The following is a 144179-nucleotide window of genomic DNA, read 5'->3' as shown; positions in this document are numbered from 1 at the left end:
CAAAGCGCGTGGTGCACAAAAATAAAGTAAAACACAGCTGGGAGGGGCACGTGATGCAGTAAAAAATAATACTTTTATGAACGCACAATTTATAACAATACAGGCTAAAGCACATGACACTTCAAAAATACGACACAGAAATTCATGCACGCACAATTTATTTAAAAAAGGCCTAGGAGGGCCCCGTGATGCAGAAGGAAATATTACGATCAACCATATACGATCAATAAGAATAGAGGCCTGGGAAGGCCACGTGAAGCAGCAATAAATATTAAAAGTCAAGGGAGGATTAGGAGGGAGCAAATACGATGAAGCACAAAACACGTGGCGCACAAAAAAAAGCAAAATAGAGCTGGGAGGGGCACGTGACGCAGTACAAAAATAAAACTAATATCAACCCACAAATTGTAACAATACAGGCTAAAGCACGTGATACTTCAAAAATACGACACAGAAATTCATGCACGCACAATTTATTTAAAAAAGGCTTAGGAGGGCCCCGCGACGCCGAAGGAAATATTCCGATCAACCATATATGATCAATAAGAATAGAGGCCTGGGAAGGCCACGTGAGGCAGCAATAAATATTAAAAGTCATGGGAGGATTAGGAGACTGCAAATACAATGAAGCACAAAGTATGTGGCACACAAAAATAAAGCAAAACAGAGCTGGGAGGGCCAGGTGACACAGTAAAAAAAAATACTATGATGCAGGTACAATTTACAGTGGAGGCTGATGTTGTGATGGCTTCTCCTACCTTTGCTTCTGTCGTCTCTTGTCTTGTCTTCAAAGGCTGGGGCTTTGGCTGGGCCTGGGGTGGGCTGGGCACAGGCGCCGCCGCCACTGCGCCTATGATGGCCTGGCTGGGCGGCAGCAGCAGTGACACCACCTCGAGTGTCACGAGTCCTCCTCCGCTCGAGCAAACAGTTCATAGTTCAATCGACGACGACGAGAGTCTGTCTGTTACCACAGCATAGGTAGGCAAAAAAGAGCATGCTCACGTCAGTGCCCGCATTATATGGGAACCGCGGGGGCTGACCAAACCAAGCCCAAGGCCGTCGTTGGTAGCGTTTTCACGCTCTACAAGAATGACGGCCCTGGGGGACCTCCCATTGGCTAATGTATTGGTTACCAGGCTTAGTAATAGCAAGAAAGCTAGGTGGTGACATCTGGGGAGTGAGGGCGGGCGTGCACCACGCATGTGCAAGTGTGAGTGTGTGCACCAACAATTAACAACAGAGAGAGACGGGGCGGGGTTATCATGTGCGCAGAGGCAGGCCCAGAATCGGATCTCCAATGAGTGACCACTTGTAACCATTCTCGTAGCACGACCTGTGCTCTGATTTGGCACGGAGAGAGTGTTCGAACCATACTTTGTACTGCTAATCATACTCAGCGTGTACCCGCGCATGCGCTACGAATACGCTTTGACGTTAGGCGTCGCATCAAAGCTTCCGTGTGACGTCATGTACGGCGCCCTGTACGTGAAAGGCGCAAATGTCTTTAATTGTTTAAAAACATACATTAATTGCACCCTTGTATTTTCTGCTAAGTGAAGGGAAAACCTCTCCACCAACTCTTATGCTTCTTTTTTTCCTCCACACCTGCGTACATTGCATACACACCCTTCAGCTGTAGCATGTGCAACAATGGGATAGCTTGGCCCATAGTACAGTCCTCCTCGCTGACTTCGCGTGTGAAGAGCTCGAAAGAAAGTAGCATCTCTGTCAGGCATTTAACTAAGCCCTATTGGTCCATCTGAATGGTTATTTCTTTCACACTAGCATCCCCTAGTCTTCGCATGACATATTCATTGATTGGTCTGTACAGCTCAAACAGACGGTCAAACATATAATAAGTTGAATTCCAACGTGTTGGCACCTCCTGGATGAGTTCTTTAACTGGCACTTTATACTCACATTGAATGATCCTCAGCTGCTTCTGGGCTTTAAAAGAATGTCTGAAATGTGTGCACATTCTTCTGCAGGTGGTCAGTAAGTTGCTGACTCTGTATTCTATTTTCAGAAAGTCTTGAACAATGATGTTAATGCAGTGCACCAAACACAGGACCCTGAAATAGCCACCATCGCCCATGACCTTAACTATATTACTGCCATTGTACGTGGCAACAAAACCAGTGTGTGCAGCCATTCAAAGGCCTTGCTGTTAAACTCTTCCAAAATGTTTCCAGCAGTATGAGCTAATCCAAGCAATTTCAGCACGTCGTGATGTAGTGCTGGAACAGCAACTCTGGCAAAATAGGACCGGCTGGGGACCTTCCATTTTGGGCAGATGGCTATCACACATTCAAGAAAACCCACCCATCCCACAAAAGAAAAAGGGAGAAGGTCCAATGCTAACATTTTAGCCAGCATTTGCATTGTACAAATGTGCTGTTGGGTGGTTGCGTTCGTACTGCCCCCTCCGACCTAAACATGCTGAGAATGGTAGGCTGGAATTATTTCCTTTCTAATGCCACTGATGCAGGTGACTTCTTGATTCCAGATGTTGTTAGGCTCAACACCGCCCTTTTTTTGTTGTGGTACTCTGCTGCCTTGGTGTCTCACTCTCAGCCTGACTCTTACTCTTGTGCCACTGAGATGTTGCTGAGGCTGATGAGGATGTGGGCAGTACCACTGCACTGCTGTGGACACAGCTACTTTGTGTTCCAAAGAAAATGTCTCCCTCTTGTTCACCTTCCACCGTGATTGTATCTTCTACTTCTTCATCACCACCAACAGTAATGAGTGCAGTTTTACTTTTATAGGCCTTTAAGGTGTTCCTCCCACAGGATCAAGTGGTGTATATTCATAGGGGTTGTTTGGCATCCGGTATCATAGTTTGTACCAAGACTACCCCGACGAACACCTTGTTTATAAATGGAGCATATAGCAACATTCTCCACCTTACTGCTAACTAAAAAGAAGCCCCAACTGGGGAGATGAACTTTATGGAGCTGATGGAGGTGCCACTTACAATGCCGAATGAACTGGAGGGTGTGCATGGAATTTGACTCTGTGCACTACCAAAACCTACTTCTACCAAGGTGGTTACGCTGGAAGTAGGTCACTGTCGGGCCTTTAAAAAGGCAAATATTGAAGCTGGCGGTGGAGTTGGTGTTACCTATGTTGGTTATATTCGTGCCACGTCCCTCACAGCAATTTGGGAATGGGTAATGTCGGTCTCCACTGGAGCAGGACTAATGTCAATGATGACTAGCTTGTCATCATCTTCCTCTTCTACATCTACCTCCGTAACTCGGAGGCTTTCTGGAACCTTCCTTTTCCCTAGCCTTATCTCATGGAATCTCTAACTCTCAGACTGAGGTTGTGGCTTCCAAGTGGGACCTAGATCAATAGAACGGGGCTTGCAGAAGAAATCGATGAACTAACCCCCCTTTTCCTTGCTGGGGATCTGGAAGACAATGGATCTTCTGAAATAGTTTTTTGCGCTTCTTCCTCTGCAGGAAGCTAAATTTCCTGAACTGCCCCAACTTTGGGAAAAACAACTATTATTGTGGGCGGTGGTTGCAGCTCTTGTTGTCCACTTATCTGAGTTTCCTGCATTGATTGGGTACTACTTTGTCATAATGATAAGTACATTTCAACATCCCTGCTTTTTGGCGTTTTCATGATTAGACTGGGTACCTATACGACACTCATGGGCTTGGGCCTAGGTTGGTGGGGTGGGCCCAGTGATATGGAGGTGCTGTTCTCAGCTTAATCCCCAGAAACCGCTGCTGCAGGTGCAATTTTTGGTTTCCCAAAAAAGATATTGGTTGGCATACTAGAAATGGTAAGTGGCACTTCCTTCTTCTTCTCACTAGCAACTTTCTTGGTACTGGGGGACCTGGTACCTTTCTTTGGGGCCATCTTCTTCAGATGTCACCAGCACACAGAGGCACAAGTTGAAGAGATGTCTGTGGTCACACTTCGCGTGACGTTGTGCGCAGCAGGACTTGTATCTGGCAGTACAATGAGTGATGGGATCTCCTCCTCTTTTCTACGCCTAAATGCAAAGAAGCAAGAAGAACATCAGTGAAATGTGGCATTTATGTTGTGGTTCAATTTACTACTAGTACAAACAAACAAATATAATATATAACTTAGTGTGTGGTCACACTTTTTTCTATGATTATTAAAATTATTAAATCTTATTATATCAGTTATTCAAAAAATATAACAGGGTAGCCATTTGTGAGACTTTGACAACAAGGGTTTTCATAGCATACTGTGTACAATCAGGAATGATAGGAAAGAACAAAAACAAAAATACCAATGTAATGGAACCTGTTTGGCATTCATTTGTGCATCACATGGGATGGATGCAGCATTCAGGGGGCTACAGATGCCAATGGGGATGGAAGCCAGGAAAACAATTAATTCAAGCATGCCTATATTGTTAGGATATGAAGGCCGTAGATCCCCCTTCCATTCTCATGAGGGCGGCTACAGGTAGGAATATGCTGTACCGCTCTACTGGCACTACATCTCCCAGAATGCCGTGGTGGATGCGAACGAGTACTGAGAGACACTGGGTGTCTATGGACCAATCAGACGAGGAGAGGAGGCTCTTATACCTCCCCCACCAAGATGGCGGCGCTTGGTTTTCCTCGCTTGAATCCTTATGCGTGCTCCGTGTTTGGATCTTGGATTTGCCCTGGTTACCGCTAGCGTTTCCGATAGCGGGTATCTGGAAGCTTCCTCCTTGCTTCCCCCTTACCTCCTGAACTGCCTCTCTGTTTCATCTTTGCTCACGGCACTTGCGCCGTACGGAGGAGAACTGGTTGTTGATCGTGGATGAGCCTGGACTTCGTGACTCCCCCCTGCAGTAACCCTTGACCCGGAGATTCGTGTCGCGCACGGGAGCGCTGACACGAAACAAACTGAGTTCGAGTTCCTTAGCAGCGCGAAGTCGCGGCTGTACTTTTTGTTTTGTTTTGTTCCGTTGGAAACACGAGGAAGTGTTTCTATGGCCACTGCATTATTTTGAGAACGCGAGATAGCGTTTCTACTACAGACAATATTGCCTAGTGCACTCTGGAGCACGTGAGGTCGTGTTCGTGTTTTTTCCTGTGCATTCCGATAGCACTTCAAGGTTTGGAACTTTCTTATTTGATATTGTCCCTGGAGCAACAAGGGAAAGTAAACCTTCTGGGACTCCATTGCCTTACTGTTTATTTTCAACGAGAGAGACCTATAGACTCTTGCCTGATTTATATCCTTTTTGTGTACTACATGAATGGCCTTATGAGTTCCTTTTTTACAAAGGTCAGGTAAGAGCGTGACAGCATATTCCACTATTGGCTAGTAAGCAAGTGTTAAGGCGTACAGTATTGCATGTTATCTAATTTTCTTTGTGCCTCTTGTCTCTCTATCCTCTGCAGGAACCTGTGTCACATTGACGTTCGGTTCTCTCCCCGGATCCCCTTTAGACCTATGGTTTTGGTCTCTCTCTTTTCCTAGGATAGTAATCATCTGCTTGTGTTTCTGTATCACGGAGGAGGGTCTGTCTTGGGGAAGGGGAGTGACGCTGTCTACACTTCTGAGAAGTCTGGTTTCTGCTTGGATACTGGTTGGTGCCCGACATATATGACCAGACAAAGGAGGCATGCTAAACAACACAGGTTAATGCAAAATTGCAAAAACGAAAATCCAAAGGGCTAAAAAAAATTGAAAGTTATACAACCAATACAACACACACATCCAACAAAGGCATTATTTTAACACACCAAACAAGTGAAATACCCCCTAAAAATACATTTTGCAATTCAATCCAATGCCATCCATGCCCTAAATGATGTTTACATTCAACAGCCACCACAGTAATAGTTGTTTCATGCACCAATGAGTAGCTCTGGACCTACTGGCAGAAAGGTCACAAGCTTGCAGGCCTATGGCAAAACCACACTGCCTGGCTCCACGAAATGGCCACCAGCCACCTGGCCAGGCAGCCCACAACAACAAGAAAGGGACGACAGACAATGCAGGCCTATGGCAAAATCACACTACCTGGATGCACAAAATGGCCACAAGCCACATGGCCAGGCAGCCCACAACAACAAGAAAGGGAAGACAGACAATTCAGGCCTATGGCAAAAGCTCACTGCATGGCTCCACAAAAGGCCTCCAGCCACATGGCCAGCCAGGTAACCCACAACAACAAGAAAGGGAAGACAGACAATGCAGGCCTATGGTAAAAGCACACTGCCTGGCTCCACAAAATGGCCGCCAGCAACATGGCCAGCTAGCCCACAACAACAAGAAAGGGAAGACAGACAATGGAGGCCTATGGCAAAAGCACACTGCATGGCTCCACAAAATGACCACCAGCCACATGGCCATGCCACGACAACAAGAAGCATAAGCCAAGTGAAACAAAGGAAAGATATGCAGGCCTATATGGCAAAAGTTGCACACTACTAAACTATCACCAGGAAATGGCCATCAGCCACATGGTAACTCACAGTCACAACAAGCAGGAGGCCTGGAAAACAATCACCTCAAGCATGCCTATATGGCCAGACAAAGGAGGCATGCTAAACAACTGAGCTTTCATGCAAAAATGCAAAAACGAAAATCTACAGGGCAGAAAAGGTTGAAAAGTTACACAAAAACCACAACACGCACATCCAACACTGTCATTTTACACACCCAAAAAGTGAAATACCCCCCCAAAACACATTTTGCAAATCAATCCAATGCCATCTATACCCTAAATTATGTTTAAATTCAACAGAAATAGTTGTTTCATGCACCCATGAGAAGCTCTGGGCCTACTGGCTGTAAGGCCTATTGTCAGACTACTGGGCTAGTGAATTAAATAAATATTGCAAATTGATTGCAAAAGTTGGAGAAAATGTAGTTAACTTTGCAACATGTTTCCTTTATAAAAGAAAACTAGTAGAAAAATTACATACAAAGAAAAACAAGTAGGCCCCTACTGACACTACATATAATAATTTGTTTTTAAAATGATGAAAAGTACAAAAAATGTAGGTGCAATGCCCCAATCAAACAAACAACACAAATTCTCCAACTTACTTGTAAAATCTCAAATTCAAAAGTCCTCAAATCCAATTATATATGATGCGGTAGTCAAAAAAGTGATCCTTCCAGCTTCAAATCCAAATGAAAAGTGAACAGGACATGGACAAAGCACTGGGAGGAGCGTGCTGGACAGGGACAGGAATTTGGGGGCTCTGGGGCACTTCCTTCAAAAAGAAAAAGTACTCCTTGCACAAAAAAAGTACAGCCAAATGTCAATCTGAGCAGTTTTTTTGATCCATATCATCATTTTCGAGAAGGTTTTATGCTGCTCGAGAGATATTCTTCTCCAGGTTGTAAATTCAGCGTGTTCGGCATTGTGAGCTTCACGACATTTCCGCCGGAAGTCAGATGGCGCGTCCGAATGACCTGTTCCCGATCGCAGGACCGTGCAGAGGCTACCAAATCTTGTGGCGCACGCAAACGGATGGAAAATCTCATCGACGATCGAAGACACCTAATAAGACGCCGCAAACAAGCAAACACCTACCTTTGCCGTGAGGGGAATGGCTGCCCTTACTGCTACCGCCACTGCACTCCTGGACACTCTCACTGCCGTGAGGGGAACGGCTGGCCTCTACGCCCACACGCCGCTCTTGCTCAGGGAAGCTGGTGACTACATCTCCCAGCAGGCATTGAGCGGCGTAACCAGAGGTCGTCAGCAGAAGGCGCCAGAGGACGTCAAAAATAGCATGGCCCTCCCGCAGCGCGGGACACCGCAAACAAGCAAGCAACTACCTTTGCCGTGTGGGAAACGTCTGCCCTTATTGCTACCGCCACTGCACTCCTGGACACTCTCTCGGCCATGAGGGGAACGGCTGGCCTCAATGCCCATACGCCTACATGCCGCTCTGCCACGGGGAAGCTGGTGACTACATCTCCCAGAAGGTATTGAGCGGCACGACCAGAGGGCGTCAGCAGAAGGCACCAGAGGACGTCAAAAACAGCGCGGCCCTCCCGGGAAGCGTGCGGGCATGCCCGGGCGCTGCCCAGGCGAAGCTCAGGCCAAGTCGCGCCGGTCAAAGCCCAAAGAAGGCTGTGTTGGGCCATATCCCTTGTTTTTTTTTTTGTTTCTTCCTGGCTTCCTTCTACACCAGCGGTAAGACTGAATAGACAATCCACATCTGTCCAAGAAGGACACCTTTTTATTGTTCAAACCTTGATGATGTCAATTGGAATATAGGTATACTATTGTCAACAAGTATGTGTGTTTCACCTTTCTTTTAATATTCCTGTTTTATACCTTAGATTTTATATCATTTTTTTTTTTAAATAATTGAATTGTGGCTACCCAAGGTCATAGATAGATATCTGCAATATGTTTGAACCATTGCACTATTGTACTATTGATATCACTGGACACAGGAGTATTCCACCTTGAAAACACATTATAATTCCTATTTTTACATTGATTAAATAGCCAAGGTAGACACTTCTGTAAAATTAGTAAGGCAATAATGGGGAAGAGGAAAGCAGCTGACACAATTACTGGGAGGAAGAAGATTGCAAAAACGCCTGCACCTTGGCTGCTATTGACGAGTTAATTGAGGAGGTAGAAAGCATGTTATCAACCAGAAAAGGGAGTAGTGTTAAAGAGAAAAGTAAAATCTCTTCCGATTTTAGCAGGAAAGAGAAAGTCGGTACGATAAAGGTAAATAGTCCAACTGTGATTGTGCACGAAGCGAATAATAAAAAATCAGTACAAGTACCAATCGTCTCACCATTAATATCAGGACGGGGTACAGGTATGACTCCCTCTCCTACCATGAATAATTGTGGAAATATAGAAAGGGACCGATATAACCTATCATCTAGTGAGACAGTGAACAATGAGTGTTCAAATACATACTCGCCCCTTTAAGATATCGAGGAGAAAGCTCAAGTAAGACATCTAGTAGGGGAAGATGGAACTAGCCCAATTAATTTGATTTTAACTGAGGAAGATCCACAGAGTCAGGTACATCATACTCATAAATTGGTTCTGGACCTCTATGCAAAACTCAATATTGTCCAAGAAGAGGTCATGACAATTAAAAGGATGATAAATCGACCAGCTATAGATTAAGGGACCGTAGCTGTTGCCCCAGGGGAAGAAACCCAAATAGGGAAGACATTTGATTGCACTAATGTAGAGAATAGGGTACCTAAAATACCGGTCAGAACTACTGTAAGGCCATCCTACAAACCAGGCCGCAAACCAAAGCATCTGTCTTATCCCAAAGTTATACACTACATCCATTGTGGAGTCTCATGGGAGAAATAGTTATGCAAGATCATCCTTTCCCGGGGAACAATTCAAGTGTGCAAACAAAACCCCTGAAATTTTATATTCATACAGATCGGGGGGGGGTACAGCATTTGGAAGGGGGTCCTGAAGCCCAAGAGGAGAATCACAGAGTTCGTCAGGGCCTTCATATTCCAACTAGAGAGGATCCAAATATGTATAATGTGTTCCTAACCAATGTACCAAGTCTAGCTTTGAATAGTAGTGAAGATAGGGAGTCCCTTGTAAATAAAGTAACACACTGGATTAGGAAAGAAAGGCAGTGCCTTTCTATAATAAGATCTGACATAAAAAATGTTGAAAGGATCCCGCAGGACATTGGGAACTTGGATAATATAAGTATAACCTTTCATTCCAAACTTAGGGGCCGATTATGATAGCGGGTTTCCCGCATCCTCCGGGCCGGCGGAAGCCACCGCCGGTTCGGAGGATGCGGATAAAACCGCTGCCCAGCCTCAAAAGACCCACCACCAAATTAGGATGGTGGTGGGTCTGGGATTCCGTCCACAGCTTTTCCGCCGCGGTCGCCTTCCGACCGCGGCGGAAAAGCTCTAACATGGCTGGCGGTGTCTACCAGACACCACCAGCCATATTAGGATGGTGTGAATGACATGCTTTTCCGCGGCGGCTTTTCCGCTGTGGAAAAGCATACAGAGTTTCACTTCGGGGGCCCGTTGCGGGCCCCCTGGTGAAGGGGGTGTGGGGGGTGCACATGGGGGGTACCTATCGTACCCCCCTGCATTTGCATGCACAAAGCAGCAGGCACCGCACGGTGCCTGCCGCTTTGTGCATGCAAATGCGATGCATGCATTTTTAACATTGCGGCGGGTGCAGCTTGAAGCTGCACCCGCCGCAATGTTAAAGATAGAGGGTATGACCGCCACCCTGGCGGTCACATCCTAATTGCACAGGAGGGAACACCGCAGCACATGCGGACGTTCCCTCCTACTCAGGGCTCGCGGACGGATGCAAGTCCGTCCGCGATCGTAATGTGCCCCTTATTGCTGAGAACCTAATTACAATGAACCTAAGATATCATTCCCTCTTTGACTCAGGAATTAGCATTAGGCAAAACAGAACTGATAGAACTAGCATTGTTTACCAAAATGACAATCTAAAGGGGCATAGTGACCTTGAGGCTATTGATTGACTACCCCAAGTATGGAACCCGTACCCTGAAGTAAGTGAGACAATGCACTATTTGACACAGGCACAATGGGTTTTACATTCTGATGACCAACTTAAAACCCATGCTTCATATGATGGACATAGTCTTGATGGTAAACAAGTAAATGACATTGAGTCCCTAGAAGGATATTCACACTCTATTAATAATGGTCCCCGAATCGCAGCACCCACAGACGTAATACCCAAATGTGATGGCCCTGATAGCTTAACAAAACACCCAATTGCAAGCCAAATAATGATGGTATCTTGGAATATAGCTGGGCTCACAAGAAAATGACACAAGAACCTGATTGGCAGACTTATATTGAATTTTCGAGTTCTGTCTCCTCCAAGAAACATGGGCAAAGGAACCATTGTTAAAAGTTGGCAACAGAACATTTAGCATAGAGGCTCTCCAATCAGTTAGATGAAGACCATCTGGAGGCCTCCTAATTTGAATAAAAAATAATATAAATGCTTCTGTACTTGTTTTTACTACTGCCACTGATGACATTCTGGGTCTAAGTCTTAAATTTCCGAATAAGTCTCGGCTTCACTTGTTCAATATATACATAATACCCAGAGAAACCTCAAAAGAATCGGTAATAATGACCTATTTAGAAGAAGCCCTTGATTCCATTCATTCTAACGGGCCCATTATACTTGGAGACGATCTTAACTGTTGTTATGAACCATTGCAGGGATTAAACACGGTCATTGAAGAACAAGACTTAGCAATGGGCTTCCCGCTCTTAGGGACGGAAGAAACCATGAGACTTTCTATCTCTGCATTCCAAATTTTCAATCTTACCATAGAAAAGGGATTAAGATCATGCAATGGTAGAACTTCATCTGACCTTATATGCTCAAATACCTTTTCGAGATGGTTCTCAACCTCCCGGATAGATTACATCATGATAAGCATCCGCTATTGGAATTTTGTGCAAGACTTCAAGGTAGATAGTAGCAGAAGAGAAAGTGATCATTACCCCTTTTGTCTAGATTTTGTAGAGAAAGAATTCCTGCTACACTCCCCACCTCAAATGGGTAGGGACCTAGAGGTTATACAGCCTGAGGTGTCTAATAACAGGAGGGCACTAAAATGGCCATCTATTCTGGGAAATGTTGAATCACTTATGCGTGTTTATAACACTTTTAGTGACCTGGTATCAATCTTCTTAAAAGAGATTTCTAAATGCCTAACTATAACCCAGATCCATCAGATGTTGACGGAGAGTATAAAACCTTATTTAACTAAGCCAGCACCAGGGAACACCAAACATAACCCTAAGATTGGGCGGTCTAGCCCATGGTTTGACAAGGAATGCGTTCTTGCCAAGCAAAACTTAGTTAAGGCCCTGGAAACAAAGGACATCACTCTGATTAGGCATTTGAGGAACGTGTATAGTAAAGTCCAGAAAGTTGCCCGTAGAAGGTGGGAAGATGAAAGTTGGGAAGAACTGATAACAGCTACTAAGAGAGGTGACCAATTCCTGTTCTGGAAGATTGTTGCAAATGGTACCAAGGCAAATGCCCCGGCCCAAGATTATAACCTGGATCCTAGGTCTTGGTATGACTATTTTACCCATCTATATGCTCTTCCGGCTCCAATGACTGGAGTATTTTCAGATAGTATTGAAACCCTTCTTTCATCAAATCAAATTATACCACTCCAATTCAGTTTGGAAGACACAATAAAGGCAATAGCTGCCATTAAACCCTCTAAAGCTTCCGGCCCTGATAAGATCCCTGCCGATCTGCTCAACCATGGGACAGAGGTGTGGGCCCCATACATTAATCTTCTATGCAATGCAATCGCTAGAGGCCAGCCTATCCCAGATTCATGGAAAGGAGCGGAGATCATCCCGATTTACAAGAAAGGCTCTAGGGACGACCCCGCTAATTATAGACCTATCAGTTTGCTAGACATATTACAAAAGGTCTACGCAAAACAGATCCTGGATAGGCTAAATGAGTGGATTTTAGATAACAACGTACTTTCCCCATGCCAAGCTGGTTTTAGAAAGAGAATAAGTACCATAGAGCAGGTCTTTAGGATGATAATCATAGCATGGAAATACACATAGTTAAGATCTGGCTATCTATACATGGCCTTTATAGATTTAAAGGCTGCATTTGATTCTATCCCTAGAGACCTACAGTGGTTAACCTACTCCAGCAAGGGGTCCCGAGGAACATTGTAGTTCAGTTAGTTAGGCTGCATGAGAATACATTTGTGAAAGTGCGATGGGGAAAAGGGGGAGAATTGACGGAAGATATACTGGTAAAGAGAGGTGTGCGCCCGGACTGTGTCCTGGCGCCAACTCTATTCCTCTTGTACGTCAACGATATGATAGAGTCCCTCCAAAAAGCCAAACATGATTCCCCGAAATTAGGAGATGAACATATTTGCGCACTAACTTTCGCTGATGACACTATCTTGGTATCTCAAAAACCTCTTAAATACACTGGACCAATATTGTAGGCAAAAAGGGCTGGAAATAAACCCATCAAAAACGAAATATATGACTATTATGCCCCACAAATGCTTCAAGAATAATATGAAGTTGAATGGAGTTACCTTGGAGCGAGTTTCTAATTTTGTCTATCTTGGGGTAACTATCGATTCTAAACTCTCATGGAACCCTCAGATTATGAAATCTAAATTAATTTTAACACAAAATGCAGCCCCAGTTATAAAAAAACTTTTTTCTACTACAACAAAGGCTGTTACGCCAGCCCTTCAAGTTTATAAATCCAGGGCCCAAGCAGCCGCCTTATATGGCTCGGGGTTGTGAGGGGCGGGCCTCTTACCCCTAATTACGGGGGAAAATAAGATCCTGAGGAGTTTTTGATGTTCAATATAACCCCCTGCTTTGAATTATTTTTAGATGAGATTGAACCTTTACTCGCCAAAGTAAATTTAGATATGGCACATTACAAATTTTGGGCCCGATGTAGGTAATTAGTATTTACCGATTCGTAAATACCGAATTTTACCGATTCGGTATTTATAAATCGGTAAATGCTATCTAGGTATTTTTACCGAATAAATTAATGAATCGGTAATATTCGATAATTACCGAATCGGTATTTACCGATTCGGTAACTGCCTTTGATTCCTATGGGCCTTGAGGCCCAAAGGAACCAATGGCAATTACCGAATCGGTAAATACCGATTCGGTAAAATTACCGAATTGACAAGGGGTCAGGGTGTCACTTTGACACCCTGTTGCACCCCTGATTCAGGCTTGTGTGTGCCATGTGGCACACATACATGCCCTAAGGGCATGTATGTGTGTCACATGGCACAGGTGTACATGCACAGATGTGCATGTACACAGGAATTCGTTATTTACCATCAATAGTATTTGATGGTAAATAACAAATTCTTAAGGGCCTGTGGCACTGTTTTCAGTGCCACCTACATCTAGATTTACCGATTCGGTAAATTTACCGATTTGGTATTTTACTGAATCGGTAAATTTACCGAATCGGTACATTTTAGGCCCCCTACATGTCACAAACCAAATACTTGTCGGTAACAGCCGAAATCGTCCGTTACCGACCGGTATTTGGTGACCTACATCTGGCCCTAAATCATTTACATCTAGTCGGGGGAAAATAGGATGGTGAGGAAAATGATTCCAAATGTACCCAGTGCTATTCAGGAAGAGAAGATGATATCGCACATGTACTATTCTTCTGGCCGTTATATGAAATTCCAAGGAAAAAATGGTTAAAACCTTTGGGTAGGAATCTGTGCATTAGAAAATATACTGAAATGTAGCGTATCCTAAAGTCCGGCACTTCTAGGTAGGTTGTATTTGGAACTAGTAGATTTTTATTGGCAGTCAATTTTATTAAGTTAAAGCGAGGTTTAAAGTTTTACATAATTAGCGGAAAAGGGGAAACTTTGATCTTGCGAACTTACAGTGGGTCAGAGATTTCTTTACGCTGCACTTGCACTTTGTGGCATCAACCTTTTTGTAGTTGATTGTCAAAAGCTAGCATTCATGAGAAATTTATTTGTGGCACCTGCATTTCATGTAAATAATATTTCGTTATTGATTGTACAAACTAATATCTATGACTGACAGCGAATTCTAAATGTTATCCATCTAGTTATCATAGGAATAACTGCAAGTTGTGAAATTCTTAGAGGATGCAGGATACTGAGACTAACATGAGACTGTTAGGCACTTTGCACTTTATATCTTCTATGCATATGCTGCTAAAACTGTAAAACTGTAGTTCAAGTACTGTATTCTGTAACCGAAATGAAGATCGATGATTGTATTTACCTATTTTTAATTATAATGTTTCGTATTTATTGCTTTGATGATTCTGTGAATCGAATAAAGTATTTTGACTATTCAATAAGACGCTCTTGAAAAAAACTCTGCTCCGTTGCGGAGTGCGGAGCTTTGGGTAATTCTGCATTCTACCTGGAATGCAGAGTTGCCAAAAATCCGCAAACTCCACTAACATAGTGGAGTTTTACGCCCAGGGTTATTCACAATAATATATTATATTCCTTTACTTTCATAAAGAAGAAATTGCTCTTCATTATGAGTTACAGTGAGTTCAGGTGATATTTGAATTTCACTGGAGGTTTTGGGGTAGGTGGGGTGGTAGCAGTTGATCTTTGTGTTCTCACTATTAGCCTTTCTAATGAAGGGACAGAGGGTAACTGGCCAGGTACATGTTCTGGGACTCGGGGAGTATGTATGTTAGTATGTCAGTAGTAAGCTTCTGAGAGCTAGTGCTAGCTTCTTTCAGAGTGTCTACAGTGTCTCTCACATCAATTTCAGCTATGTTAGGAGGTGGTTATGTTCCATAACATTTAATAAAGTAGTTTCTTTTGTTGTACCCCTCCCATAACATGCATTTGAATAATATTTGCTCCATTTCCAATCAATTTTGTCATCTGTCTGATTTTCTTGGGTGTAGACATATACCATAAAGCGTAATAAAAAAAAAATCCTTTATGGGAAGTAGTACATTTTGCACCTTCAGTCATTCTGATGATTCAAATGCTATGAGAAATGTATATAAAGAAAATATTAAATGTATTGTAATTATTTTTTTGTAATACAGATTTCCATACACAAAGTTATACTTACATACTTTTTACATATGTTGAACTTTTTTTGATGCTGAGGTGTTTCTGTTGGTGCTTGGCTTTAGAGTTACTTTTTAAATCCTGCAGAAAAAAAAAATTAATAAATGTGTTTAACAGCATTTTCTGTATTTTGGGGTTTGTGTGGTTAGTGGGCGCTTTGGGTTGGGATTTGTAGTTGTTATATTAGTTTCGCTGGGGTTTTTTGATGATTTTTGTAGTTCTGTAGATGAGCTATAATTAAAAAAATATATATATATTATTTGATAATTGTAAAAAGTCCTTTATTTTTATTTTATACAGTTGCAACATTAAATTAATATTTTACTTATTTGTGAAGTTGAAATCAGAGTTTTCCTTGAGGAAGTCCAATGTTATAGAAGCAATCTGGCTGAGATTCCCCTTGATCTTGGTTTTGTTGTTGTAGCATAAAAAAAGTTACATTTTCTTTAGTTTATATAGTTTGTTCAATTGTCCTTTCAATCTTATTGGGTTATTTAAGTTGCAGGTGTTTTTAACTGTTTGTTACTAATGTTTTCAATTAATTTGGCAGTTGTTTCCTTATATGGGAACTCCTAATTAATGTTTTTTAATTTCCACTTTATTTAAAAGTATAATAGTATATAATTTGTAATTTATTGAATGTATAATAATAATTATTTATTTTATATATTCTGTTTGTAAGGAGTAAGTAATATGGTGGATTTAACTATGTTAAAGTTATTTACCAAATGTATAACTTTTTTAACTTTAATTTTATTTATTTAATATGTTGTGGGTGTTTGTGATATTGTTTATATTTTTTTGTTATATATTGTGTTATTAAAAATATTTTTAGGGTATCGCTATATTTTGGGGGTGATAATTGTGTGGTCTATATTTTTGTTTGTGATATTTATGTCATTTTGTATGTTTATTTCATATTTATGATATTAGTTATAACGATATTTTTTGATCGATATATTAGTGATATCGATGTTAATATTTGATGATATTTTTGTGTCGATATTTGTGTATTTTAAAAAATAATTATCATCGATAATTTTGTAGCTCGATATTATGAGTGTCGATGTTATGTCAGTGAACAAAATGTAAGTAGTTTTTTTCCATAGAAATTATGGTTAGAGCTCTTTAAGCAAAAATGAGGACACATTTTCTGAGTTCTCAAAAAACGGCAAAGGGCTTTTAAACTAGTTGCTTTTTTATGTTTTTTAATCCAAGTGATCACTGAAAGGATTTGCACACTTCTAATACTGAGTTTCCTTTGGGCTATAATTTGGTGGTATGTGGGCTACATATAGGCAATTTTCCTTGGATGGTCATCTTGGAAAACTATGTGTTATGAAGATCTCTCATTTCTTCATTTACTGCATCCTTTTTAGATAATGCTTTCTGTTTTACCTTTTTTGATTCCATCAAGATGGAGCTCATATGTGAGACACTTCCGTCAGAAATTCAGTTTTTAGCAATCTAGTTGCTCATTAGAACACTGTGATAAAGCTATGCTTGATCACCAGGGAGTCACATGGCAGGTTGCAGCTGGTGTTGAATGTACATTTTTCAGTCTACATGTCAGAATGTTTTAATAAATGGAAGAGGAAGCTATTTGAGAACTCATATCAAGGTAAAATGAGGACACATTTTCTATAAGTTTCCAAATATCTTCCTCATGTGATTCAGAAAATATTCTGACATGGAGATCGAAACATGTACTTTCAACACCAGCAGCATCCCCATCAGTTAACTCCCAAGTGTACTATTGCTGCTTCACAAAATGTTCTATTAAACAACAAGAATGCGTTGTGTTTTTGACAATAGTGTGGGCACGCCTGATGGAACCAAAGCAGTAAAACCTAAAGCATTTTCTTTAGAACTGAACAAAATGAGGGCATTCTTTCTATCATAGAAATTATGGTTAGTGCTCTAGAGAGATCAGAATAAGAACAAGCAGGTGGCACGGATAGAGGCATCACAGCAGACTGAAGTGCAGGTGGGAGACAGCAGAACAATGGAGGGCAGGAGCTAGGGTGGCAGGAACTGCAAGCTGACTAGGAAGGGCAGGGGCAGTAGAAGCACAATGGATCACAGAAGGAAGGAGGGCGGGTTAAAGGGCACATATATGGACAATGTAGGGCATTAGGGTGGGGCCTGGGCAGCAGGCTAACCAGCTGGGACTAACATCACGGACAGAGTCAGCACAATGAATGTCGGAGGACAGGAGGGAGGGGACAGGGACACTTAAACTGAAAATGGAGGGGAGGGAGTGTCAAAGTCAAGAAGCCTACCAGGTAGGGTCAGGTGGATGGGGGAGTGGGCCTCCAGGCCCACAGGAATGAATGGCAATTACCGAATCGGTAAATACTGATTCGGTAATTACTGAATCTTAACGATTCGGTAATTTTTACCGATTTTTCATCTACATAGCAATTACCGATTCGAAAATACCGAATTGGTAAAATTCTGTATTTTCGAATCGGTAATTTACAATCACCTACATCTAGCCCTAAGTCCCTGCCTCCTGTGATGGCTGCCAGCAACAATTTACTCATGTTGCTGGCAATCAATCAGGGTGCTTGTCCAGCTAGAGTCTGACTGCCATGGGAGAGAGATTACTCAAGAGAAATTAAGCTCCCTGGGCCAATCAGAATGCTCTATTTTTAAATTAACTCTTGTAGACCCACACATCCAGGTATACTTTTTTTATCCTAATTTCTCAAAAACATCTGAATGGATTTACACTAAATCACAAAAAGCACAATCTGAGGGTCAAGATTTAGCTTCCTGCCAAATGTGGTGGAATTCCATTCAGCAGTGTTTGCTGCAGCCCTGCCCATAGAAGTCTATTGAAAATGTATGATGATTTAGTGTTTTTTTGGATCCCCATTTGTTTTCCACCAGTTCGACGGATCACCTCGAAACTTTCTCTGCACAATCTAGTTATAAAGCAGCAATTTTTGGGAGCGTTTTGTAAAGACTCGTCAAATTATGATGAAGTTTTTAGCAACATAAAAACGTTTTTTCAATGGCACTTCTGGCCTAACAATAACAACCAGTGTCAATATATATTCAACTAGGAAAACAAAGGTCTAAGATTAGTTATAGTTAGTAAAACTTAACGTACTATTTCTATCAAATCCCACTCGAACTAAATTAACTACAACTTGCACCTTTCCCATGCACTGTTTATACCGTTTCATAATACATTACTTACAGCATGTTAAATCATAACATCCATAACAACGCTCACGACATCTCAAATGACATAATGTATGCGAATACTGAACGTGTAGAGGGCCAAGTTATAATTAATTTATTCTGGCTAGCAAGTGGACACCAATGTGTACAGAGATGAGCAAGTTATAGTATGTTTTGCTCAGGGCACAAATTATAACTTTAAGTTATAACAATAACTTTTTAATTTCTAAGGTTTGTGTAGTTTAAGTTTTTTTTTAATAGAAATAATAAATTAAGTTTTCCCAACAACAACTAGTCTTAAAGAATCTGCATCTAATTATAAAATGTTGTTTAATAAGGTTAATTATGAGCGTCAGTGTAATCTATGTGAACATTTTGCTTTCACTTGTGCTTCCTCGAAAGTACCTCGGGACCTCTGTAAAGTTTTTAAAATAATATTTACACCAAAGAAATGTTCTTAATTTAAAATATGAATTCATGGTTTCATGGTTAGTTCTTTCTTTAATGGTATATGAGTTAGAATTGTAACTATAAGTTGTGTTTGTGTACTATAGTGGTACTGGAGTAGTATTAAGTAAGATACTACTGCAGTAATTTTGTTTTTGTAAAACATCATTTATTTGTCTTAGAACTCTGTCAATTATAGAAAACAGAAACTGTATACACTTTATCCTCTTTTAATTTGATATAGTCAAAGGAGATGGTTGTGCTCTTTGGCTGAGAGAATATCTTGTGTCAAGCCACCTTTGAACTTTTAGAGAACTGCAATGGCTGAAGTGGATGATTCTGTGCTGTTGCAAGCAGAGTTGGAGCAGAGGAGGAAATTAAAGGAATCTATTGTACAGGATTTTATTTATTGCCACCTGGAGGGTAAAAGGTGAATTCTAAACGTGTTACCTGTAACCCAAGCAATAAATGTATTTCCAATTGCAAATTATACTCGTTCAGTACACAGGAATGATAAAACACTGAAGGCAATTTATTCAACAAGGTTGGCGCATGCAGGAAGAAGGCATCAGCAGAAGATAGGTGAGGCCAAAGCAGGAACATTAGCAGTGGCCACTTCTTTGGTCACACCTTTGCCTTGTGCTGCTTTGTCCCCACCTCCAACACCACCTGCTGCTTCTGTCCCTCCAGTATTACCCTCTAATTCTTCTTATAGAGCAATATAGGAGTACAGTAGCATACTTTCATAGTTGCAGGAGAGAGAAATATGCCCATCCATCGTAAGCTTGTCATGGCTTACCAGTGTCCTCCCCAACAGCGCTAGATTACTTTTTTTATTTTTTGCTTTTGTTGTCATGTTTCTTGTTGATTCTATTGTTTTGGTTGGTCATGTTGTTAACCTTGTAAACAAAAAGTGTTCTAGAAATTTCTTCTGAAAAAGAAGAAAGACTAAGTTATTTTCAGAACTAACCAACTATTTCAATAGATAAGGAGCTTCTACTAATATTAGCCATATTTTTTGAGGCGTCAGAAATACTTAATTTAATATAGAGATAAATGGTAAGTGTAAGATAAGTTAAAAATGAGTCACATGGTTACTTCATTGTAGATTATAAATTATTTATAACTCCTGCAGTTATGTCTGTCTGTATTTCATAAACATAACAAAGTCAGTCCATGATTGTTTTCCTTTATATGTGTGTTCAGACAAATGTACAACTTCTGTCACACTACTATGATATCATGTTGAACATTCACACTACAAGATGATCATATGACAGTAGTCATCATGAATATTAAATTTTTTAGGGACTCTAACAAGTTCTTGGTATGTATCAGTATTCAATTTAGATTATTCCAGTTTTTTATTGTGCTCCACAGGTAGTAAGAGTCAATGTTATAAGGTCATTCCTTTGATGTATGTACTGTTAACCCAGTAGGAGCAGTAAGTACACAAGAAAAATTAGAGCTAATAACTTTATGCAGATAAGCAGTAATTACTTTAATAAGAAAGCTTTTCCCTGTGCCTGCTTGTTCACTTACATATGGGAATGCAGGTAGTACATTCACATATTCCATTTTAACGTTGAAACTCGTGATTTCCAAATTATTTTATATATTTTTACATTTCTAGTTGTTCCCTATTTAACTGACACACTAAGTTATCTAAATTGTGTGTGTCTGTTTCACTTGGTCCTCGTCCCTGGTAACCACAGCTTTAATAGCAATAATTGATTGTCCAAGTGGGTGTCAGACCTCCAAAAGAAACCATGCCAACATTAGCTACATCATTCATTAACAGCCACTGATCAACAAAGAAGAAGCAACCAGGAAATAACTGCTGGACAATCCTAAACCGGCAAAGGAACTCAAAGATGGCCACCGCTTCCACACCCTATTTGCGGTCTAGTCTTTCTCCCAACAGATGTTGAGAGATTAGGTGAAGTGCACGCTTCAAGACAAATGCGCACTTCAGTAAGTATTGTCAGAGTACACACCTTAGTTAGTTAGCTCCAAAGAAAATCAATTCTTGTCGGGAGTTCATCCGGTAATTTCGTCGCTGTTAGTTAGAGTAGGGGAGACATTTTCGAGAGCGCCGTGCAAGGTGAAAAGGATTCAAAAAGACGTTCCAGACCTTGCCTCTTCTCCCTCAGCTTTTCCGACGTCAAGTAAAGGAATACAGACGGTTGTCTTCAGCGACCATAGCGCCACCTTCATGGAGAAAAAATCAGAAGACAAGCTAAGTCATAGTTTAAACGTTGTGTGAGCAGTGTTCAAAAAAGACTTGAAGTTATTAATAGCATTGAAAAAAGTTAAAGAGAAAACTGTTAGCGCTTACCTCAGAGTATGATTATTGTTGAACATGGAAAGTAGGAAGAAAAATAAGATTTATCACTGTTGTGTATAGTTTGAAAAAATACCGAATTATTAAAAGGCAAGAGAGAGAGTTGAATAAAGAATAATTAAATAGTACTTACCATGAGTGTAGGTATAGTCAAACCTGCCATAGGAAAGAAAGAAAGAATATCAGTATCAAGTTATCGTTTGTTCTAGTGGTTACAAACCTCAGTTTCAGTGTCCACAGAATTTTCAAGAGAAAACTATTCAGAGAGTCGGCACCACTGATAAGTAAGTGAATTAAAGACACTAGAGAATACAGAATAGATCTGAGATAAAGAGAAATACTAAAAGTTGTTTATGGTTTAGATGAACACAGCTGGTGCATTAATAGAAGACAGTTAAGAGAAATGTACAATGTAAAAGACACAGAAGAGAGGCACAGTTCTTGAAACAATAGGGTAGGTAGTAGTAACATGAATTGCAATATGTATTGAAAATAAATAGAGTAGGAGTTTATAATTAATGTTGTTTAGATTCTCTCTGAAGTATACAGTATGCTGAGAAGGAGAAGAAGTAGACGAGTTAAGAGAGGACAGAAGTTTCAGGACCAGTCTCTTCTTGTTTATTATTTTATCCACTCCCCCTTCCCCCTCGGGGGTAAATGAAATGAAATTAAATTAAATGAAAAAGAAACTTAATAGAGCGCACTGCGGCCAAGCGGCTTCCTGGCGCTGAAGACTCATCCAGGCTCACAGAGGGAACCCAAGGGGACTAGCTGGGGAATGCCTGAGAGAACAGAAAGGTTTTGAGGGCCCTACGAAAGTGGGTGTAGATAGGGATGGAACGTATGGAAAGAGGGAGACTGTTCCAGAACCGGGGGGCCAGAACCGAGAAACGGGTTGCCTCTGTACGTGATTTACGGAAACGGGGAACGTGGAGGAGGGAAAGTGATGAGGAACGGAGAGTACGGCTGGGGGCGTGAAAGGTGATGAGAGAATTGATGAAGAGAGGGGCGGAGCGAGCGTGCGCCCGAAACGCCAGGCAGGCTAGCTTGAAGTAGGATCTGAGATGAACAGGGAGCCAGTGTAGGGACTTAAGTGCAGGGGTAATGTGAGAAGATTTGGGTAGGCAGAGGATAAGGCGGCCGCTTGGTTTTGAATGGCCTGGAGGCGGCGAGTTTCATAGGCGGGAAGGCCTACGTACAGGCCATTCCCGTAATCCAGGTGAGAAATAATAAGAGCCATGACGATGGTTTTAAGGGCATCTACAGAAAAAAACGGGAAATCTTACGAATTAAGCGAAGAGACAAGAAACAGGAGGACACAACGAAACTGATTTGGGCATGCATGGACAGGTCATGACTGACCTTGATGCCCAGGGTACGAACAGAAGAAGCCGGTGAGGGAAGGGGACCAAAGGAAAGGGGCCAGTGTGCCGGGGACCAGGGATTAGAAGGACAACCCGTGAGGACAAGCTCTGTCTTGTCCGGATTGAGCTTCAAATGATTGAAGCTCATCCACTGAGAAATAAAGACTAAAGTGGAACAGAACTTGGGAAGGGAGTCAGAAGGGGACGAAAGATCAAAGACGAGCTGGAGGTCATCTGCGTAATTATACACAGAGACCCCCAGCTCGAGAAGAGAAGAGATAAGAGGACGGATATAAAGATTAAAGAGAAGTGGGGAAAGGGAGGAACCTTGAGGGACCCCACAGGTAACCGGACGAGGGGGAGCGGAAAAACCGGAGAGGTGAACCGCTTGCGACCTGCCTTGAAGGAAGGACGCGATCCAAGAAAAGGCAGCGCCCTGAATGCCCGCTGCGCTGACACGATCGAGAAGGATGGCATGATCGACCGTGTCAAACGCAGCGGACAAATCGAGGAGGACCAGAGCTTGGGGGAGGTTGCTGTCAGCTTTCCCCTTGAGTTCGTCCAGGACCGCAAGGACCACTCCCTCAGTGGAGTGGCCTGGGCGAAAACCCGCCTGGTGGGAGGCCAGAAGATGATTCTCCTCGATGTAGGTGGACAGGCAAGATGTAACATGACTTTCAAGGATCTTCCCCAGGTAAGGGAGCAAAGAAATAGGCCTGAAATTAGATGAGAGAGAAGGATCTAAACCAGGTTTTTTAAGAATTGGGAGAACTATAGCGGATTTGAATGAAGAAGGGACAGAGCCCAAAGCCAGAGAAAGATTAAGGAAAGTAAGAGGATGGGCGGGGCAAGAAGTGAAGAGTGTTCAGAGAATCCGTGCAGGAGCACAGTCTGCCAGAGAACCAGACTTAACCTTGACAAGCAAGTCATGGAAAAGCTCAGGAGAGATGGATTGAAAATGGTCCAAAAAAGAGGAGGGCAGAGGAAGGGGACCAGAGAGTTCAGGATGAGGTACAATGGGAATGTTGGCCTTGATGTTAATGATCTTGTCAATGAAATAATCATTCAGTGAAGAGCAGAGAATTTGAGATGGAACAAGAGACGTGCAGGTGCGATCGGAAGTGGCGAGATTATGGACTAATGAGAAGATTTCTCTGGATTTATTGGCAGAGAGGGCCACTCTCTCGGTGAAGTATTTAGTTTTAGCCGCTAAAATGGCTCTTTTGTAGTCATTGAGGAGAGCTTTATATTTGAGGCGGAGAGTGGGGCAACAGTTCAGTCTCCAATGGCGTTCCGAGCGCCTGAGATCTAGTTTGAGAGCTTTAAGCTCGCTGGTAAACCATTTGTGCGCATCGTAGGGACGGAGCGATTTGACCTTCTTGAGCGGGGCAACCTGGTCACATGAGGAAGAGAGCCAGGTGCTGATGGCAACTGCCTGACTTTCCAGGGACAGGTCAGTCAGGTCAGGAGCAGAAGAGGCCAAGGAAGACAAAAGAGAGTTGAGGTCGGTCTGGTTCCAACTACGAGCCAGAATGTTTTTAGGTAGAGGGACTTTCGGAGCTGGACCCAAGTAGATGGAAAATGAGATCATAGAGTGGTCCGACCAGACGCAGGGGAGGATAGAGGTAGATGAGACGTTACAGCGTAAAGACCAAATTTGGTCCAAGATATGACCCTGGATGTGAGTGGGGGCCAAAACGTGAGATGAAAAATTGAGACACTGAAGTGTAGCAGAAAAGTCTTTAGACGATGAGTCTTCCCTGGGGTCACCCGGCCAAAAGTTGAAGTCACCAAGCAGTAGCAACGAAGAGTTGTTAACCACCAGTGTGGCCAAGAGATCCTGCAAGGTGGACACAAATAGCGGCATCGCTTGAGGGGGGCGGTACATAAGGACAACAGTGAGAAGAGAGGGGAGATTAAGGGAACGGGCCACCAGATAGTCTACATTGGGTATGGGGTGGTGAGCAAGAAGTTGGAATTTCAAGGAAGAGCGGATTATCATAGCCACGCCCCCTCCACCCTTGCCGTCCGGGCGGTCTGCTCGGAGGGCGTAATAGGTGTCAGGGAGGATGGCCAAGAGATCTGGAAGAGAATCAGCGGAGAACCAGGTTTCTGTGAGAAATAGGAAATCAGGGGACTCAGTGTTGAGAAGATTAAAGAGTGCCGTTTGATTTTTGGCCGCAGATCGGGTGTTGAGCAGAAAGGCAGAGGCTGCCAAGGGACCAGGAGAGGGGCGAGTGGCAGGGAGGGTACAAGACATAGGGGAGGCGGGACTGGATGCGACTGAGAGAGAGCAAGGGGGGTGGGGGGCATATATACCAAGAGTATCTAAACGGTGCAATAAAGAAGGGGAGAGGGGGATGGTGGCAAGATGTGCAGACAGTTGAGCCGAAGTGTAGACCAGTGGAAGAGCAGAGTCTGTGGCCCCTGGTCCCGGCCCGTCGCGGATGGGCGCAGACGGGCTTAACTTAGGCGCTACTTCGGCGCGCCTTCGTCGGCCCGCTGCGCTCGTCCGCTGCGCTGCCGGGACTGATTAACCAAGATGTAGGGACACATGAGGGGGGAGGATCAGGGGGAGTGGCGGGGGCTGGAAGACTGCAGCGCTGACCCCAGAGCCGCCCAAGATGGTGGACTCGCCCGTCCCTACCAGCCCGGCAGGAGGAGACGATCAGCGGCAGGCGCTCTGGGGCGCGTGCAGGAGGATGAGGCAGCTAAAAGGTTGCAATGCGTGAAAGTCCAGAGCGCAGCTAGGAGACACAAAGTTCGTGGACCAGAGGTCAGTGTTTGGCTAAAAAGAAACGTTGCTCCCGGCGAAGCCTCGGGAGATCTGTGGGAGGCGTGGTAGTCTTGAAGTCTAGGTATATTACTGGATCTCTGGGTATCCTTGAGAGGGAGTTGGGAACCAGCGTCTCCATTCCTGTGCAAGTTGTAGGTAAGATTGTTTCCTTGAAAACCTTCTTGACAGTGGGTCAGCAGTCCAGGACGTAGAAGTATTATTAGTAGATAGAGTATTGTGTTGGATTTCTACATTAGTTTTGTATTCTTTTATTTCTTGATTGAACATGTGTTAGTATGTCTGAAATTCAGGCAATATAATGTTATTTGTATCAATATTAAATGCATATTCATAGCATCAAATGGGACCTATAAGTTCTCTTTTTTGCACCATGCTTTCAATAGTTGAAGTTCTAAAAAAGTAAAATTCTTTCTTTTTTCCTGTGTCACAACTTAATTTATAATAAATAATAAGAGTAGGTGTACTATGATGTATTAAACCACCAATTGTACCTTCTTCCCAAAATGTACAACTGTTGATATCTTCTGTAACATTCTTTCTATTTGTGTAGAACTGAGCAACTCCATAGAGGCTTAGGTTCTCTAACAATGGACAACTCTTAGAGTTGTATATGTCCAACATATTCTTTTCTAAAAATGTCTTTATTTATTGGATTACAATGTGAAAGGTATTCAATTTCGGGCAGGCTTTTCAAAACTCTTCAATATGACAATACTTCTTACATTCTTTTTTATCTAGTTTGTGTCAAGTGGCTTTCCAATACTTCTTAAACATCATTGCTGCAGGCTAATTAATTTTGTTAAACAAAGCAGCAAACATTGGCAGTAAGGAATTATAAGTTGCACCACCAAACTATACAGAGAAATCACAATAAATTGCTCTGCAAATGCTGCCCACCTCTCTGGTCCACTGCCAGGGGACCATAAACAAACAATTAAGCACCAAGCAAGAATAGAGAGGCAGCAAGGAAGTAATTGTACAGTGCTTCAGTGCACCAAAACAAGACACATGTCCCTCAATGATATGAAAAAGTTCTTTTTAATATGTCCTTATGGTACAAGATGTCAACAAAAGCAGCTAAAATTCTTGATACAAGATGGTCAAAGAGACAGGCAACGCGTTTCCCCATTTAGGGCTTCTTCAGGGCTGTAAACATAACATAGGTATGATCAAACAACCTTGTCAATGAACTTGATACATATGTTTCAAGTAATGTTACTATTGCATTATGGTCCCGCTTAATTAAATATAGTGACATATTGTTCTCTGAAGGACATCGCACAAAAACATTTCAACAGATGTTTATCCCAAAAAGAGATGGTCATATTATTATTTTTTTGTAAAATGTAGTTGTTATTTTTATACGTAAAAATACACAAGAAAAGAGAAGAAGAAAATGGAAGAACAAGGTAAGTAAAAAGACACCCTAGAAAGAAAAGAAAAAAATGTGATGAAGTCACAGACACAAAAATAAAACACACACAGTGTTTCTGAGAAAAAATTCCACTAGAACTTTTTTTGTTAAAAAAGCATAACGAAATCTAGAAACAGAATAGAAAAGAGTGAAAAAAAATCAATAGAAGAAACCGTAACAAAGCAACTAGATGGGAGCAGAGAGAGGAATAAAACACAAAAAAAGGAAAAGGGAAAGCCAAAAATGGGTATTCACAATCTATATAAAAATATATATGCCCTTCAAGGTTTAGAAGGATGTATGACATTATAACCACGACACCAATATACTTATAATCAAACATTCTAAATCCTCACCAAATGATCAAGTACCCTGTGAGAGTGCCGGTTTTCCAAAGCGAATGAACAAAGGTGTAGACTGCAATAGAAAAAAAGAGAAAAAAGAAAAAATAAGATAACATAGCAGGAAGATCAATATTATGTTAATTCTCCCAATGTACTTATGACTGCTTTCATCACCCAGTACACTAAAGAGCCCAAATATCATAAATACCTTGATATGGACGATATCCAGTACATTAAACAACTACAGAAACGGAGGAACGCGAAATAAACACAATGTAGGTTCCAGAGTTTTAACACCGTATTTCTAAAAATAAGATAAAATATCAAAAATATTATCTCTTTTACTTTTTTTGTGTTTTATTCCACTCTCTACTCCCATCTAGTTGCTTTTTTACGGTTTACTCTATTGATTTTTTCTCACTCCTTTCTATTCTGTTTCTAGATTTCGTTATGCTTTTTTACCATTTAAAGTTCTAGTGGAATTTTTTCTCAGAAAAACTATGTGTGTTTTATTTTTGTGTCCGTGACTTCATAACATTTTTTCTTTCTTTCTAGGGTGTCTTTTTACTTACCTTGTTCTCCCTTTTTCTTCTTCTCTTTTCTTGTGTCTTTTTACATATAAAAATAACAACTACATTTTACAAAAAAATAATATGACCATCTGCTTGTGGGATAAACATCTGTTGAAATGTTTTTGTGCAATGTCCTTCAGTGAACAATATGTCACTATATTTAATTAAGCGGGACCATAATGCAATAGTGTCTCCCCGACCCGCTTGACGCTGTAAATCGTAAGCTGCAAGCTGCTGGACATAGCTGTTTTTAACTTCAATTGAAACCAACTGTTTAAAATTGATTCTTAATTTGCGCCGCTCCTATATATTTTATTTTCATTTGCCTCACTTGCTCTGGAGGTGTAGTCAGGGGCGTTTAGGCTCACTGCTGCAATAGAAAGCTTTGGGAAGCCTGGGCTCGATCACACGACCAGCCCGCCCCGGTCCGACTCGGCGACCAGAGCCAGGTCACTTCCGCCCACATCGAGCGGTTAGCGCTCTAGCTGCATCACGCAGAGGGGTATTTAGCCCCCTCATCACAGTGAGCGCGCAGCGGTTGCGCGCAGCGGAGCGCCTCAGGAAGCGCCTGAGACGAGCCAGAGAGGAGCCCGTCTGCGCGCGACCGGACGGGACCAGGGGCCATGACCCCTTAATTTCCGGAGAAAGATCTTAACCCTTTTAAGAGAGTAAGCTATTCAGCCCAAGATTTATATAACATACAACCCATTTCCCATTTGAGCTGTGTCAGAGAATCCTGGCCTCTCCCGGAAGGACCTTTCTCCTGCAATAATTGTAAATATCAGTCACTCTTCAGTAAAGAGTGTCTGGATAAGCGACTGCTGGGGAATGCTGTAATCCCCCTCCCTAAATGTAACAGCATCCTCTGCAATGTAAGGTCACTGTCCAAACATCATACCGAGGTCTGGGACCTTATTCATTCCGCCCAACCAGACCTCTGTTTTTGCACTGAGACATGGCTAAAACCGCATCTGGTCCCAGCTATTACGCTTGGGATACCATTGGGGTATAAAATAATCAGGTTAGATCGGCCCCTGAAGACCGGTGGGGGGGTGGCCATTGTATACAAGGATACTTTTATGATTAACATCTTAGACCAAAGCTGTACCACCGATATTGAAATATTGGTTTTTAGAATAAGCAACTCTAGGGAGTCCAGTTGGAAAGGGGCTTTGGTCTATCGTCCTCCTGGCCCCTGTACAACCGCTTCTACGATCTTAATGGAGACCTTGGCAGCGCATATTGGTGCTGGGACCAATTTTTTGCTTCTTGGATATTTTAATATCCATAGTGAACTTACAGATAATGTAGAGGCCCAAACCTTGCTAACAGATTTGGCCACTTTAGGTCTGAAGCAATGTAATAAAGGTCCCACTCACTGAGCCGGACATACCTTGGATCTAATCCTGTCTAACTCCCAAACACTGCTATGTCTCCCCCCCCAAACAGGTAGAGTGGACAGATCACTCAGTGATTGAATTTGTCCTACCCATCCTGATGGAAGAACGTTCCCAAACTTTTCCTCTACCACTTTGTCATAGACAGTGGTATAAAGTGTCTTCGGAGGCCTTTAAAGACACTTTTGAGCCTCCATGCATCCTTACATCAGATGACACTGGGAATGCACTTTCTAAATTTAACACAGCTATAGAGGCCACAGTAAACTCCATTGCCCCCATAAGAATGTGCAATCGGCGGTCTACTCACCGTCAGGAACTGTGGTACTCTGATCAATTGCGGTCCGATACAAAAGTTTGCAAGAAACTAGAGAAGACCTGGAGAACCTCCCATCTAACAGCAGATAAGACTCGCTATCATGCTGCCCTAAAAAGTTACCATAAAAATATTAGAGCAGCGCGGAAAAATTATATTACTTCTCAATTAGATGAGGCAGGCAAGGACCCAAAAATATTATATCAGATTCTCCAAACTTTCACTAAACCAATAGCCTGTGAAAGCCCAGAGACTATGTCCCAACAACTCTGTGATGACATCTCCGGATACTTTTCCAACAAAATTGACTCGATCTATGTAAAGATCGCTCAGTCAAGACACACAGACCCAATTAGTGATCTGCCCCAGGGCACTTCTCAGGAGACTGCAGTCACTAGTTCTATTAAAATGTCCACTATACCTGGGATCACGGTGGATAAGGTTAACAACCTTATTGGCACAGTGAAGTCAGGATGCCCGACTGACCTAGTCCCTGCCCGTGTGATGCACACAATAGGTGACACACTCAGCCCGACGATCCAGACCTTGATTAACCTCTCTTTATCAGAGGGTACAGTTCCATCAGAGTGGAAGAAAGCTCTAGTAAGGCCGATTAGGAAAAATTCTTCCGCTCCCTGGTCAGACATGTCCAATCTAAGGCCCATATCATTACTACCCTACCTAGGTAAATTAACTGAGAAGCATGTCAATTATCATCTCTCAAGCTTCATAGAGCGTGCCGGGTGCCTGGACCATTCTCAATCAGGGTTCAGGCCAAAACACAGCACCGAAACCGCTCTATTATCTGTCATGGATAATATTCGTATGTCCGTGGATAAGGGTCTGTCTGTGGTGTTGGTCCTGTTGGACTTATCAGCAGCATTCAACACCATATCTCATGCCATCTATCTTAAAAGGCTTGAGGAGATTGGTCTGGAAAATTCAGCTCTAGCTTGGTTTACGAGCTTCCTGACGGATCGTGCACAGTGTGTGAATATGGGGGCATTCCGCTCTGCTCTGTCAAAAATCACCAAAGGGGTCCCTCAGGGCTCCTGTCTCAGCCCCACGTTGTTTAACGTTTATGTCGCCCCTTTGGCCGGAATTATGAGAACTTATGGCTTCGTACCTATATCTTACGCTGATGATACTCAGTTGTTATTCACTTTTAAAACCTTTACTCCAGCTGTAAGACAAGCCTTCTCGGATGGCATGACAGCTGTCTCCAACTGGATGGCCAAAAACTTCCTCCAATGTAATGTGGGGAAGTCCGAGGTCATGCTGTTCGGAGAAGCCAAAATATTGTGGACCCCAGATTGGTGGCCAGCCAGCCTAGGTGTGGCTCCTCTCCCTAGACAGGTGGTAAAATATCTGGGGGTACGCCTGGACCAGAACCTCACATTACAACATCATACCAACACCACAGTGGGGTCCTGTTTTCATGTCATCAGCTTGCTCCGGAAAGTGTTCCCTCTCTTGCCTGACAGTTCCAGGAAGGCTCTTGTACTTAGTCGCCTGGACTACTGCACCGGTTTACTGTTAGCAGCAAATGAGGGCATCCTAAATAGGCTCCAGGTAGTGTAGAACACCGCCGCAAGACTGGTGTTAAATGCCCCCCCCGATCACCATCCCGACCTCTTCTTGACAAACTACACTGGTTACCAATTCGACAGCGAATTGAATTCAAGATTTGCTGTGTGGTACATAAAAGTTTGCACGATCTAGGTCCTTCATACTTGGCCGAAAGATTTGTCCCCCATCTCCCCACACGCAATCTTCGATCAAGTGATCAGCTGTTTTTACAGATTCCCCGAGTCAAGAGGGCCAGACAAGGAGGACGTGCCCTCTCTGTAATGGGCCCTGTATTGTGGAACAATCTTCCATTCTCCCTCAGACAGTGCACCAATCACCTCACTTTCAGGAAAAGTTTAAAAACAGTGTTGTTTCAATATTAGTGCTTCTGTCTCCTGCTTAACATTTTTCTTACAGCTGTCTGGCGCGGAGATACTCCTTCGGGTGTGATTCCAGCACGGTATAAACCTACAAATAAATAAATAAATAAATAATTAGTAACATTACTTGAAACATATGTATCAAGTTCGTTGACAAGGTAGTTTAATCATACCTATGCCATGTTTACAGCCCTGAAGAAGCCCTAAATGGGCAAAATACGTTGGCTGTCTCTTTGACCATCTTGTATCAAGAATTTTGGCTGCTTCTGTTGACGTCTTGTACCATAAGGATATATTAAAAAGAACTTTTTTCATATCATTGAAGGGCATGTGTCTCGTTTTGGTGCACTGAAGCACTGTACAATTACTTCATTGCTGCCTCTCTATTTTTGCTTGGTGCTTAATTAATTTTGTTACCTGATTTTCATTTTTGGTAGACCTGTGCTACATTATTAAGCCAATAATTGTCCTCCTTTCAAAATTAATTTGTTGGTTTGATTTAGTTTCGTAATGGCCAATCATCTAACTTTTTATATATTTTTTGTCTGTCAATGTGTTTCTCATTTTTGTATGCCAGTGTATGTGCAAAATGGCCAGGGTTTGGTTTGTTGGGCACAGTTTCATTTTATGGGCCAGACAGCAAGCTAAGAAAGTAGCAGTTGAAAATGATTTAGGTTTAAAAGTTGTGGATCTAACATGGATTGGTGAAAGATGTTTGAAATGGAGTCATTTACTCCTTCTACTTTCCTGTTAGTAAATGTGACCATCCCCACAGTATAATTATCCACTGTATTGGCAATGATATAGGACATTTAAATGGAGTTAGATTGTAAATTGAGATGAAGAAGACACGTTCTATCTAAAGGTCTATGTTTCTTAACACTTATTATGTGTACTCAAATATTTGTCGGAGATAAAATTGGAAGTGGTCCAATGTATATACTGCTAAGTTTGAAAATACTCAAAGATATATGAAGTCTGTGTGAGCCTTCCTTCATGATCATAAAATATCTTAAATTTTCATAAAATATAAAATATAGCAGCACTATCTTGCTGGTGATGGTGTACATTTTTATACCTATGGAAATTATGTTTTCATTTCAAACATAAAAACATGGCTTGATGGCTTGATAAACATATATAACTGATTTTTTTTTCCAAAAATTATTTTAAGAGCCATCCTATATTATGTATACATTTTCAGATATACATTTTTTATTTTATTTTAATAAGTACCTGTTGTTTCTGGATCATTTTGAGGAAGCACCGAAGGTACATCGTTAACTTTAAAAAAAAAAATCAATAAACTACGTTTCTCTAACTCCACAGACTTTGCTAAACTGCCTTGTTTCTTCCTATGCATTACAAAAAGAGCAATAATCTATACACCTTAAGAGAATGAACAAAGACAAAGGGGTCCATTAGGATGTCGGGCGGATTGCCCCCGCCAGGCTGGCAGTGGCTACCGCCAGCCTGGCGGGGGCAATCTGCCCGACATCCTTCCCTGAATTCCCCCCGCCATATTACAATGGCGGGGGGGACCGCAGATGTCCAAAACACCACCCGCCACTTTTCCGCCCCGGTCGCCTTGCGGCCGGGGCGGAAAATGTTTAATATGGTGGCGGTGTCTATTAGACACCGCCAGTCATATTACAATGGGCTTTGTTAGATGCCTTTCCGCGGCGGCGCTGCCACCACGGAAAGGCATGCGGTATTCACTCTGGGGGCCCCCTGCCGGGCCTCCAGAGTGAAGTACAGGTGGGGGGGTGCACAGGGGGGGTACCTGTGGTACCCCCTTCATTGTAATTTGCAAAGCGGCAGGCACCGCGCGGTGCCTGCCGCTTTGCAAATGACAATGTTAAAGAGCATTTTCAGCATTGTGGCGGGCACATCCTAATGGCACCCCCGGGACCCCCGCCCTTATGGCGGGCGGTCCCGATTTACGATGGCTTTCAATAACCAACACTATTGTGTTTTGTCATTGCCGTCTACCACAATATATCAGGAAGGAACTGCAGTATACCACAGCCCAATATATCTCTAAGTGTGTGTCCCTTATAATTTAAAAACAAATGAAAAAAATCTGATCAAATAACAAAAAGGACCCTTTCAACATTATATTCTATATTCATGTGAACTTTCATGTAAATCAGTTCAGTCATTTTGATTCCGTATCTGTCTAAAAAGTCTATAAAAAAGGAAGTGGTGGAAAAATGTGTTTTGGGGCCCCCTTTCTTCTTTGCAACTCCTTAACTAATCAATTCAAATCAAATCACCACACAACTTTGCATCATAAGCCAATGTAGAAAAAAGAATAGGTCTGTTAAGTTTTGTGGAGATTCATCAAACAATGACATTGTTATTACCAACCAAACATCTGAGGAAGCTATATCTCTAGGAATCATAACTATAACTACAGAGTTGCTAGCACCACTCTCAATCACTCATGCATTAATATAGTGCAGCATTTCAAGTCTAGGGGTCTTGAGGCATTGGAGCTGTTTGCTGCTGAGAGGTGGTTTGGACATTTTAAACATCCAGGTCTTTAGAACTCTTCTAAATTGCCAGAGCGACAGTGCAGTCCTGCAGTACAGGGGAAGGTTGGTCCAGGCCTTGGCAGCCAGGTGCGAGAAGGAGTGTCCTCTGCTGTTGTCTTAGCAGATCCAGGGGGTGTCTATGAGGGAGAGGTAAGCTGAGCGAAGGTGCCTGGTTTGTTGGTGGAAGGTAAAGTGTTTGTTGATGTATGCTGGTCCTTAGTTGTGCAGGGCCTTGTGTGTTTGGGTCAGCATCTTGAATTGGCATCTCTTCTGAATTGGGAGCCAGTGTCGTTTCTTGAGATGGGGTGTGATGTGGATCCTCCTGGTGAGGTGGAGTATGAGTCTTGCCACTGAGTTCTGGATTGTCTGGATTCTCTTCAGGAGGTGTGCAGTGATTCCTACATGGAGTGTGTTTCCATTATCTGGTCTGCTGGTGATAAAGGCCTGCAGGACTGTTTCTGTAATATAAAACACTAAACCCTCCTTAAATTATATGCACATTCCCTCTAAGTCTGGGGATATTAGCTTGGGAACAAAGAGACATTAAACAGGCATAAAACAGGTATGGTACGAATGGAGCAAGAAGGTGGTGCCAGTGGTATTGGTAACATACCCACATTCGTATAGCATGCATTCTAAAGCTATGATATGGCTAAATGTGCCTGGGAACAGTCAACACATAAATATCAGGGGGAGAGAATAGAACTTTATTGTTTTCAACATAAACCATAACAGCAGTATGTCAAATACATAGCATAAATAGTATAAAAAACAAATCAGTCCTAGAATACATACGCTAATGACTTTTACAATAAAAACTCTAAAAGCTTTAAAAAATAATCTGAGTACTTACACTAAGATAACATGAATGATTATGAAAAGTATCACAGTGGCCTAGGCTTTACTTGTGTTTATACCTTCTCAAAATCTGCCTCGCCCACCAAATGTAGCTTGTTACAGGCATTAATATGGAAAGGCTATCTGTTCTGTAGCAGTGGGACTGTGCCTTACTGCATGATGTTATAAAACATTATTTTAATAGAGGAACTAGACATTTAAGGGGAACACCACGTGTATTTGTACCAAAAAGCAAATAGTGCATTATCGTTATATGCTCTCCTTGTTTGCATTTACAAAACTCATTGCTCACAGGGATGGAATTAAACTTTGGCTGTCTGACCGACTTAGAAAGGCTGTCGGAAAAGTGATTTGGGGACCCCTAGCAGGGCCCAAATTCCCCTGGGGCTCCATTATGAGGCTGAAACATCCATGCACCAAATTGTGCCAGTGGAACACAGTGCAGGGATGTTTCCAAACATTACTTTTTGCATTGAAGCTTGTGCTGCTGCCCTTTTCTGGACCACAACACAAGCCTCAATGCAAACAGTCATGTTTCCGACTGCCTACAGGGTGGCTGGATCATAATATGGAGGTTGGGACCGCCGACTACTTGTCAGATAGTCCCGAAACGATGCCGGTCGGATGCTCATCCGACCTGCATCGTAATGAGGCCCATGAAGCGTGACATGCTTCCAACTACATAGAATAAAGGTAACACTCAAGCCCAGGTGATTGTTTTTATTAAAAGTTATCTAGTGGTCAGTAAAGATATCCTTGAGAACTTAATCAATCTCTCATGATTGTACAGGTAATTAAAGGCACTCAAACAAAATACTAACTTAAGGGACTGAGAGACACTTGGAAAAAAACAAAAAGGCAAGGATATTGATTCAACAAAAATACTACTATGCAGCATTTGATATCAAAATATAAAAGAAACCAAACTGATAAAGCAGTCATGCACAGAGGACCACCGCCAATGCTAATTTATTCTGAAGCTAACTCAATATCATCATCTCTGGAACAGGCAGGCACCAAATCAGTCATACACAGCATGGAAAGAAAAACTAATGGCACTGTGAGACATGAGCACTATGATACACAGACACTTGGAAAGAGATATAGTATGAAAGTTGCATATATAGAGATGGGGAATGAAGGACAGTGAAACAGGTGTACATGGAGATGGTGACAAAGAAATAAGAAAAAAGGAGGAATAAACGAAACCATAACATAAAAGCTCACAAACTGCAGATGGCATTATATACACACAGACCAGTGGTGAGCTCACAATGCTTGTTTCACTCACAAGCCACAGGAGCCAACACCCTTATGAAAACTTACAAATCTCAGACAGTAATCCAAAGCAAAAGATTACAAATAGCTCCAAGAAGTAACACTAGAGGCATTCGAAATGTGTCACTCTGCAAAAATCAGATCGTTTTGCATACCATAATGTGAGAAAGTGTTTTTTTAGTTGATGCGAACTGGAGTCCACTTCAAATAATAAAGGCGCTTTACCGTTAGGTCAAGTGAAAGGTTTCAGTAACTTAAACCTGAGCTCAACCTCTGGCACAGACCAGGCATGCTTAATTTACCAAAAATGTGTCAATCATTTAGTGATATCAAACTGTTAGGAAGTTGAAAACACAACACAGTAAAAATTCCACTCCTATTGGAAAAATAGAGAACAATCTCATAATCAAAATGACACCCAAATTACACACATTCAACAAGGGGAACTGTAGATAGGATTTATTTTTAAAGATTTAAGTAAAAATAGAGCCAAAAAAGGCAAAGCAAAAATGGTAGCCAATGGTCACAGTAGACTGTGTGATTTCAGGTTGAATGCTACGGAGCATATGTCAGATACACTGACCACGTTTGCCCCAGATGGAGGTGTCACCTTGGGACTTGGTCAGGAAGTCAAATCTTTAAGCATGGTAAGGCACCATGCTGTATCTGAGGAGGGTTCCACAACATCAGATAGGTGTTGGACAGGATCCCAGGGTAGCAATTGATATTGGAGAAAAAAGCTCTGAGCAGGAACATTTTATTTTATTCCCAGGGATTTCCTCTCGCTAGGCAGATACCTTTGGTGCCTTCATCCAGTCAAGATTTCTGCCTTCAACCTTTTTCAGAACTCAGAATCCTTGAGAGGGACAAGACTCTGGAATGTGTCTGTCAAGTGCTCCACAAGACCAGATACATTCTTGCCGAAGTCTCAGTGAAATGGATTTGCAACTGCGGAAAAAGCTTTGAGTGGATGAAACCTCTTTCTTCAGCCCAGCGAAGTCACACCTTGCGCAGATTGGCTTGACAGGTATGTCTTGGATCGTCTGGAGGTCTTGAAATCCAAAGGTTTTCCAAGTCCTGGGTTTTCACAGATGTTACAAGAAGATCCAGGTCAGGTCCAGGTGGTACTGCTTAGTTGGGCACTTCAGGAAAAAGGCTTCTTGTAGCTTGCTCTATCTCGGTAGTCATGCAGGAGGTGAGCCATCTAGCCATTGGTGTCCACTTGTTTGTGCTGGGTACAAGTAGACGCAAGTCCAACCCTTCAAGTCTCTTCACAGGCCTCAAACAGCAGATGCAATCCTTCTTCTGTTCTTTCACAGGTACAGAGTGCTCTGAAGAAGGTGTCTTTGGGTGCCACATTAATTCCTGGCACAAGCCTGAGGGTGACTCTTGACCCCTCACTAATCAATAGGGTCAAATTTCCAAGACATAACCCTGGCCAAGTTTGCAGCAGTTCATGTGTGCCCTACTGCAAACAATGCAAAAACAACAGTTGATGGACAGAATGCAGAACAATGTCATACATTCACCCCAGTACAGAGATCTGGGCCTAAATCCATCGTTTTTTTGCACTCCACACCACCCCAGGTCAGACATGGCCATATTCAAATCAGCCTTGACCCTGTGCCTCATGGGAACAGTCCAGCCCGAACTGCCAAGCCATGTCTTTCCTGGACCGGAATCAAGCATCCTAGGACCGGTTTCTGGCTATCAGCCATCTTCAGCCAGGATAGCTTGACTCCAGTGGTGTGGAGAGCATGGGACTCACGTCTGAGCATACCCATCCCACTCGGGGTGACAATGCAAAAACAACAGTTGATGGACAGAATGCAAACATTGATACAGAGGAATGCTGACCAGACCAGGGAGCTTTTTATTAGTACCCATAAAAGCCACAAAGGTGTGTCAGTTCCATCAGGGCCTCCGAAGAGCGTCAACAAAAAAAATAGTAAGGAAGCAGTAACACCACCAGCAGAGGGACCCAAGGCCACTAATAATACAACTAAAACACAAACAAATGTTGTAGGTGGAAAAGGGGGAGGACTGGCCCCGGTACAAAAAACAAACAGTAACCAAATCAGTGCATCCATCCCAAAAGATAATATGAGTCATTCTAACTATATTCCATCCAGAATGCCCAAGAGGAATGTAGATCTTCCACCACAGGCAGCACCTTTCGTAGTAATCCTGACAGGGGTACCTGAACTAGAAGATGGTAAACGAGAAAACTTCCACACATTGAAGAATAAGGTGATTCATTGATTGGTAAATAATAGACCATTGCCACCTAACTTAAATGGGGAAATATTGAATGTGAGAAGGGTCGTATGGTTAGGCCGTAGACCCAAGGACCAAAAAGGGGACGTGATCATTATAAATTTTAGAGATCGCAGAGTCTCCAAATACATTGGGGAATGGTATGATGGGAGAGATAGGGAGGGAATCACAACTCGAGACCTGACCTACTTCTACCCACAGTCATTGTTGAAAAGGCCAATATATCCTCCAGCAACCTGAGGCCGCGATTTTTCCACCTATGGCTTCAACATCCCCACATCTAATCGTTATTCCAGGTTCGAAGGGATGGAAGGAATTGACTGACTGTGTGGTTGGGCTTTGAGTGATAACCAAGCCAATACAGCCGGCCATAAAAACAAATGTCCAGGAAAAGATGGCAGGGAGGATAATGATGAGGCTACACCCCGACCTAGGGTGGATGCACCTGGGAGTGTGCCAACAACCCGACAAATGTCAGGTTGAGGATAAAGGAGAAAAAGCCCTAGAAGTAAATATAAATAAGGCAATTCCCGATACAGGTACAATAAAGTTAATTTCCTGGAACATAGCAGGGCTACAAAAAAACATGTCCAAACCGGAATGGAATGAATTCATAGATAAATACGACATCTGTATGTTCCAGGAAACGTGGAGTATATCTCCCCAGCATAAATGTGGGTATACAACACATTTTATACCAGCTACTAGCATTGGGCGGGGACGGCCTTCTGGGGGCTTACACATTTGGACTAAAATATCGCTGAATTTGTCTATTGCCTTCCACTCGTGGCCATCACATGATATACTGCATCTTTCTGTTAAGGGTCATAAAACTTTTGATTTGTTTAATGTGTACGCACGTGGGACTCCAGGAGGCCAAATGTCACCCACTATAGCACTCCTGGAGGGTGCACTAGCAGATATCCGCCCACTGTCCAGTATTATCATTGGTGGAGATTTTAATTGTACTTATGAACCTTTGGACAGGGATGACTGTATGTGTATGAATGAGGGTGATTGTGCTAGGTCTATCCCTTTGTTAACCCTATCTCCAATAAAAAAGTGGACCCCGAGAGTGATACAACTGAATGCTCTAACAGTTGAATATAATCTACGAGCATTGAATGGGAGAACAAAATCTGACCCAATAGGGGCAATGACCTATAACAAACTCAGTTGTCCCTCCCGCATTGATTATATCCTGCTAGATATCAACTCCTGGAGTAGACTAGTGGATATGGAAGTTGTACAGTCACAAGACAGCGACCATAATCCACTATGTATGGGAATAAAATGGGGGAGGGGGTGGGAGGTGGTAGAAATTCCACTCTTGACCACTAAAGAATTTACCCTGTCTGATGGTAATCATAAACTCAAGTGGAACAGACTTGTAGGACAAGAAGACAGTTTGCTCTCTATCAGAGGAATGGTTGAATCGCAAACTAGGGAATTGCTACTTGTGAATACGGTTGCCAGCAAGGACAGTATTAGGTTTAGCCTTGAGGACTCCTATAACACCCTGGTAAGTAATATAGGATCCCTCTTTTCTGTAAAGGGTGGTGGAGGTTCTATAAAGAAATGTACACAACAAGCTAGCACCCCCTGGTACACGGCGCGATTAAGGGAGAAAAGAAGGGAAATAGGAATTGCGATTAAGAGGAAGGACAACGTAGCAGTGCGATTGGCCAGAAAAGACTATAAAAGCTGTATACAAAGGGCCAAGAGGGACTGGGAAGAGGAGTTCTGGTAGGAACTAAGGGTGGCAGCACTTTCCAAAAACTCAATACTATTTTGGAAATTGATAAATACGTTGGATAGAAGAGGTGCTGACCCCCTTGCTAACCACATAACGGAGCAACAATGGTATACATATTTTTTTAATTTGTACCATTGTGAGAAAGAAGTGACTCCACTATGGTGGGACCCAGTAGACCCTAGTGATAACAGGATAACATCCATTGAGCCTTTTACAGCGCAGGAAGTAGCTGCTGCTATACGGAAAATAACCCCGCGAAAGCAGCTGGTCAGGATGGGATACCAGGCGATCTGTTTTTACATGATCCCAAGCTGTGGTCCAATTTTATTGCCCCTTTGATAAATCTAATACTTACTGGTCACCCAGTCCCCGACTCTTGGAAGGGAGCAGAAGTGGTCACAATCCACAAGAAAGGTGATAAGGAGGACCCCGCCAACTACAGGCCGATTAGTTTAATCGATGCTATGCAAAAAGTAGTTGGACGGGCGATAGTGAATAGAATAGACAGTTGGGTTGAGGAGGGGTCTATACTCTCCCACTTCCAGGCAGGCTTCCGTAAAAATGTGGGGACCATGGACCAGGTCTTTAGGTTTTGGGCTATTTATTGGAAAACAGTCACTGTTAGGAGGGGAAAACTCTACCTGGCCTTTGTAGATTTAAAAAGTGCCTTTGACCTGGTACCCCGCGATAAACTTTGGAGGGTTTTACTGGACATGAGCTTTCCATGCTTTCTTCTGGAACTTATTGTTAAGCTCCATGAGGATAGCTATGCCAGGATTAGATGGGGGAGCCAGGGGCAGTTAACAGGAAGGGTGCCCGTGAATAGGTGGGTACGCCAGGGCTGTGTGATGGACCCGATGCTGTTCTCCCTGTTTGTTAACGGGGTTGTCGAGCAGTTGAGGGAGGACAGCACCGATGCCCCGGTCTTGGCAGGAGAGAAAACACCATACCTCCTGTTCGCGGACGACACCCTTTTGTTGGCCAAAACCCCTGTGGGCCTGCAAAAACTTTTGGACAAATTTAGTCTATTCTGTGATGAGCGTGGTCTTACTATCAACATGACCAAAACAAAGCTGATGGTATTACCGCCCCCAAAAAAGGGAAGGAATCCTCATATTACCCTTAATGGTACACGACTTGAGGTGGTGGATGAATTTGACTATCTGGGAATAAGGATAAACAGTAAAATGAGGTGGGATTCCCATATGGCAAAGATGCAGCTAAACCTCAGAAGAGTTTCGGGTGTAATATTAAGGAGCCAGCGATTATCAGTCAGTAGACCAATTGGCCCTGCTCTTGCCGTGTACGAAGGCAGGGCACTGCCCTCAGCGACATATGGTGCAGAACTATGGGGTGGAGAAAATACTGACGCTTTGATTAAGGCAGAGAATACATTTATTAGGGATCTGGTTGCCTTACTGGTATCAACTCCACTGAAACCATTGGTCCTAGATTTGGGCAAGCGCACCATCTCAGATGTAGTTCATTTATGTCCATTGCTGTTCTGGGTACGCTTAAGGAGGACCCCTGAGCTGGTACATTATGCCCTAGTGCTGGACGAACTGATTGCACTGAACACCGGGTGCAAAATTCACTGGGTTAATAAGCTCAAAGAGCTGGTTCTCAAGTTGGGCTTGACTGAAACCTGGACCTCCCAGGCACCACCCCCAAAGCAAGTAATAAAGAAAATTTATTGGGAGTGGGTGGAGGCTCGAGAACAGAGGAATCCAAGTTGGGGTATTCTAACTACGCAATTCATGGCACACAAATCAACTAGAAAGCTGGAACCTTTTTTAGACTTGATACCAACACCTAGAGATAGAGTGATTTTCCTAAAGATGAGATATGGTACTTTACCTCTTAATCAATTCACTAAAGGATGGAAAGCCTCAAGATCAATGAACGGTGCTTGTCCTTGCTGTCCCTCCAAAACAGAATCTCTTGCACATTTTCTGTTCGGCTGTAAAACTTACAAGAGGGCAAGACAGAGATGGCTCAGACCAGTTTGCAGGGGCTTGGGACTAGAGACTTTCGGGTTGCCCTCCGTATTATTACAACCAATACGTTCCCACTTTTTATTGTTTGTGGTGTGGCTAAATATTTATCTAGCGCCTGGCTCATTCGAACAAGAATATGTAATGGAACTAATACTTAGGCCACATGGATATGTTTACAAACTAATAACTCCCTTTTTAAATAATGTGATACCTAATATTGTCATTTTATTTTGATTTGTATTACATCATGTTTTAAATGTATATAGCATCTTTTTTTAATCATTTTAAATGAAATGTGTTTTGTAAATTTAAATGTTTTTATGATCAATGTACTTTTATGATATGACAATATATCGAATAAAGTAAAGTATCATATATGGCCATGTCTGACCTGGGGTGGTGTGGAGTGCAAAAAAACGATGGATGTAGGCCCAGATCTCTGTACTGGGGTGAATGTATGACATTGTTCTGCATTCTGTCCATCAATTGTTGTTTTTGCTACTGCAAACAATGTCACAGTACCCCATGCTTACTAAATGCAAGATGTGAGAAACCCTTCTCCCCTTTAGCAGAGCCTGTGTCCCCACCCAGAGGTGCGGCCAGGATAATGAGCAACGCCTCCTCGGTGGTCACACCAAGCTAGTACTGGGGGCAGCTTTCCACCCACTGAATTTGGTGTCTGCCTGACTGAGATGACAAAAAAACAGACTATTAAGGTGTTATCTCACATCTGTTTGTGACAGAAGAGGTCCCAGATGTAACCCTGACCAGGTTTGCAGTAGTTCATGTGTGCCGTACTGCAAACAATCCCACTGTAACCCTTGCTAACTAAATCCAAGATGTGAGAAACCCTTCTCCCCCTTTCAGCAGAGCCCGGTCACCCTAAGAGTTGGGGGACAAACCTTTTGAGCAGAGCGCAGCAGTAGAACCACTGAGCATCAGTCAGAGGACTAGGGAGGACTAGGGAGATCCCTGTTCCACTCCAGCCGTGCCCTTGGGGTAAGCACTGCAGCAGTTTGCTGCATGATGCAATAGAGGCGCGCTATAAGCTTGCACTGTGAAGAAGCTACCTATATGTGCTCTAGCGCTGAGGGTGTTTGTGGGGGAGCTGTATAAGTGCTATGAAGCGTGCAACAGATGGCGCGCGTCTAAAAGTACAAGAAGGTATCCAGTAACATGACAGCGGTGGTGCCAGTAGAACTCGGAGGCTCGAGAAACCAATCAAAAGGGTGGAGATCAGTGAATTTTATGAATGCCTAACCTATCAGCGCGTGCAGCTGAGCATCTGTCCTGCAGTGGTGGCAGTAGGGGGTGATCTGCCACAGGGTCGGACGGAGCGTGCACCTGTGCGCAGCCAGCTTGTGTCCTGAGTCTGGTCCATGCCCACTGCAGACACCACAATATTCCACCTTTAATAATGCCCAGGAAGTAACCACTGTTTTCTGTAGGTCGAAAGATTAAAAGGAAAAGATAACATTTTCCATAAGGTTTTTAAAACAAGGAAACATGAGGGAGTGAGTGAGAGAATGGAATCAGTAATGATACCCAGGTTCCTAGTTTTTACTGCTGGAATGGGAAGAGGGCCGAGGGACTGCAGTCACCAAGCATCATTTCCAAAAAGAGGAGCACCTCTGTCTTCTCGGAATTTAATTTAAGACTGTGGAAACTCATCCAATTGACTATCGAACGTATGCACTGATTGAATTGGGAGGCTACGTCATCTGAATTGTTGTCAATGGATATCATAATTTGGGTATCATCAGTATAAGAAAGTCCCCTTCTTTAAAATGTATTAAAAATCAGGGTTTTCGATAAAGTTGGATTTTAATGAATGTTACAAATAGTCCTTTATTGATTTTCCTAGCTGACTCCTAACCTTAGATTGCATAACTAATCATTTAGTTTGTTTCCCAGTGTATCTCAATAGGTAAGCCAGCCTCCATTCAGTGAAAATATCTTTTTGACTGCTAGTCACTGTAAGGGCATATTGGGGAATAGTTATGGAATTGGTCGGGCAGGGCAGCAAGTTACCTTGCTGTGCTACCCTGTGCCACAGGGGAAGGGCAGGAATGCACTGTATTTATTCAATATGGTGCATTCCTGTTCTTTCCCCTGTCACTGGTGCCGTTTCTGCAGCGTAGAGCCAATGAAGGCCCCTTTGCGCCATGGGACGAGGGTGCCTTTTTTGTCAGCAGGATTGTTTTTGAACAGGAAGGGGAACCTTCTTGCACAAAAATAATCCATAGAGTTGTTTTCTCTTTCTATATGTACTGCAAAAGGCCTCAACTCAGGAGGCGTAAGATTTTGACGTATTCCCAGGTTTACAAGTCCTTATTCATCTGGCAATGTGTCAAAAACCATGGGAGTTGTGTGGGAACACACATCCCAATGTCCATGGAACGCCTGATTGGGCAGAGGAAGGGAATGCAGTGATTTGCGCCACGTTGCATTACTCCATATTTGTGCGGCTTCATAAATATTAATTGGGGCTTTGCCTCGTGCATGTACCACTTTGCGTGGTGCAAGGCCCTCATAAGATTGCCCTGTTATCTTTAAATTTCTACATGTCCTACTTTTAAATAATAAACAACCTGCTTTGTGGGCCACAAGACTTACAAAGATGTGACTTATTACTATTTTAAAGGAAGGTTTTCTCCTGACAAAAGGGTTCATTTTGAAAGGTCGGAAATCAGGGGCAAACAGCATCTGTCAGTCTGTAGTGCAATGCCTGAAGTCATGTTTGCCTGTTCACTAGACAGTACTGCTATGCGGCATAGTTGTCACTTAACCTACCATGCCATTGGTTCAATTTGAGCCACCATATACAATGGACATATAGGAAAGTTAAATAAGCCAATAAGGGATTATCAAATGTCTATCTATTTAAGGGGTCAGGGCACATACACTGGGCGCTGTACAGCAGTGCCTACGTGTACAGAGTCTAAAAACCAGCAATAAACTTCAACAAAAATGAGGGTGACCCCGCAAATACGTGTATTTTTTCACACATACAAAGAATGAAAGCTCAAATGCCTTCTGTGTTTGAAAAGACTGTTTATGACAGCTCAAACCCTTTCATAAATGCATCTGTGAACCCTGTTCAAACATTCTTTAGATCTTCCTTCTTTTGCTTTGGCAAAGCTATTTGGATAGAAACACATGCACTGCGTTACAATCTGATGCATTCCACTGCATTGTCACAATGTATACGACAAAAGCACACCTCAGTTGCTTCCACCTTGACAGGTTATATTTTATGAGTGCTGTGGAGAGTTACATCTTTAGAACTCTTTTATAGAACATAACGTGCCTTGTCACAAATAAACACAAGTCCATTTAAAGTGTTCTCTGCAATGTGGACGTGGGCGTAATTGACACAGAAAAGCTATGCATTTCCACCACAGCTGTAATATATGGCTTTTAGGACTACATAAACATAGTTATGGCCTGATTACAAGTGGAGTGGAATGAAAGTGTTCATTTCTCTCTGCTTTTGGTTAGGTCTTTCCACAGGTGTGGAAGAACTTTCCCCAATTTTTTCAACTGCGAAAATTAGTCTGAAAAGAGTTTTACTGCAGCAGCAGCCAAGTCTCATGCTAATGTTATTTAGTACAGGCGGGAATACCAGACTTTCTCTTGTTAGGAAAAACTCTTTCAGTTCTTTCTCCTACTCCACCCCCAGCACCCACCCCATACACCAGTCCCTATATACTATACATTTATTATGCGCTCAGAGCAGGTGTTAAATGTATAGGGTAAAACCACATAGAATAGGGTATCCAATGTGGTTTTTGGTCCGGAAAAATCAGTCCCACAAGGCAATTCTTCTTTCCAAGAGATTTTACTTAGAATGCATGTTACTGGAGAAATTTTACTGCACAGAAATGGTAAAACTGCATTCAAATTTACTCTGTGGTGAAATTGCCCCTGCACAGTGTAACTTGAAATCAGGGCCATGGGAAGCTCTGTCTGTTGCGCCTTTCCACGCACACTACTTTTATCAGATGCAGCATTTTTCGCCCTCGTAACATCCATCGCCGATTAAAAAGTAACAATTAACCGTCTTTTATGAAAACGTGGGACACAAGGGCGGCAGGGAAGGGTTTTAACCTTTTTCTAGAACGGGCACGTGTGGTATAAAGTGCTATATTTTAAATAAATTATTATCACATTTACAGATAGGCATACTGTATGGAAGGACAAAGCACCATTATGGTACAGGAATTATAAAAGCAACTTTTGCCTGAACCGTTACTGATGTGCTGTAGTTTTGGGTCTATCAACATTTGCCACTCAAAGGAACCAGTCGTATATCTTTCTCAAATCTTGAGCCCCACAGAAATACAGGTACCCCCAGATCATCAGCAACACTCTCCCCCCCCAGTCATCGTGAAGCCCATGTACCTCAGTGGAGCTACAGCCCTGTGACACTCCTGGTAGCAGCACTGAGAAGGCACGCATCAAGGTATAAGGGACGGCTTACATGTCCGACGGAACTGGTGGCTAGTTATGTTCTGGGCTATGATATGATGAGGTCGGCTGTTACAGCTAATGCACAACAGCTCTCAGGACAGCTTACTTCATGTGTCGCAACCTGGAGTGAGAGGCCCCACCACTCACTTTGGGAAGTATTCTCGCTTCTCAGCCAGTTACCCATTATAATGGGAAATATTTGGTCAGCATTTATGGGGATGATGTAGCAAGGACTCATGTAAAAGAGACTTGCTTGGACTTGATCCTCTCATATAATCCCGTAACAAAGTATTAATAATGGCTGTAATACTAATTTGCACAACATTCCTTATATCTCTAGAAAAGGGGAAGCTTGCTTATGTGTTTTACTAACAAGTAACCCGAGTGTAAATAAAGATGGCTGCTAACGCGGGAAAATGAACTGAGCATACGTCAGCTGCATGACGTGTTAATGCTTGGAGGGAAAATTGTGCTTCTGCGCAATAGCATCTAATATGGCCACTTGAGAACTCACATGCTAAGCATCTGTTTTGCTGAAACTCAACCGAGTTATATACTAAGTGCTAATGCGTAAATAGTCTTTGTAAGTAAATTGGATTAAAGTAGAGATAGGTGGTATACAGTGAAATCATTTTATTTGAATTGAATACCTTGTCTTTTTTGACCTCTCTATTAGTTCGGATTTGGGCCTCTGAAAGATGCTGACGTCTGATCCCCACGTAGGAGTGCCGCATGCCCAGGAGGGACTACTCCGGAGCAATGAGCTCAAGTCTTGGGACTCATCCAAGGACATTCTCCACACATGTCCTGGGAACCAGCTGAACAATCCTGAAGATTCAATGGACAACTTGGAAATTGTCTACGTTGTTGTAGATAAAGTTAACAAATATGGGTGGGAAATAAAGCTTGGAAAAACAAATTAATGGACGGGAACTTAAAACAATGATCTTTAAGAAAAGTATTAAACGTAGCATGGTGTGATGATCATCTCCTCAGCTTGTCCAATCAGAATTAGGAGTTTTATAAGGTTGAAACATTTAGGGGTGGTACATGCCATTAGAAAATATAATTGGGGTAGTTAGTTAGATTCGTTAGGGCAGTCGCAGCCAAAACGCTGAGAGACAGAGATGCTGTCCCAATAATGATCGAATACCTGAAGAAGCAGACTTAGAATTTTCAAGCAAAATTAGAATTAGAAGAAGATCGCGGAAGAATCGAGGAGGAAGTTAGCATCAGAGACGACTGAGACGCAGGCATCTAATCCCAAAATGTCATCTGTCCTGTCCTTTCCTGTCCTAAAGTACCTGTCACCTGAACTTTCTAAAGGGACCATTTACTCTTGGCCAGAGGGGTCTTGATTCTCGCACCATCCTAGGTAAATATTAATCTGTGTATTGTGTCAATGTGCTTTCTCTCTCTATCCTCTTTCCTAAGGTACTAGCTATTGTGAAATCTTAACTTAATTGGATAGACCGATTTTACCTCTGACGAAAGAGGGAGTTAACACTGTAATTTGTTTTGCTCTTATGATTAATTTTGATAAACATTTCAACTTACCTGAGTCCGTGGTTATTCAATGAGAAAATCAGGTAAATGAGATCTATGTCATAGTCATCAAACCAAATCAGCTAAAATAGATCCATTTGTCATAGAAAGGGCTTCGTATTATTAATAGATGTTAAAACTGATAAGCAACGAATATACAATTTTAGCCCTAGAAATTATCCCCAGCGGTGTTCACCAGCCTATATGAGTGAGTGTGTTTATGGGCCAAGATGAGTATTTAGTGATAAATGTCCGCAGGTTGGTAGCCCGCTGGATCAGGGACAAAAGGTGATCTTGTCATGGTCTTTTGTCTTGGTCTGGGATGATCCATCAAACAAAAATCATTACGGGCAGAGAGGCACCTCGGCCATGCCCCTCTCCTCCAGCTGATGTGCGAAGACTGCTGGCTCTCCAAACCTTCCTTCTCATTAATAGTAGCCGTGCATACTGATCAGAAATGGTGAGGTTTCCTTTTCTCTTTTTGAACCAACTCTAAAGAAATCTCACTGGGAGCGACCCTTCCTCGCTAGCCTAAGGCTGATTTCCCAGGATTTCTGTCAGCCATTTTTCCTCAGCTGCTTCAAACTTCAGGCCCCCCTACCCCAAATATAGAACGCAGACTCTGCATGAATCTCTCTTTCCCATCCCGTCCTATGGACATAGAAAGTGGGCTCTTTATCTCTATTTCTATTAGATGGACAGGTAAAGAGGCCTCCCCGTAACATTGGTTGGCCATTGGAGGGCTATGGAAACAGAAGATGTTCATCCAGTAGGCAGTTTATGGCAGTTAAGTGCAAAACAAACTACAGCATTACATTGTGATGTCATTTAGATTTTTAGATTGAATATATGAGTAGTCTCTAATAGCAGAAAGAACCTGGACCTCAATGCTCTTGTTTAACGCAAATATTGAACAGGAAGTGCCCAGGAGCCACCTCTACCAATCACCTTGAGCACCCTAAAAATGTTTAATTTGTGCAAGAACCTCTATACCTCTATATCATGACTACATAGGTTCCCACTTCACAGGACAGAGGATTATCAAAAACTGGTCCTAACTCATTCACGATTTTATACCCACCAAATTATCTCAGAATACTACTAACAATAAGATCATGAAGGATCGACCAGAAACACTCATCTCAGACATCTACTTCTGCACAAATAAGGAAGCCATGAACTTAGAACTCTTTTTCTTTTCATGACACACTCATCCAATATAGAGATACAATATATGCCCACTAATATGGCCATTGGCTGTACTAAAACTGCAACAATGCCACACTTAACAAATTTTTTTTCTTGCTTGTTTGCTTTTAGGTTCACAAGAAAAGAAGAGACATCACCCAAAGTACTGCCAAACAGAAGGCCTGTGCAGTGACATCACAAGTCAGTCCACCAATCTCATTCGCTTGTGCATCTTAGTGCCACTGCCAACCAAGAGCTTTTAGATTGATCCAAAGACAGTTACTGCCAAGAAAGTGATCAGGGATAAGAAACAGCTTTCTACCACTGGGGTGTCCGCCCAAACCTTTTTTGTACAAAGACTTGTGCCTGCCTCACCGTCCTCTGGGGACCTAGCTGGGAGTAGCACTCCTGCAGCAACAGCACCCCCCCCCCAACCTAAGCCGAAGGCCATGTCTGTCACAGAGGCAGACACTGCAATCATTTCTTTTAAGAGAAGTTTGTATTAGCATTTATCCAAAAATCTTCCAACATTACATATTTCTGAGCATGCTCTTTATGATCAAATTACCTCATGTACATCCTTGATACACGTCTCATAGCACAATCTGTCTATTATTACCTCATTATCACCATACCTTCCATCTTTATGTGTTTTCTTCACCACTATACTCTTTCTATAAGGCTGTGTCTTAGATCTTTCGTGGCTCAATACAATCCCTTTTTTAATACTACATAGAGTGCTGTTAATGCTTATTCTTACTAATGCCATTTCTTGGGTATATAAAAAATATAGTGAACAAAACAAACAAACGTTTTCCCCCATTCTTGGGTAACTTATATAACTTAAAACTGTCCAGTGGTTGTCCATATATATTCTTCATTTTCCATTTTAGATTATCGGCAGGTTGGTCTGGGGGCATCCATACGTGGGGATCTTTTTCTTTCAGTATTCAATCCCCTCCAGATGAGTCGCTATCTACCTCTACGCTTTCGTCCGTGACTTCCTGGGTATCATTTTGTGTTCATCCTTCCTGCTTGCCCAAGCCCTTAACATTTCTGTCCATAATTCAGCTATAGGTTTCTTTTGAATCCCTCTCGCCTCTTCTTTTTGTATTGCCCTTTCTTTCGTCCTGGCCCAATCTTCCACTGTTTTTTCCCATATTATCACTGAGGGGCCAGTCAGGGTTTTCCAACTCCTAGGGATCTGCCTTTGTGACAGCCCTATGGCTAGATCTACAATGCGGGAGCTCACCTGCTTGGCTTTCGGCCAGGGGAACAGGCCAAGGAGACATATGTCTACTGTAGGTATAAGCTGTCGACCCCAATATAGCATTGCCCTGCACTTGCACTGTATTCCAGAATCTCTGCAACAACGCACACCCCCATTTCATGTGTATAAACTCCACATCTAATTGAGCACATCTAGGGCACCCTTAGGTTTCCCCTCCATGTATGACATTTAATCTATGGGGTGTCAGATATATCCAATATACATAGTTACATTCAATAAGTTTTAATGCTGCATTTCTAGTTATTCGTTTTGGGTCCCTCAGCACCTGAGACCATTCTTTGTCCTGTAAATCCCGTCCCACCACCGCACTCCACCTGGCCCTATAGTGCCATTTCACCAGATGTCTGGCCGATCCCAGTGTTACCAACACTTGTAGTGGTTCATGAGTTTGTGGTTCCTGTCGGTCCCAACCACATAAGCCCTTTAGTGTTTGGGTTACTGCATGATATGTTAGAAATTGCCCTACTGCCAATTCATACTATGTCAGGAAACCATCCAGCGGGATCAGCATCCAATATTGGTAGCAATCCCCTATTGTTTTCACTCCAGCTTCTGTCCAGCTAGCCACTTTCGCACTCTTAAGCAGGGTGGGAGGCATCCCTACTGGAAGCCCCACCAGGGGCAGATTCGGTGTATACAACGTGACTCCCCGGGTTTGTCTGCAACACCGTTTCCAGCTATCTAATGCTGCGCGCAAAAGTATCTTGGGTTCTCGTAGAGCCATCAAGCGGTGTATCAGCCCAGCCAGTAGCTGTTTACTGGTGACGGCCATGTTGTCTACATGAAGAAGTTCTAGGCTCCGACCATCCAGTCACTACGCCAGCCTCTGCAATTGGGCCGCCAAATATTAAAATTCAAAGTTCGGGGCTCCAACCCTCTTCTCCGGAATTCTCTGTAGTGTCGCCAATGATACTCTATGGCGCCCTGTCCCACACTAGCACTCTCACTAGGCTATTGAGTCCAACGAACCATGACAGTGGAATTATCACCTGCAAATTCACAAAATAATTCAGCAGTCTGGGTAGCATAATCATTATTGTCAGCGCGATCCTAGCCATCATGGGCAATTTAAGCGAGCGCCAAAAAGGGAGGCATGTCCCAAGGGACCGCAGGGCCGGATTTATATGTCCGTCTCTCAAGTCATCTATCTTGTGATATACTTGTATTCCGAGGTACCTTAACTCCTTGGCTGCTGGAGCTATTCCTCTGTTGTGCTGGGCCATAATAAAAACGGGTGTGGTCATGACAAGTTCAGCTCGTCATGAGCACCTGAGAGGTATATGCCATGACGAGCTGAGCTCGTCATGAGCATCGAAGGGGTTAAGGCGCGGAAAACCCAAGACAATTCCGCCGACAAGTTAGCCGGGCGCAGTCCCTCTCTGTGGAGTGGGAAGTAATGTGTTTTTGTTTAATTCAAAGGTAACTCAGCCACTGTCGAGTGGGACTCTAAGAGGAACAATACCAGGCCACTCCCTGTCTCCCATCCCTCAAGTACACCAAAAGGTTGTCCTCATACAGTGAAATGTTTTGGCTTTTCCCCTCTAATTGCATCCCATGTAACAGACCACTCATACAGAACACTTCCTCTAGAGTTTCAGTGGCCAGGGTGAACAGGAGTGGGGACAACGGGCACCCCTGACCTGTGCCCCTGAAAATATGGTACGACTGAGATATCGTTCCTCCTGCCTTCACCATAGCCGTTGGAGCTGTGTACAAGAATTGCACCCACCTTATTCACCCCTCCCCAGTCCCATCTTGGCCATTGTAGCATAAAGAAAGCCCCATCTGATCGAGTCGAACGCTTTCTCCAGGTCAATGGACATTATCAGCACCTCTAGATAATTGTTTCCATCATGGATGGTGCATAATATGAAATAATCTACAAATGTTGGCTGATGTGGCCCTCATTGGAATAAACCCATTCTGATCCAGGTGGACCAAATGTTGCATATATGGGAGGAGTTGTGATGCCAACACCTTACTCAATATTTTAAAATCAATGTTTACCATAGAAAGAGGGCGGAGCTCTGATACTCGTACCTATGTCTGGCTCGTTATTGGTAGTGGGATTACCAGTGCATCCCTAGTTGACTCCAGCAATATGCCTGTCTCCAGGGCCTCAACATACACCGCTCTAATTTAGGGGCTAGCATGTGTGCCATTGTCGAATAGAATTCTACTGGTAAACCATCCAGTCCGGGAGTCTTCCCTGATGCCATCTCACGGAGGCACCCTTTATTTCATGGGCCATCACTGGGCCTCATAATCCCTCCTGAGCCCTGGGGTCCAACGTCTGTAGCCATAGAGGCAGCAAGAACTCCCTTATGTCCTGTATTTGTACTGCATTGGGGGCTGAATATAGGTGTTCATAATATGCGCTAAATACCTCATTTATTGCTTTCGGGGAGTAATGACTCTCCCCTTTCCGGTCCGAGATATGAGCTATGGGTGTCCCTCTAGATTAAGGCCTCACCTGCCACGCCATCCATCTACCTGCCCTGCCCCCTCCTCATGTACACAGTTATGATATTCCCAGAGGTCAGGGTTCCCAGCCTCTCTAAAGCCCAATTGTATTCTGTTCTTGTGGTACTCATTCTTTTGTGCATTTGTACATCTCCCGATAATTAAAGGCCTTGGTCAGGTAATGTGTTTTCGAGCGCCGTTAGCTCTGTCATTATGTCCTTCCTAAGACCCGCTGTTTGCCCCAAGCAGTGCCTTCTCATCATCACTTTAAATGCCTCTCAATCTGTTGCTTTGGAGGTTGTTGAGCCCTCATTGTTTTGGAAATATTCTGCTATTGCCCCATCTAGAGATTGTTTGAATTGTATGTCAGTCAAAAGGCTGGTGTGTAGGTGCCAGGTCGGGACAGCAGTTGGTTCAGACTCTGGGCAGAGTTAAAGGAGTATGGGATTATGATCAGAGACTGGTCACCCCAGATATTCAGAATGTGTTACTACCTTACTCAATTGGGCCAAGCAAAGAAAAAGGTCTAGTCTTGTGTGGAGGTCATACAAATATGAATAATAAGACTAATCTCATTCTACACCTTGTTGTACTCTGTAGACATCTGTTAGTCCCCATTGGGTCAGCCATTCAAGAAATCTGTGTGCTAGTTTGCGTACTGCCACACTATGCAGCGGGGGAGTAGATCTATCCAATTCAATATTAGCTACACAATTAAAGTATCCACCCCAGCAAAATGTCTCCCAGGCCTAGTGAGGCGAGTGTGGCAGAGAGTGTCTCCAGGAAATTATGGTGATCATGGTCGGGTGCATATATGCTCCCCAATATGATCTCCCTACCCAGCAACCTCCCTCGAACCAACACATATCTGCCCTCTTTGTCTATACTTATATGTGATACATCAAATGGCACCCTGGCTCTGACCCATATCAATGCCCCCCTAGAGAATGCGGAAAAGAAGGTGGCATAAATCTGCCCTCAAGTAAACAACAAAGGAGTGTGTCAGTAGTACAAGAAGAGCAAGCATGTATCCTTATTCACTGTAGAGTTTACTAGTGAATAAAACCACTTTTGGTTTTTAAGAAGGCCCTCACTCACCAACCTACACTGGTCCTGACCAAAGCCTGACGAATTGTTCAACTAAAGGCAGAAACATGTTGACCAACACCTGGGGATAAAAACGGACTTTTAATTTGGTCCTTTATCCTACACTTGTTTTCACTTATGTCTAATTGGCAAAACAAATAAAAAGAATTGTTGACACAATTTGGACATTTTTTAATTCACTTAACTCACTCTTCACTAATCACTTAACCAGCTCCGCAGTAAACTGGCGTAGCTGCACACTAGGGTGGCATTCGGCCACTCCTGGTGGGTCCTGATGATGAAGCATGTCACCAACTAGGTTGGTGAGTGAGGGCCTTCTCAAAAATCAAAAGTGGTTTTATTCACTAGTAAACTCTACAGTGAATAAGGATACATGCTTGCTCTCCTTGTACTACTGACACTATCCTTTGTTGTTTACTTGACTTTGCTCGAGGGGAGGAGAAGTGCCCTATACTTTCCCTCCCTCTCCTGTTGTTATATACATAAATCTGCCCTCTCCACCTTCTGCATTGTCTGGTATCTTCTTCCGCTGTTAAATGGGTCTCCTGCAGCATGGCTACATGTGCACCCTGTCTAATGAGATAGCTGTGTATTCTATTATGTTTAATAGGCAACCCCATCCCTCTGATGTTCCATGAAATGACCTTAAATTCCTGTTTGGAATTATGCCTATTCAACTGGAACATAAAATCAAAAATTTTCTTTCCCCTCCCCGTTGCAATTCCCCTCTCTCTTCCTCCCGCCTAAATTGTGTGACAACCACTGGATTTAAACAAAACATAACACCGCAACAACTCCCCATCCCCAGAGCAGTGTCGCAACAGCTGGCTGCCCAAACATACAAAGCTGGTGGAAAACAATAGCAATAGAAGGCGGTGAACCATTGCATGATATCGCCTATCTAGTTGGGTGTGACAGGACCGATCCGTTTTGCTCCTGTCCCACCCAGGCTTCAGCGTGGGGCCATGGTGGCACAACATCTATCCACATTCCGCTCCCTCCTTCTCGCTGTTGCAATACAATTTCCCTATTAACATTAAGCTGAGGACTCTAGTGTCCAGAGTAGTATCACAACCCTTTTGGTCCTACTACTCCGCTAGCTGCCACGCTCAGGAACTTCCACAACAGCATTCCGCGACCACATTTTGATGCCAGTACCTCTGCCACCACCTTAAGGGCTGCTTGTCTCTCCCTCGCCGTCTGTGACGAAGTAGGCCTTTGCGATGTGAGTAGCACCATAGTTCGTCAAAATCTCCTCCTTTTGGGTTCAGGCTTTTCCTTCGGGATGTATCGCAGAGCTGAGCTGTGGGAGTTTGTCTTATAGTTCTCCAGCCAGAGCAATCCTCTGCCAGGGAGTTAGAAACTGAGTTTTCCCGTCCATCTGCAAGTGGAGGCGAGCCGGGAAATGCAGCGAGTATTGTATTCCTTCCGCTCTCAACTCCTTTTTAACTGCCAGGAACGATGCATACTGGGCCTGTAAATTTTCAGTAAAATCTAGGAACTTTGCCACTCAACTGTTTTCTATGATATATGGCCCATGTGCTCGTGAGTGTTGAATTATGGCGACTCGATCCACATAATGTAACAACTTTGCAACTACTGGTTGTGGGGGTAGGCCGGACACCAACTGTCTTGGTGGGACACTATGTGCCCTCTCGAGTACAAAATCTTTGAAAGAGTCTCTGAGGGCATCGTCTTCAAAAGCCATTGCTCCAAAAACACCACTATGTCGGTCCCTTCCACGCCTTCTGGAATCCCCACCATCTACCCGCCTTTCTAGTGTCGTCACCCTATTAGTTCGTTCTTCCAGCTATTGTGCTGCTTTTTTCTGCTCTGGTTGCACTTCCTCCAACACCATTTCAACATCCTTCATTCTGTCTGCTAACTTATCATGCTCTGCTTGCAGAAGCTTTTAAAGTAACAAAAGGAGGAGTATCACCACAGCGAATCATAGATTCTGGATGGGATATGTGTTTGAAAAAAGGAAAATGTTTCCTTTTGTAAAAAAACCCTCACTCACCAGCCTGGTGGTGACATGCTTCATCATTGGGGTCCACCCTGATGACCGAGTGCCATCAAGGTGTGCTGCGACACCTGAACTACAGTGGAGCTGGTTGTTGTGAGTGATAAGTGTAGAAAAAATGTTAAATATTGTCCTGGTATAACTTAATGGAAAAAACTTTATTCGTAAGCTACTGGACAATATTAAAAGAAGTTAATTGGGGTACTAGTTCACCGTTTGAGGAGATAAGTGTCTCCACATAAGTTTCCTGCGCACTCAGACACATAGATCAATAGGTGTGTGTGAAGTGACGCATAACATTAAACTTTGTAGTCACACGCACATCCAAACTTGTGGTGGGGTGACTCTCCATACTCACATAAACTAACATGAGATGGGAATGTAGCAAAAGCGTGCATATGAACCAGTTCACATTAACGACAAACATATACACATAGACAAATAATACACATTGTTCCTCAGGTGGGGCTTACTCCTAGTTGGTGTCTTTTAAAACATCGTGGGGCAGAGGGTAGGAATCTCTCAGCAAAGAACGTATTCTGTGGGTGGTAATGAGATAAGGGAAATGATCAGCGTGGTTCCAAAAACCAGCATGGTGGTGCGGCTTTTGATGGTGGCCGCAGCGCGGGATCCGTGCTCCGAAATGATGGAGTCGATCGCGGCTGTGGGAGGAATGGATGGTAGTACTTACAGTTTTGCTTCTTTCACTTCTTTCCCCCTACCCCTGCATGGACACCATGACCTGGGTCCCCTTGAGACCCCCCACCACCCAATGGCCTCTTTTATTGCCAGCAACTTGCCTGTTGAGATTTCCCTCCTGTGGTCAGTATCTCCGTGTCCCCTGCAACAGATCCCCAGCTGGTTGGCGCGCTTCAGCCTACGTGCACTGCACAGTGCTCTCAGGCCCTCCCTCTGCCGCACCATGCCTGTTCCATTCCCAGCTGCATGAGGTTTTGCTTCCTGTCTCCCAAACCAGTCCCAAATCCAGCTCTCACTTCTTAATGTTAGGCTCAAATGGCTCCCACTCTTCCTCTACTAGGGCATGCGCTCAGGGGCTCTCTGTTCCCCCAAGCCCCAGCTGTGACAGTCCCAGCAGCCTCAGCCCTGGCGTACCGGTGTTGCCGCTTGGCAGGCACCCGTCGCAATCCTCCCTTCATTCAGCATCTGGAGCCATTGGATATGTTATGCTCTATGTTGATAGCGCCACACACATCAGGCGTATGAATTGTCCCACCTTCACAGGTATCGGAAGTGCTTCCTATATAGTGCCTTTCCAGCCGCTAGCTCTGCTCCCCACTGTTTGGCGGCCCCCGTGGGGGGTATGCAGCAGCCGCTGGGCATCAGCCTGGCCCCCAACTCCTATTTTTCAATGTTTTTTTAGCCTGGATCGAGACGGAGCTCCTCACTGAGCGCCCATCATCTTGGCCACGCCAACCAGCAGCCACTGTAATCATGGTGATGCTGATGAGCTGTAACTTTGAATTGAATTTGTCCCTTTCACAAAAGAGTAACCAATTGTTTCAAGAAACAGACAAAGTGGACAGCAGCCACAGCCAGCGCTAGCACATCTTCCTGATGATGGAGCAGAACTAGAGGCGAAGAATACAGCTGAGCAACGACCTCCTCTTTAGGAATCATTGCCTCCCAGACCTCTAGCAAGGATAAGGAAGGGTACCACTCCACCAATCTTCTTCAAGCACCACTTCTGATGATGATAATAGGGATGTGGCATGGACCCCACCAGATTCTGGGAGATGCCAGGAGAGGCAATGGAAAAGAGAAATTTCTGAAAGCCTTAGAGTTATGGAAGGGATTGATGAGGAGGATGAAAACAACAAGCTAGTCATTGTGGAAGGTGACACAGAGGAGTGTGACATTGATAATCAGCCTGCTCCAATGGATGTGGCTCAGGTAACACCGCCAGCTCCTAAATTGGCAAAGCCCCAGCTGAGACCTGCCCTAACTACGACCTCAGTAGAAATATGCCCTGCAGAGAGGCAATCAAAGACACCCCCACCTACCTCCAGTTCTTCTTCAGTCTTTGGTAGTGGACCAGTGAAAAAGTACTCTTCCCCAGTTTTGGACTTTTTTATGATTACCAAAGGTGAAGGGAACATTGCAAATGCACCATTTACGACACAAGTGTTTGTTGAAGTAACCCTCATTCACATTATTGAACTGGAGGCCAAACAACCCATGTGAAAAACCATCACGCAATCCAGTGGCGGGAGCACCTTAAAACTATTTCAGTAAATGGCCAATGGTGGTGAAAGTGAGGTGAGCCGGGAAACATCGGCTACAATTCCAATCAGAATAGGGAGATATTGATATGGAAGAAGAGGGTGACATCCTCGCAAAAACCAGGCCTGTTCTAAGTCTGTTGTGATTTCGAACTATAAGTGCATTGAGTCCCCCCCCTATTCAGGTTCCCAGTGCCAGATGGCTATCCCAACAACTGTACCACGAATGGCACAACATTCATGTATGTCCCTAGTAAATGCTATCCCTGGTAACTAGGGCATGGGTACTGAAGAGGGTCCTCTGTTGTGCCACCCCAGGGACCCTCACCAAGGCTATTCACTTTGCCATTGCAGCTGCATGTCTTAGTGCACAGAAATCCAAAGAGTCAACATGGCACACAGCCATGTGTGCCATGCCGCCCGTACACTGCATTGGATATGGGTAAGTCACCCATACTGCAGGCCTTTAGCCTTATAGCAGGGTGCACTATATCATATGGGTGGGCATATTAGCATGAGCAGATATGCCCCTCCAATGTCCAGTCTATTCTGAGATATTGTAAGTGGCTAGAGAAGATTGCATGGGCTGGAAACTTGTCAACACAAGTTTCATAGCTCCTTAATGGCATCACTGATTCCTAAGGTGTTTGGTACCAACATCTATTCTTAATAAATTCTCACTGATGCCACTGTTGGATTCATTACAATATTCACACAGGAGACCCTTTTAGAGGGTCCCTTGAAAACCTAACCAAGCACTGCTGTGGTCCCTGACTTGTTTTCGCCAACCTGCCACTACCAGGCATGTTTCTGACTTCATGGGGTGAGAGCGCCAGCACTCTCAGAGGACAGAGATAAAGCCTACGCTAGGCAGAGGTGCTTCACACCTCCTCCAGGACAGGATGGCCTTCCTGGGAGGGAAGCTTCAAAGGCAATTTCACATTTGAAATCCAACTCAGGAACCTCCAGATAGTGGAGGAGGCCAAGCCTCCTTTGCTGATTCACTTTTGACAGGAGAAAAGGTGGGGAAATCAGTTAGATTAGGAGGAGAGCCTACATCACCCCTAGGAAGAGGCATGCTTGTGAACCCCTCTCTTGAAATTCCACCATCCTGTGATAGTGGGAAAACATCCTATCAAGGATAGGGTAGTGGCTCTTCCCACAATGGGCACTAGCTGATGTAGATTCCCTAAAGGTAGGTAGCCCATTGGCTACTACCTGTCTCCCCTTGTAAGACCCCTAAGTTAAGTGTTTGTGTGGCACTCCATGAACTGAACATCAGATTTGATGGGCAAGAGAAGACTGGACAAAGAGGATCTGCTGTTCGAGAACTGAAGCCCTGCTGCAGAAGGTTGACGTGCCAAACCTTGCCTGCTACTTGTGAGACCGTGGCGAAGCCACTCACCTGAAGTTCAGGTTGTCTGCTGGAGCGATGAACTGTCCTCTCTCCTCCTAGAAGTCCTCTCGGCACTACTGAACTCACTACAAAGGTCCCGGCAGGTGTCCCAAAAGGGAAGGGGAATGACATGAGAAAAAGAGAGAACACTGCTACTCCACACAGCCTGGCTGCTACTCAACACAGCTTGGCACCCTCGAGGGGATCTGTTTTCAGAGTAGGGTTGCTTTTTTGAGGACTTGTGTTTCTCTATAAAATAAGAAATGTAACAGATGAATACAGAGACACTTCTTGGCCACCCAGGTGCACTCAACACAGACCAATCACAATAAGCAAGTTATGTTAATCACCTGGTTCTCAAGAGGAGCAGAGATAATCTCTTAGCCTTTGTCTGTAGGTTGCAGGCAAATACAATCCAAATAATTGTTCTCTAAGAAAAATGCTGCCGAACTGTCTGACAATCATGCTTCTAAACGGGGAAAACATGGGGAACTGTCTGACAATCATGCTTCTAAACGGGGAGAACATGGCGGCCGCTAGCTAACGCGGCGCGCTCGTCCAGGACGGAGTCTTCAGCCGAGATGCCCGCAAACAGCAATTAAGCATATCGGTCATGCTTACCTGCTCCGAGCAGACGCCTGGCAGCTTGTGAGTGTCTGCGGCGGTCCTGTGTGTCGGATCGGGAGGTGGCGGCTGTGTGTGTTTACATCGGAAACGTCTGAGCAGAGCGTCGGAGCCGCTACAGCCGAGGCAGTCGATGTGTTTGGGGCGGGACCTTCTCCCTGCGCCCTACCGCTGGAGAGACGCAGCCGTGGAGCTGCGGAGGAGCCGGAGCGTCTTTTCGAGGAGAGCGACCTCGTCTGCAATCACCATACAGGGCGGTAAGGGGGATCAGCTGGGAAAAGGTTTGTCAAAAGGAGAGATAAAACATGCTTTGAAACCCTGCTTTTCTGCTTCTCAGGACTCTAATTCTGAAATAGGGTTTCAATCAGTTCATCAACCGAACTTGTTTTGCTTTAAGGGTAACTTGCAAGGTTCCCCCCACGCAACCTCAGCCCAGACTAACACTAAAGTATTGCCACAGGGAGAGAACCTGGGAGAGAACAAGGGGGTCATCGCTGGAACCCTAGGGAAACGAAAGGCAAAGGGAAAAGGGAAGGGGTGTAAAAAAAACAATGACTTAGGAGCCCCGACCGATCTCAGAAACATTGAACAACTGTTAGCTCCTGTCAGAAGCCCAGAAGAACAAACTACCATAGGGTCAGAAACAGAAGTTGTGCAAGAAACAACACAACTCCACACCCCAAAAACATCAGGAAGGAGCAGGCGACAACAGCAGCTGTACATCAGCCCGAAGGAACTACCTCATAAGGAGAGTCACAATAAGGTTAGCTCCAAAAACACCAAGGCTCCCCGGATTACACCCTCACTAAAGTCCTATTTTAAAGTCCTGCCTCAGGTTCTTAATATATCTCAAGAACCCCTAGAGCCGGGAGAGCCGGCAGGCGATGTAATTATGGTCGACACAGCAAAGCAGGCTACAACTATGACAAGCATGAGGCCCCCTGGCAACCACCAAGTAGTCGCCCCAGTCAAGACAGAAAAAACAGTGGAAGACCTTGATATATGTGCAGGAGGGATAGAAGAAAAAGACGGAGGTGACACCCTCCAACACCTACTTCTCAGCATGAGAAAAGAGATCAGGAATGGGTTTGAGGAGTCGAAAAAAAGCTTTGAAGAATCGAGGATAAATCAATCAGAGATCCGCACGATGTGTGAGAATCTGGAGAGCAAAGTAGACGGGCTTTCTCTGAGAACGGGGAGCCTAGAAGACACCTTTGGGGAACTCCAAGCCAAACTGAACTACGCCGAAACTAAAATTCAGACTCTGCGAAGAGAGGGGGACGTAGTTAAAGAGAGGGTAGAGTCCCTTGAAAATTTTTCAAGGAGGAACAACTTGAGGCTGCTAAAAATCCCGGTGGGAAAGGAGGGAAGAGAGATCAAGAATTTTGTGGCAACCATACTTAAAGACTCTCTCAATCTGGAAGAGTCCGCGACAGAGTTGGCATCAGATATACAGAGGGTGCACCGCGACCCCTTTCGCCTTAACCCAAATAGAACTAAACCGAGAAAGATCTTGGTAAACTTCTTAACATATGCATTAAAAGAAAAGATTCTGAACCTAGCACTTAAAAACAAGACACTGAAAACCGCAGAATTCCATTTTGAAGTTAGATCAGACCTATCCAAGACCACATTGGATAGGCAGTGGGAACTAGGTCAGAGAATGGAGAAGTTTAGAGAACTGGGAGCCACTACAGTACATCTATCAGCAGCCAGTTAATAAATAATGAAGAGTTAAGGGATAGTAATGGAGCCAAGGAGGAGAAGATATAAAAACAAAAAATAAACTTTAAAAAAAAAAAGGGGGAGTAAAGAGAATTTGGGAAAATAAAATAAAATAAAAATCAAATAAACAAACCAATAATAGACATAAAAGGCGGTACAAAAAAAAAAAGAGACAAAGAAAAAAAATAATAATAATAAACATTTAGAAAGCAAATTATCAAAGAGAGACAGACCGAGAGAGAGCGACCACTGTGCCCTCGGCCTGGTTGCCCCCTCGCTCCCCGCCTGCTGCCTGCCTCGTACCTGCCTGCCTGCTACCTGCTGACGCCGATCCAGTCCGGAGCCCCAGCCGCAGCAGGGCCGCCCGCCTGGTTTTTCGCGCCGGTTTTGCCGCGACCCCGCCCCCACGCCTGCCGATAGGACCACGCGCTCCCCGCCTCCCTGCTGACCCGCCCTCCCGGCTCCCTTCTTATGACGCCCCCTCAGCGACCGCGCAGCGGACGCGCGCAGCGGGAGCACCGACTGAGCGCCAAAGGTGCGCCAAAGGTAAGCCCGTCTGCGCCCGTCCGCGCCTGGACCGCGCCCAGTGCCAGGACCCCTGGCCCCCGCAGATCTCAGCCCACCCGTCGGACGTACGACGCCGCCACCCTCAACGCACTCAACGACGGACGAGTCCCAGGATGCTACCGAGCCACCCCGAGACGCACCCACGGACCCTTCATCTGCCAGTCCTGCAAGTTCACCTGCCTCGCACCTGCACCCGCCAAGCCGACCAACAGCAGCAACCACCTGAAGTGCATCCTGCTCAACACCCGCTCCGTCCACCGACACGCCATCGAACTCTGGAACCTCCTCGACACCACAGCTCCTGACGTCGCCTTCCTCACGGAAACTTGGATGAACGCCTCTTCAGCGCCCGACATCGCCATCGCCATCCCAGAGGGCTACAAGATCACCCGGAGGGACCGCACCGCCAACCAGACAGGAGGAGGCATCGCCATCATCCACAGGGACACCATCCGCATCACGACCAGCACAGACGACATCCTGACCACCGCCGAACACCTACACTTCCAGATCCACACCGACCCAAAGACCACCCTCAGAGGCACCCTGATCTACCGACCCCCGGGACCACGCACACGATTCAGTGAGGACATCGCCGACTTCGTCAGCCCACATGCCCTCCCCTCCGCTGACTACATCCTCCTGGGGGACATCAACTTCCACCTGGAGAACAACAACGACCGCAACACCACCACCCTGCTCGACAACCTCGCCAACCTCGGACTCAAGCAGCTGGTGACCACCCCCACCCACCTCGCCGGACACACACTCGACGCCGTCTTCTCATCCAGCAAAGACATCACCTTCAGCCACGCCACTGGACTCCACTGGACGGACCACAGCTGCGTCCACTTCACCTTCAGAAGAACGACGATCCACCACCACCAGCAACAGGTTGCCCGCAGAAACTGGAGCAAGATCACAGCCGACCAGCTCGCCGCTTCCCTGAGCCAGCACCCTCCCGCCAGCTCAGCGAACCCCAGCCAGGCCGCCGACAACCTCACGGAGTGGATCAGCAACTGCGCGGACGAACTCGCCCCCCTGAGGACCCCGCCCAGCAGACCCGGCAGCAGAAAAGCCCCATGGTTCACCGACGAACTCAAGAGCTCCAAGAAGAACTGCAGAGCTATCGAGAAAACCTGGCGCAGAGACCCAACACCGGACAACATGACTGCCCTCAAGCTCGCCACCCGAAAACACCACCAACTGATCCGCGCCACCAAGAAAACTGCATTCAAGGACCAGCTGGACAACAACGCACACAACAGCAAGGAACTCTTCAACATCGTGAAAGAGCTCTCCAACCCCAACGCCGGAAACAACGACATCACCCCATCGCAAGAACTTTGCAACTCCCTCGCCTCCTACTTCCACAACAAGATCGCGGACATACACAACAGCTTCAACACCCAACCGACGAACGCCATGTCTGACACGACCGAACCAACGCCCCCCACCACCACCCTCCGCGCCTGGACCCTGATCAGCACCGAAGACACCGTCCGCATGATGAACTCCATCCACTCCGGATCAACGACCGACCCCTGCCCTCACCACGTCTTCAACAAGGCCGACGCTGTCATCGCACCCCACCTACGGGACATCATCAACACCTCCTTCACCACCGCCACCTTCCCGGAGAGCTGGAAGCACGCCGAACTCAGCGCTCTACTCAAGAAACCAACAGCGGACCCCACCGAACTCAAGAATTACCGCCCCATCTCGCTGCTCCCGTTTCCGGCCAAAGTCATCGAGAAGACCGTCAACAAGCAACTGGCCGCCTTCCTCGAGACGAACGGATCCCTCGACCCCTCACAGTCTGGCTTCCGAGCCAATCACAGCACCGAGACCGCCCTCATCGCTGCCACCGATGACATCCGAACCCTGATGGACAACGGAGAAACAGCAGCCCTCATCCTCCTAGACCTCTCCGCGGCCTTCGACACCGTCTGCCACCGCACCCTAGTGAAGCGCCTCTACAACGTCGGAATCCAGGAGAAGGCACTGGAATGGATCATCTCCTTCCTCGACGGAAGGACCCAGAGAGTCCGCCTACCACCGCACAAATCAAAGGCCACCGAAGTCATCTGCGGCGTACCCCAAGGATCCTCGCTGAGCCCAACCCTCTTCAACGTCTACATGAGCCCCCTCGCGGCCATCGCACGCCAACACAACCTGAACATCATCTCCTACGCCGACGACACCCAGCTGATCCTCTCCCTGACCAACGACCCCGCCGCCGCCAGAGCCAACCTTCACGAAGGAATGAAAGAGGTAGCCGAGTGGATGTCGACCAGCCGCCTGAAGCTGAACTCGGACAAGATGGAAGTCCTCATCCTGGGATCCTCGCCCTCCGCCTGGGACGACTCCTGGTGGCCCCCCGCCCTGGGAACCGCACCCAAACCGACAGACCACGCACGCAACCTGGGCTTCATCCTGGACTCCTCCCTCTCCATGACCAGGCAAGTCAACGCCGTCTCCTCGTCATGCTTCAACATCCTGCGCATGCTATGGAAGATCTTCCGGTGGATCCCCACCGAGACCAGGAAGACTGTCACCCAGGCACTCGTGACCAGCCGACTGGACTACGGCAACGCCCTCTACGCCGGAACCACCGCCAAGCTCCAGAAGAGACTCCAACTGATCCAGAACGCCTCAGCCAGACTCATCCTCGACGTCCCACGACACAGCCACATCTCCGGACACCTAAGAGACCTGCACTGGCTCCCGGTCAACAAGAGAATCACCTTCCGTCTCCTCACCCACGCACACAAAGCCCTCCATGATCAAGGCCCGAGCTACCTCAACACCCGCATCAACTTCTACGATCCCAAACGACACCTCCGATCAGCCAGTCACGCCCTCGCCGCCGTCCCCCGCATCCGAAGAACGACAACAGGAGGAAGGTCCTTCTCCTACCTGGCCGCCAAGACCTGGAACTCCCTCCCGACCGACCTGCGCCTGACCCAAGACCACCTCGCCTTCAGGAAGAAGCTCAAGACCTGGCTGTTCGGGCAGTAGCAGCACCCCCCTCCCCCTAGCGCCTTGAGACCCTCCGGGTAAGTAGAGCGCTCTATAAATGTCTATGATTGATTGATTGATAGACAATCTTAGTATTGGAACACCCCCTTCTACTCTTCCGTTATGCCAACCTTTGATAAGAAAATTTATACAAGCTCAACTCTTCCTCAGTAACCTAATGGGGACTAACAGAAAAAAATACTCACTATAGCTAACACAAAAAACAAGCAAAACCTTACTACACACAAAACATCAAGTTTATCGACCGATAAAGGCGACAATAAGGGCAACGGATTGGAGTACGTCGGAGGACGACAATCTGGCAAGACACCCAGCCAGAGTAAGTGGGGGGGGTTTCCAGCGGTGGGGGGTGGGGGGGAGAAATCACAAAAAGCAAAAAGTTCTCATATGCCAAATGCTAAAATTTTAAAAAACATGGACTCGAAGGCGCGAAATAATGAATGCTCAGTGAAAACAGGAATGGTGGGCAGGAAATATGCAAAAAAAAATAATAATAGTGGGACAGTGGGGGGATACACCTAGATGACGGACATAGGAATCTTATCCTGGAACGTCAATGGTCTGCGAGTAAGGGCCAGAAGACAAAAAAAATTTCAATACCTCAGAGATTCACCTGCGCAGATCATGGCGATCCAGGAGACACATTCAAACAAACATGAGATCACGGACATTTTCAAAAAATTGAAATGGGTAGATAAATTCGTAAGCACTGACCACAACGCTAGCATTCGAGGGACTGCCATTATCTTTAAGAAAGGAGTAAGGGCTAATATCACGGACTGGAAAACAGACGCTAGTAGCAGATGGCTGATAATCAATGTCCAACTGTACTCGAGGCCTCTCACTATTGTTAACTACTATGGCCCCAATCAAGACGATCCTTCATACTTAAATACAATACAGAATCACCTGATAACTTGTTCAGACCCTATAATATGGATGGGAGACTTCAATCTAGTGTTAGATTCAAAGTTTAAGTCTCCCAGCTCTAGGGCAGTAGTGCAAAGCAACATGAGAGATACGCTCCGAAGCTGCATGTCAAACCTGGGGCTAAATGATCTCTGGAGACTAAGAGCTGGGAAAACCATGGGGGTTTCCTTTCATAACTATAAGTACAGGCACAAATCGCGAATCGACTATGCCCTCTCTTAAAGATCAGATTAAAAACTTGACATACTTACCTTTGCACTTGTCAGATCACTCAGCTATCCTCTTCACATTAAAATTGGAGCAGAGACCGGTCCATACATCATGGTCTTTTGATCGGACTATACTCTTAGAGGAAGAGGATAGAGAGTATCTCATATGCAAAACTGCCTCCTTTTTGGAGTGGAATATTGGCTCTGCCTCTTTGGCAAATGTATGGGAGGCCTGGAAAGCCTATATAAGGGGTTGCATTACCAACAGGGCTTCTTATAGGAAAAAGAAATATAGAAATGCGATCTTAAAAATAGAGCAAGAACTGACTCAACTGGACTTGGCAGACCAAGCCCCCTCAATCAATCAAGAGAAAAAAGATCTAAAAGAAAAATTAGACAACCTACTTCAAGAGAGATTGAATAAACAGTGGCAGGCAAGTAAGCTTTCGCACTTTGAGTACGGCGAATCTGCCGGGAAACTTCTAGCCTGGAAAATAAAAACGGACCAGACTAGAAACTACATAAAAGCAGTGAGAGTGACAGGAGAAACGACCAATAGGACAACTGACCTCGCCATTTTTTTCAAAACATCTACACCGAAGTGACTGATGCTAACTCTGAGGAAATTACCGAATGGTTGGACAAAGTAACACTCCCAAAGCTAAATAGGCTCCAAAGGGAAAACCTCGACAAGGAAATAACAGAAACAGAAGTTGAGAATGTCATCAAACATTTAAAACAGGGAAAGGCCGCAGGGCCAGACGGTCTCCCAGGAGAATTATATTGGGTACTTAACTCCACTCTTACCCCAGTCTTAACGTCCCTATTTAATAGTATACTAATTAGAGGCGAGATACCACCCAGTTCCTGGGGGGAAGCAAACATAGCCTTAATAGCAAAAGCAGGGAAAGACCCAGCCGAGTGTGGTTCATATCGTCCAATCTCGCTACTCAACAACGACTATAAGATCTTTGCGTCAATTTTGGCTGCACGATTGGGTAGCGAGATTGGATCAATAATCCACGAAGATCAAAAGGGGTTTATTAGAGGCCGACAACTGGCTGATTTAACGTATGATTTAGTGGGAGCCACCGACATTGCATCAACTTTCTCTCTGCCCCTTGCAATTATGACACTTGATGCCACAAAGGCCTTTGACAGGGTCAACTGGTCATATCTTAACATAGCAATGGAGAAATTTCAACTTGGTCCCAAATTTTGTAGAGTGATAGGCCTATTATATAACAACCCCAGTGCTTGTCTATTAGTTAATGGTTCATGAACAAACCCTTTCAAAATTAGTAGAGGGACAAGGCAGGGCTGCCCCCTCTCCCCCTCCTCTTCAATTTGTATGTAGAACCATTTGCTCAATCTATAAGAGAGGACATCAACATCCCACCCTTCTCTTTTGCTGGGTGGGAGAAGAAAGTCGGGCTATATGCGATGATATTCTCATCTACACAACGGACCCGGCCCTGGCATTCCCAACGATCATAAAGAAGGCGGAGGAATTTGGGAAATTCTCCGGATATGAAATAAACGCCGGGAAGACCGAAATTATGGTCGGGAATATCACAAATCTCCATCTCCAGGTAAAATCCTCAATGAGATACCTAGGAATCACAATCACTAAAGACTTAAACCTTCTGGCCCAAAACAACCTAGATCGCATTTTCCGTGAGACTAAAGCCTTGATGAAATCCTGGTCTTTCCTCCCGCTTACCATCTTTGGGAGAACCAGTCTAGTTAAGATGAGCATCCTCCCAAAATATACTTTTATCTTTAACACCATCCCACTAATTTTTGAGACTAAACAACTTGCAAAATGCCAACAAAACATCAATTCATTTATATGGGGCTACAAGTCAAGCAGACTGGTGTGAAAGAAACTGGGAAGAAGAAGAGAAAAGGGGGGCTTGCCTTGCCAGACCTGGAATACAATGCCTGGGCGTTCCATCTGACCCACTCCAGGATGCTACTTAAGATCCCTCTGGACAATGCAAATGGCAACATGTTTAAGGCAATGCTAGCGGGTTCCGATCTTCTGCTGAATGGCTTCTTATTCAAGTTCGGGCACCAGAAATTCTTCAAAAAAGTCAGGCTAAAGTCATTATTGGGCCCCAATAAAGAATGGACTCAAATCAAGTCTAAAACCGGGATAGGGTATCTCTCCAACTATGCACCGATTTGGGAATTACCCGGGCTCTCATTACAACACTCTAAAACGCTAAAAACGGTCCTTACGGATGCTGGTCTAACACGATGGGGGGAGTTAGTAGTAGAAGGATCCCTTATAGACTTGGACTCACATAAAGCCAGAGCAACATCAGCACTTTCCTGGATAGTATATATACAACTAGCCAGCTGGCTCCGAACCCAAACAAAAAAAAAAACGATACTGGGCCAACAGAGCTTTTTAGAAAATAACCTAGTGGAGAAACCCGCAGGAAGGAAGGAAGTCGCACTTTATTATTGGAATATTATCGAGGATGGAGAGCGCGAGCTCAACCTTCCGCCGAATCTGTGGGGAGGCGAGGGAGATCTCCAGGTAGAGGACACATGGGTAGATTCTTTTACCCTCCTCTATAAAATCATAAAGCCAGCATGGCTGCGGAGAAACCATTTCTTTACACTACACCGGGCATACTATTCCCCTAAGAAACTCTCGAAATTCCAACCTGTGAAATGTTGTAGTAAATGCTCTCCTCCAGCAGCCTCAGACCTACACATGTTTTGGGAGTGTCCGAATATTGCTTCTTATTGGAATGAAATTAAAATATCACTCAAATCAATTCTCAAAACTCATATCCCTCTGTCATGGTCTTTAATCATCTTTGGCCTAGACCGAAACATCAAGGGATTAGAACGGGAATTTCTATTTTTTGCCATTTTATTAGCCAGAAGAGAAATCTGTAAGAACTGGGTCAGTACGAATTCTCCGACACATGCAGAATGGTTGTCTTCATTGTATACAACATCGAAGGTAGATCTAGCCAGATTATGCAGCCCCCGTTCCGTGAGATTTTGGGACTTCTTGATCGAGTGGAGACAGACCAGTTAGCCAACCCGGGGTTTTTTTTTTTTTTTTTTTTTCCCCGGGTCCAATGATTAGGCCAAAGTCTCCTTGTCCGATGGGAGGCACCCCATGCCGCACAGTTGACGAACCATCTGCCTACAAATGGCTTGAATGGAGAGTACTCGTGCAGGGCTCTTTTTTTTTTTCATGAGGTACCCTGTCTGCCCTCTGGTATACAAGGCGATCACTCATCTGCCCCCCGGAGTTACAGATGAGATTGGGTCTCATGACTAGAGCGCCCTTCGAACGAATATGTGGCTAATGAGGACTAAAAAAAAAAATGCTGCCAAAAAGTAGTGACTGGCTATAATTATGTGTCATCTACAACCAGGTAAATGAATGGCACATAGACAGGTCGTTTTGTTTGTACAAAACACCCATAAACAAATATTCACATAAAGGAACAGGCCCTAAGGGCTACATAAGCCAGTGTCCATACAATATGATGATCAGCGGTGTAAGAGGATGCATGGTATCAAGTTCACAATATTCATCTTAATATCAAAGTTCTATGCAAATAGTGTACAAACAAAACTCTCAGAAGTCGATAATGAGTTCAAACATAAAATGAGTCAAACTGTTAAGCTGAATACAAATACGAAATGAGTTCAAACATAAAATGACTCCAAGCGCTAAGCATAATACAGATATGAAATGAGTTCAAACATAAAATGACTTCAAGTGCTAAGCATAATACAAATATGAAAGGATTTCAAACATAATATGACCCCAAGCGCTAAGCGAAAAACTAATATGTAAATGCCTTAGTCTTGAATCAAATGTCACTTGTGCCAAATACTATATGGCCAATTCACAAGGCAAATATGCAAGGTTAAGCCTTCCCATACCATCAGAAAATGTCAAATTCACACAGCCTTTCTCTTCACACGCCGCCTTAAAGCGCGCTGCACTTAGCTGCCCGAGGCTTGCTGCAGTTCCAGACTGGCTTGTGCTTCTGTCTAATGGTGAGGGAGGAAATCCTGAAGCAGTGACAGAAGCAGTCTCCAGCTGAAGCAGGAACCAGGAGATTAGGCCAAGCACTGACAGGTGTGAGGCTTGGGCTTTTATAGCCAATTCTGTGGCAGTTAACCCCACATGCCTAGCCACACCCATAAGCATGCAAGGTGCTTAGCAACAGCACATGTCCAATAATGTGACAGTGTAGCTAGCACCCCAAAACAACAAGTATTGGCAAAATAAGCACTGGCACCAACAAATACAACACAAATAAACAAACATTGGCAGTGGCAAGAAAAGGAAAAGGCAAAACAACTTAGTGGACAGAAACGTGAGCAACCAGGAACCCCCTGAGGGTGCAAACATAACAGACAGGACAGGGAGCTTCTGACATTACTCCCAGAAGTCGACAATCTCTGCTGCTGTGTCATCCTGAAACCTGAAACGACTCCAAGACCCCCAGAGCACCTCCAGCCTTCAAGAACTCTCTGAGAAACACCCTTAGGGTAAAGGTATCACTCCCCTGCACACTGCAGGCACCGTTCCCTTCAAGACCCCCTTGTCAACGTGCTGCTCCACGATGACCTTGACAAAGCACTGAAGCCATGAAAGGTACAACAGCTCTGGAGGGTCAGATCTGTCTCCCCACCAAGACTTGAGACACCAGGACCTAATGGAGCTGCAAAATACCAATACCTGGGGACAGGACCCCCAACGGCAAACACCAAGAAGAAGAGTCCACACTGGCCTCCCTAAGCACCAGATGAAAACACCCATTGAGGGACATCAAGACACACGAGTTGCCTGCTCTTGACCATGAGGACCTCAGGCCCAGCTGACCAGTTCATTCTGCACCTGGCCCCCAACTGCCCTAGTACCAACCAGCCAGCCCTGCTCTTGTGGTCCCCAGTCTCTTGCAACCTCCTCCCTCTAAGGAGACTCACCACACTTACCTGTAAGTTCCTCTTTGCAGTGCTTTTTCAAGTGACCCCCTTGTCTTTGCACACCAGCTTCCAAGATCTTAGCACCTTTGCTCCAAGTCGATCTGCGATGCTCCCAAACTTCTCTTGCTGGGACTTTGGACCTGGTCCTGACATTGACATAAAAGAAGAAGGTGAACTTCGTGAATGCATTGCCTTAATTTCTATGCATTTTTCAGCTTTTCCCTCATTGTTTCCTATGGTGCATATTTGCTCATAGAACTGATATATTTATCGGACTTGGCACAATTGGATCACTGAAAGTACTGACCTTAGAACTATGTTCTTGATCTTAAAAAAATTATAAAAATCACAACAGTTTTTACAAATTGGTCTCGGATTTATTCTTGTGTGTGTGTCTTATTATTGCCAAATGCTTAACACTATTCTCCTGATAAGCATTACTGCTCACCCACAGTACCACAAAAAGAGAGTTAGTAGTATCTAATATTAGCTCTGCCTACCCATTGGGGATTTCTCAAACTCCCTACATAGTGTACTTTGTTTTAGTATACTGTACAGAGTTGGTTTCCTACATAAGGTCTGGACCCTGAAGAAAGTTTTAAGAGCCAGCGTTCAGCGGCATGCAACAGTGGCAATGTTCACCATAGAGAAATCACATACAGCTGCAAACATATTAGACCAATTTAACACCAAGGTGTCTGAATGACTCAGAGATCTCAGAATGGGATTTGTTACCACAGACAATGGCAGTAACATAATCAAGGTAATGGCAGACAATGGCTATTTCAGAGTCTTGTGTTTGGCTCATTTTATCAACATTGTAGTGCGAGAAGACACAGTCAGCAACATACTGACCATCAGCAGAAGAATTTGTACTTGTTTCAGCCGTTCTTTTAAAGCCCAGTAGCCGCTGTGGATTGTTCAGCGGACTAATAAAGTACCATTTAAAGCCCTGAAACAGGAGGTACCAACACATTGTAACTCGACCTTTCACATGTTGCAACGTCTGTTTGAGCAGTACAAACAGATCAATGACCTTGTCATTCAAAGAGGGTGGAATGCAGTTGGGAAAGCTATGACCATGATGCAGAGAAATGGGGCTTAGTGAAATGACTGACATAGATGCTACTCCCTTTTGAGGGTTTCACACAGGAGTTAACAAGGAGGACAGTACGATGGGTCAAGCTATACTGCTGTTGCATCTGCCACAGGACCAGCTAAAGAAGGTGTCTGAAAGGTTCAACCTTGCAGGTGTGAACAAAAAAACACAGACATGCCTGCCTTGGTTGAGAGCTTATTCTTTCAATTGGCTTCCACTGCCAGGTTGCAAGACATCATCATTTCATCCAAACAGTACATCTGTGTCATAATACTTGATCCTCGGTACAACATTTTTTTGCCCATTCTCCTTCCTTTTTCTGAAGGGGATGTTTCAAATTTATAAGAATTGGATTGTTGGGGAAGCCAGAGACCTGCAAGAACAGTGGCTGGAACGCAGTTCTGGGGTACAGTACTCAACGTCCAGAGAGGGCGGTCTTGTGTTACGGCAGCCAACAATACCATCAACCAGAACTCTGGCTATAACAGCAAGAGAAGGACCGGACCTAACCTCTGCAGTTTATTGGTATCAATCGGCAGGGCTAAAGTCCAGTGCAGAGGTGATGGCAAGAGAGATCGAGCAAGGGGCAACACAATGACCATCCGGAGTATGTTCCAGGAGTATCTCGATGATCCAAAAAAGGTCCATGTGGATCAAAACCCATTGATGGTGTGGCATGGAAAGATGTGCTAATGGCCAGAGCTCAATAGGCTGGCAATACAGTATCTGGCTTGACCTGTAGCAAGTGTGCCTGCTGCATGTGTGTTCAGTGCAGTCGCTACCGTTGTTACAGTGGAAAGGACCAGTCTCTGACCTAAAAACAAGGAGAGATGGGCTATGATCTAAATGAACCAACATTCTATACCACACAATTTCACAGTTCCTGAAACAGCGCAGGAAGAGGAGGAGAATGATTGGTCAGAATCAAGTGTGTTTTAACTGACTAACTTCTAGGTGAAACTCCAGAGTTTGAGGACAAACTCTATTTCATGGACTGAGAATGCCTATGTGTAGTAGCTTGTGTTCCTTTCTGCATTGTTTGTTCATCAGTGCAGAACCTCTGTGAGTGTTCAAAACACCGTCCCCTGCCTGTTGTCCAAAATGAGGAAATTATTGATGAGTACCAGGACTCCATAAAAAGACTCTAAAGCAGGTTCAACCTAGCCTAGTGTTGTTGCGACACAAGCTTTTTTGCATTTTTAAAACTCTGGGGAGGATGTCGACACGTATATAACTGCTTTGAGGAGGTTGGTATCTGAGTGCCAGTTTGAGAATTTTGCGGACCAGTTGGTGCGGGATCAGTTCATTTGTCATTGCATGGACTAAATTATAAATTCAATGGGCAATCCAACACTGGAAGAAACTATTAAAGTGGCAAAAAGCATAGAGATGTCTCAGTAGTCGCCAAAAGAACTAGAGCCTAAAAACGGTGAAGCAGTTTCTGCTATCAAGATCAAGGGTTCTAAGGATATTAAGCACTTTGAAAAGCCACGTTTGGGTTCTGGTGAAAAGCAAAATTCGTTTTTCAATCAACAAAATATCTGTTTCAGGTGTGGGTACAGGTCTCATGTGAAATGTAACAAATGTCAGGCAAGGTTTGTTACTTGCAGGATTTGCAACAAACCAGGCCACTTTGCTAAAGTTTGTCAAGCCAATAGAGGTAGACAGTTTTCTTCTGTCAAATGTGTCTTAGATGAAAATGTACATGGTGATGGAGATGATTCCTTTACTAAAGAGGTAAAGGATATGATTGTGGTTGTACAAGATGAAGAGTCAAGGTGGGCAATCCAGAACTTTGTGTTGATCCCTATGTTGAAGTCCAGGTTCGGGATAAGGTACTGAAACTTTTAGTAGATTTGGGTGCTCACATTTCAATGATCACCCAAGAGCTGTTTGACAAAACTTGGCCTACCAGATCTCTTTTACCCCCTGACCCTTATCGCAAAGCAGTTTCGCACGAAGGTAGGGAGATCAATTTGTCTGGTTACATTGAGGACATTATGGAGTTTAGGGGAAGGAAAATTGCTGGGAAAGTGTATATTGCACACAAAGGATTAAACATTCTAGGCTTATTTCACCAGGGGTCATTTGGCATGATACTTAGAACTGGTACCAGTGAGTAAGTTCTAGAGGTAAGGAAAAATGTGGATCTTAAAGAAATTATTATCACATTTCCACATGTTTTTTCTTGTGAGCTTGGGAAGATTAGTGATTACCAACATAAGATCATTGTGAAAGATGGTGCAAGACCTATCAAGCACAAGCTCAGAAATGTTTCTTTTAGTATTAGACATGATTTGGAGAATTAACTAAATTCTTTGTGTGCGAAGGGAATCATAGAACCTGTTTACTCCTCCCTGTGGCTCTCTCCCTTGGTTTTTGCACAGAAACAGGATGGGGTGTTGATGGTATGTGTTCTCCACTACCTAAACAAGGAGATTTGGATAGATTCTCATCCTCTTCCAAACATCAACAAACTCTTAGCAGGGTTGAAGAATGCTAAAGTTTTCTCAAAACTAGACTTGGCCTCTGCTTACCAGTTACCACCAGGTTGAGTGAGGTCCAGACATCTCACTTCGTTTGTCTCCCCTTTTGATACCTACCAGTATATTTGCATGCCCTTTGGCCTTGCATCGGCTGCATCTGTTTTTCAGCGCTTAATGAATAACATGCTCAAGGGGATTGACAGATTGTCTGTTTTTCAGGATGATGTTTTAGTTTTTGCACCCGACAAGGCTGCCCATGATTTCATTCTTCAGGAAGTTTTGTCCATATTTCAATGTAATTGTGTGGCACTACGCAGGGACATTTGTGTTTTTCTCACAAAAGAAGTTGAGTATATGGGACACCTGATCACGGGACGGGGCATTCTTCCTAAGTCTAGTCTTGTAGAGTCCATTGTTATATCTAAGGCACCCTTTGATAAGGCCAATCTCGAATCCTTCTTAGGACTTTGTGAGTTCTATTCATGATTTGTTCAAGATTTTGCAACTAAGTCGAGGCCTCTATCACAGATGCTCAAGAAAAGTTTTATGTTTGAGTGGAGTGATGAATGCCAGAGTGTGTTTGATTGGGTCAAGAAACAGCTTATTTCGCTGAAAGTGTTAAAGCATTATGATCCTGATCTTCCCTGCACTGTGTTTGTTAATGCCAGTAATGTTGGTGTGGGGGCTGTTTTGAGTCAAACTAAAGGCAATTATGTCAGGACCATTCGTTTTGCTTTAAGGGTTCTTTCTCCAGCTGAAAAAAAAGTATTCTGTCATAGAGACAGAGTTATTGGCTTGTTGGTGGGCAGTGATGAAATTTAGGAATTTCATTTGGGGAAGAATGTTTTGTCTTCAGAACGACCACAAGCCTTTGATTTTTATCTTGAGTGGGAAAAATGTCAGAGGTTTAACTCCTCGTATTGCTTGGTTGTCGTCTAATTTTTTTCAGTTTGATTTCTAGCCTGAATGCATCCCTGGCAATAGGAATGGTTGTGCAGATTACCTTTCTTGTTCTTCTGACATAGTGGAGGATGAACTTGTTGTGGGTGAGGGGGACAAGGAAGAGTTAATTGTTGCTGCTGTCGATATTCCACCGTTGTGTGCAATTACAGAGAATGAGTGGCGTCAGGCTCTCAGTAATGATGTTTCCCTGCTAACTGTTATGAAGTATGTAGAGATGGTATGGCCCAGGAAAAGAAACTTGGGTGTTGAACTTAAAACATATGTACAGGTGGTGGATGAATTTTCGTCCATTGAGGATAGTTTGCTTTGGAGTACTGATAAATTGGTTCCTCCTGTGTGTTTGGGATCTGGATTCATTGTTGGTGCCCATGAGGGGTATTTGGGAGCCACCATGACAAAAAAAAGGGTGAGACTCTCTTTTTGGTGGCCCTCCATGGACAGGGAGATGGATGAAATGGTCACTTCCTGTTTTGTTTGTTCCAGCTGTAATAAGTCTGCCAAGTTGTGTACTCCTCTTTCTCCCATTGAGTTGCCTTCTGCACCTTGGGTTAACTTGGGGTTTGATATTGTTGGTCCTTTTCATGCTCTTGATGCTTCTTCTAGGTTTGTTCTGGTCATGATGGACTATTACTCAAAGTGGCCTGAATCAGGTTTGCGAGAGTGGTAACTCGAGGACTGTTGTAGAATTTTTTAAAGAAGTTTTTTTGAAGGAGGGTTTTCCGGAGTCTCTGGTGTCTGACAATGGTCCTCCGTTTGTCGCTAGTGAAGTGAAGGGTTTTCTTTTAACCAGTGGAATCAAGCATCTCAAAAGTTCACTCTATCACCTCCAGACTAATGGTCTTGTAGAACGCATGAATACAGTTTTGGTGGAGTGTATATAGTGGGCAGTGGCCAATAAGTGTGTGGTCGCTAATTCTGTCAGGAGCATGCTTTGGTTTTATCGCTCTACCGCTGGTTCCACAACAGGTATCTCACCCTTCGAGTTGTTGCATGGACGTAAAACCATCACAACCTTTTCTCCATGTTAGATGAGTAAATAGGTAAAAGGTTGGAAGTCGTCAGATGCATGTGTTAGGAAACGCGTGAGTCTCACTCAAGATAAGCAAAAAAAAACACTTTGATACTAGGAAAAAAGTCAAAGAGTTTGAGTTGGCTGTTGGCTATTGTGTTCGCGTGAAGAAACCTGTCCATGTGCGGAAGGGTGTTTCCAAGTTTGGCCCTTCTGTTAAAGTGGTGGAGGTCAAGGGCGACTCTGTGAAGCTTGGTAAAGGGCAACAGTGGAACAAGTGTTTCTTGGAACTATCTGGTGTCGCTGATGACGTTTCTGGTGGATGTAGTGTGAGTGGTTGTAGGAGTTCTTCATGTGAAAGTCAGACTGTTTTGAAATGCAGTTCCAGGACCAGAAATATTCCTGCACGTTATAGGACTTGATTTGTTTTGCAATATTGTGTTTTTAATTCACACAGGAATCATTACCCTCTTTTACAATTTGTTGTGTGGTAACTTTATGTATTCTTTACGTTTTCCTTTACAGGTATTTTTATATTGTTCATTGTTATACTTCTCCTCGGTTTTCTTTTCTTTACTTATTTCTTTTCTTCTTTCTTCTTTATGGTCTTCCTTCTTTCATTTTCTTTTGTAATATTGGGAAAGACCCATGTAGTAGCTCGCGCTCCTTTCTGCATTGTTTGTTCTTCAGTGCAGAACCTTCACTCTGTGAGTGTTCTGTACCGTGTGTTGGGCATTGACTGTTGGTGGTTGTCGACGCCGCGGCTGCTATGCCCGTGAAGGTCCAGTTGAGTAATAAATCTACAACTTTACTTACCTGCTTCCAGTGTCTTGATTACCACACCAGTGCCACCACTGGACATTTTAATGATATCCCATTGAACATCTTTCTATGCAAGAAAAGTATCTAGTAGAACATTATGTTTGTGTTAGATTTTTGCTATCCCGCCAGTTGAAAGTCACATATATTGCTGGAATGCAGTTGGACCAGTGTGCAGTGAAGAAGCCTTCACATTTCATTCATTGGAGATAATGCCTGTCTCCTCCGCTTGCCTATCCTTTTTTACATCACTTAGCGCGGCTGCCCCAGAAAATCACTGATTGACAACAAATTCCAATGTGTTGCCTCAGTCAAAGATACTATTGTGTACCTACTTCCTAACCTACTTGTGCTTGGATTGGAAGAGGTAACTGCGGCTATTTCAACAGTGAGTAATTGTGAGTGATGGTTTATGATTCATGTGGGAGCAGACAGTGAGGGTTAGGTGTTTAACGGTAATTTGTAAACTTGATTGAGTTGGTTTAGAATGTTTTGAACCTGAATGACGGCTGATCACTTTTCCTGGAGGTGATTGGCCTTTACAAATGTACTCAGCGAAAATTAACCTGTACAGTCCACTCCGTTGATCCGTCTTATTTTCATCACCTATAAGGGATACCCCAGAAGGTCATATGATTTACAAGACTGCCAAATTCCAATCTGTTGCTTGCATCAAAGAGGAGATACAATTGTGTACCTACCACAGTGGTTCGATTGGAACAGGTAACTATTACACCAATGAGTGATATATTATTGAGTGATTTCAAGTGATGATTGATGAGTCATGTGGTGGCAGACAGTGAGGGAGGGTGTACAACTGTGATTTGTAAAGTACATTGAGATGATTTGCAATGTTTGGGGCCTAAATGATGGGTGATCTTTTTCCTGGAGGTGATTGGCCTTTAAAAACGTACTTAACGAAAATTAACCTGTCCGGTTCACTCCTATGATCCGTCTGTTTTTCATTACCTAGAAGGACTGCCCCAGAAGATCATTTGATTTACAAGACTGCAAAATTCCAATCTCTTGCTTGCAACAAAGCGGAGATACAATTGTGTTTCAACCATCATGCTTGGATTGGAACAGGTCACCATTCCACCAATCAGTGATATATTGTTTTTTTTTGTGGTTTTTTTAAAAATGTATTTTATTGTTAATACACGAGAAACACATTACAATACACATTGCAGAATTGTTTTTTTAAACCCGAGAAAACATTACTACAAAATAAAATAACATTGCACATCCATATAGATATTCTAATGATAGGCACTTATGTAACGGTTTACAAAATAGGAATCAATATCAACAAAGAGATAATGAGCAGTGATCATAGCAAAAAAGAACATAAATCAATCAATACCCCGTAGCACAGTAAATCTTTAACCCACCCATTCAGCCACCGGCGCCCAAATCCTAGTTGCTAATTGCCGGCTCCTCCCCCCTTTACAAGAAAATACAGAAAATTCTAACCTATGAAGGGCTAACAATCTTGCTCGCCATTGAGCGAACATTGGGGCTTCCACAGATAACCACTGAGATGTAATACATAGACGTGCCTGGGACATAGCAATGAATAGAAGAGCGGATTTATAGAAGGAATGAGTACCAGCTGAACTATTTCCCACATCAACCCCGAATATTACTAGTACTGGAGTCAATACACAATTTATCTTGAGTGTGGAGTTGATAAAATGCTCGATGTCGTCAAAAAACCCTACTAATACTGGACAAGCATAAAGCATATGTATTATGTCCGCGGTCGATGAATTACAACGAGCACATGTATTGCCCTTCCTAGCACCCCATTTTGCGATTTTCATTGGCGTATAGTAAAGATCTAACATGGCCATATAGCTTTGTGTCTTCAACAAACCTGATACAATGACCTTACTGGCAAATTCCATTACCGGGGCTAAGTCAATACCTGTCTGTCCTAGTTTAGTTTCCCACTTGGCACTTTGCACTGACAAATCATCAGGAAAAGTTGATACTTACATTGATAAAGTGCCCCTATTCTACTTCTTTTCTCAATTATCTCAATAATTGGTAACTTATTAAGTATAGCTGGTAAGGTCTTCAATTGTTTGTACACAAAACGTTGTATTTGCAAATATTTTAAAAAAATCGCGCTGGGGTAATTTATATTTATTCCTAATGTCACTGTATGTTAAGAGTTGCCCATCCTCCACTAAGTCATCCAGCATATGAACACCCTTCCTTTGCCAACCAAGCATTACATAGTCTTGAAAGATACTAGGGTACACTCTACTGCTTTTGAATGGTGTATAAAGATTCAAATTTGGAATATCTAAATTTTTCCTAATTTTCCGCCAGATAGAACACGCCGCGATCAGAACTTTGAAGCGTGTCCTTTTGTAATAACTAGGCTCCAAAACTTCCAACAGTATACCCTTGGCAGCTTCACCTAACCCTATCTCATATATAGTAGGTTGACTAGCCATCGGTACATTCGACCCTATCTCCACATATCAACACTCCCATAGTTTGCAACATTGCTGCCCAGTAATACATAACAAGACTGGGAACCGCCCAGCCCCCCGGATCTCGGGGAAGATACATCCACTTAGCTGCTCGTCGCGATCGCCTATATACCCACAAGAACCTACTACACACCCTCTCTGCCTTAATAAAACTATTTTGAGAAAATAACAACGGAATGGTTCTAAACAAATATAAAAATTTCGGGAGGACTATCATTTTAAGGACGCTGCAACGTCCATACAAGGATAAGTGTAGATTGTCAAGTCTCTCTAATTTAGTGTTGACTGCTTCTATCATTGGGAGGATATTTAAGTCCGGAATCCTATCGGCTATGGAACTTATCCGCACCCCTAAATACGTAGCTTCAGATACAACTGGGGCATCGGATATAGGCATGTCGGGAGTCTGAACCACCTGCGTTTTTGAAACATTGAGCTTATAACCCGACACTGCTCCAAACTGTTTAGCTAGTTCCTTCAATGCCAAAAATGCAGAGGGGACATCAGATGTTATCACAACTATATCGTCTCCGTAAGCTAGCAGATTGTAGGAGATGCCACCAGCCCTAATTGGAACTATAGCCTGATTAGCCATAATTTTAGAGAGAAACGGATCTATATATAGGACGAACAGCAGGGGTGAGCAAGGACACCCCTGCCGTGTGCCCCTAGTGATAGAAAAAAAGCTAGTCTGCTGCCCTGAGATGCGCAATTGGGCCCTTGGGGAATGATACATAGCAGAAACTGCATGTATAAATCCATCTGGAAAACCCTTCCATCTGAGTACCGTCCACATGAACCGCCAGGAGACCCTGTCGAACGCCTTCTCGGCGTCCAACAGGATCAAGCCGAGGGCAGATTTTGTGACATGGGCCCAGTCTAACAGTGCAATGGAGCGCCTTACATGATCCGCTGTGTCCCTGCCTGGAATAAATCCATGCTGATATATGGAGACCAACGGAGTAATCACTTGTGCAAGTCGACAAGCCAAGATTTTGGAATAGACTTTCGAATCTCCATTGATTAATGATATCGGCCTGAATGATGACGGAAGCAGCTCTGGTTTCCCTTTTTTCTTGAACAAGACTATAGTTGCATTTTGCCATGATTCCGGCACTATGCCCTTCTGTGCTGCCCTAAGGACCTCGAGAAAAAACAATTTAATCTCATCCAGAAAAATTTTGTAGAATTCCAGTGGAACGGCGTCTGGACCGCAGGCCTTACCGTTGGCTAAAGATTTAACAGCCAGTTCCAATTCCTCCATTTGAATGGGAGAGCCCAGAAATTCAGCCTGTTCTTGTGAAATTTTGATTGTCTCAATATCAATAAGAAACTCCTCCATGGCCCTTTCAATATCCAGCCTAGGGATATCTTCCCTATCTTCCGTATACAGAGAGGAGTAAAAATCCAAGAAAACTCTATTAATTGCCACCTGGGTATCATGTATTATTCCATGTTGATCTTGGATTTTTACTACCTGATTCTGTATACTGCGCTGGCGAAGTCTCTTAGGTAAAATCCTACCAGAATTCTCCCCAAACTCAAACATCTCTGTACGATATTGCAAGTACTTCGATGCGAGATCTTTTCCAAGTGGCTCCAATAATTGGGCTTTCAAGATTGCTACTTTTTGTTGACTCGACTGAGTTTCATAACCCTTCTTAATATTCAAAGTTAGTTCGATCTCTGCCTCTCTTAGCACCGCAACGCGACTACGCGTCTGCTCTTGCTCATACTTCCATCTGTACGAAGTGAAGCTTTTGGTCTCCCCCCGTAGTCCAGCTTTCAACGTGTCCCATACCACTTGATCAGATGCCGACCCAATATTTATATTTAGAAACTGAACTATCCACTTTTTAATATGGGCCCGATACTCATCTTCGCAAAGCAACTTCCTTTCAAACGTCCACTCCCTGGGGGGTTTCCTAATTCGAGGCCATTCGCACTCTGCTATTAATGGGTTATGATCTGATATAAGTCGAGGAAGACAGGAAGTAGAAGAAACAATTGCCACCTGCTTTGTGAGAAAAACATAATCTAACCTAACATTTTTGTTATGGGGAATAGAGTGATATGTGAACCCATCCTCCGTTTTATTATGTAAAAACCATAGATCAACCAAACCATGCTCCTGGAGGAGAGTCTGAAGCGCTTTAAATACTTTTGGCATGCTACCCACATATTTTGCATCACTAGTTAAATCAAAATTACTTAAAGTATTAATGTTCATATCACCACATAGTAAAAGTGGTGTAGGCCAAACTGCCAATTCCACATTTAGCTGTTGCACCACCTCCGGATCGTCTAGATTTGACCCGTACACATTACAAATTGTTAATTGTTTACCACCTATACAAACTTCGGTTATGGCCCACCTACCCATTCTGTCCCCCAATGTCCTTTTACAGGAGCCAAAACCCTGCTTCATAAATATAGCGACCCCTCTAATCATAGAGGTCTTTTTAGAACAAATAAGGAGCTCATGGCCGGCCAGCCTAAGGAGATCCCGCTTCCCCCATGGTACATGAGTTTCCTGTATGCAAAGAATATCTACCCGCATCAAATGTACAATTTTAGCAAAAAGAGCCCTCTTTTTGCCATCGTTAAGGCCACATACATTCCACGTACATAGAGCAAATTTATCCTGCCCCATCAGAATAAAAAAAAGAAATCAGAAACCAGAACAAGATGTGCGTATACTCAAACTGTAATTCCATTTCTGCAATGCAAACCAAAACTCTTTTTGTTTTTCTGACCCCGTCCCCTCCCCCCCTTATGCCCTCCCAACCACCCCCATTCCCCCCCCCACACCCCACACCCCCACCACCCATAGTAAGGCTTAAGGACCAAGTCCTCAGTGATGTTGCGATGCTATAACCGTGCCCCCCGTCAGCTTCCCTTCCAGCGCCTGTGCCACCCCCTTTCCACTCTACTCCTTGCACCATATTTCCTTTCCTAAAACATCCAAGTAATTATATGTACCACAGAAAAGAAAGAAAAAAAAATAATAATAATTTTTTCCCTTTTTTTTCCCCTCCTCCCTCCCCTCCGGACCAAAAAGGAAAGGAAGAGAGAGAGGGAAAAAAAAAGACCCCCACACAATTACCCACTATTACACTTCATAGCCTAATCATTACGATCAGCCTCTATGACCCGACTAATGTCTTAGTCATAAAGGTAGAAATTCTGGGGTACTCGATTAAATCAAACATGAACATTTGAATGACCAAAATTTAGGAGTAGAGTGCAATGGAAAAAGAGTAGGCACTTATTGACATAAACTAACGGCGATTTAAGCGGTGATCCCCAACTAGGTCCAAACTGTAGTCTACAGACAACTCAATCCCAATCAGCAAAGAAAAACATTTTTTTTTTTAAATGTTTCCCTCTAAACAGGGCGAGCGCTATATATTATAGTGTTCATCTTTTAGTATGCTCAGCTACCTCCTTTAAGTAGTCTTGTGCTGATTTACAAGATGTAAAGAACCGTGCTTTCCCATTCACAATAACTTTTAACTTTGAAGGATTAAGCAGAAACACCTGGGCTCCCGTTTCTTGAAAAGGAGCGATTAATTTTCGCATTTGCCAGCGTTCTTTAACAGTCATTGGGCAGAAATCTGGGCGAACGAAGAACTCACATCCCATAGCGGCTCTTTTCTTCTCCGGCCTTGCCAAGTCATACAGGGCCTCACGTAACAGGTAATTATACAGGCAGATTAGAATCGCCCTTGGGTAAGGATTCTGACCGCTTTGACCTTCCTTACCCCGATTTCTCAGCACAAAAGGGAATCTATGAGCCCGAATTACTTCAACTTCCCAATTCCAAGCACTTAATTCAGGGAAAGCTTGCTTGAACAGCTGTACAATAAATTTGCGAGGGTCTGCACCCTCCTTCGATTCAGCTATTCCTAGCACGCGTAAATTATTACGGCGTGCCCGGTTCTCTAAGTCCGTGAGCTTCCATTCTACGTCAGGCTCAGATCTTTGGAGGGACTCCACAACCCTCTGTTGCTTTACTAAAGTATCTTCAACTGAAGAGACTCTCTCCTCAACCACCCTCGTGGGTACTTCAGCACAGGTTTTGACCAGCTGTCTCACGGTATTCTGTAATTTCCTTACTGCTCCTTGCGTGTGTAAGCCCTCCGCTTTCGTCTCGGTTCGATGAGCCATGATAGTCTTGTAGATTAAGCCGAGAGTTATTGAGCCCTCTTCCAGCTCCTCTTCCAACTCCTCCTCTAGGTTTAGCTGCGTAACCTGCTGGATTTGATCCTGCTGCACTCCATCCGTGAGATCAGTGGTTTTCCTCACTGTAGGCAGTGAGGCAGATTGGTCAAACTCATCTCCTTCAAAATCGTCTGGTAGGTCCGCCCAGTCCCCCAGGTTGCTGGAGCTATCTAACTCATGCTCCTTATCTGACAAAGTCATTAGATCCGACATAGAATAAAACTTCCCGTCAGCTTCCAGTTCAACAGTTTTATCAGCTAATTCCAGCACAACTCCTGAGCCTGACTGTACCGGGTCATTGACTTCACTTGATGACACTGTTGCAGCCAATATAGTCTCTTTGGTCTTCACAGTTCGTCTTTTATCGAATATTGCTGCGACTGTCTTCTGCTTGATGGGTGTCTCTTGTACCTGAGGCTGGTGGGCCGCTGAGTCCTTTGTATATCTCCTAGTGCACCTTGCGCCGACAATTCTTGGTTAGATGAAGCTAGCGGAGTATCTTCGGATGCCGCGCTCTGAGCTTGCTTGCTACTAGCCCCTCCAGACTTAATCTTTGTAGCATTCCCCTTAGCCTTAGAGTCACTGTCATTAGTACTTACAGCACCCGGATTTTGCTCTCCAGTAGATGACGCACCAACTGATGTTTCAACCGCTGCCCCACCCTTGTTCCTAGCAGTGCCCCTACCCTTCGGTGCCATCCTTTGAACTGGAGGTTGAATCAGGGCACAGTATCCCCTCCTCGATATGCCAAGTCTCTGTTATGCCGCTCTCTAAACAACAGCTGTCCAAAATGCTTTTAAGAAAAAGATTTTAAATGCCGAGAGACTACTAATCCAAGAATCCACCAAAATCCTACAGGCTAGCTTACTTGTTGTTACTGTTTTCACTGTTTTTCAGCATTGCCTGCTGCGGAGTAGTACTGGGTCTTTCAATCCTTTTCCCGTTTCGCCAGTCCCATTCACAGCCAATATCGAGGAGTATCAACACCAGCTCCAACACCGCTGAACATAATACAGAGCGCTGTCAGGGAAGGTAAAGACGCTGCGGAATCCACACACCCGTCCAGCACAGCTGCAGCAGTAATGGGGAGCTACAAACGCCACTGAATGGTCTGCTGCGTCGGCGTCTGCGAGGGCACCCTGCAGGTTGAAACGGGAGCCGGGTCAAAGCCGGGTCAAAATCACCTTCGCCTCCTGGACGCGAATGGCTCTGCAATCCTCTAACAACAAAGCAAAAACCACCGCCCGGCACACCTGTGAAAACGCGGGTGTGGAAGCACCACGAGTCCTGCACAGCCAACGGCGTAACCGACGTGTGGTCACCGCAGGTAAGGAAGCTGACCGGGAGCTACGGGATAGCACCTCACACGGCCACAGTTGCGGCCGCCATCTTGCCTCCAATCAGTGATATATTGTGAGTGACGATTTGTGATTCATGTGTTGGGAAACATTGAGGGAGAGTGTTCAACTGGAATTTGGGAACTTACTTTATATCATTTGCAATGCTTGGGGCCTGAGTGATGTGTGATAATTCATTTCTGAATGTGTTTGGCCCTTTTACACTTATCCAGAATTACTTGTAGGGTCAACTCCCTTTTTTCCTGGTTCTTCAGAGACCAGACCAGTCACTTTAGTTGACAAACAAAAACATTTACAAAATACTGCAAGTCTGTTCCTCTACGGGTTCTTTAACACCAGTGCCCTATACGTTTATCTTGCTTGGGTCATTTTTGGGATGGAGTTACTCAGAGTCCGGAGGAGGATGGAAGAACTCAGTGCGGGACTACTACATCAACAGCTACAAGAAAAAAGTTATTGACTTCAAAGGAAAACCATGACTCTGAGACACAGTACTCAGCTATGTGAAATGGAGAGTGGTTTGTTGGTTTGTGAAATGCTGCTGAGTGTGTATGTTGCTCTGGTGGCATAAGTGAAACTCTGAGACCTCTTTATTTTAGCTATGCCTCTGAGCCTTCTTTGTATGCTCTTCATGAAGCTTACTTTCCTTTTGTCCTTCTCCTTGACTCTAAAATACAGTTTCTGTTTTACAATCCACAGGCCTTCTCATTTCTTTGGTGAACGAAAAGCAAAACACTCCCACTTACCTACTGGACCAGTTCAGACAGGTACCCAAGAGTGATGGACATTTCAGAGGAGAATGCAGATGTACTACCTAATTTTGCAATACAGTATAATTTTTCTTTTAACAATCATATTTTTTTAACTGGGTGGGTTCCCTCTTCCATAATTCGATTTTTTTCAAACCTAGAAGACAGAACTTTTAGATATCTGACAAATTGGGTCTCTGGGGCAAAGTGTTCAATACATTTAACTGTACTGTGTCATACTCATTCCTTTGGTTCCTTCCACAACAAATGGATGACGATGAAGGCTTGTTCATCACCCAGATGAATATTATCATTGTGTAGTGTTTGTCTTTGTCACACCTTTCCCCAATTCCCTTTTCCCATCCATTTATCAAACATCTAACCTTCTTCCCCCGGGCTGTGTGATTTATTGAGGTGTGACTTAATTTACACCATAAATGGATCTCAAACTTGGTGGGGTGGGTGTGGTGATATTGATGCCTACTCACTACTACAGGATTTCTATTACCTAAGCAATAGCATACACTGGCCCCATTTACCTACCTGCACATAAAAGTGATCCATATTTTAGATATCAGTTGTCAGCATCATCATTCAGGCCTTGTGTTTCATAAGTGCTTAACCAGGTCAACTTCAGACTTTGACTCGATAATTTTGTAACATTAGTTTTAAATACTAGCTCTCCATTGCTAAGAAGAAGTTACTCATGCTATTTGTTCTTATGTTATCAGTCTCAGTTATTCTTTCTTGTGTCATATAGTAGTCTTGTTTCAATTCTTTGCAAAGCTATGATGTAATTTATAACCCACTAACTCAGTGTTTTTATTTCCAATTAGTTACCTGAGCTGGATAATCCTTCTGAATTAATCTTACAGTTGGAGCTCGCCTTGGTGGGAGTGGGACTTCACTTGTGAAGTTGTAATGCCTTCTCAGTTATGGCTTCATCTATAGTTAGGTAAAAGAACTGTGGAGTCAAGGGAAATAGTTAAGTACCTGCTACTGTATACAAAATAGTGTATCTAGGTTATTGTAGGCAATATAGGTTATGTCAGTTTCCCCATAATGGTCCAGATAGTTACAGAGATACATAACTATCTATAACTAACCTGCATACACGTTTATAAGCAGAATAGAAAAACAACAGGTTGCTGAAAAGGCAGCAGTGCAAAGTAAACGTGAAACACAAATAAACAACTTCAGGCATAAATTGTGAAGAATTAATATGTTTTCCTTTATTTTTTACAAAACAAAAACACCAACTTGAACCAAAACAGGCCCACCCCACTTCACAAACAAATGAACCCATCCTCATTCCACAACCAATGTCCAATAAATAACACAACCTGGTTCCAACTCCCTTCTCACCCTCTCCACCCACAACAAGTCAATCCCACCAAAACACAACATTTAACAAAGGGCTAAAAGAGGACATTGTCCATTTGGATCTGGAGCTGGTCCAGGCTCCACTCTATCCTTTTCAGCTGGCTTTCCCTACGCATGCCCATGCGATACAGCTGCTGCAGGATGGACAGCAGCAATGTCCTGTCAGAGTGGCAGGAGGCGGCACCAGTTTCAGTCAGTACCCCTGACAGTTGGAGCCAGTACCTGCAATGGAATGGTGGGAGGCTGGAGGCTGTAGCTGACTGGCTGCACTGGGGCCAGACTGAGAGGCAGCTATTTTAGCCTCTTCATGTTCATCAGGCTGGGACACCAGCCTCTGATATTGCAGCTGGATAGTGTCCAGCCTCTGCCGCCGTAGCTTGGCTGCTAACTACTGCCTGTTGGGTGCTACTGGTAGACCAGCAGGAGTAGTTATATCAAGAAAAACAAAAGGAAAAAATACAAATTACAGATAGTGCTCTAAGCAAATAATTGTTTAAAATTAGTGGATGTCATTGTAGCAGTACATTGCGTGTCCCCCTATTCACATTGGAATTTGATGTGATTATGATTAGGAGAGTCACAAGGGCAAGTTTATATTTTATCCACACATGCCTCACATAAAAAGCACTGACTGTCTGGCAGAAAAGTATTAAGACAGAATATCACTGGATTAAAAAACAGTAATTTTTTTTTTTTCATTAAAAGGCTTTTTTAGTAACTAAATAGATACTTTGAGTGGAAAAATAAAAATGAATGACCTCCCAATAATTAGTAAGGCATTATGCACTATGGAGTACACGTTGTGTTGTGCTAATTTAATGGAGACATGCTAGCCAGCACGTCAGGTACTTTGCTGAGGCTGCTGTTGTTGACAATATTCTATCATTAATTCCAACTGCCCTGCTCTTCTCCAAATATCTTTCACTTTCTACCCTTACTCCAAAGAGGCATAGAAATAATAAAAAAGATACTATGTCCCCTCATTTATGGAAATGTGGATATAATTCTGTCTTAGGTGAGTGAACGGTTGGAAAAATGATGCACTGCACTACAGCGAAAGGAACGGACTATATTAGATTGTATTTAGCACATTCATCGCACAGCATCTTATATGCCAAACTTAAAATCAAATCAGGCAGTTAGTCCCACTTTACTCACTGGCCTCGCCCACCACCACAATTTATTTCCAACAAATTATTTGCTGGGCAATAAAGAAAGGAAACATGACTTACCCTACTGCAGGGTACGGTAAAGGGATTAGGCAGATAGGTAGAGCTTTTGATATAGAATAGAGGGGTGTCATTGATTATCAATTTGTCATGTGACTATTGAGCTTTGGCTTATTCAGTCACGGTAATTGCCAAAAGTCGAAAGGGAAAAATCTGAACAGGTGTAAAATAAATCAGTTATGGGAAACCATAAAATATATTTTGGAATCACTACACATAGCCATGAAACTTGTCACATGTCAAGAGAGGATTTGTCAAATTTTTGGTAGACTGGGATGGAAGAAATTAGGAAAGAATAAAGAAGTGAAGTACTAAGAGGTGACTGAGTGGGTGAAGTGAAACACACCTTGTGTGTTCCATTTCCAATGCATTGAAAACTTTGTATATGCTGAATTAACTGAAGCAAAAGACCATTGCACGGCCAACACTGCTATTACAAAATTGAACAATAATGCACTTAGGTCATGGATGGCAAAATGCCATGGGCAGGGAGGGGACTGATGAATGATGATTCGTGGGACACCTATTTGCCTTATTTAACAGATACAGTGAGTCTAGGGAGTGAAACAAAAATTACAAAAATACACCCTACTTTGAACCATAGCTTTGATAACCATGAAACAAAGTAAGATCTAGAAGCGCTCCCTTCCTCATTTATCTAAGCAATCCAATTATCCATTCATTCATTTATTCATCTATATTTACAGATAGCCACCATAATTTAAGTTTTACTTTCTCTCATCCAGTCTTTCACCAAACTTTCCAATCCATTATCCATCCATTAAGTATCCACCCTTACTTTCAAACATTCTTTCACCCATCCATCCCTTTACCCAATACCCACCCATGCGCACTTTCACCCACCCGCGTATCCTTTCACTCATATACCATTTCACCCATCCTTTCTTTTAAACTTCCATTCTTTCCTGTTTACCTCAAGCCATCATTTCTAGCATTATTTACGTGAGCTTTTGCTGAGTTGCAGATACAAGAGGCCATGACTCAACCACTGTTACAGTTACTAAAGTGGGGAGTTCAAGCTTGTGAGTCACGGTGATGCCCTTGTAGCTAGTTAGTATAATAGTAATTGTCAATAAGCAAGCAACCAATGTGACTTACCACCGCCCATCCCTGCCGCCACTTCTCTTACTTCAACTTACTCTCCTACTCCTACAACAGCACTTAAGCCGACGGCACTGGTAGTCAGTGTGGTTAGAAAAAAACATTATATATTTTTTAGGCACCAGATACACCTCCCCTTAATTTCTTTAATAAAAAAATACAACAATATATCACTACAGCTTGGTTAGCAATATAGTATCTTCTAACAGAAATATCACTCTGGGCAAAGCCAGGTAGTGACGCCAACCAAAAATGCTTCGTAATAAAGGAGCAGAGTTATAGCCTATGATGGTCATGATTGCTGTGAGTCATTGAACCACAATAAAGGGAATAATGGTAGATGAAAGACATATGGTGCTGGTATGCAAATGCATAGGACCCCATACTTTCCAGCCATGCTGTACTTTTATGGAAACTTCAGTGACATCCCTCTGTTGGAGCGATCACAGAACAGTTTTTTAAGATCACTGGCCTCCCTTGCATCTAGCACGCCAGTGCACCCACTATTTTTGGTCATGACTGTCAAAAAGGTAGACTTTAAAGTACCCCTACGGGCCTTGTTATTCTGGCAAATATTAAGGGCTATCCCAGTGTTGGCCGATTGTGCTGCTGCCTTACCATGCCATCATTGAGATAGATAGACTTCACAAAATTCCCTGGTTGACCTCAACCAAAACATTGTTGGTTTCTTTAGGCCTCAGGAATATTTGGCATCACCCTATTGCAGCCCAAATTGTCTTGTATATTGATTTTACAATTGTGATGTATTGGAACTGGTTTTATGAATTTTCGAATTGTATGTTGCTTAAATTGTTTGTGCACATCTGTTGTGCATACTAAGTTTTAAATGATTTCAGACTGTTATTGTGACACTTTCTCGTGTAATTATGAGTTGCACTTTTTTTATTTATTTATTTTTCTTTTTTTATGAATAGATTACAAAAACGTTTACGGCTTTGCTGACATAAAGTTATATTTGACTTGACTTGAAGAGCATGTGCTGTGGCTTTGAAAGCATCCCCGACCATTTCCACACTGGCACTGTTATTATTGAGTTTAAAATAGCTAACAATTGCTTTATATATCACCTGATTCCAAGATTCATCTTCTAATTTAACTCTATTAAGAGACCATCTATAGCTAGACCTATAAAATGTTATTCCTGTCACTGACATAACGAATAATGAGTGGTATAAAAAATACAATTATATATCACTAAATTTACGTAAACCCAGTCCCAAAGAGGTAAATCTTTCTTAAATGCATGTATACTCGCTCTGTTTTGGATATTTATTTCTCCTCAGGTCAATCAACGGAAATGCCTACATATATTTGAACAATGTTTTAGTGGTTTAGGGCTTGTTTTGCTTTCAAGTGCTTGACTGATTTACCAGAGATGGTCATAAATGATTGGAACAGATCAATCAAAGGGGAAAGGTCATAAGGAACGGGGGCGTAGATAGTGGCAAATATGACTCTGGCTCTCTAACACACACCCACCTACCCTCTCTATCTGTTTGAAAAGCACTAACAGCAAACCTAAATGTGTATTTATATAAATGCAAAACACACAACAGAGCAGACCAGGTCTGGGGATGGTGTGTGACTATGCTAGTAACTGCAAGACGGTTGGATGCATGTGTGCAAAAAGCCGTTGAGAAACACTCTAGAGCTTTGCCTTATACTCTTCTAAAAGTGAGTCTCTTGAATCTGAGCTGTATCTGGGAGTTTTTATCCAGTCTTTAATTTCTCTCACTATCCGTTTGTTCTTTAGACCGTTGGCATTCCATGATATAGCCTTTAATATTGTACTCTGAATCCCCGACTCACTCATCCTAATAAATCTCTTTTAGCTAGGTGTCCGTTCTTAACAGGCCAACACCTTAATCTCCCTAAACTTCTAGAGATTCAAATACGTTGTTGCAAAATGTATTAGATGGCAGCCAATTAATGCATAGATAACACACAACTAGTACACGAAAATAATACAGCACAAAAAAGGAATACAATGCATATCTTGATTCAATAAAGTGCTGCGTGGGATATAGAACTTGTACAAGTACAGTCATTCCGTATAGGTGGTATCGCTTAGTGCTAGACCCTAAAGTGACAAACACCAAAGAGACACTCTGACTTATCCTGATAAATACCTTAAGTTATGTAATCCTTAAAATGCACAGTCCTAAAACCTCAATTTTGAAAACCTTGAAGTATCTTTCTAGCTGCAGTGTCCCCTGTAGCTTTTTTACATGGAAAGCAATGAGAGCAAACCTATTCCTAACTGCAGTAGAAATACTTCTAAAGTGTCTATATTGCCTAAACTATCTGAAATGCCTCTGAGATACGTTTTCGCTTGAAGGTTTAAAGTATCATGTGCCAAAGTGTAAAGGTGCCAAAGTGTCTGAGTGATAAAGTGTCTCACGTCTTTTCATTGCACGCTGACCACTGCATCTAAAGATACCTGTGCTGCTTAGATTCTGTTTCTGGACTCAGACACACATCCATGCTGTGTGTTGGAAAGCTATACTTCCCAGTCCTCAGTTTCTTCCCTGCCCCTCCCCTGGTGCCCTTTTCTTTCTGCCGTTGATTGTACCGAAACATCATTGTTTACTCCCACCTAGACATTTCTTTCAGAAAATCTCTTGCTTCCAAGGCCGTTGCAAACATAATAAACTGGCCTTTGTGCAGTACTTTAAGCTTAGCAGGCTGAATAATTGTTGCCTGCACCCCTATCTGTTGAGAAGATGGTAACAACGTATTGAATTCTGTGCACCATCTTGCGGAATGTACTGTCATAGCCAAAAAGATTCTTATGGAAAACTCTATTTCAATTTAAAACATTTTTTCATGAATTGCCTTACTTAAAATCTTTTCTTTGACTCGGAAGTTTGCCAAATTTATAAAAAATGTGCTGGGGAACTTTGCATTCACCGAGGGATGAAAAGGTGTGATATGAATGCCAACAATGGTTAGATCCTGCGTGTGGATCGGGAGAAATTTTTTTTTAATCAAATCATGCACATAACTGATGGGGCTCACAGCATTGTCTTTATATTCCGGAAATCCAGCGATTCCTAGATTGGGCCTTCTGGAGTGATTTTCTAGCTTCTCCTGCTTACTGCGTAGGAACATTAGCTGCTTTTCCATTTTCTCCACAGCTCCAGAGGGCTGTAAAACTTTGTCTTCACAGTTTGATATATGATGCTGCATTTCATCCATTCTATCAAGTGGCTGAGAGGTTTTCCTCTCCAAGCTGGATAGAAGATCTACTGTCTGTCTTTCAATTTCTTGCTGTACGTTTTTAAGCTGCTTTATCTCCCCTAATATCTTTAACAGGATTCATTGTACAGAGACTGGAATTTCATTATCTAATATAGCGCCTACTATGATTTCACTTTGATTGCTTTCTTTGGATCATAATGCTGCTAGTACAGTAGCCACCTTGGAATTGTTGTCTGTAGTTAAATCTCTCTATGCCTGAACTGCTTCTCCCTGCATCCCTTTCAGCTTTATTTTTATGAGGGAGCCATGGCCATAGAGTCTTAGACATTGTGAGATGTATTTACCCAGTTTACAAAATGGGGAAAGAGCTCAGTTTTTTCAGATCATCAGTGCACCTGATGTGTCTCATAAATCCGTTTGATTTCTGACAGGTTTGTTAGTACTGAGTGGAGGGAGGGAGCATCTGCATGGCTTCTCACGTTCCGGCTCTTTTTTCACAGTCTTGCCCATCCCTCCTCCCAGAGGTTCTTCAATATAAGTCATCAAAGTGACCTTAGGTGTTGCACTAAGTGGAGTTTGTCCCACCATCTCCTGCAGAGCACACTGCGGTGCCAATTGAGAGGACACTTCTGCAACCTGTTCAGCCCCTTTAACTGACACTGATTCTTGTCACATCTCTGTAGTTTCCTCTCTTAAATTACCTTGCCGGATTGCCCGACTGTTTCTTAAGCTGCCTCCTGACAAGCGGGCTTGTGACCCCACCAAGGTGGCTTCACTGACTCTGGTACCCCCTTTAAACAGTTTTGTAGGCATGTCTCACTGATGTTGGATGTCTATTTTAACTCCTTCGCTGCGGGGAAAATTCTGCCGTGGTACGAGGGGGAGCATGGCTGGCGTGGCTCTCCTGTACTGAGGATGGCTATCGGCATTCATAAATCACGGTGGCCTTGTGCTTATGATGACCAGGAGCCGTCCGAACTCTGCCCACAGATTAATTAGCTTGCACAGGCGGGGAATTAATACCGCGTAGGAGGAGCGGAAATGTTCGATGGCTCTCGACCGTTATGAGCACACGCCTACTGTGACTCATGATGGCCGGGAGCCATCATGAGCACCCAAGGTGTTAAACTATTTGTATGAGTGATATTTTCCAACACGCAGTGGTTACTAGTATCGGTGCATAGAGGATTTCACTCATGGGCCCAGATTGTCGTAGCTGTCAGGTAACGCAGCGTAGTACTCAAAGAGGATGCACTGCATTGTGTGAGAGCAGGAGAACACCATTGTCCCAGAGATATGACAGTCTCTTCCCCTCACTCTAGCACTGGTGCTGAGTTCAGCTGCCGTGCGCCAGGCACACACCTTAGTGCCATAGCACTAGGGTGGGTGCCTTAATCTACCATAGGTTTTGTACTAGAAGGATACTCTTAAAGTGCAAAATACTATGCATAAACACACTTCAAACCTTTTCCTACTTTGCATGTGTGCTGCACAGTGCATCACGCATGCAAAGTCAGCAAACCAAGGAGAAATGACAACATTTCTCCTTTTAACTCCTGCTTTCCAGCAGCGTTAATTGTTGGTGCCTATCCCAATCTGTCAATGTTAGTAGATAAGGTTTAGAATCAAAATGTATGGGTGGTTGCATGGGAACGTCCATGTACCACTCATGCAATGTCGCTGTGACGCAAAGTAATGCAAAACAGTGTTTCCCGCTGCTCTGCATTACTTTTCCATGCAAACAAATGCAAATATCAATTTTCATTAGTTTGTTCATACCAAAACAGCTTTAGCAGTGTGTTTGCATTAAAAAAGTAATGCTAACCAAATGCTAAGCCTTTGAGAATCTTGGCCCAGGTTTCTTGTGTTACCCGTCATTTAATAGGACCAGTCTCATAGTTGGTGTGACATAAAAACTGTAAAGTCACCTCCCCAATCTTAATCCTGACTACTTTGCTCCGTGGGTGTCATCATCCAGATCATTCAGATATGAGCTGGGTGGCAGGGAGCCATCTCATCAGGGGCGGCTGGAACATATATACACCAGTGAGGCAGGGGGCAAATAGGTGATGGGTATATGTGTGCATGCTGGCAAGGCAAGCGGCAAATAATTAAAAGTAAAGTTACTTACTTTGCCTGCTGCATGTCCGATGTCCTCCTCGGTCCCTCCTCTTTCTGCTCCGTAAGCTCCAGCCTCCATGAAATTCCACTAACCAATCCTGGCGCCAAGATTTTAAGTGTGCCGGGTTCTGCCGGTGCTTAGCATTGGCACTTCTTAAAAGCAGGTCCTGAGCTAGGTCCCTATCGGTCTCTCCATTTTTATCCTCAGGGTGAAAAGAAAAAAACGTAACTTTGAAATAGTAAAACCAATCCCTGCGATTGATGTAACTTCAAAGAGTCGAGTTTGTCAGTTTTATGTAGCACAAACTTGGAGGCTTTACATGAGCACCAGTTACATTACACAAGGACATATTCATTTTTTGAATAACTAAATGTTGAGCCTACGTCAGACTCAAGCCTGCTTTCTCAGTTCAAAAGTTGGCAGCTCTAGCCTTATGCCACAACGTCGGCCACAAAAAATGAAGCATTTTCAATATTATATACAAGGAAGTCATATTTCTGGCCTATCTATCTTATAAAACTTACAACCATTGACAAAGCCAACAGATCTGGCTAGTTGTAGGTGTAATGTTACTTGTTGTGTTATCTGGATAAATGGACAGAAGCAGCAAAATACCATTTGGGCAGCACACTATACTAAGCACAGATTTTTTAGCTTAGTGTTTTCAGCCACACCATTAATTACATCGACAACGCCCCATGAGAGAACTCCCCAGTTTTTTCATCTCACTTAAAGCCCTGCCTGATGCTACTCTCACCATAATGAGAGCCGCGCCAGGATTGGATTGAGAGTCCTGGTTGGATGCTTCTTCAGGCCCTTTAGGCCTGTGCTTGGTCTCCACCCAGCTGTCTAAGACAGCTGAGTGGAAAGCTGAAAAGTTTGCACATCACTTTGGCTGTCTTAAGAGAGATAAAACTGACATGTGTACTTTGGAGAGTCCATCTTGCTCCTCCAGTCCTCTATTCTGCCAATCGCAGCAGAGGTGGGCTCACCCCCATTTATCTCAGCTGGGGGCAACTATGCGGTAAAGGTGAACAATAGAATGGCATGTTTAGCACCACTGCGGCCGGAAGGGGGTGACGCCCCTTGCCCTAATGGAGAAACCGCTGCTGCTCTTGTTATTAAAGTTGGGTGGCTAACTGCATTCAAAGGACAGGGCGGGGTCAAAAAAAGTAAACACTTCAAAACGAGTACACAATGCTGTTATACAGCCAAGCATTTCCTCCAAAGATGGAATTGCTGCTTGGGTTAAACTATACGATTTGAGCTAGGAATACCCTGAAATACCTGCTTACCTAGCAGGAATTAACATGTTTGTGCTTTGTTCGAACTCAGCCACAGCTCAAGGTAAGACAATGGACTCCCCAGCTTAGTTTGTGTGCCACACTTTAGCCTCAGGAGAGAAGAGATCAATTGTCTGAAAGTATTGGACTATTTAATAGTTTACAGTTGAATAGGTAGTATTTAAAGGACCATCTGCTGTCTATGTGTTCATAGTCAATTATGCCATAATTTGAATAATTGATTTTGAAATTATACTAATAGATGACCAAGGATGACTTGGAAATGACTGATCTCTGTCTCAGATAGTAAGTACACTATATGTAAAAGGAATGACTTGTGTACAGGCTGATTGGCAGTGACTGTGACCTTTGCCAGTATTTAACCCCTTACATTTGAGTTTTCCTCAGTGTGACAACCCGACTGTGAAAGGTTTGACCAGATTTTATTCCCTCAATCTCCGTTCCACTAAACTCAAGCTCCTCTTCACGGATGAGTCCGAACTAGGTTGAGACTGATCTGGAGTTACTTGTGCTACTATTCTGAAGGTCATGGCTTAGCAGTTTTAAATTCACTCTTTCTACATTAGCTGGATCAAGGAAGATCTGCATATGGCAGGTCTCTCTCTGATGTCAAATATTAAGTGAGAGACATTGAGCTACAAAGCGAGGCGAACAATTGTCAGTAACTGAAACATTTACAAGCAACCCCCCCATATCCTTTGTCTTTTGATATTTAACATGATTATGTTGCAGTTGTCCATTGTTGGGAAACATTAGCTTTGGTTCTATCAGGTTAGGGTGTAAGGACAACGCAATTACATAGACTAGTGTAGGATCAATCTTGATAAAAATCCAGATAGGCAGAGTTGGTGAAGTATAAGTCTTTATTAAGATCCTAGTGACAGACACCCCATCCAACTCCTAGGTCAGGCAACTGTCTACTGCCCAGAAGCATAGCCCACCATGGCAACATCAGGATTCTACATTCCCCTTAAAGTCAAAGAACACCATATGCATACAAAACTTCAAAGTAAGACATTACCCTATCTTCCCCCTAACAAACAATTAAATAAACAGACCAAACCTCAAAGTTGGGAACAAAATAGAGTTGAAGGAGAAAAATAGGTTGACTAGTGACAGCTATACATAGTCTTGTAACTTTTGAGGGTGCACTAATTGCCCTATGAGGTCTTACACACACATCCACTAAAGGCATTGAAATAGAAGGAGAAGTAGTTGAAACCTCTAAGGGAAGACATTTAGAAACTCCATTGAGATTCCATACCCTATGATCATTGGTCTTAATAGCATTTTTGAAAACTTTAATAGCTTTAAATGGTTTGCTAAACTTGGAACATCCTGTATGTAGGCGGAGTGATTTTATTTGTATCCAATCACCCTCCAAGACCACAGTTTTCTTCGTAGCAGTGCGTCCATCAAACCATACCTTACGTTTGTCCATCACCTTTCTCTATTTCTCTTTCCATCCTTCAACACCGCCAACATTCTCATCTATCAAGATTATTTTCGCTAAGACCCATGAAGGACAGATTTCCACATAAGCATCCTACCTTTGAAAAGTCTAAAAGGTGAGATACCTGTTGAGTAATGTGGACACAACAGCTTGCTGTAAACACTCCTTCAAGACCTTCACAAACCTCTCAACCAAACTATTGCATTCCAGATGGTAGGGAGCAGCTCTTTTGTGATTGATTCCTCTTGTGGACAGAAAATCTTCAAAAATCTTTGAAGTAAATTGAACTCCATTATCTGACAATAAAGAAGAAGGAAAACCTTCCCTTTCATATAGTTCATCAAGAAACTCTACCACAACCTTGCACTCCACCGAATTTACTATCTTTATTTTAGGCCAACGTGAGTGCATATCCATGCAAACCAAAATGTACTGATCAGAGGCATTCCATCTCACAGGGCCCAAAATACCATAGGCTGAGTCCTACACTTCAAGACTTTGTCACTGCTAGCACATTCTAGACAGTTCCTAACAACCCTTTCAACATGTGCATCAACGCCAGGCCACCAATACGATTCCCTTACACTTTCTTTAGTCTTTACAATGCCCACATGACTGGAATGAGCATGTTCCAACAGACTCTTCCTAAGTTCTTGGGGAGGAACCAATTTACTACATCTCAAGAGGATGCCATCTGACACCGCCAATTCCTCCTTAATCTGCCAGAAACCTTTAATTTCATCACTGCAGTCAATTTTATCACACCATTGACCCAACACCATTGAGATGACTTTCTGTAAAACTTGATTCTTGATTGTTGACTCTTTCCACTCTTTCTCAGAAATTATCCCCTCACTAAGCAGACAGACATTGACTACTTCACTAAGTTCATCACCATCAAACCAATCACTATCACTCTGAACAGAAGCATTATCAACATCTTTAGAAACACCACTTAATCTGGATAAACAATCAGCTAGCTTGTTGCTGGCTCCTGGAAGATAGTCAACCGAAAAATCAAACTCCTGCAAGGCCACTACCCATTTCCTAATACGGTGAGACACTAGATCAATACCTCTCCTTGGGAAAACTTCTTTCAAGGGCTTATGATCTGTCAAAACAGAAAACTGGCAGCCCCATAGAAATTTACGTAACTTGCATATGGTCCAAAATATTGCCATAGCTTCTCTCTCAATGACTGAATAATTGAATTCAGCATCCCTCAAAGGTCTAAACAGAAACAGAACTGTTTTATCTTCAACTTCACCTCTGTGTAAAAGTACATCCCCAAGACCCTTTGAGCTAGCGTAAGTCATCAGGTACGACTTTTCTTTTTGGATCAAAACTACTCAGATCAGGAGCTTTATTCAACAGACATTTGAGGTTCTGAAACTCTTTCTTTCTCAAGTGTTCTGTGATGTTAGCAAAACTAGGAATACATTTGTGATAGAATTCAGTCATCCCTAGAAATTTTACAAGTTCATCCTTATCTTGGGGTGTCCTTAAATTGGAAATCGTGTCAACAAGAGCATTTTTAGGTTTAATAAAACTGGAAGATAACAGATGCCCCAGGTACTCTATTTCAGCTACATAAAAGTGTCATTTGTCCGATCTTAGGGTGAGACCAGCATCACGCACTCTTCCCAACACTGCTCTCAATCTACTGTTGTGCACATCTAAATCCGTTCCAAACACAAGCACATCATCTTGATAAATTCTCACCCTTTCTACACACTTCAAAACATGCTCCATGACTCTCTGAAACACAGAGGCAGCGGAAATAAGGCCAAATGGCATTAACGGCACTGTTCTACCCAAGACAATTCTTGATCACGAGGATTCTTGATCAAGAGGAAAACGGATGTCACAGTAAACTCTGCACTAGACTGTACTTGCTCACGGGACTCGCTGCAAGACAACAAGGAATTGAAAAATGCAATTACCCGTCCTTCTAAGGTAACAGATACTCTACTTTACTTATGGTACTGGTACGATCCGACGCAGCTGACAAATAACTTAAAAGTCAATAAAAGTCAATCTCATGCTTCCACTCTGCCATTAAATGAATAATAACCAAATCTGTCACTGGGATGCCGTGACAAAAAAGCAATGTCAAACAAGGAGTTTTTTGGCAAGTAGAAAATTAGCAATGTCCATAAATGAAGAGTAGTTAAGACGAAGTAGACAGTCCAAAACACTTAGAGTGAAGAGGTAAGGACTCTTTAGATTTGAAAGTACGAAGCGTGAATACGTCCAGAAAAAGTACACTGTTGTAATAGTATGATAGCAACAAAGTAGAGTGCATACATCACCCACATGAGGACTTTAAAACATGCACCTCACCATCTTAAGATGAAAATTCTGAGATTGAAGAGATGAAAGTAGCTGAAGATCTTTCCTTGAAGTTGTTCCTTTAAGAATGTGCTGAGGTATCTGTTAATGGAAGTGCAGTTCCTTTAGTTTTCCATCGTCGCCAAATGTAGGATCAATCTTGATAAAAATCCAGATTGGCAGAATTGGTGAAGTATAAGTCTTTATTAAGATCCTAGTTACAGAGACCCCATCCAGCTCCTAGGGCCGGCAACTGTCTACTAAGCATGGGTGGATTTTGCGAATTGGCAATCCGCGAAATTGCGTATTTACGGATTCGCAATCCACAAAATCCGCGAACTCTCGCGAATTTTGCGGATTCCTTTTTTTTTTGTGTTCGCAAGTGTTTCTACCATTTTGCAAGGGTTTTTTTTACCAGTTTGCGAACTTACTTGTCGGGTAGCAACGGTCGCGACCATGTTGTTTCTACGTCTGGTTCATCACAGCACCCTCTGTTTCACCACTGCCACCCTCTGTTTCACCACTACCACCCTCTGGCTCACCCATGCCACCCTCTGGCTCACCCATGCCACCCTCTAGTTCATCACTGTAGATTATGGGGGGAAAAGCACACCTGCCCTGCCTCAACTGACATGAATGAATTAGGGGCTGATTAATGTGTCACTGAATTTGAACTTCCAGGCTGGCACCTGCTTCCTTATCTGTAATTGCTTTCTGTTGCAGTGTAATTTTTTTAACAGGACCTTTGTTGTATACTTGTAGCTATTCTCTGAGCCTGCTGTGAGGGTCAGAGCAGGGTCATAGAATAGTTGCAAGTAGGCAACTGAACTCTGAAGGGGCCCCTCAGGAAGCCCTACAGGGAATGGTTACTAATGATAAGATTAAACTTTTGCACCTGCTGAGTGCTTTCAGTTTTGCAAAAATCCAAATATCCAGCAGCATCCACAAAAAGTAACCCTTCCAGGTCAAGATCCAAATGAAAGTGACCAGCACATGAAGAAAGCACTGGGAGGAGCCTGCTGGACAGGAACAGGAAGTTGGAGACTGTGGGGCACTTCCTTCCTCCCAACCCCCCTCCCAAATGGACTCCTTCCAAAAAAAAAGTGCAGGCAAATGTCAACCTGAGGAGTTATTCTGATAAAAATCATAATTTTCAAGGTTTATGCTGCCTTCTGGTGGATTTCTTGTGCGAAATTGCAAATTTTGCAATCTCGCAATTGCGAGATTGTCGCTGCCCGCCGCATTTACGTGTTTGCAAGTGTTTACTCCCGCGATGCGTGATCACGGGCCTTTATGACGTACTCGCGTTGCCAAACTCTCGCTGTGCAAGGTGGCAAGCCGCGATGACGTCGACAAACTCCCGCGGGATCCCGCAGCAAGATCCAAAATGGCGCAGCACACTCAAACATGGAGAAAAACAACTCTGCAAACGCTGAATGACGGTAAGTGAACGCTGCGCGCCGCAAAATTGTATAGTATTCTAGTTGGTAAGTGCGACCAAGCAAAAAATCCGCTTCGCACGGATTTACGAATTTTCGGCAAATTCGCGAGAGTTCGCGGATTGCGAATTCGCCGAAAATCCACAAAATCCACGAGCGGAACGGATTTTACGCCCATGCTTACTGTCTACTGACCAGAAGCATAGCCCATCATGGTAACATCAAGATTCTACATTCCACTTAAAGTCAAAGAACAACATATGCATACAAAACATCAAAGTAAGACATTACAACTAGTTAGGGTTGAATTATTTTGTTAACCCTCTTTAGCTGTGGATACCTTATGGTTCTTTTTGTCTGTTAATAATCGTTTCAATGTTGTGCACTATCAGAGAAGTCTGGTTTCCTCACATTTTATTGCAGGGGCATGGTATACTACCAGGGACCAGAGCTACCCAATGCATTTATTTATAACATCACAAAACAGCCTTAAAATATATCATGGTGTCGGTGGAGTACTCTTCACTTTCCTGTACCAGCAACTGGGTCAGTAGTTAATTGTCCACAGTTGGACACCTCAGGGCATGTCAGGAATGGGAAGCACTTTAATCCAGACATGTGCCAGGAGAAGCAACTAATGAACAGAAGCTTCTTGTTCACATATTGTATCATTTATATAATAGCATACATGAATTTAAAGTGGGGTCAGGCTCCAGGATGCACAGCCGTTTCAAGCAAGTAGTTTTAAAATCATGGTGTTTCCAAAACAGAGATTTAAGTAGCATTCAAAGAGTGGGGAGATTATCATACAGAAACAGGTGTTTCCTGGACGTTATGTGGAAATAATTCTGTAGTAGTTAAATTTTTTTTTTTTTATTGTAAGACTTTTATTGACGGTTGCTCATTTTACACAGCATTTGCCTACAACTCGGAGGCCGGCTGCGTCATTTTGCGATAGTTTTACTACATATAGTACACAGCTATTCAGCCGACAACCTTCGGTCCGGCAGCAATTTATTAACATTACAGCAGAGAGCTCAGTATCTTGTTTTAAGAAATCAAATTACGTCTCACTTTTATATTTTATAACCAAAACTAAACATGACTCATTAGGTTCGATGATCATCCTATATTTTTCAACTATGTTTCCCTTTTCCCACATCGGCACATTCGTTCAGGCACCCAATTAGTCCCCGGGGCCCCTCAGAAGAGTTGGCAGGTGAGCCTGTCAGTCCCTTGTATCTGCTACAGGTATCAAAATAGCGAATTAGTTAGATTACATCTTCCTCATCCTCCGAACTATCTATGTCGTCCTCTGGTAGAGGTTCACACAGGTCTGCCCTGTAGCCGTTCCAGGGCATCCAGATCTTATTCCACTTGCGAGGGTTAGCTCTCATCTTATACACTGCTCGCTCAATCACTAGAAGCATATCCATATTCCTACACCGTTGCGCCAATGTTGGTGCATCTGCCGCCCCCCCATTTTTGTGCTATATCTCGCTTAGCTACCATGATGCCCACAATGGCCCACTGTTGCCCCTGGCATGTCATGTCATTTGGTCCCCATACATTCAACAGGCACGAGCGTGGCTCAGGTGTAATGGATATCTCTAGAGTCTGGGAAATGGTACGTAGCACCTGCCGCCAGTATTCTGAAATAGTCGGGCACTCCCAAAGTGTATGGAACAGTGTGCCCTCCTCCCCGCAGCCCCTGAGACAGTATGGGTGGTCAGCTCTGTGCAGTTTGTGTAAAGTGACCCTTGTGAAGTAGACCCTATGTAGTATCTTAAACTGTACCAGCCGGAATCGAGCCGATATGCCCGCCTCCCTCAGAGAGGCCATTGCAGCGTTCCAATACATCTCATCCATTTCACCCAGGTCGCCCTCCCATTTCTCCCTCAGTTTAAGCAAGGGATCAGGCAGGTTATTTAGGAGCTTTTGATAAGTGAGGGAGGTGGCGCTAGCCTGGATATAATCGGTAAGCAGGCGATCCTCCAGCGGGGAGGATTCCGGGACTTCCGCACCCGTCCCGATCGCTGTCAGCAGCGCATGACGTATTTGGATATAGCGGTAAGTTTTGTTAGGTCCTAGGTTGTATTGCTGCTGGAGGTGTTCAAAGGGGATCACCCCTTCCTTCGTCCACATGTCTCCTACTGTGGAGAGGCCTATATTGTCCCATTGGATGAAGCCCTTACTATGTCTTAACTGACCCAGCGCCTTGGTGTCCCATAGAGGTGTAAGTTTTGTTATAACACCCCCCCACTTGAGTCGCGCCTGTGCCCTGTGCCATAGCGCTACTGTGTGCTTGGTCGGGCCAGTTAGTTTCGCCGCTAGGCCCCTGTGGTACAGCGGGACCAATAGACTGTGCGTGCCCAGCTGTGCTCTGTCTGCTAGATAAGCTGGGTCGTCCTGTGGGGCATGCAGCCATTGGTTAAATACCTTGAGCTGCGCCGCCCAGTAGTATAATTGCACATTCGGCAAAGCTATTCCACCATCGTACCAGCTGCGGACGAGCTTCATCTGCGCTACACGAGCCGGGCGGTCGCCCCACAGCAGGCCGGTCACCTCAGCCATTACTTTCCGGAAGTAGGAAGGTGGCATCAGAGTCGGTGTATTTTCCAATACATAAAGGAAACGGGGCAGTGCCATCATTTTAAACAATGCCGCACGCCCCAGCAACGTCAAAGGAAGGGTCTTCCAGTGCCTCGTGTCAGACCTAACTCTAGCAAGCGGTGGCAGTAAGTTCAGTTCAGAAAAGACCTTGTCGTCTCGGGTGATGTGGATCCCCAGGTATCGAAAGGAGTCGCCCGCCATTGCCAACGGGCAGTTGGCGGGAAGTTCAGGTAGAGGACCCCTAAGTTCGTAAATGATCGACTTCGCCCCATTGATCGTATATCCGGAGGTCTGTCCATGCGTATCACACAGTGCCCGAAGCACCGGGATACCCCCCTCTGGGGCTGACAAGTAGATTAGCATGTCGTCAGGATAAAGGGAGATCCTGTCCTCCCAGTTGTCTCCCCAGCAAAGTCCTTTCAGTAGCGGTGAAGCTCTAATGATAGTGGCTAGCGGTTCCAGGACTAAAGCAAATAATAAAGGCGAGAGCGGGCATCCCTGCCTCGTTCCCCTTGCCAACGGTATCTCACGGGAAATATGGCCGTTTGCTGCCACTTGCATCACTGGATTCGCGTATAGGAGCCGTACCCAGGAGATAAATTTGGGGCCGAAACCCATGTGGGCCAGTACTGCGAATAAGTATCGCCATTCCACCATGTCGAACGCCATCCTGGCATCCAGCGACAGGATGACTGCTGGTCCCGTTAATAATGGGGCTCTTGCCAGCACTCCTTGCACTCTTCAGGGGTTCAACGCCGTACTCCTATGTGGCATAAAGCCCGATTGATCCGGATGGATTAAGTGGGCGAGATGAGGCATTAGTCTAGTAGCCAGTAGTTTCGCCAATATTTTGGCTTCGGCATTGAGGAGTGATATGGGGCGGTAAGACACACACTCAGTGGGTGGCTTGTCCGGTTTCGGGATTATTTTTAACTGGTCAAGTGGCAGGATCCCTCGCTCCAAACCTTCTGTGTACATGGCTAGTAAAGGTTTACTTAGCGTTTCTCACATTATCTTATACCACTCAATAGGAATCCCATTAGGGCCCAGGGCTTTGCCGGAGTAGAGCGCATTGATGGCTGACTGTATCTCTTCCAAGGATAGATCAGTGTCTAGCTCATCTATCGCCTCTTGTGATAAAATCTGGGTCGGTACACCTTGGAGAGCCGCTGTCGCCGCTTCCTGTGTTATTTCAATCCCCGGGGTGTATACTCCCTGGTAGTGGTCAGCTAGGGTCTCTATTATCATTGATGGGCGCGTGTGTAGCATCCCCTCGGAATACCGCAACTGTAGAATATTCCTATTTCCTCCTTTCTTTTTGTCCAGCCAAGCCAAGAGCTTACTCGCCTTATCCCCCACGTCATAGACTCTGTGTGCTGTTCCCGCAATGTGTTCGACCGTCCTTCGTCTAAGGTGGTCGTCATGAAGCTGCTGACTGAGCCGAAGTGCGTGCAGCGTGTCTTCCGTAGGGTCCGCCATATGGGCCGCATTCGTTCTATTAAGTTCTAACTCTAGATCTAGCTGTTCCCTCTTTTGTGTACGTTTATGTCCCGAAATGGTCGTGATGGCCTGTCCTCTCAGCACTGTCTTATAGGCCTCCCACAAGGTCGTAGGTGATGTTACTGAGGCCGCGTTTTCCGCAAAATAATACTGGGTTACTTTTTTAAATTCCTTGCGTATTGATGGTATCTGGAGATAGCCTGGAAAAATAGGGAATATTCTTCTTCGAGCTCTTTCTGGGCATAATAAAGTTAATGTGAGTGGGGAGTGGTCCGAGATGCCCCTAGGTTTAATCTGCATGTCCCCTATGGTGATGATACCATCGCCCAAGGCAAGGAAGTAGTCGATACGAGACAGACTATTATGCACAGCGGAGTAGTAGGTATATTGCTGGCCATCAGGGTATAGTTGCCTCCAGACGTCCACTAGCCCCTGTGCCTCCAGAAACTCACTGAAGCGGGAGGGACCCGAGGTTTGTGTACGGACTGGGAATCTGTCATGCATGTTATGTGCAACTGCGTTAAAGTCACCTCCTATAATAAGGTCCCCTTTCGGGAGCTCCAGGAGGAATTTCCCTAGGTCTGGAAGGGCAACCGTATGGAGTGCTGGTGGAATGTAGACTGATACTATGTTTAGTGGCCTGCCCTCTCACTGTCCATGTGCCGCCGCCAAGCGGCCTTGGTCATCCGTGGTAGTTGTCTGCAGTATGAACGGGGATGACCTCCGCATCAATATACCCATCCCACGGGACCCTGTGGTGAACCCTGAATGCACTATCATATGATAACCCCGTCAATCTAGTGCTTTACATTTTGTAATAAGATTCATGAAAGCTTTCAAGGAGAGGGTTCTAGGTCCTAGAGAAGCAGCTTTCTTTTGGGAGTAGCTCATATGGTGTATGTGGTTTATTATTACTCAATGAATTATTTGACCATAATTAAAAGTATGCCTGATAACCCTCATATCTGCTCAAACCTTGTTTGAGCAAGGATCAGAAATATACATTGTGCAACGTTTATTGCACCAAGTAATCAACAAGAGTGACAACGTCTGCACCCTTGCATAAAGTTCAGCAACTCAAACCTGAAGGAATTTAGCAGTGAAAAGACCAGGTAAACAAGGGGACATATTATTTTTGGTGCTGGGTATGCATTATTAGGGCAATGCATTATCTAGGGGCCTGATTACGTATGAATCAGTGTATTTAGACTATAAACCTGTTTGCGCACTGGTTGGAATTACGAATTGGGAGGTATTTAACATAGCTGAGTATTATAAGATGCGTTACATACTGAAACCTTCATTACATTTTGACAGATCAAACAACTGAAATTGAACAGGGGAAATGTGTTTAGTATTTATTGCACCATCCAGAATTTTCCTTGAAAACTCGTAATATGTGCTATTTATCACACCCAATAAATAATGCACCCCGGTGGATCATTAATTATGAGGTGCGATAAATAGCACCTTCATTCTATCACATCTGGTAAATAGTGAACGGTCCTCCAAGGCAATTGTAACCAGGGCCCTACAATTTTAGCAATAAGTCATCTCATTAAGATGTTGAATCCCAAACTGAAATCTAAAGCAAACACCACAGACTCTTTCTCACTCAAAATGTGTGAGAAAATGATCAGATGTTCATTCAGTTACAGATATACACTAAATAATATACAACACATTCAAACAAGGAAATTGACCTATAAGTTGGATGCATTTTCTTGGTGAGCTTTTTTCTAGAGAGAGGTGTAGTGGACGTTTTATGTGTTTTAAGAGTAAAATAGAAAACAAATACAACAACCTGTTCTTAATCAGACAAATATTAAACCATTAAATGTTTTCCAGTGTCGCTCTTTTGATTCTTTCAGTTGTGGTGGTGATGTCTTTCCAGAAATGCAGACATGCTCTGGTCTGCCTCATTCAGCTCAATGAAGTTGGTCCTCTGCCCACATTGCTGCAAAGTCATGTAACAGTATTAGCACACAGTATGTAACATGTGCTCCTTTTTAGGTCAAGCATTCGAGACCTCTTGTATATACTTTAGTATATTCTAATTATATACTTCTATGTGTATGTACTTTGTGGGCTCTGGAGATCAGCCGTAGGACTAGTCTGCTTCCGTTTAGGGACTTTATTCCTGTTCAACTGCCTCTATTTAACTGTCTTGCTAGAAAACGACCAACAGAGGTCAGTAAAATAGCAGAATTGCTTTCTGCTCTTTATTTTTCTGTTCAAATGCCTCTATTTAATTTTCATGATAGAAAACGACCAGTGGAGATCAGTAAAATACCATAACCACTTTAGCATTCTCCAGATTCCCTTCCATAGAAGTTGTCTTCCACGAGCATCCATAGACAATAAAAAAAAAAAATCTTGTGTTTTCAGTGATATTACCACCGAAGGCCCTGATTTTATACTAAAAACAGAGCTTTGGACTATACAATTTCCTGCGGAAAGGAAATATTTCTCTCCATGTGTTCCCATACCTGGTGTGTCACAGAGTTTGGTGCTTACATTCCCTGCATGTTAAAGAAGAGTAGATGTTTCAGCACCCAGGCTAATGTGCTGCATAACTAAACATAAAGGTGCACACCTCTTACAACATGTAAGCCAAATTATATAATCGATGCGATGGACAACGGTGCTACAGTGTGACGCTTGCTGTCCGTACAAGCGTGTATAACAAAGGAGAGGAATACTAGCCAACGTGGTAGTATACACTGTGCACTGTGCACTTGATTCCTAGCGGACCCTTTGCGATACTCAAAATTTCAATCATACAATGAGTGAAATAAACCAATGTTTCTAGGCAAATGTTGTATTGAATTATATCATTGTATGCATGATTAAACATCATATTAATATCAGGGAAATCTGATAGTTTCACAAATAGACCTCATATTACATGAAAATTATGACATGTAGTCATTACATCATGAACAACATGAAAAATGGTACATGAATGCTTAAAAAGAAAGCCCAGTGAATTTCGAGACTGGGGCGTCCCTTCGTCAGGGGAAACCTGTGGACGCAAAACATCAATGTCACAATAACAAATGGACTTGCTGGCTGATTTTTAAAGACAACACTTGGGTCCCATTGCATAAATGCATCAAAACCCATAAATTGAAGAGTGTCCATCAGTGTGGAGCTGCTGTGTGTTTTTTATAGAGACATGTTCACCCATGTGCGATTGGTGATATAGAACAAAATGCAGAGCCAAATGCGTGAACACCATGCAGGATATGTGACTAAAAGAGTGAATACACATGGTGGGCAACAAAACACCCAAAATAGAAAAACGCCCATGTGAAGTAAGTGCATCAAGCGGTATATCAAGAAGTACCTGGCTGAGCACTGAATATCGGATATAAAAGGAGTCCAACTCCAATGCTGAAAAATAAATATAGCGGTGTAAAAGAGGAAAAACTAATACTAATTGTAAATGCCCCGCTTGTGGAGTAAAAATGTGTGCTCACCTAAAGGGAAACGAGGATGTGCCTGCGTGGCACTAGAACACTGATGAAACTAGTGAACTGGAACAAAACCAACGACAAAACATGAGCCACCATTCTCAGTGGACACTAGCAAGATATCAGACACTAAAGAGGGAATGGACACTCACCCCTATCTCAAGGGCGCGGGTACCCAATGCCCGTAGACCTGTTTCAATACTGTAGTCAGGGTGACTGGTATCTGAAAGCAGATAACCATCATGAGAAAAGAAGAAGAAAAAGGGAAGAAAATTGTAATGCGCGGAAAATAAACGTGGTGATGAGTTCTCAGGAAACGCTTACCTTAACACTAGTCGGACGTGGCCGAACACTATGGAAAACTGCTGGCAACTGGAGACAGAGGCAAATGGAGTCACTTGCGGGCTCCATAATGATGCACGTAATGGAACTAGAAAGAGGACTCAGCGGGAAAACCTGCGGCGGCCATCTTGCACGGCAGCTCAGGCAAATAAAAAGGGACTGATGCAGGGAGATAAAAAAAAGCGCGGTATGTCCTGAGAAAATAGGACATGATGATGTATAGTACACGTACGGTTCTGCTAAATAGGTTTTCTAAAAACAACATAAACACAGTGTTGAATGGCAGCCAAAAAGGCAGGTGAACAAAACCTGTTGCTGGTGAAAAAATGCTATGATATGGAAGTAGCAGAACTCAAGAAAATCTCTGACCACAATGTGAAATCGCTGGACTGGGGCACTCAATTGAGGCTCCCAAGTCGGAAATATGGTCGACTAGTAGAAAGATGTCAGAAGCCAATGGAATGCCACGGTGATCCTGAGGGGAACATGTAAACAAGGCAAAAGATGAATGAAAAGGGAAGACAACAAGATGAAAAAATTAGAATAGAATAATTGCTACATAGAGCATATGAAAAAAACAAGGATCAAAGTGATGTGTGACAAAACAAAATAAGCATGCAGTGCAAACCTTGGTGAACAATGTAAAATTACTTCCACCACTAATGTACATCTTGGTGGAAAACCAAATGTAGTTTATATACGGTATAGTGACTCAGACATTCATAAGAAACAACTCATGTCCAGTCAGTCATTAAGACCTGCAGGGAACATCGTATCTAATGTTTTAATCCAAAAAGTTCTGGTGCCTCGATTCCCTTTAGGTGAGCACACATTTTTACTCCACCAGCGGGGCATTTACAGTTAGCATTAGTTTTTCCTCATTTACACCTCTATATTTATTTTTCAGCATTGGAGTTGGACTCCTTTTATATCCGATATTCAGTTCTCAGCCAGGTACTTCTTGATATACCTCTTGATGCACTTACTTCAAACGGGCGTTTTTATATTTTGGGTGTTTCGTTGCCCACCATGTGTATTCACTCTTTTAGTCACATATCCTGCATGTTGTTCATGCATTTGGCTCTGCATTTCGTTCTATATCACCTATCGCATATGGGTGAACATGTCTTTATGAAAAACACACAGCAGCTCCACATTGATGGACATTCTTCAATTTATGTGTTTTGATGCATTTATGCAATGGCACCCACGTGTTGTCTCTAAATACCAGCCAGCAAGTTCATTTGTTATTGTAACATTGATGTTTTCGTCCATAGGTTGCCCCTAACCGAAGGGACGCCCCAGTCCCAAAATGCATCGGGCTTTCTTTTTAAGCATTTATGTATCATTTTTCGTGTTGTTCATGATGTAATGACTACATGTTATGATTTTCATGCGATATGATGTATATTTGTGAAACTATCAGATTTCCCTTATAGTATTATGATGTATAATCTTGCATAAGATGATATAATTCAAAACAATATTTGCCTAGAAACATTGGTTTATTTCACTCATTGTATGATGGAAATGTTTAGTATTGCAAAGGGTCCGCTAGGAATCCAGTGCCAAGTGCACAGTGTATACTACCACATTGGATAGTACTCCTCTCCTGCATAGCTAAATACATATAAGGTCCCAAAGGCGAGACCGATTGCATTGCAAATGCTTGTTTATACTTAGGTCCTCATAATAAGATCCCAAAATGGACTGAGCTATTATCGCACTCAATAAAATCTGACTCCCTGGGGTTCATAATTTATCAGGTGTGATAATTCACACCTATTCTAAGTTTTGGGGAGATAACACATGAATTTTGGTAATTATTGCCCCAAAATCTGCAAGTCACACTAAAAACCATACTCTTTTCCCCTGTTAAATTGCAACTGGTGTGGCATGCAGAAAACTGTGACACACTCATAATCCGCACCTATGTCAGGTGATCAAAACGTTCCACACATTAATGAATTGCTCATTCATGATATTTGTAGTACCTGGTTGTTTTCTTTGTGTCAGAATCAAAAACTGGTTACTGAGCAGGATGAGGGTTTTGGGCTGTTATTTACCAACAGTGCTTGATGGCAACCAAAAGTGGTTTACTGCAATCTGATGAACCAAATATTCCAATTGGGCACTTCAGTGTCCAGAATTAATCAATCTCAGCTGTAAAGACATGCTCTAGGATTTGTAGGAGTCTAGAAGAAATAGGTGTTCATTTATAGTAGGTAGGATTGGTATTGAACATCAGGGGATAAAAGTAACTTCAATGGCTATTAAACCCAAACACTCATATCGTCTTTGCGCTCCATTTGATACAATACCACGAATATTAAGACAGAAAGGCAAAGATTTTCTACGAGTGAGGGATAAAACTGCAGCAGCACTTTAAAATTCTTGACTCAGAGAGTGTTTCGACCTTGGCTTGATGTTCAGCTGGATGTCATATGTATGGCCAGAATTTTTCGGAGCCTTAAGTCAACAACAAGAGAGCTTAGTCGGTTAAGCTCATGCAGCGAAGTTTCCATTAGAACCGTTCCAGTAAACCCAAAGTATACCACACAAACATGAATGAGAGTCTGACCAATTTCAAAACTTTTTTAGGTAGCAAAATGCTATTTTTGGGTGGGGAGTTTTAAATAGCCCAAACTTGACATGAAGATATCAGGTATCAGAGGTATTTGCGTGTTCAACAAAGTCACTGTGGCCAATAAATGTTACAATTATTGTGGCCTGGGTATCTATTTTATAATCCCAGTCAGTGCTTTAAATGATCCGGTACTCACCGGTACTGAGTACCAGCACTTTTATATTTTCTCCCCTTGAGTACCGGGACCTTTCCTCAGACAAGGAGAGTACCGGTACTCATGACGGCACAGTTTTGATGCGGTTGGTGCTGTGTTCTTGAGCTCCATCCTTGGCAGCACCTTCTGCACTGTTTCAAGCACCTTTAAATCCGAGCTGAAGCCTGGGTTAAGCTGGTTCAAAAGCGCCAGGACCCCATTTCCTTTTAAGTAGAAAAAAGGGAGCTGTGTGTGCCTCTCTAGAAGTTAAGAGAGGAGGACCATCACTGCAGGGTGTCTTTCAGTGGGGGGTCGAAGGTATCCGAAAAACTAAATGGGCGCGAGAAAATGTGGAACACATTGTTCAGGGCAATACAGCTTGTTAGCATGCCCATTATTTTAAATGCTCATAAATCTTCGCCCATCAACAATTTAAATATAAGAGATTTGCATGGAAGAAAACTCATGCCTCTTGACTTAAATCAGATCATTCAAGATTTTTTTTTTAAAAACTGCAGAACTAGAATAGATTTTTTAGTGTGCCATTTATTCATATACATTTGTTATATAAGTATAAACTTAGGTGATTTGCAGCAATGAGACACGTCTCTGAAAGGGTTTCAACACGCGAATACGTACATCTCACAAAATGCGACCCCGACTTTGTGTTGCACCTGTTAAAGTTTTTTAAGGCTTCCACTGTCAGGCACTGAGTGTGAAGAAGAATGTGTGAGGGCCAGGAAGTAAAAGCATTAAGGGGCAGATTTACAAGCCCCTTGCAACAACTTCCCACCGCCGTTGCGTCACTTCTGTGATGCAGCGTCATCGTAAACAATGCGCCATGTTGCAACATATTTACAACGTGAATCTAGGGAGATGTGTCACGTTGTTATGCCCTGCACTACATTATACCTGCGTCAGGTATAATGTATGCAGGGTAGGTGTTCCAATGTGAGAAAGCCTCGTAAAAGTAACGCAGTGAAATCCACAAGATTTCCCTGAGACACATTTACGATGCCACTGAGTCAAAACCTTACACCTGCTTGAAGCAGGCATAAGGAGTGACACAACATGTTAACAATGTTAACATTGCGCTGCCTTAATGCCAGAAGATGCGTCAGTTCTTGTAAATTTGCAATTCAGTTTGTGAGTTTGCAAGCATGGGTATGACTGTGAGAATGAAAAGTAGTACTGCGTGCTTGTATGAAACTAAATGTGATTCAGAGAGCCTGAAATGGACTTTTAAGTGTGTGAGGGGGCATGTGTGTGTGAAAGGGGCAAATGCTTTGAGACTGGATGTAGGGAATGTTTGTTAACAGTTCATCTCCATTTTTTCTAGAGATATTTTTGTGATTGTTATGATGTTCTCTGACGATTTTGTGTAATTGTGTTTATATTTTTGCGAAAATGCTAGCTATGTGAACAAATGATGCAGCAGGTTTACCATTTAAAGACAAATGTAGTGATGGGGGAGCAAACAAATGTACAGGGATAGTTGTGCAAAGGGTCTGTCTGGGCTCTAAGAGAACTTGCATGACCCGAGCCCTGGAACTGTTTGAGTGTAAATCATCCAAAAAACATCACTTAAAATAGGATAAAGTCTCTTCAAAATGAAAAAAACATATTTTTTGTAACATGGTACAGCTTTGACATTAATGGGTCACATTATACAATATTGAGGTAAAATGAAGAAAAAGGCAGATTTGTAAAACAGATATTTGCCTAAGATCACAGAGCTTGGTTAAGTGGAGAAGCTGGGATTTAGCCCAGGTTTTCTTGTTTCACTTTGTATATAACAGCCACTAAATGAGTATCTATTTATCTCTCCTTTTTCTTTGCCAGGTGTTAATGTTGTGTGTTTAACTTTGTGCATAAGGGTACAGCGAGTGCAGCAGGCGGAAGCCATATGAAACGTTGGCTCATTTTAGGCTTGAAGTTCCAAGAGAACCTTGAGTTTATCCAAAGTCCAGGCTCATACCTGGCTTGACCTGTAAGTGGCTCACACACCTCTAGACAAGCATACCTTAAAAATAGCTAGTCATGAGGGCAACTGTAGGGTTTGCAGCAAAGAGCAAAGTCTGAAAGTAATTTTTTTTAAACTCTGCCCCAAATATTTTGACAAGATAAATGTGATAATAAATGTGTTCTGCCTTGCCTAACTCATCACAACTTTATTTAGAAATATTAGCTGGTACAGAGAACTTTGGTATCCAGTAAATTCCCGGGTACAATGGCACTTTAATAATTCTGGTGGTAATACACTTGCTGGAAATATCTGTGTCTTCTTCTAATCAAAGGTTTGATTGAATATAAAATTGCATGGAGGATCAATGTGCCTGCTGTAACGCACAGCAAGAGATATGCAGATCACAGATTTGTTTTTATATAGAGATCTTTGTTGGTTAGTGTTTTTGCTGCATAGATCATTTTGTTGCCTGCAGGTCACAAGTTAATATATTGGTCATATAGTTTAGTGATTCATGATACTGCATCAAACTACAAGGCAAACATTAGGAAACTTGCTGTTTTTTCCCTCAATATTTTATTATTGTAAAGTTGTTAAAAAAGGCTACTTTGGTTAATATTAAGGACTTATTGGCAAGTACTATATAAATGGTTAGATATTCTTATAGCACATGCATATTTTTTCATACAAAGCTTAGAAAGGGTACAAATATAGCCGGCCCCTTACTCCGCCTCAAACTCCACCCCCAGTCCACAGCTTATTTTTGGTGAGTACCTGCACTTATTTTTTCCATTTAAAACACTGATCCCAGTTACAAGTAGAGAATAATTTAGGATCTAGCTGGTTTGTCAGTCACTGAACAGGGTTTAGATAGTGGATGAAAAGGTGCCCTTCAAAGTCTCAGTTGGGTACCAAACTTCAGAGTCCCGTATATGTGCACTGGTAACATCCGGGTTAGCAATTTGTGCATGATATTCAGTAGAACAGAGGCACTCATTGGACCCAACGTTCAACCAGTATGAACGGAGAATCTGGGTTAAGTCTGGGCACCCAATTGCAAATCACTTTAGAATGAAAAGGCACTGTGAGCCTGATAAAATGGTGTGGTAATCAGGCTGAATATACTGCTCAAGGCCTGTGAAAAACACAGAAATATCCTCCGTTTCTCTGGTATTTGAAACATGGAAATATCCACCGCTGTGTAGTCAGGAATATTGCATTTGAGGTGAAGATGATGAAGGATCAATGCACTCATTGTCCTTGAACATGCTGTTGCAGGTTTTTGTCATCTGGTTACGCAGTAGTTTCTCATATTAGTTACAGTTAGACCCAGAGGTTTCTGGCTGGCTGGGACATATCAAAGCCAGATGGAGTCCACCGTTCTAGATGGAATGAGTACAAAACACTTGCACAAAAACCTGTGCATATCCTTGGGTAGCTTGGCACAGAGCTGTCAGGCTTATCCTGCAGATCAAAATGTGAAGTAGTGGCACAACACACTGAGTACACTAGAAAAAGACTCCACACAGTATGTATAAAACATTGGTTATTCTATTACACACACAATGAAATCTCAAAAACATACACATTGGATATATGCTTTACAGTTATAAGCAATTGTCGAACTCTCCCATTCGCAGCAGAACAGCATAAACATATTTATACTAGTAAAAGATTTTCCTTTGCAATGTTATCTCCTCAGCCTCGTAGGCAACATAAACCCATGCTCGCACTTGCCCAAGATATTCACAATCTAAGCAATCCCTCCCACTTCAAATGTGACAGAAACATATATGCAGGCTGTTCAAAGGTGTTCTACTTTTCCGCTAACACATTAGCATAAAACACATTACTCCCAATAACGCATACCTTATACAGATATAATGGTCAACAAATTACAGGTTTTGACTACGCCTAGTGACCCAGCCCCTCAATCACTCAAACTACACCAGCCACTAATACAAATTGCACCAGTTGGTGACACTTAGATTGTTGGGACCACCTACAGTTGAAGGAAACAGTTACTTAGTTTTGTCCCCTAAATTAGGCCTACAGGCACCTAGCAGCACCTTCACGAGTGCGGGATCACTATACCCTGTATGCAAAAGACTGTTACATCGAAAGCTGGTGCGGTTCAAAATTGGAGAAATGTTTCCCCTTAAGTCGGGGGCGAGAGGCAGTAGCTTCAGGCAGTCAGCCGTGGATGCACACAAGGCACAATGAGACCTCGGGCTAGTCATGATAGTCTCAACCACAGAGTATCTTGTGGCATGGGCCCAGGGAGGGGGAGCCAGCAACCTCAGGCAGAGGATGCTATGTCAGGAACTTTCATCCTCGGAGACAGACTAGGTTTTTAGCTCGGGCCCCATGGACTCAGCGAACATCCCCCAACATCCCTTGGACACCACATGCTACTGAGTGCGAGCTAGCACCAGTTTCTGATAGCAAGCATGTGTCCCTCAGATTCGGCAAACTCCTCCACACTCCATGTATTCCTCGCATTCTGGCACCCCAGGTGGGCCACTGATCTGCACCTTTCATGCCTGTTTTTGCATTTCCCTTGCCTCGTTTTGCACTTTTCTAGCTTCTTTCTACACATCTGTTGCTTCTCTCAGCAATTCTCTTGCCTCTTTTGTGCACTTCTCTTGCCTGTTTCTGCACCTCTCTTGCCTCTTTGTGCACCTCTGTTGGCTCTTTCTGCACCTCACTTGGTCCTTTCTACACTTCTCTTGCCTCTTACTGGACCCCTGTTGCTTCATACTGCACATTCCATGCTTCTTTCTGCACTTGTCTTGCTTCTTTCTACACCCCAGTTGTCTCTTTATGTACCTCTTTTGCCTCTTTCCGCACTTTTATTGCCTTTTTCCTGCAGTTCTCTTCCCTCTTTCTGCAAGCCTGTTGCCTCTTCCTGCACCTCATTTGCTTCTTTCTGCACCCCTGTTGTCTCTTTCTGTACTCGTCTTCCCTTTTTCTGTACCTTTCCTGTCTGTTTTTGCATCTCACTTGTCTCTTCCTGCAGTTTTCTTGCTTCTTTCTGCACCCCTTTTATTTCTTTATGTACTTCTTTCGCCTCTTACTGCACTTTTCTTGCCTATTTCTCCAGTTCTATTCCCTCTTTCTGCACTTCTGTTGCCTCTTTCTGCAGTTCTCTGCCTTCTTTCTGTACCCCTGTTTTTGCATCTCTCTTACCTCTTTCTTCACTTTTCGTGCCTCTTTTTGCACCCCTGTTGCTTCATTCTGCACTTTCCATGCTTCTTTATGCACCTGTCTTGCTTCGTTCTGCATCCCTGTTGTCTCTTAAGCACCTCTTTTGCCTCTCTCTGTACTTTTCTTGCCTTCATCTGCACCTCTCTTCCCTCTTTCTGTACATCTGTTGCCTCTTTATGCAGCTCATTTTCCTCCTTCTGCACTCCTGTTGTCTCTTTCTGCACGCAACTTCCCTCTTTCTGCACCTTTCCTGCCTGTTTTTGCACATCACTTGCATCTTTTTGCACTTTTCTTGCTTCTTTCTACACCTCTGTTGCTTCTTTCAGCACTTCTCTTGCCTGCTTCTGCACTTCTCTTGCCTTTTTTGCACCTCTGTTGGCTCTTTCTGCACCTCAGTTGCTCCTTTCTACACCTCTCTTCCCTCTGTCTGCACCTCTGTTGGTTCATCCTGCACAGCTCTTGCTTCTTAATGCTTCCTACTTACCTCGTTCTGCACTTCTCTTGCTTCTTTCTACACCTCTGTTGCTTCTTTCAGCAATTCTCTTTCCTCTTTCTGCACTTCTCTTCCTTCTTTCTGCACCCCTCCTGTCTCTTTCTGTACTCTCTTGCCTCTTTGAATTTGAATTTAAAATATTTGTAAAGCGCACGACTACCGAGCGGTTTCTTGGCGCTAAGGATGCAGACCCGTGGTCAGGGCAGAAAGTAGGCCGCTAGTGAGGGAAGGCTTGAGAAAAAAGGAAGGTTTTAAGGGCTTTTCGGAACTCTAAATAGTGGGAGGAGGACCTGAGGGAAAAAGGAAGAGTGTTACAGAATGCGGGGGCGAAGGTGGAAAATTCCATACCTCCCAGTTTCTTTCTCCTAAATCGAGGAACAGAGAGAAGGAATTGGGAGGAAGAGCGCAGCTCTCTGCAAGGGAGATAGGCCTTGATTTCAGAATTAATAAATGCGGGGGCCGTCCCTGCCCGGGCCTGAAAGGTGACACAGCCCATCTTAAAGAGGGAACGTTCCCGAATGGGAAGCCAGTATAAGGCTTTGAGTAACGGGGTGACGTGATGGGATTTAGGGAGGTTATATACAAGTCGGGCGGGCCTGGTTCTTAACCAGCTGTAGTCGCCGCAAATCATAAGCAGGGATACCAGAGTATAAATCGTTGCCGTAGTCAATACGGGAGATGACCATGGCTAAAAGAATGAGTTTGAGGGCAGAAAGGGAGAAAAAGCGTGAAATCTTTCGGATGGTGCGAAGAATCATAAAGCAGGAGGAGACAACAGAACTAATCTGGGAGTGCAAGGTGAGATGGTCATTCAATTTTATCCCTAAAGTCTTAACTGAGGAGGAGGGGACAGGAGGAGAACCCAGGGAAGAAGGCCAGAATGAAGGGTTCCAGGGACTGGAGCAACCACCTGTAAGGGCCAATTCGGTTTTGTCTGGATTTAACTACAGGTGGTTGTGATTCATCCAGTCCCTGATAAAAATCATAATAGATTGAAAATTATGAATAGAGTCTGGGAAGGATGACAAATTAAAAATAAGCTGGAGGTCATCGGCATAGTTGTACACCGTGACCTCCATTTGCTGTAGTGCAAACACAAGAGGGAAGATGTACAAATTAAACAACAGGGGGGACAAGGAGGAGCCTTGCGGTACACCGCATTGAACCTTGCGAGAGGGTGCAGAGAAGTCGGCCAGATGGACGGCCTGAGTACGGTCCCTCAGGAAGGAAGAGAGCCAGACCAAGGCCGATTCTCCTGATTCCAGACGCCCTGACACGGGCGAGAAAGATGGAGTGGTCAACCGTGTCAAAGGCGGCGGATAAATCAAGAAGGACCAGGGCCTGGGGCAGATTGTTATCCATTCCCTCTCTGAGGTTGACCATGACGGAAAGGACTACCAACTCCGTAGAGTGCCTGGGGCAAAAGCCTGCCTGACACGGGGCTAACCTGCCAGATTCCTCCACAAAGGCGCTAAGCACTTGGGTGACATGTCGCTCCAGTATTTTGCCTAAAAATGGAAGGAGAGAGATGGGGCGATAATTGGTCATGGCAGTGGGGTCTGCATCAGGTTTCTTCAAAATGGAAATTATGGTGGCATGATTTGTGAGATTGTGTAACGATACCCTGAGCAAGGGAACCGTTAAGAAAGACAAGAGGAGGCAAAGGACATGCCAGCTAAATTTGTCTGAGGATTCGTGCAGGGCAAATGTCCGAGGGAGATCCGGACTTGACTCTTAGGTTTAGGGACAAGAACAGTTCCCTGGTCAGAGGAGGAATGAAATCAAGAAATGACTCTTTGTGCACCTCTCCTACCCCTTTCTGCACCCCTGTTGCCTCTCTTTACACCTCTGTTGGTTCTTTCTGCACTGCTCTTGCTTCTTTCTGCTCCTCTCTTGCCTCTTTTGGCACATCTGTTGCTTTTTTCTGCACCTGTCTTTCCTCCTTCTGAATCTCTTAGTTAGAAATAGTTTTAAACCCCCTGCACTAATATGTATGCAATATATCAGTGTGGATCAGAGTTGATGACGGTGGACCCTTGCGGCAGGGAAGTGAGGCGAAGGAACGGCCAGGGACTGGATGGTAGCAACTGTTTGTAAAAGCTGCCTAGGATGTTGAAGGTTTCCATACGAAACATGGAACCGCGCTATGTGGGGAGTGTGTACCATGATGAAAAGGATTTTTCCTGAGCCTGAGAGCTAGGATAAGATTCCAGATATTGTGTAACCTTGTCCTAAGGAAGCCGAAAGAAATTGTGGGCTGAAACACGACCGCATCGGCAGATATATGAGGAGTCCAATAATTTTTTAATCTGGCTTTAGATTATAAGCGAGTGAATGAGAGAGAGGTGTGATACCTCTGGCGCGAAGAGGACTACCTCTGAATGTATCACTCGGACTGAGGAGTATACATGAGTATACGTAATGATTAGGGTTTTTTATATGTTGTATACATTGTGTATATGTACTGTTGTTGTGACAATGATTTATATTTGACTAGTATGTATTTGTTCATGTTCTATATATATTACGTTGAGTGTTAAATGTATGTGCAATTCATTTATGTACCAGAGTCCCGCCGAATGATATGTGTATCTAAAAAAACATCATAAATATTTATAAACACAAAATATTGAAAATGTCAGTGTAATTGATGGTGCCTTTGATGAAAATAAAAGAGTGATTGATCCCTCCATACTTTTTTCCTATTTTACATTTTGTAGATGTTTAATGCCCAGGTAAAGGAGGGTCATTTGGGCATATCCCGCTGGTTGTATTTTTTTTCCTAATATGTACTAGGGCCATGTATTGGCAGTCATGCCAATCACAGGGGTACCCCAACCCATAATGTACCCTAGTGTATGTAGGTGTCTTCACTGTATTCTAAGTGTCTTTCAGCATAGCACTGGGTCCGTGCCTGGTTAGTCAGAGTCATTTACCACCAGTACCAGTCAGCAAAAAGTTGGGGGCACAGGATGACTTTGCAAGAAGGCCTCTTTCTGCTCCTCTGTTGGTTCTTTGTGCATATCTCTTGCTTCTTTCTGTACCTTTCTTCGTCTTTCTGGACTTTTGTTGCCTCTTTCTGCATTTCTCTTGCTGCTTTCTGTGCCTTTCTTCCTCTTTCTGCACTAATCATACCTCTGTAGGCATAGTTAGAAATTAGCATTTAAAAAACATTTGAAATTCACTGAAAAAATCACAGGTTTCAAGGACATTATAGTTAAAACTAGCATTTAAAAAACCTTAAAAATTCACTGAAAAAAACCACAGGTTTCAGGGACGTTATAGTTAGTTGGACATTTCACTCGTACAGAACCAGAGAAATTTGGCTGTTATAGTTAGTTCAGCTAACTATAACTCACGCCCCCGCAATGTACTGCTGCACTGATGACATCATCCACGTGATAATCTGATGTACCTCCTCATACCCTAATAGAACCTTTGATACACCCACTCTAAAATACAGACTACCATTTTCGAAACCATAGGCACACCAATACCAGATAGTACATACCACTCACTAATTCCTAGGTCTACACACACACATCCACCTATTGACCCATACAGTCACTCATACATGAGATCAACCACTATCATATGCACTCACATATCTATACAGACCCTCACACACCATCGCTCAGCCATAGAGTTACTCACACACCTAGTCAGTTGTGCAAAGAATCAATCACACTCACATTTACTCTCCTATACAGTTATACACACACCACCTCACTTATTCAAACATATACTAACACATACTTACACACTTATATAATAACTACTACAAGCACACACTCATCCATACAGCCACTCTCACAATCCCTCACTCTCACATATAGTCATTTATATAAAACAACACTCACATATACTGTTTATCACATATGTAGTTACTCACACATGTACCACTGAGACATCCATTCACTCACCAACACACCCATACACACACACACTCCCCCACCCATACAGCCCTTCACAGATGCACGCTTGAACTCATTCACTCAGTGATTCACCCACTCACACATCTATGCACAGAGTCACACCCCCGCCCATCCACACAAACACTCAGGCACCCATACAGATACCCAGACAACCAATCAATAACCCATATAGACTCTGATATAGCTACGCACCAACCCATGCAACTGCTTACACACCAACTAACAAACTAAACTGGGTGAATATCTGTATCAGTCACTAACCCATGCATTCAGTAAGACACATTTAATCACGCACTTATACAGTCAGTCACGCACCTACTGAATCATCCATTCAGACACGTATACACCCACTCATTCTGCAATACACCTTGGCCTATATATATATATATATATATATTACCTACTGGCGGTCGCCAGTAGGTATATATAGTTAGGATTTTTTCTCGATGGGATTTTTGAAAATTCTATGTCTAATAACTTTGGCGTTTGTGGACGGAATTGGCTGATATTTTCAGGAAAATGGAACATTTTGTTTCTGAGCAGCCCCTGAAAATTTGGGGGGGTTTTGTCAAGGGGGGGCCGAGAAAAAAGGGGGGTCCCAAAACGCGTTTTTCCCATTCATTTTTCCATAGGGCGGTTGGACTCACTTTTAGCTCGAACGGCTGCATGGATTTCCACGAAACTTGGCAAAATTGTAGATATTGTTTGCCCGATGTGCCTTTGCTAGGTCTCAAGATATGTGCTCCTGTGAATTTTGAGTAAATTAGGTTTAAAAAAAGATATATATCTAGAGCCGCGCCCCGGTGCGCGTACCGGGGAGCGCTTCGGGCGCGCCACGCGACTTGCGCACGGCAAGCTGATTGGTTCTCGGGTGTCTGTAAACATTCGAAACAGTCCGCAGCGGCCGCCATCTTGTGTCTCGGTAGGATTGAGACACAAGAGGTGGCGAAAATCAAAGGGGGAAATGAGCAAAAGGGGGCAGGGTACACCCCCCTGACCCCCTAGTTTTGATGTGGGGGCCATAAAAGGGTCCCGCGGGTAAAAAATAAATTTTTTTTAAAATTCGATTTTCGCGGGGGGAGCGCCCGGTACGCGCACCGGGGAGCGTACGGGAGATAAAAAATGACAGACTTTTTTTTTTTTTTTAATAGCATTTTTTTATAAATTGGAGGTAGTTCTGAAAAGAACTTTTTTTGTTTTTGTTGTTTTATATTTTTTTAGACTTTTTAAAACGATTTTATATTTTTTGGGGATTTTTGTCAGGGGAAAAACAAAAACAGGGATTCCAAAACTGCTCAACAGGAGCAAAAAAATGTGAAAATTTAGGGACTGGCAGGGCAGCGGTGTTGCTGTTTCTTTATGGCAATGAGTTCAACACTCTGCTCCCCATAGCAGAGCAGTTTGTCACACTCCGTGCACAGAAATTTGATGCCTGCAAACACCGGCTGTATGTTAGGGACCATTCTTCCACGGGGTGGTCCCGAAGGTGTTGCTCCACCAGTGGAGGTGCTGCCGCCATCTGTGGGTAAATTCCGTGCCAGCTCTCTGACACTCTCCCTGTCAAAGTTGTTTGGGTGTCTTCTTTTGACATGCCTGATTAAATTGGCATTTCCAAAACTATATGACATCACTGATGACATCATTCATGTGATGATACGATGAACCTCTTCAGACTCTAATATAACCTTAGATACACTCAGTGTAAACAGACACTCACAGACTGTCACTCATCCATGGAGTTACTCACACACCTAGTCAGTCTTGCAAAGAATCAATCACACCTCCATTTCTTCAACTATATAGTTATACACACCTTACTTATTGAAACATATAATAACACATATTTACTCTGTTATACAATCCCTGATACAAGTTCACAATAATCCATACAGCCACTCACACATTTACTGGCTCTTATGCACAGTTATTTATATATGTCAACTATCACATGTACTGTGTTTTACATATGTACTTACTTTGACATGTAGCACTGAGATATCCATTCACTCACCAATACACTCATGCACACAGTCAACCGCCCATACAGCTGTTTCCACATGCACTTTTGAACCCATACATCTAGTGAATCAACTGCTCACACATCTATGCACAGAGTCATACACCTCCCAGACACCCACACACACACTCAGTCTCCCATACAAATACTTGGCCAACTAATCAATAACCCATATAGTTAGTCATATAGCTAATGATCAACACATGCATCAGATTACAAAACAACAGACACAATGATGCACAATTTAAAACAGTTTAGTCACTAACCCATGCACTCAGTGAGACACATTTAATCACTCACTTATACAGTCAGTCATGCACCTACTAAATCCTTCATCCAGACACTTATACATCCACTCATTCTTCAATATGTAAGACATATTTTAACTTTACAGAAACATACACTGGATGTTGTCATCAGTGATGTCATCAGTGATGTCATTTGAGATGTCATCAGTGATGTCACTGACCATGTCATGAATGATGTAATATGTGACATCATCAGTAGTGCATTGCGGGGTCGAGAGTTATAGTTAGCTGAACTAATTATAACGGCCGAATTTCTCTGGTTTTGCACAAGTGAAATGTCCAACTAACTATAACGTCCCTGAAACCTGTGTTTTTTCAGTGAATATACACACACACACACACACACACACACGCACACACATATATATATATTCACTGAAAGAAACATAGGTTATAGACCATATATAGTTAGGAATTAGCATTTAAAAAACCTTTTTTTACTCACACAAAACCATTGAAATTCCATATATAGTTAGTTAGTTGCACTAACTATATATCGCGCACCCGCAATCCACTGCTGATCATGTCACATATTACATCATTCATGACATGGTCAGTGACATCACTGATGACATCACTGATGACATCTCAAATGACATCACTGATGACATCACTGATGACAACATCCAGTGACTGTATGTTTCTGTAAAGTTAAAATATGTCTTACATATTGAAGAATGAGTGGAAGTATACGTGTCTGGACGAAGGATTTAGTAGGTGCATGACTGAATGTATGAGTGAGTGATTAAATGTGTCTCACTGAGTGCATGGGTTAGTGACTAAACTGTCTTAATTTGTGCATCATTATGTCTGTTGTTCTGTAAACTGCTGCATGTGTTGATCAGTAGCTATATGATTAACCATATGGGTTATTGATTGATTGTCCAAGTATTTGTATGGGAGACTGAGTGTGTGTGTGGCTGGCTGGGAGGTGTGTGACTCTGTGCAGATCAATGTGTACTTGTATCAATGATTGTATAAGAGAGTAAGTATGTGTTAGTATATGTTTGAAAATGTAAGGTGCTCTATGTTTAACTTTATAGACAAGAAAATGGAAGTGTGATTGATTCTTTACAGGACTGACTAGGTGTGTGAGTAACTCCATGGATGAGTGGCAGAGTATGAGTGTCTGTATAGGTGTATGAGTGCATATGATAGTGTTGTAAAGATGAGTGATTGTATGTATGAATGATTGTATGGGTGAATGAGTGAATGTGTGTGTATTTAACACTGGGTGTAACAGAGGTTATATTAAAATGTGAGGAGATGCATTGTATTGTCACATGAATGATATCATCAGTAATGTGGTCATTGATGTCAAATGAGATGTCATCAGTGATGTCATCAGTGATGTCATTTGAGATGTCATCAGTGATGTCATCAGTGATGTCACTGACCATGTCATGAATGATGTAATATGTGACATGATCAGCAGTGGATTGCTGGTGCGCGATATATAGTTAGTGCAACTAACTAACTATATATGGAATTTCAATGGTTTTGTGTGAGTAAAAAAAGGTTTTTTAAATGCTAATTCCTAACTATATATGGTCTATAACCTATGGTTTTTTCAGTGAATTTTCAAGGTTTTGTAAATGCTAATTCCTAACTATATATGGTCTATAACCTATGGTTTTTTCAGTGAATTTCATTGGTTTTTTAAAAGCTAATATCTATATCTGTAAAATATATTCTTTTTTACGTGACGTATCACGTAGCCACGTGAGACGCCTCATGACACGTCGCATAACCGTGACGTATCGGCTCTGCAGCGCAAACAAAACCCGTAACGTAAGCGCGCCGGAGCACGCTTACAGATATATATATCTTTTTTAACCTTAATTAGACAAAATCCACACGTGCACATATCTTGAGGCCTTGCAAAGGCACATCAAACAAACAGTCCCTACAATTTTTCAAAGTTTTCTTGATAATCTATTCCATTATTTTTTTTTTTACTGTTTCTCTTGTTACGCTTACCGGGACGCTACCCGGTACGCGAACCGGACGCTCCAAAAACACAAGATGGCGGACTCCCGTTACGCTGCCGGTTAGCTGCCCGGTTCGCGTACCGGGAAGCGCCTCTACCGCGAAAAATCGCAATTTTTTTTTTTTGCCCCGCGGGGGACTTTAATATCCCCCTCATCAATCCTAGGGGGTCAGGAGGAGTTTACCTTGCCCCCTTTCCTTCATTTCCCCCTTCGTTTTTCACCACATCTTGTCTCTCGAACCTACCGAGAAACAAGATGGCGGCCGCTCCGGACTGTTTACAATGTTGACAGCTACGCTGCCGGTTAGCTGCCCGGTTAGCTGCCCGGTGAGCTGCCCGGTTCGCGTACCGGGACGCGCCTCTACTGCGAAAATTTTATTTTTTTATTTTTTGCCCCACGGGGCACTTTAATATCCCCCTCATCAATCCTAGGGCGTCAGGAGGGGTCTACCTTGCCCCCTTTCCTTCATTCCCCCCTTCGTTTTTCACCACATCTTGTCTCTCGATCCTACCGAGAGACAAGATGGCGGCCGCTCCGGACTGTTTAGAATGTTGACAGACACCGGAGAGCCAATCAGCTTCGCTTCGCGAAGTTCCGTTACGCGTCAGGTACGCGAACCGGGGCGCTGCCCGGAGCGCGCTTACAGATATATATCTTTTTTTTAACGTTAATTTCTCAAAATCCACTGGAGCACATATCTTGAGACCTAGCAAAGGCACATCGGGCTAACAGTCCCTACAATTTTGCCAAGTTTCATGCAAATCCATTCAGCCGTTCGGGCTAAAAGTGAGGCCAACCGCCCTATGGAAATTAACATGGGAAAAACACGTTTTGGGACCCCCCTTTTTTCTCAGCCTCCCCTTGACAAGCCCCCCAAATTTTCAGTGGCTGCTCAGAAACAAAATGTTCCATTTTCCTGAAAATTTCTGCCAATTCCGTCCACAAACGCCAAAGTTATTAGACATAGAATTTTCAAAAATCCCATAGAGAAAAAATCCTAACTATATATACCTACTGGCGACCGCCAGTAGGTAATATATATATATATATATATATATATATATATATACACATTTTCCACCAAATTGTATTCAAACAATTCTGAACAAAACAATGTCTGCTCTGCAGTTCCAGCGTGTTTTTTATTTTCAGTAATGCTCACTCCAATTTATATAACCTACCGGCGCTCGCCAGTAGGTAGTTATAGTTAGGACCTATTTTTTTATAGGAAATCCGCAAGTTTTTATTTGGAATAACTTTGGCGCCGGTTGACGAATATTCGTGAAATTTTAAAAGCTAATGGCCAGCTCCGGTCCACTCCTATCCTTAAAGTCGTGGGGTTATTCGTGAAGCGGGGGCCGAGAAAAAAGGGACATCACGGCTACAGCCCAAACTGCTGAACGGAATTACACCAAATTTCGCAAAGAGGTAGTCCTTAGTTCAGACTCGTGCCTTTTGCTTAAATGGTGTAAATCCGTTCAGTAGTTCCTGAGAAAATCACAATTAAAAGTACATAAATATTCATGGCCACGGTGGATCCGCTCAACCTGAGCGCACCCTAAGCGTACCGTCCCGATCACGCACTGAATGCTAATTGGCTGTAAAGTGGCTGTCAACATTCAAAACCAGGAAGTATTGGCATATTGGCAGCCATTTTGTGCCTCGGTAGATGCGAGGCTGAAGAAGTCAGTGGAACAAGTGTGCAAAACGTATAAAGGGGGCAGAGTAGAAATACCCTGACCCTCTAGAGCTACTTAGGGGGTCCCACAAGGACTCCCAGGGCCCAAAACATTTTTTTTTAAACTGCAAAGTGCGCACAGGGTGCGCGGATCTTGCCGTAAAAAAATAAAAATAAAACTGAGCTTCTTTAATAATTAACCCCCCTGGGAGGCCCAATCCCGGGGGCAAAATTAATAAATTATATGGGGGCCCAGAGGGGCCCCCCAGCCATGGGGACCGCCACACCAGGGGCTACAAAATAAATGGTTGGGGGTTCCAAGGCCCCCCAGCAAAATACATGGGTGGGGGCTAAATGGCCCCCCAAGCCCCGGGTACCACTACATGGCCCTCCTCATGGAGCAGTTGAGGGCCCTGGGGACCACCACCCCTCAGGGCCAGCTCCTGCAGTATCCCGAGGTACCCACCCCGGGACACTACTGTTTGCTATGAGAGGGCGGCTCCTGCAGTGTCCCGGGGGCCCACCCAAGGTACACTGCTGTTTGCTATGAGAGGGTGGGAGTCTCGCGGCTCTTGCCTTCCCATAGCAAACTAGGTTTAGATTTTGAAAGGGAGAGCAGGGAAACCTGCTCTCTCTTTCAAAATCCAAACCGAATTGCTTTTCCACACAGGGAGCTTCATGTTAGCTGCTCCCCATGTGGAAAAGCAATGCCGGCTCCCGAAGGATGTGGGAAGCCGGATGGGACCGTGGGGGCATTGTGGCTCCCCTCATGGTCCCCAACATTTTATATAAGCCCAGGGGGATGGGGCCTCCGGGGACAATGGAAATTAGTGATAGGGGCAGTAAAATTAGGAGTCGCGCACCCAGTGCAGCACTCAAAGCGGCCCCCTGGTGCGCACACGCGTTGGATGCACGACTCCTAATGAGAAGGGTATGCGACTCCAGTGCGTTTGGTGCACGACTTCTACGTGTAGGGCGCACGGCTCTGACGCATTGGGTGTGTGACTCCAAGTAAAAAAAAGTAATATTTTTCAGATATACCTCAAGCTTCTGTGTTTAGATCTTGCGTGGCTCTAAAAAGAGCCCTTGTGTTTATTGCGAGATCTTAGTACCTACAAGTAAGTACCTATGCAGAGTCTAAAGTTCAAAAGGAAGACTATGTTACCCTCATCTGTAAAATGTACACCATTTCTCCTATAGATGCCATCCATATTGAAACGCAGATTGTTGTGGTAAATGGACCCCATCCTAAAATCTCGGAGAAAAGCAGAAACAGATTTACTGACATGTTTCCTAGCTTTCTCAATCTGTGGACAACATTGATTGGACCAGTTCCATTTCTGCCTTTGGCATATGTTTGAGTAGACAAAGGCAGTTTGGGGGAAAAGTGACATAAATTCTCCAAAGGTGTCTTTCATAAGCATTTCCAGACCTACCCTAGTCAAAGTGTCTAGGTCATTGCCACCACAGTGCACAATTATGAGGTCAGGGTGTTGGAGATGCAAAAAAGGATTTAACCAATGGCATCAATTGGTACCACTTTAACCCGCTCTGTCCAATCCATTTAATGTCTACATTTGGTAAAGCTAGGTCTCTGTCAATGACTTTGTTTTCTGCATACCTTTGGCTCCAGAAAATATAGCTGTGTCCCACAGTCCACACTCTAAGCATCTTGAAAGAAGGTCTGGATGCACTCAGAAGGTGTCTGTATGGTAAATGGCAGTTTGAGAAGTAAGATTTTTCTAAAATGGTGGATAAGATGCAGTTTTGAAAAAAGAAAATAAATGATTGGCTATTTGACAACATTCTTGTCTGAAAAGTAGGCTGCATGTTTCTGTTTTATAAAAGCATGTTTCTTATTGGTTAAAAAGTGTTTGAAAGGAACATTATATAGGATAAGCTGATATTTTGAAAAGTCAAGCACACTTGCTGTTTGGATTAGCAACATTGTGTGCTAACCTTGTGACCTGTGTGCTCAGTTGAGTGTTCCATGAACTGTTACTATGGTAACAGGCAGTAGGCAGATTGGGGGTAGGGTTCAAACTTATGTCAATTGGAAAGAATTGAAATGTGTAACAAATAGAAATGTGTGTTAGCTTTTGAATTAATGTGGGAAGCAATGTGATTTGATATTTACATGTATATGTGCGCAGAATGAGAGGGAAACTTTGCCATTTTTTGGTTTAGACAAGAACAGTGCAGTCCGGAGATTCTGAATAATAAAATCTGGTTTGTGACTGACATACTTATTAATCTACAAATCAATTTGAAAGGTGAGTTAATCATTTGTGAGGGATTGTATGTGGTGTATTTGTTTTTAATAAGATTAATGTGTTTTTCCTGGTTAAGTCCAGGGTGTACTCTTGCTTGTCTAGAATCACACTGTGAGTCTGTGTACATTTGGGAACTATTGTGACAGAAGCATTTGGATACTTCATGTGCTTGCAGATACATAACTGTTTAAAAACCTATGCTGTTCTCAATTTTCTTTAGAATTAGAAACCAGTCATTGCTTATGTATTTGCACAAGGAGTCAGGCTTCCACACTAAACTACAGTTCTAAAATATGTGGAATGTGTGAAGTCATCTTACCTCTTCCAGATTAGTAAATTATTTTTGGTAAAGTGCAAGGGATAGTGTTGCTTGTCTAGAATCACACTGTAAGTCTGTGTGCATTTGAGAAGCATTGTGAAAGAAGCATTTGGGTACTTCATGATTTTGAAGACATAAATCTACTTACAAACCTATGCTGTTCTCAAGTTTTGGTAGAATTAGAAACCAGTCATTGCTTATGTATTTGCAAAATGAATGAGACTTCCACACTAAATTACAGTTCTAAAATATGTGGAATGTGTGCAGTCATCTTACCTCTTCCAGATTAGTAAATTATTATTGGTAAAGTCCAAGGGATAGTGTTGCTTGTGCATTAGGTAACCATTGTGACTGAAGCATTTGGGTAATTCACGATTTTGAAGACATAAAACTGCTTTAAAACCTATCCTGTTCTCAAGTTTTGGTTGAATTAGAAACAAGTTATTTCTTACGTATTTGCAAAATGAGTTACGATTTGACAGTAAAGTGCAGTTCTAAAATATGTAGAATGTGTGCAGTTTTCTCACCTGTTTCACACTAGTAAATGTTTTTGGGTAAAGTCCAAGGGATACTGTTTTTGTCTAGAATCACACTGTGAGTCTGTGTGCATTTGGGAACCATTCTGAGAGAAGCATTTGGGTACTTCATGTGCTTGCACGTACATAACTGCTTAACAACCTATGCTGTTCTCAAGTTTTGGTAGAATTAGAAACTGGTCTTTGCTTATGTATTTGTAAAATGTGTCAGGCTTCGACACTAAACTGCAGTTCTAAAATATGAGAAATGTGTGCATTCATCTTACCTCTTCAAGACTAGTGAATAGTTTTGCTTCTCTAGAATCACACTGTGAGTCTTTGTGCATTTGGAAACCATTGGGAAAGAAGCATTTGGTAACTTTATGTGTCTCTGTACTACACTAATCATTTACTCAGTATCTAAGTACTCATGCAGTGATTCAGGACCTTAGCACATGGACGTTTTCAAACTCTTATGCAATATGCATGTAGTGGTCTAACCACCTTCACACTTGTGTTTCAGGCCTACATTTCCCCAGTCGGTATCCATACACTCCAGCAAACAACCTGTCACTGCTCTTGCAATGCCATAGTGAGTCTTTCAGTACCATGTACTAATCCATTCACTAAGGTAAACCTCAGCCAATTATTATTTCACCCAGTGTCTCTCGTTATAGTACTGTAATCATTCACGCAGGATGCATGTACTCATGCACTGAGCAAGGCTTTAGGGCACAGAGTGTTTCAAACTCCTATGCACTTTGCATGTAGTGCTCTAACCACCTTCACACTTGTGTTTCAGGCCTACAATTCCCCAGTCAATATCCATACACTCCAGCAAACACCCTGCCACTGCTCTTGCAATGCCATAGTGAGTCTTTCAGTACCATGTACTAATCCATTCACTAAAGTAAAACTCAACCAATTATGAAATCACCCAGTGTCTCTCCTTATAGTACTGTAATAATTCACTCAGTATGCATGTACTCATGCAGGGAGCCAGGCTTTAGGGCACGGAGTGTTTCAAACTCCTCTGCACTATGCATGTAGTGCTCTAACCACCTTCACACTTGTGTTTCAGGCCTACAATTCCCCAGTCAGTGTCCATACACTCCAGCAAACACCCTGTCACTGCTCTTGCAATGCCATAGTGAGTCTTTCAGTACCATGTACTAATCCATTCACTAAAGTAAAACTCAACCAATTATGAATTCACAAAGTGTCTCTCCTTATGGTACTGTAATCATTCACTCAGTATGCATGTACTCATGCAGTGAGCCAGGCTTTAGGGCATGAAGTGCTTCAAACTCCTAAGCAAATTGCATGTAGTGGTCTAACCACCTTCACACTTGTGTTTCAGGCCTACAATTCCCCAGTTAGTATCCATGCACTCCAGCAAACACCCTGTGACTGCTCTTTCAATGCCATAGTGAGTTTTTTCAGTACCATGTACTAATCCATGCACTAAAGTAAAATTCAACCAATTATGAATTCACCCAGTGTCTCTCCTTATAGCACTGTAATCATTCAGTCAGTATGCGTGTACTCATGCAGTGAGCCAAGCTTTAGAGCACGGAGTGCTTCAAACTCCTCTGCACTATGCATGTAGTGGTCTAACCACCTTCACACTTGTGTTTCAGGCCTTCAATTCCCCAGTCAATATCCATTCACTCCAGAAAACACCCTGTGACTGCTCTTGCAATGCCACAGTGAGTCTTTCAGTACCATGTACTAATCCATTCACTAAAGTAAAACTCACCCAATTATGAATTCACAAAGTGTCTCTCCTTATGGTACTGTAATAAAGCACTCAGTATGCATGTACTCATGCAGTGAGCCAGGCTTTAGGGCATGGAGTGCTTCAAACTCCCATGCACTATGCATGTAGTGGTCTAACCATCTTCACACTTGTGTTTTAGGCCTACAATTCCCCAGTCAGTATCCAAACACTCCAGCAAACACCCTGTGACTGCGTTTGCCATCCCATAGTGACTCTATCAGCACCATGTATTAATCCATTCACTAAAGTAAAACTCAACCAATTATGAATTCACCCAGTGTCTCTCCTTATAGTACTGTAATCATTCAGTCACTATGCATGTACTCATGCACTGTGCTAGGCTTTAGGGCACAGAGTCCTTCAAACTCCTATGCACTATGCATGTAGTGGTTGAACCACCTTTACACTTGTGCTTCAGACCTACAATTCCCCAGTCAGTATCCATACACTCCAGCAAACAACCTGTCACTCTTCTTGCAATGCCATAGTGAGTCTTTCAGTACCATGTACTAATCCATTCACTAAAGTAAACCTCAACCAATTATTATTTCACCCAGTGTCTCTCCTTATGGTACTGTAATCATTCACTCAGTATGCATGTACTCATGCAGGGAGCCAGGCTTTAGGGCACGGAGTGTTTCAAACTCCTCTGCACTATGCATGTAGTGCTCTAACCACCTTCACACTTGTGTTTCAGGCCTACAATTCCCCAGTCAGTGTCCATACACTCCAGCAAACACCCTTTCACTGCTCTTGCAATGCCATAGTGAGTCTTTCAGTACCATGTACTAATCCATTCACTAAAGTAAAACTCAACCAATTATGAATTCACCCAGTGTCTCTCCTTATTCTACTGTAATCATTCAGTAAGTATGCTTGTACTCATGCAGTGAGCCAGGCTTTAGGGCATGAAGTGCTTCAAACTCCTAAGCAAATTGCATGTAGTGGTCTAACCACCTTCACACTTGTGTTTCAGGCCTACAATTCCCCAGTTAGTATCCATGCACTGCAGCAAACACCCTGTGACTGCTCTTGCAATGCCATAGTGAGTTTTTTCAGTACCATGTACTAATCCATGCACTAAAGTAAAATTCAACCAATTATGAATTCACCCAGTGTCTCTCCTTATAGCACTGTAATCATTCAGTCAGTATGCGTGTACTCATGCAGTGAGCCAGGCTTTAGAGCACGGAGTGCTTCAAACTCCTCTGCACTATGCATGTAGTGGTCTAACAACCTTCACACTTGTGTTTCAGGCCTACAATTCCCCAGTCAATATCCATACACTCCAGCAAACACCCTGTCACTGCTCTTGCAATGCCATAGTGAGTCTTTCAGTACCAAGTACTAATCCATTCACTAAAGTAAAACTCAACCAATTATGAATTCACAAAGTGTCTCTCCTTATGGTACTGTAACAAATCACTCAGTATGCATGTACTCATGCACTGAGCAAGGCTTTAGGGCATGGAGTGCTTCAAACTCCTATGCACTATGCATGTAGTGGTCTAACCACCTTCACACTTCTATTTCAGGTCTACAATTCCCCAGTTAGTATCCATACACTCCAGTAAACACCCTGTGACTACTCTTGCAATGCCATAGTGAGTCTTTCAGTACCATGTACTAATCCATTCACTAAAGCAAAACTCAACCAATTATGAATTCACCCAGTGTCTCTCCTTATGGTACTGTAATAAAGCACTCAGTATGCATGTACTCATGCAGGGAGCCAGGCTTTAGGGCACGGAGTGCTTCAAACACCTATGCACTATGCATGTAGTGGTTGAACCACCTTTACACTTGTGCTTCAGACCTACAATTCCCCAGTCAGTATCCATACACTCCAGCAAACAACCTGTCACTCTTCTTGCAATGCCATAGTGAGTCTTTCAGTACCATGTACTAATCCATTCACTAAAGTAAACCTCAACCAATTATTATTTCACCCAGTATCTCTCCTTATAGTACTGTAATCATTCACTCAGTATGCATGTACTCATGCAGTGAGCCAAGCTTTAGAGCACGGAGTGCTTCAAACTCCTCTGCACTTTGCATGTAGTGGTCTAACCACATTCACACTTGTGTTTCAGGCCTACAATTCCCCAGTCAATATCCATACACTCCAGAAAACACCCTGTGACTGCTCTTGCAATGCCACAGTGAGTCTTTCAGTACCATGTACTAATCCATTCACTAAAGTAAAACTCACCCAATTATGAATTCACAAAGTGTCTCTCCTTATGGTACTGTAATAAATCACTCAGCATGCATGTACTCATGCAGTGAGCCAGGCTTTAGGGCATGGAGTGCTTCAAACTCCCATACACTATGCATGTAGTGGTCTAACCACCTTCACACTTGTGTTTCAGGCCTACAATTCCCCAGTCAGTATCCAAACACTCCAGCAAACACCCTGTGACTGTGTTTGCCATCCCATAGTGACTCTATCAGCACCATGTATTAATCCATTCACTAAAGTAAAACTCAACCAATTATGAATTCACCCAGTGTCTCTCCTTATAGTACTGTAATCATTCAGTCACTATGCATGTACTCATGCACTGTGCTAGGCTTTAGGGCACAGAGTCCTTCAAACTCCTATGCACTACGCATGTAGTGGTTGAACCACCTTTACACTTGAGCTTCAGACCTACAATTCCCCAGTCAGTATCCATACACTCCAGCAAACAACCTGTCACTCTTCTTGCAATGCCATAGTGAGTCTTTCAGTACCATGTACTAATCCATTCACTAAAGTAAACCTCAACCAATTATTATTTCACCCAGTGTCTCTCGTTATAGTACTGTAATCATTCACCCAGGATGCATGTACTCATGCAGGGAGCCAGGCTTTAGGGCACGGAGTGTTTCAAACTCCTCTGCACCATGCATGTAGTGCTCTAACCACCTTCACACTTGTGTTTCAGGCATACAATTATTCCCCAGTCAGTATCCATGCACTCCAGCAAACACCCTGTCACTGCTCTTGCAATGCCATAGTGAGTCTTTCAGTACCATGTACTCATCCATTCACTAAAGTAAAACTCAACCAATTATGAAATCACCCAGTGTCTCTCCTTATTCTACTGTAATCATTCACTCAGTATGCATGTACTCATGCAGGGAGCCAGGCTTTAGGGCACGGAGTGTTTCAAACTCCTCTGCACCATGCATGTAGTGCTCTAACCACCTTCACACTTGTGTTTCAGGCCTACAACTCCCCAGACAGTGTCCATACACTCCAGTAAACACCCTGTCACTGCTCTTGCAATGCCATAGTGAGTCTTTCAGTACCATGTACTAATCCATTCACTAAAGTAAAACTCAACCAATTATTAATTCACCCAGTGTCTCTCCTTATTCTACTGTAATCATCCAGTCAGTATGCTTGTACTCATGCAGTGAGCCAGGCTTTAGGGCATGAAGTGCTTCAAACTCCTAAGCAAATTGCATGTAGTGATCTAACCACCTTCACACTTGTGTTTCAGGCATACAATTATTCCCCAGTCAGTATCCATGCACTCCAGCAAACACCCTGTCACTGCTCTTGCAATGCCATAGTGAGTCTTTCAGTACCATGTACTCATCCATTCACTAAAGTAAAACTCAACCAATTATGAAATCACCCAGTGTCTCTCCTTATTCTACTGTAATCATTCACTCAGTATGCATGTACTCATGCAGGGAGCCAGGCTTTAGGGCACGGAGTGTTTCAAACTCCTCTGCACCATGCATGTAGTGCTCTAACCACCTTCACACTTGTGTTTCAGGCCTACAACTCCCCAGACAGTGTCCATACACTCCAGTAAACACCCTGTCACTTCTCTTGCAATGCCATAGTGAGTCTTTCAGTACCATGTACTAATCCATTCACTAAAGTAAAACTCAACCAATTATTAATTCACCCAGTGTCTCTCCTTATTCTACTGTAATCATCCAGTCAGTATGCTTGTACTCATGCAGTGAGCCAGGCTTTAGGGCATGAAGTGCTTCAAACTCCTAAGCAAATTGCATGTAGTGATCTAACCACCTTCACACTTGTGTTTCAGGCATACAATTATTCCCCAGTCAGTATCCATGCACTCCAGCAAACACCCTGTCACTGCTCTTGCAATGCCATAGTGAGTCTTTCAGTACCATGTACTCATCCATTCACTAAAGTAAAACTCAACCAATTATGAAATCACCCAGTGTCTCTCCTTATAGTACTGTAATCATTCACTCAGTATGCATGTACTCATGCAGGGAGCCAGGCTTTAGGGCATGAAGTGCTTCAAACTCCTAAGCAAATTGCATGTAGTGATCTAACCACCTTCACACTTGTGTTTCAGGCCTACAATTCCCCAGTCAGTATCCAAACACTCCAGCAAACACCCTGTGACTGTGTTTGCCATCCCATAGTGACTCTATCAGCACCATGTATTAATCCATTCACTAAAGTAAAACTCAACCAATTATGAATTCACCCAGTGTCTCTCCTTATAGTACTGTAATCATTCAGTCACTATGCATGTACTCATGCACTGTGCTAGGCTTTAGGGCACAGAGTCCTTCAAACTCCTATGCACTACGCATGTAGTGGTTGAACCACCTTTACACTTGAGCTTCAGACCTACAATTCCCCAGTCAGTATCCATACACTCCAGCAAACAACCTGTCACTCTTCTTGCAATGCCATAGTGAGTCTTTCAGTACCATGTACTAATCCATTCACTAAAGTAAACCTCAACCAATTATTATTTCACCCAGTGTCTCTCGTTATAGTACTGTAATCATTCACCCAGGATGCATGTACTCATGCAGGGAGCCAGGCTTTAGGGCACGGAGTGTTTCAAACTCCTCTGCACCATGCATGTAGTGCTCTAACCACCTTCACACTTGTGTTTCAGGCATACAATTATTCCCCAGTCAGTATCCATGCACTCCAGCAAACACCCTGTCACTGCTCTTGCAATGCCATAGTGAGTCTTTCAGTACCATGTACTCATCCATTCACTAAAGTAAAACTCAACCAATTATGAAATCACCCAGTGTCTCTCCTTATTCTACTGTAATCATTCACTCAGTATGCATGTACTCATGCAGGGAGCCAGGCTTTAGGGCACGGAGTGTTTCAAACTCCTCTGCACCATGCATGTAGTGCTCTAACCACCTTCACACTTGTGTTTCAGGCCTACAACTCCCCAGACAGTGTCCATACACTCCAGTAAACACCCTGTCACTGCTCTTGCAATGCCATAGTGAGTCTTTCAGTACCATGTACTAATCCATTCACTAAAGTAAAACTCAACCAATTATTAATTCACCCAGTGTCTCTCCTTATTCTACTGTAATCATCCAGTCAGTATGCTTGTACTCATGCAGTGAGCCAGGCTTTAGGGCATGAAGTGCTTCAAACTCCTAAGCAAATTGCATGTAGTGATCTAACCACCTTCACACTTGTGTTTCAGGCATACAATTATTCCCCAGTCAGTATCCATGCACTCCAGCAAACACCCTGTCACTGCTCTTGCAATGCCATAGTGAGTCTTTCAGTACCATGTACTCATCCATTCACTAAAGTAAAACTCAACCAATTATGAAATCACCCAGTGTCTCTCCTTATTCTACTGTAATCATTCACTCAGTATGCATGTACTCATGCAGGGAGCCAGGCTTTAGGGCACGGAGTGTTTCAAACTCCTCTGCACCATGCATGTAGTGCTCTAACCACCTTCACACTTGTGTTTCAGGCCTACAACTCCCCAGACAGTGTCCATACACTCCAGTAAACACCCTGTCACTGCTCTTGCAATGCCATAGTGAGTCTTTCAGTACCATGTACTAATCCATTCACTAAAGTAAAACTCAACCAATTATTAATTCACCCAGTGTCTCTCCTTATTCTACTGTAATCATCCAGTCAGTATGCTTGTACTCATGCAGTGAGCCAGGCTTTAGGGCATGAAGTGCTTCAAACTCCTAAGCAAATTGCATGTAGTGATCTAACCACCTTCACACTTGTGTTTCAGGCATACAATTATTCCCCAGTCAGTATCCATGCACTCCAGCAAACACCCTGTCACTGCTCTTGCAATGCCATAGTGAGTCTTTCAGTACCATGTACTCATCCATTCACTAAAGTAAAACTCAACCAATTATGAAATCACCCAGTGTCTCTCCTTATAGTACTGTAATCATTCACTCAGTATGCATGTACTCATGCAGGGAGCCAGGCTTTAGGGCATGAAGTGCTTCAAACTCCTAAGCAAATTGCATGTAGTGATCTAACCACCTTCACACTTGTGTTTCAGGCCTACAATTCCCCAGTTAGTATCCATGCACTCCAGCAAACACCCTGTGACTGCTCTTGCAACTCCATAGTCTCTCGTTCAGTACCATGTACTCATCCATTCACTAAAGTAAAACTCAACCAATTATGAAATCACCCAGTGTCTCTCCTTATAGTACTGTAATCATTCACTCAGTATGCATGTACTCATGCAGGGAGCCAGGCTTTAGGGCACGGAGTGTTTCAAACTCCTCTGCACCATGCATGTAGTGCTCTAACCACCTTCACACTTGTGTTTCAGGCCTACAACTCCCCAGACAGTGTCCATACACTCCAGTAAACACCCTGTCACTGCTCTTGCAATGCCATAGTGAGTCTTTCAGTACCATGTACTAATCCATTCACTAAAGTAAAACTCAACCAATTATTAATTCACCCAGTGTCTCTCCTTATTCTACTGTAATCATCCAGTCAGTATGCTTGTACTCATGCAGTGAGCCAGGCTTTAGGGCATGAAGTGCTTCAAACTCCTAAGCAAATTGCATGTAGTGATCTAACCACCTTCACACTTGTGTTTCAGGCCTACAATTCCCCAGTTAGTATCCATGCACTGCAGCAAACACCCTTTGACTGCTCTTGCAATGCCATAGTGAGGTATTTCAGAACCATGTACTAATCCATGCACTAAAGTAAAACTCAACCAATTATGAATTCACCCAGTGTCTCTCCTTATAGCACTGTAATCATTCAGTCAGTATGCGTGTACTCATGCAGTGAGCCAAGCTTTAGAGCACGGAGTGCTTCAAACTCCTCTGCACTATGCATGTAGTGGTCTAACCACCTTCACACTTGTGTTTCAGGCCTACAATTCCCCAGTTAGTATCCATGCACTCCAGCAAACACCCTGTGACTGCTCTTGCAACTCCATAGTCTCTCGTTCAGTACCATGTACTCATCCATTCACTAAAGTAAAACTCAACCAATTATGAAATCACCCAGTGTCTCTCCTTATAGTACTGTAATCATTCACTCAGTATGCATGTACTCATGCAGGGAGCCAGGCTTTAGGGCACGGAGTGTTTCAAACTCCTCTGCACCATGCATGTAGTGCTCTAACCACCTTCACACTTGTGTTTCAGGCCTACAACTCCCCAGACAGTGTCCATACACTCCAGTAAACACCCTGTCACTGCTCTTGCAATGCCATAGTGAGTCTTTCAGTACCATGTACTAATCCATTCACTAAAGTAAAACTCAACCAATTATTAATTCACCCAGTGTCTCTCCTTATTCTACTGTAATCATCCAGTCAGTATGCTTGTACTCATGCAGTGAGCCAGGCTTTAGGGCATGAAGTGCTTCAAACTCCTAAGCAAATTGCATGTAGTGATCTAACCACCTTCACACTTGTGTTTCAGGCCTACAATTCCCCAGTTAGTATCCATGCACTGCAGCAAACACCCTTTGACTGCTCTTGCAATGCCATAGTGAGGTATTTCAGAACCATGTACTAATCCATGCACTAAAGTAAAACTCAACCAATTATGAATTCACCCAGTGTCTCTCCTTATAGCACTGTAATCATTCAGTCAGTATGCGTGTACTCATGCAGTGAGCCAAGCTTTAGAGCACGGAGTGCTTCAAACTCCTCTGCACTATGCATGTAGTGGTCTAACCACCTTCACACTTGTGTTTCAGGCCTACAATTCCTCAGTCAATATCCATACACTCCAGAAAACACCCTGTGACTGCTCTTGCAATGCCACAGTAACTCTTTCAGTACCATGTACTAATCCATTCACTAAAATAAAACTCAACCAATTATGAATTCACAAAGTGTCTCTCCTTATGGTACTGTAACAAATCACTCAGTATGCATGTACTCATGCACTGAGCAAGGCTTTAGGGCATGGAGTGCTTCAAACTCCTATGCACTGTGCATGCAGTGGTCTAACCACCTTCACACTTCTATTTCAGGTCTACAATTCCCCAGTTAGTATCCATACACTCCAGCAAACACCCAGTGACTGCTCTTGCAATGCCATAGTGAGTCTTTCAGTACCATGTACTAATCCATTCGCTAAAGTGAAACTCAACCAATTATGAATTCACCCAGTGTCTCTCCTTATGGTACTGTAATAAATCACTCAGCATGCATGTACTCATGCAGTGAGCCAGGATTTAGGGCATGGAGTGCTTCAAACTCCCATGCACTATGCATGTAGTGGTCTAACCATCTTCACACTTGTGTTTTAGGCCTACAATTCCCCAGTCAGTATCCAAACACTCCAGCAAACACCCTGTGACTGCATTTTACCATCCCATAGTGACTCTATCAGCACCATGTATTAATCCATTCACTAAAGTAAAACTCAACCAATTATGAATTCACCCAGTGTCTCTCCTTATAGTACTGTAATCATTCAGTCACTATGCATGTACTCATGCACTGTGCTAGGCTTTAGGGCACGGAGTCCTTCAAACTCCTATGCACTATGCATGTAGTGGTTGAACCACCTTCACACTTGTGCTTCAGACCTACAATTCCCCAGTCAGTATCCTTACACTCCAGAAAGCATCCTGTGACTGTTCTTGCAATCCCATAGTGACTCTTTCAGTACCATGTACTAATCCATTCACTAAAATAAAGCTCGACCAATTATGAATTCTCCCAGTGTCTCCCCTTATAGTACTGTAATCATTCAGTCAGTATGCATGTACTCATGCAGTGAACTAGGCTTTAGGGCATGGAGTGCTTCAAGCTCCTATGAACTATGCATGTAGTGGTCTAACAACCTTCACACTTGTGTGTCAGGCTAACTATTCCCCAGTCAGTATCCATACACTCCAGCAAACACCCTGTGACTGCTCTTGCAACTCCATAGTCTCTCGTTCAGTACCATGTGCTAATCCATTCACTAAAGTAAAATTTAATCAATTATGAATTCACCCAGTGTGTCAGGGCTCACGGGAGGTTTCCTCCTCGCAGCCCTGTTGGTTCCCTTACGTCAACCCCTTCCTCACAGGTATCTAATCTCAGGGCCCATCTTGCCTGGAGTTGGCGAGTGTGCTGGCGATGTTGGACATCTAAGAGGGCTGCCAGCACACCCTCCGCTTAGTGGTCTAGTTCTCAGCGCTCATTAACAGAAGCTCGGGTGAAGCGCTCTCACCAACGTTCCTCGGCGCACTTCACCGAGAAACTTCCACGGACCGAGTCCTACCTTTGAAGCGTCGTGAATAGTCAGTCAGGAATCTTCATCTGAGTCGTTGGGTCTTCTTCGATATCGGTAATCCCCAAGTAGGAAAGACAGCAGGTTAGTGTCTGGGCTTGGCGCATGCACCATTAAGTGTGTATTTGTGCGCAGGTCCACAAGTGTAGCAGTTGTAGTTTGAGTTGTGCGCAACACCAAAGTAGAAGCCTGTCAGAGTTAAGAAGTTGTGCGCATGTTTAAAAGGAAGTGTTTTAGGAAGAACTATCCTCAGCACAGAAACTACCAAGGTATCTGCATCTATGTGGAAGTGGTGTATCGAGTAGTTTCTGAGTCTTCCTCCAGTTTGCCTATTGCCAATTTGGATATTGTACAGAGTATTCAATCTAATTTTTTCAATTTAGTGGAAATATAATTTGACTTGA

The sequence above is a fragment of the Lissotriton helveticus genome, chromosome 4_1 (genome assembly GCF_964261635.1).
Source record: "Lissotriton helveticus chromosome 4_1, aLisHel1.1, whole genome shotgun sequence".
NCBI lineage: Eukaryota > Metazoa > Chordata > Amphibia > Caudata > Salamandridae > Lissotriton > Lissotriton helveticus.
This window is presented reverse-complemented; position numbering follows the sequence as displayed.